At 41.9% G+C, this 144179-nt stretch overlaps 1 protein-coding gene across 1 annotated transcript; it reads right to left on the bottom strand.

The window, feature by feature from the left end:
* Positions 1–51046: 51046 nt before the first annotated feature.
* Positions 51047–123053, bottom strand: LOC106568899 (phospholipid phosphatase-related protein type 5). Its single transcript, XM_014139688.3, has 6 exons — positions 122469–123053; positions 101494–101626; positions 92100–92350; positions 86933–87109; positions 58880–59020; positions 51047–52916 (listed from the first exon to the last, which is right to left on the bottom strand). Exons 1-6 carry the CDS (start codon positions 122670–122672, stop codon positions 52887–52889), a joined length of 936 nt encoding a protein of 311 aa, XP_013995163.1. The 5' UTR covers positions 122673–123053; the 3' UTR covers positions 51047–52886.
* Positions 123054–144179: the final 21126 nt, after the last annotated feature.

Genomic DNA, 144179 nt, shown 5'->3' with positions numbered 1-144179 from the left:
AGAGAATGAGAGAGAGAGAGAGAGAGAGAGAGAGAGAGAGAGAGAGCGAGAGAGAGAGAGAGAGAGAGAGAGAGAGAGAGAGACTGGAGGAACAGAGAGGATTATGAGAATGTGCTGAGATAAAGTGAAGCGAGAGATCTGAGGAAAAGAGAGTCAGAGAACAGAGGAAGAGATACAGAGAACACAGGAGGATAAAAGAGTGGCGACACACCCCACCATTACAGTACAGACTGTTAGTGTGTGTGTGTGTGTGTGTGTGTGTGTGTGTGTGTGTGTGGTGCGGTGTGTGTGTGTGTGTGTGTGCATGTGTGCGTGTGTGCGTGTGTGTGTGTGTGTGTGTGTGTGTGTGTGTGTGTGTGTGTGTGTGTGTGTGTGTGTGTGTGTGTGTGTGTGTGTGTGTGTGTGTGTGTGCGTGCGTGTATATGTGCATTTGTACATGCACGCCTGTGTGTGTGCCTGCGTCTGTGCATGTGTGTCCTTGCTGGTGGATTTTTCAGTGAGTGTGTGTGTGCCCTGACTTACATCATTCGCAAGGGCACCTTTGAAGTCCATACAGTCCAATCTTGGGTACACGTATCTACCAAAGCCTAAGAAACTTCCTGGCCTCCTGCTACAGAGATAGCATGTATATATCCACCTATAGGAGCAAAGCATTTTTCAAGAGACTATCTTCTTCCAAACACTGGTATGGGCTCATTGTTAGCACAGTTACAGTCCAACAGGCTGTAACTCTATTAACTGGGTGAATAAGGTTATCTCAGGTGCATAGGCTATTCTAATACAGACTACAACATTATTGTACACCCGCACCAACCATCACCATTTAATGGACATGTAGCTACATTCTGTTTAGCCAATTAGCTTCAGACTGAAGTGCCCGATGTAGGTATGCTTTGTTTATTGGTTGTGTGGTGTATTGGCACAGAAACCTTGTTGCTGGAAAATGTATATAATTATAAATATGGCAGCAAAATGTTGAAAATCTGATTTCCCCCTTGCTGATCATTTTCTGCAGCCAGCTCTGATGGCAGTCTAAGGAAACAGACAAAGAGAGTGAGCTCATCTATGGTGGTCAGCAAACCCCCAACATTCTGGCTTGTAGCCCTGCGTGGCCTCGACTGTGCCACAAAAGCATGCTGAAGTGGCAAAGTCGATATCCATGTCTATAAACAAAGGGTTGCTACAGTTATTGTTATTTGTGGTCATTAACATTCTTTTTATTTCATTCTGTGAAGGGGGAGGGTGTTCAATTTATTTTACTGTACAAGGAGAGGGTCATGTGGAAATATTTTTAATGTCAGGGAGGGGGGTGCATCTTTTTATATGACACCTTGAGTTGGACCAGACCCTCTCCCCCCAGTAAATTTCGATTTGTCCCTAAGAGTGTACAATACCATTCTATCCAAACAGGGTATCTTGAGGAGCCTTCACAGCAGCTAGCCAGCAGCCAGCCTGACCAATGACACTAATGTATCTACTGTCAGGGAGACAGGACGTGACATTATGGAGGGCTGATCTATGGAACCTGCTGTTGAGTGGGCGGCTAGGTTAGCGATAGCTATAGCGTTAACCATGATGAGTGGGTGGCTAGGTTAGCAATAGCGTTAGCCATGATCTGATTACCAGCTTGCATTGATGGAGGTCTGGGACAGCCACATCAGCATCACCAGCCCCCAATTCAGGACAGGATGCATGGCCTTCCTTTTCACTACCGGCAAATGCTGGAGAGCAGCTAAGAAGGCATTTATCTTCATGGGGTTATGGGGTTTTCTGTCTCCCTGCATGTGTTTGGTATAAAGTCGTGTCCCCATGTTGTCTAGCTAGCAGGCTGACTTCCATCATCCCTAAACGTATTAGACCCAGGGTTTTGTTCTCCTGCTTTTATGCAATGCCATTTATACATTGTGCCAATGCCATCGAAGTTGATCTTTAATCAATGTACAACGGTTGTCATGTTAGAATTTTTGATTTCTTTATCTCTGTGTAATTCCGTTTTTTTGTGGTTTCAGATTTCTATTTTCATGTATAAATGCTTTTATCTGGGAATACGTTTCAGATTTGAAATTAATCGGGTTTGAATGAATATTATATAATCTGATAAAGAGAAAATGCCATTGTGAAGTTAGTTGGATGAATAGGGTCTGGCTTACTTGACCTTTTCTGTGTCTGTTGCCACAACAGGCTGATATCCCACCAGTGCCAGGGCTGACCTTTGTCAAAATGCCCTGATGTCACCCAGTCTGAGGGGAGGGCAAGGCCCAACTCACTTCCCTATAGCTTGTCTAAAAGGTTAGAGACAATTTGACAGTGACAATGAAAGCAATCAATGGCTGCAGCACACACCACACACCAAACCTTAGACCCTATGCCCTATCCCCTACTCTCTACGCACCACAGTAGATCAGGAAGGATTAGATGGGGAGAAGCAAAAACTCTACCTGGTCCATTAGAGGGCAAGGTGGAGACAATACCATATTGATTATACCTGGCAGAGACCTTACTGTACCTTACCCTAAATACACAATTGGAAATGCTTCAAAATATAGGTGTATGGGAAAAACATGGGATCATATGAAATACATAATCAATTTGCCAATAGAACCATGCTCTAATTATTTCAGTACATTATGGAAATTATATATTAAGCAAAACTTCCATGACTGACAATGTAGGTAAAAAAATATCAAGTGGATTATTTTGAAAATATTAAACAAAGGGTTTCCCTTATGGCATGACATGCAGAAGCATCAATAAACTCCCAGAACAACCGTGACACCTTTCGGATAAATCACAGAAATAGAGACACAAAAACTGGGTCAACATAATCTGACCAATGATCGAGGATCAGTCTGCAGCATTTACAGAAAGACTGGATGGACACTGGATCTCAGATGAATCGCTAATGTCATACAGGATAAGTATGGCCTCTGTACCAAATGATTGATGATCAATTATTGTATATACGGCAATCAACATGGAGGTAGTATTCAATAATTGGGCAAAAGATCAGAATTGGCTGCCTGTGTAAACGCAACCTTAGACTTACTGTGCTTCAAATGATATTTTAGGGATCACGTAGCAAAAGTCTTGGAGTTCACGTCATACCTCTTAAAATGTTCCAATTAGGAGTAGATTAGAGCTGTTTTACTGGAGCTGTTTCGGCGGGGCACATGAGCCCTGTTCCTTTGTGAGAGGAAGCCAGTCCTGTGCTGTATCTGCCGGTGCTGGATGGAGAGGCCTAAGACAGCTGGAGATGGGGAAAGTCAGCCGTCTGACAAAAGCCTCTCTAATTTCTCTCTCATTAGAGTCACTCATTCACCCAATGGGTTTATAGTCCCTTTGGAGTACAGTTGTTTTGTTTTTTTAAAGATTCTCTTCCTTATATATTTTTTTGTGAAAGTGAATTTCTCTACTGGTGTTATAATCACTGTCCTATATCCACTGAGTGCTTGTTCACATTATGGGATAGTCAAATTGGAACTCAGCATTCAGGAGTAGGCTCTCACACCCTCAGTGATGTATCTATTTTATTTTTCTTCATTTCAACCTTATGGATCTCCTCTAATCTACTATTCCTGTAAAGTGTTGAGCTGCTGTCAGCTTTGACCTGAAAAAAAGGTAGGTGAAAAAACCCCAAAGAGGACGAGGTGATGATGAAACTCATAAAAAGCACCGGGTTGATTAGCTTATACAGCTCATATTGGTGGCGTCTTACCTCACCCTTCTTTCTCCGTAGTAAATAAAAAAGCGTACGGATTGTTTGATTTCTATTTTATTTTATTTTGTAAACAATTATAGTGTCGTTAGTCATTAAAGCTGTCTAAACATTTCACAATGCATGCAACCACATGATTTCAAACGTTCCTGAGAGGTAAATCACATTTTAAATGAATATCATAATATACCAAAATATTGAGTCTCTAGCCATAATATTGGGTATTGGAGACCTGCGCCGTTTAATGCACAATGTTTGTTTATTTTCATGTGGAGCTCCACAACTGTCCTACCTAATGCAAATCAAATCAAATGTGTACTAACAGCTTTTATCCAATAGGTGGGAGCATTGCAATAACAAAAAAAGTACCCACAGAAAAACCATCCTACTCTTTTCTTTATTTACCTTAGGAAAGCAGAAATGTTACAATTAATTAGCAAATAACATAGTATATTTTAGTTAGCAATCAATATAATACACCCAAATCAATTTTGAAATGTTATAAGTCCACTTAGGGAGTTTTGCCTGACAACTGACAACTTCCTAATATGGAGGCCATAAAAAGCCTTACAATCTAAGGGAGTTCACAGTGGCTCAGTTGGTGTTTTTTTAAAATTATTTTAGTGTTTCCACGGCAATGTTGTTTTAACAGTAGGCTTAGTCATTGTAACTAATAAGATGACCTGGCTAGAGAGAGAGAGAGAGTACAGGACCCAGAGATCCCAGTATGCACATCCCAGCAGCTAGCACATTTGATTCCATGGAAGTTGTTGGAACGTAGGTTTTTGGTTTCCCATTGGTTCTGGGAACGAAGCCACAAGTTTCCTGACCTGTGAAACTGAACGTTTAAAAAAATAAATATAGAACGTAAGTGAACATGTCACCTGTTCTCGGAATGTTAAAGCTGCAATATGTGCCTTTTTGGGCTACTCGACCAAATTCAGTCCCATGAACAGCCGGCCATGTCACCTTTTTTGTTTTTTCATTTTATATATTTAAAAAAAATGTGTGTGTGTCAATTTCAACCAGCACACCCAACAGAAAAATTGTCCGGTCCATCTGGCATTTGCCAGAATTGCCAGTGGCCTATCCTCCTCTGAGTAATGTTCTCAAATTGTTCCGAGAACGTTAAGAGAAATTTCAGTACTTCAGCATAATGTTTCTAGAGGTTTCCTCATGGTTCTATTTAAAGTCATGTTCTCAGAACACTAAGAAAACGTTCTAAAAAACCCCACAAGAAAACATTAGTAATGTTCAAAGGACGTTCTAAGAATGTTATTTTAAAACATATACATTCTGTTCTCAGTGTCAACAAAACTCTCTCTATCCTCTTTCTTGTTAAGTGTGTTCAGGTGTGTTGGCCGCGCCCACTAATTGGCCACACCTGATCTTAATGAGTGCTTGTTTCCTTTGAAATAGGGTCTGTTTGAATAGACTAAAATTAAAAGCTTGGTATGAGTTTAAAAAAACATGGCATGCTACATTAGCTCCATCCTAGTGGCGCAGTGGACTAATTTCATGGATAGAGAACAGATTATAGATTTGAATCTTACTGATGCCGTGCCACATTAAGAAAATAATGTGTTTGCATGATTAATGTCTAAACAAATGAATTTGTATCTGTGCTTGAAATTAAAAACAGTTAAACTAAGTGTGCATTGTTATTGAAACATGTTCTCAAAAAGTTATCTAATTACCTTCAAATAACCTATAATTTCAGTTCTCAGAACGTTAATAAAACCTCCCAGGAAAGCATTCAGGGAACCATAATAAAACGTTCTCAGAACCTCCCTGCAAACAAAAAATTGAAGCTTGCACTATGTAGAAATTGCTCCGCCATATCCTGGTTACAAAAATGTAAAAGAGTTCCCCTAATTTCAGTTTATGTGACAAAACATGCTAGTATAGTGTAGTAGGGAATCATTGTACCATCTAAATCACTGTAAAATATATTTTCCATAACCAAAAATATTGTATTTTTAGATGTTTGAAGCTCTTGTACAAACCCGAAAGCAAAAGGTGCAAAAATGAAATTTAAGAACGGGAAACATAGAAATAGCTCACATAGAACAGATCTACCGTTTATTAGACTTACTTTCAATACGAATGGCAAAGCTATAACTCTATAAAATTCTTTTGTTTTAAGATATTTGCGTAATTTCTCTGTTACGCTAATCTATAATGAGCCTATAGGGTGATCAGTGAGCAACGGTCGTCCCCCTACCATGATGGGCTAGGCTGAGTTGAGGTCACGCAAGCTCACATTCAAAGTCAAACGCAGCATCAGCCTAGAGACCTGTTATCAGTTAGACAGCCAAGATCGTGGATCGTAAAAAACGAAAAGGGTGATTATAAACATAGAAAGAGGGATACCTAGTCAGTTGCACAACTGAATGCATTCAAACAAAATGTGTCTTCCGCATCTAACCCAACCCCTCTGAATCAGAGAGGTGCAGGGGGCTTCCTTTATCAAGCTGCCTGGGGATAACTGCCTTGCTCAAAGGCAGAACAGATTTTTCCATCTTGCCAGCTCGGGGATTCGAACCAGCGATGTTTTGGTTCCTGGTTCAATGCTCTTAACCACTAGATTACCTGCTCCCTGTTCTACATTGTCACCACAATGTAGGGCGGCTAAACCCATGTTTTGGTCAAACAGTAAAGTGTATTATTCTCATGATTCCTGTAATGAAAGTGGGGTCCTGCCCCTGAGCCTGTTTCGCTGTGGCCTGCTGCTGTATGAGCGAACCACTCTCCTCTCTCCCCATGCGATGGCGAGAACATTTTGTTCAGATCGTATAGCATTTCAAAATGCAATTGTGGGAAAAATTTGTATAATTTGTATTCCTCAACTGTCAATATTCAGGTCAATAGCAACTATTTTAAAACCAAGATATTTGATATGGCTTTGAGATATGGAGTGGCGCGAGCTCGAAATGCGCACCGGCCATTGCAAGGGCATAGGCCTATAGGTCTCATGGGTAGTAGCTTCCAACTGCCATTTCTTTAAGGACATTCAATTTACTGTTACTAGCAGTGGAAATTGTATTTAGAGTTAGTGATCTAATTAATGTGTTCGGAGTTTACACTTCCTCAGGTGTTGAACCCCAAAGTAATTATCCTATGATAGTTGGTGCACAAAAAGATGTATACAATTCAACTCAATTGAACAAAAGAAAAATACGGAAATTCTGGAGTCCTATTTTGACAGTAAAACAGCTAAATTCATGACAATCATTGGATTAGGTTGTACAAAATAACTTTAGTCATGCATTCCTGCTTGAATGTGTTAGATGAAACAACGTATTTCTTGAATACCTCAGTAGTCTATTTATTACACTTCTTAATAAAGTACTATGAATTACTTTATACGATGATTACTCATGATTTGGGTCTGATGGTGAGTTGGTGGCAAGCACAGGGATGTGGGCTCATGTAGATAAAATGCCAGGGCTGAATTATTGTACCAGTCCGCCCCTGACATTACTTTAAATAGAGGCATGAGGAAACCTATAGGAAACTTTATGCTGAACATTGGTGTAAAGTACTTAAGTAAAAATACTTGAAAGTACTACTCAAGTAGTTTTTTGGGGTATCTGTTCTTTACTTTACTATTTATATTTTTGACAACTTTTACTTTTACTTCACTACATTCCTAAAGAAAATTATGTACTTTTTACTCCATACATTTTCCCTGACACCCAAAAGTAGCCTACTCTTTACATTTTGAATGCTTAGCAGGACAGGAAAATTATCTAATTCACACGCTTACAGTATCAAGAGAACTGATCATCCCTACTGCCTCTGATCCGGCGGACTCAATAAAGACATGCTTCGTTTGTAAATCATGTCTGAGTGTTGGAGCGTGCCCCTTGCTATACGTAAATACAATTATGTAGAAAAAAAACTATTTTAGCCTACTTGTGGAACAGTGCAACATGAAATAGATACATAATAAACACTAACAAGACCGACTTCAAATACCAACATCAATGTGAAAGTAACCAGTGCATAAAATAGCTGACTGTGAATGCAAACTATGCCAGATAAATCCTACACATGCATTGAAATAAAATACATAAATCAAAGGATTACATAGGCCCACAGTCGACAAGGACGCGTAAAGACAAACCAATTTGACCATGGAACGAAGAAAATCATGAAATACAAAAGGAAAAATCTAGATTAAGGCCGCACCCTTGATTCAGCAACTCCTCGGGAATAGGTAGGCATGGAGCTCCATGGCGTGTGACTGAACGGACAGTGTCCCGGGAAAGGAAACATTCTGTGAATATTGAAGCATTGCATGAAGGTGTCTCCGAGAATATTGAAATCTAATGAGGCAGCTCTGAGAATATTGAAATCTAATGAGGCAGCTCTGAGAATATTGAAATGTTTTGTTTCAACAAGACCGTTCTGAGAATATTAATATCGCAACATAGTAGCCAACGTTTCCCCGGGTGAACTTGTCTCTGTCTGATATTGTGTTGCCTGCGCAGCATCTGGGCGCTCATTATAAACAAAAACAGCCCTACATCCACACTATAGCTAAATAACTTAGCAATATTACATAAATTTTTGCAGCACGATTGATCTGTTAGAATATCACATTTTAATTGAGGAAGATGGATAAGCAAAACTGATAGAGTGAGAGGTGGAAATTATACCAGAGTGTCTGGTAAAGGCCCAGTGCACTACTTTTGTGAAAATAAAGTTTTTCCAAAAATAATACTTTTTTATTATTCCGAATTTTTAGCACCCCTACTTCCCGCGGCTATGCATAGAACAAAGATCAATGAACACAGAAAATAGCAATATACATTAGGTACCTAATGTACAGTACCTACATAAAATACAGAACAAAGGCTAGATATAATACTTGAACAATGAACAGCAGGGAAGCCTGAATACAGAACGAGAACAATGAGTCACATAGGGCGGCACACAATTGGCCCAGCGTCGTCCAGGTTAGGGGAGGGTTTGGCCAGGGTAGGCCGTCATTGTAAATAAGATTTTTTTCTTAACTGACTTGCCTAGTTAAACAAAGGTTAATAAATAAATAAATAAATAAATAAATAAATAAATAAATAAATAAAATTGAAAGCAAAGGACGCAGAACAATGAACACAACCCGGCCACTGAGCAATTAGATGATTATGTCAGTGCCCCAGCTGTGTTCAGTGAAGTCTCCTTCTGTTGGGCCACGGGCTGGAACAGCCATGTACACAACACAGCACACATAGTCAAAGTATCCAACACGCACACACATACGGCATCCATATTAGGAAGTCCCTCAGTTGTCAGACTAAATTAGTTTTGTCTGACAACTAAGAGACTTCATAATGTGGATACTATACACACATCGAAGCTGAAAGATACAGTACATATAAGGCTTTATTTTGCAGGCGGTAGCTCTATAAGTTCAGAGGTGTGTGGGAAATATTTGAGCTATTTTTACTATCACTATAATTATTTGAAACAAATAAAGCGCAACATTTTTTTTTTTATGTGTACAGTCACCAAAATCACATTAGGCTACTCTTGTTCCATGCACGTATGGGTAGTGTGTGTCACTGCTGCATACACTGTGTTTCCACTGTCAAAATTCATTCCATAACCAGCTGCATTACTGCTAAACCAGCTTTTGGTTGGTCTTTAAATATCCATATCAGCGCTGCCTGAAAATAGCACTTTGGATCATGATTTTAAGGACACACCTCAAATATTTCCACCACTCCCATCTGAGCGGAAGCGAGCTGATATAAGACAGGTAAATTGCAGAACCTGGCGTTAGGGCTGGAAAATGCCAGTGCGACAGTTTTTACATGATGAAATTGCAAACTAACCGTTTGACACTAGCACAGCCTTAAGTCCATCTGAATATAGATCCCATACTGTACACAGTATCACAAATATGGACATGCCTTCGTGCATGCCTTCTAACACAATGCCAGATCTAAGTGCAGGCGGTAGTGCTATATGTTCAGGGGTGTGATAGAAATAATTTCGCTAATTTCACTATCACAATTATTGGCACATTTCCTGGCGCAAAAGGGCTGGGTTTTGATGAATGAACAAGTTGTGGGTGTGTCGAGGATTGGCCCCTCGCTGGCCAATCAGAACGTGCTCCATGGAGAAATATGTGGTTGCTTCAGGTTGTCTATTTATTGTCTTTTATGTATTGCCTTGGAATCAACTCCAATTCCAATGTTAGTCCGTTATAGTTTGTTAAATGGCTTACAAAAAACGAAATGACAAAATATAGACCTATTGCATCTTTGCTAAATAGGTTAACTTGAACCCATTTCCATTCCACATTGTTCTAAGTAATTGCATGAATTCAATAGCATTCACACTGATATAGGGGCTAGGCCTATTTTAAATTGCATTATGGCTGAGCATGGACATACCAAAAGTTATCAATAAGCAAGATTCAATTCATTATTGATAAGGCCTAAAAAAGAGAACAAATAAATTATATTCAAATTCTAAACAAAACTAAAAAAACAACTTGTTTTAAATAGGCTATGTCACACTTACAGGCACCATCATTTCTCCCCGTGGGCATATAATATTAAAACAATGCAGACTACATCCAAAATGGGACCTGCATGGCTAAAATAATGTGGGCCTGCCTACAATGCATAGATAAAAAATGAAATGTCAGCTCACTGTTTAACTTCTCTCAAACTTCATATTTTAATAAAGCTTTGATGATTAAGATTTATTCCCTTGCAGTCTCAGGAGCCGAACCCTTTATCGACAGTTTTGACTACTTTGCGATTGTATTGGGCAGATCAACAAAAAAAGAAAAATCGAGACGGGAGGCTATGCTTGGTTTATAATCAAATAAAACGAAAATGGAAAAAAACATCAGTTTTTATGTTTGTAAATACAAAGTACACAGGCACCAAAAGCACATTAGGATAGTCTTGCTCCATGTTCATATGGGCAGTGTGCGTCACGCTGGATAGGCCGCATTTCCGCTGTCAAAATGTATGCCATAACCAACTGCGTTACTGCTAAAACCAGCTTTCTGTTGGTCTTAAATATCTCTATGAGCACTGCCTGAAATTAGCACTTTGGATCATGTTTTAACAGGACACACCTCAAATATTTCCAACCCGCCCATCTGAGCGCTAGGCGAGCTGATATAAGACAGGTAAATTGCAGAACCTGGCATTAGGGCTGGAAAATGCCAGTGCACCAGTTTTTACAAGACGAAATTGCAAACTTCTGTGTGTTTGACACTAGCGCTGACTTAACGCCAGCTGAAAATAGAGCCCCCAGAGAGACACGTATGCACGCACATGCACTTTATTGTGAGAGTACCGTAGTCTCTCTGATTAAGGATCACTCTGGATGAAAGAAAGCAGATACTTAGAGCTACTCTCATTTACCAAGAACAAAGCATGTGATTGCAGGCATGGCCAAAGAGCCCTTATGATATGCAAGTGGCTAGTTTCAATATGGTTCCAATACTTCAGATCCAGCCTGTAAACATCTTTCATCGAGCTTTCTCATCAGAAGTGTACTCTTGAGATAATTGGAGCAACATCATTTTGGTGTTGTGGGAATTTCAAATATTGGATAAAACACAAATTGTAAATGATGTTTTTCAATTGAATTACTTTGTTCATGGAGCTATAGTAATGTTGGTGCATGGGAGGGATAGCAATTGGGCACCGGTCATGTAGTGTCATGTCAATCAATCGTCACAAGAGGACTCCATAGCTACAGCTGCAACTATTAACATATCAGAGAGTTCATCAAATGCTCAAGGCTGTCCTCACTTTTGGATGCAGTATTATGTCAACACATACTGTACCTCTCCAGAATAGTCTCTTCCCACAGCTGCTGTGGAGTGCCGTGAGGCTGGTAAGCGAGACTAGTCCAGAAAGCCTCTATGAGCTCACAAACATGTTGATCCAGTGGCCATGATACTGTGTGGAACTAATGGAGAAAAAACAACAGGTTCTTGGAATCAGTTGAACCAATCAATCGCCTTGGTCGAGCAAGGTTATGATCACGGCTTCCATCCATCCGTACCCATACATTCATTACCACTGTGATGTTTTACTTCCTCTTCAAGTCAGTGAAACAAACAAACATGGCCTCCTCTCCCACACCTGAGGCTTCCTTGCTTCTTCCCTGTTGTCTTCGGAGAATGATCAACAAGCCAATGAATAATTGATGGTGACGCCGCTCCAGGAGGTGCAGCCCCTCGTCTTATTAGTACAGCGTCCCCGGCTTGGAAATTGCAGCTTGATAATTAGTGTTGATTCCAGGGTCGTGAACAGACAAGTCAAGTCACGCTCAAGGATGGTGAGTTTTTTTCCCCTCATGCCTGCGCTACTATGCCAGCAATGACAAATGAAGCCACATTTAGGGACGGAGAGAAGAGGAGTTACAGAAATGCCTCTGAACTATGGCTGTCCTAACAGACCCCTGTTATAGCTGACACTAGAGTCTCTAGTGCCAGCTCTATCCCCAGTCTATCACCACACACAGTCATGGGTGGCGTTCACTATGAAAGATCTGAGTGACAGGTATTTCATTCCAGACATCAGGATGAGATTGCCTGACTATCAATGCTTTTCACAGTAGTAAATAGCGTTTGTCTTTTTCTCGCCATTTTACTGTTATTAATTACCCCAAACTACTGCCACTCATATCTGAAATAAATCTTTGGAATATTGTTAAACTCCCCCTGAGAAGTCTATTAGCGACTGCAGGTGGGTGGCGACTAGAGAAGGTTTAGTATAAAAAGACGCGTTTCTCTCATCTTCTATAAACGGCACTGTTAATAACTTTCAGGTAATGCAACTTCCAGGGGATTGCCATGGTGATGCCATGGCAACAAGGATTATTACTGAAAGAGGCGGACAAGGTCTGCATCAATTAAGGACATTGATTTAGCAGAGTGTTTGTCACATCTAAATCCACCTAAATGCTACGTGGGAGTAAGAGGACTTATTCAAAAGTGCATCCAAAAAATGTATGTGTAGGGTACAAAAAGCAATGTCCTGAAAAAGAACAAGAATAACCCAAACATGTTGAATGCTCCTACACTTATTGAATGCTAATGTCGTTTTACGAAGTGCAGTGTTTCCTAAAATACACTCTGTTTACAGCTAATGCATTCACAGGTTTGTACAACCCTACATAACCCAGCATTAACATTGGTGGTAAGAATAATCTATCGATTATAACCGTGGATCCATTCACTTGCCGTGTATTAGTCATTAGGGTGTGACATGGCTTAGTCAATAACAGAGCCAGTGGAGCATCCTACATCCTGCAGTTCTGGCTACTCCCGATGCTGGGCGGAGAGATGCTGTCTGAGAGAGGCAGTTTGCTAAAGGTCAGGGGGAAACAGAACAGCAGGGTCCTCACATGAACCACCAGCTGGACTAACCTCCTCTGACAGGGAACTGTCACTCACTGCATGGGCCTCCGGTTCTCGGTCAATCGCATACCAAAGGGGGGACAGAAGTGTCCACCTTGAACTTAAATCTAGGCTAGATTTAATTGTGAGTATGTGTCTCTGTTTGTGACCATGTGTGATATATGACATGTGACATATAAAGAGTATAACTACAATGGTTAAATGTCACTATTTCGACATATTCTAATGAGACCATTTTGTGACTATTCAAAGAGTTGATACATAGAATTGGTGATACAGTCAGTATCTGCATAGCTTCCATCTTTAACGTACAGACATGTAGACAGTTCTGCTCCAGAGGATGTGATGCTGAGCAAGTTTGATGAGGCAGAGAGGTTGTGAAGAGGGGTAATGAGGTAACTGAACATGAAGATGAGTGAGTCTCTGGTATGCTGTCAGTCACGGTCTGATGCAAGCCAATGGATAGTCTTTGAAAGGGTGAGCATGGAGGATGAGCTTCTGATGGTTTACATGAGGTGATTTACATGAAGGTGTTTAGTTTCACATTTAACATTAAACATGGTAACAAATAGAATGTAAAAAAAAAAAAAATATGATAATACGATCTACAGGTACTTTTTCCTCATCAGAAACTTGATCAGATGAGCTATCTATTTCCTGTTTCTTGTCACAACTGTGTTAGACAGACAATGATGGCTGCTTCAAATGTATAGGAGCTCTGGTACACATGGTTTTGTATGCATTCCCTCCACCACCGGAGCCTTGGACTTGGATGCTTCAGCAGATTGAACAGGCTCCAGCAGATTGAACAGGCTCCACAGTTGGTTGTTGTGAGGGTGTCTGTATGAAGGAATTACAGGTGAGTGGGTGGACTTGCCCTCAGGCTGGACTGTGGTCCGTTGGTCTAGGTCTAGGACAGTTCAAAAAGGCCTTAGTGAAAACAGAGGAAGAGGATAACACACAGTTATGGGTCCATGTACTTTAGACCTTCTCTGGTTATTACACATCTCTTCATCGATAAAGGCTATTATCTTTCTCCACGTCATTTCTATCTTTAAACAGCATGGTGCCAATGTTTCTGTTGCAGATGGATTGTACTTGCGTTTCTATTAGTCATGCGGGTAGCCCTACACTCTGTCTCGTAATTTCTTGAATGTATGTATGTTACTCTGGTGGCTTGATGCTGTAAGGGTTTGAATATGAATGTGTGCCTTTCCACTGTCAAGTCACAGTAATTTTCAAGTTAGTGCTTCAAAAGCGGGCCTTGCCATATTTACTAAGGACTAGGAAATAAACTTCCAAGCAGTTAAAGGAAAAGAAAACACTAACTAGAAAACTGTACTCCTCTCAATTGTATGTTAATAATGCACACATAAAGGGCAGACTCAGCGTGATATGTCTGCGTGATCAGATTCTAAGTACTGTTAGCAGTTGATGTTACTCTTCATTAACACAGACCACAAAGCAAATCAGGGGGAGAAAAATAGGTTTATTTAAAAAGGACAAATCATAGATGTTATGCTGAGAGGTAGATGTTCATTCTCCCCTGTCCTCAGTGATTCTCTCCACAGAACAAAAGGGACAGGATGTACTTTATAATCCAGCCCAAGCCTGTGGTTGACCAATTAGAATCCCTTGCAATAAAACGGGGCCAATGGCCAAATAACAAGTATCCTATTTCAGGCTCAATGCCTAGACATATTCCTCCAATGTCTCTGACTCATTGATCAATAATTCCCTATTACAGAAAAACACTATTTCCATTGATCATTAATTCCCTCTTGACCTTTAGTCCTCTATTGACTTTTAGTCCTCTTGACCTTTAGTCCTCTGTGTTGTGTATTTATCTTCAAAATATCCGTACAGTAGCTTATTGACTTGGCTTAATAAAATGAAATATTCAATCACATTTTCTGAGAAAAAAAGGGAGAAAAGAGAGGGACTCCAGTGTCATTGATCTCAGTTTGTCACATATAGGCCCACCTGTTTTCCAGAATGACAGGAAATGACAAAACACCATTTCAGAGTGATTGACACAAGTGATTTCCAAGCAGCCTGTCATGTGAGGTTGTCAGTGGCAACTGATATGGTTGGACAAATTCAGTAGTATGATAGCGATATTACCAACAGGTTTTCTGATAGTTTTCTTGGATACTAACTATGTTGGAACAGGATTCTTATGTAGGGTCTGTAACGTCTGCTTCCAACTCACACTCTCAAACACGTAGATCCCCAGAACGCAGCTCACTTTCTAGCCCACTTTCCAGCTCACATTCTCAAACACAGATCCCCTGAACGCAGCTCACTCTCTAGATCCCAATCACCTGAAATCTGATCACCTGTTCACACCTGTATGTCATTATCACACACTGTTTAGTTCAGTTCCTTGCACTCCATCATTGTGAGGTATTGTTTGTTTTGTGACACACCCCTTTCAGAGCGCTGGTTTTCCCGTAATTGACTCCTCCCTTGTATGATGGTTTATGCCTACCTCACTTACAACGCCTTTTGCCTATTCCCTGCTTGTATCAGATTTCCTGTTATCAACCTATTGCCTGATCTCCCAGATGACATTACTAGGCAGAGTTGCAAAGAAAAAGCCACATCTCAGACAGGCCAATAAAAAGAAAAGATTAAGATGGGCAAAAGAACACAGACACTGGACAGACGAACTCTGCCTAGAAGGCCAGCATCCCGGAGTCGCCTCTTCGCTGTTGACGTTGAGACTGGTGTTTTGCAGATACTATTTAATGAGGCTGCCAGTTGAGGACTTGTGAGGTGTCTGTTTCTCAAACTAGACACTCTAATGTACTTGTCCTCTTGCTCAGTTATGCACCAGGGCCTCCCACTCCTCTTTCTATTCTGGTTAATGCCAGTTTGGCTGTTCTGTGAAGGGAGTAGTACACAGCGTTGTACTAGATTTTCAGTTTCTTGGCAATTTCTCACATGGAATAGCCTTCATTTCTCAGAACAAGAATAGACTGACGAGTTTCAGAAGAAAGGTCTTTGTTTCTGGCCATTTTATGCCTGTAATCGAATCCACAGATGCTGATGCTCCAGATACTCAACTCGTCAAAAGAAGGCCAGTTTTATTGCTTCTTTAATCAGAACAACAGTTTTCAGCTGTGCTAACATAATTGCAAAAGGGTTTTCTAATGATAAATTAGCCTTTTAAAATGATAAACTTGGATTAGCTAACACAATGTGCCATTGGAAAACAGGAGTGATGGTTGCTGATAATGGACTTCTGTACGCCTATGTAGATATTCCATAAAAAATCTGTGGTTTCCAGCTACAATATTAATTTACAACATTAACAATGTCTACACTGTATTTCTTATAAATTTGATGTTATTTTAATGAACAAAAAACGTGCTTTTCTTTCAAAAACAAGGACGTTTCTAAGTGACTCCCAACTTTTGAATGGTGGTGTACCTTTTGCATCATTGTTCAGTGTGAGTTGGAAAACACTAAGATCTGGCCGTTTCACCACCTCCTCAAACACATCCCCAACAACTTCAGTTCCAGACCCATCCTACAGCTTTGCCTCTGATAAAGTAGTAAGTGGGATCTCAACTTTGAGGAAAGCTGTATCACATTAAAACAACAACCTACAATTAGATTTGCAATCGTAATGATAAGAGTAATCAGACTGCCTTGTAAATGTAAGAAAACAATACATTTATTTCCAATCACAAATGAAATGTTTACCTCCAATCAAAAGGTTTGTGTCTGGTCAATGATCTTGACATATTTTTGTTCACCATTGAATTTCACCCTGATCAGCATGACTAGGTCTGAAAGCAGTTAATGGTACGAGATAAGGCCAAAATTGATGAAAAAGCATTACATTTGTATTTCAATCATGACACATTATATAAGGATGACTACAAACGTTTTCAACAATACTCCTTTACTTAGCATTATGAAAATATTGGATCATGACTACAACTTGTCTGATATTACTTGAAGCAGGTCCCAAACTACAGCAAACAGTCTATTCAACTCACATTCACTGTCCCGAAATATGGACACAGGCTAATTAGTCCAGTAAAATACACTCATAATTCCAACTAGTCACTATATTATGTTGCCATGTTCTTAGAGCAGTCTTACAAGACCGCCAAAATGAACTGATGATAAAGTGAGTGGGAAACGCAGTTAGCTAGACTAGGTAGCTGCCGATGCAATGGACACTATGTATCTATAACCATCACCCACAAGTTGAAAATTCGGTTATAATTTGGCTAAATAGACAACTCGCCTTAATCAGATTAGTCCTCAATATATAGTAAGCAGCTGAAATAAAAAGAACAAACTAGCATGAGGCTAAAAAAGCTTGGTGCTGAAATGAGACATGCGCCCATGGAACCACCACGTGGAGCAGACTAACTGCACAGGACAGGTGCGAGCTAGTTAGCTAGCATGCTAGCTATCTAGCAAAGACGTGCAAAAAGCGAAAAGCAAGTAACTGACATTAGCTGCACACATGCAATCAAAACTGTTAGACTTTTTTACGTTACAATGCAGTCTGACAACCAAGTATCAAGTATTTCAATTAAAATAACTAAATAATATCAGTGAAATAATTGTTTAAAACTCACCATTGCGTGGAGCAAATTAGGGTTTTGTTGATCCAACAATGGTGTCGAGAAAAGAGGAAATTTGAACGCAGAATCTGAATTTATGGGCGGGGTTGTGATGATGTTTACACTTACTGAGTGAAAGTCTACACTAATAGAGTAAAATGTTATACCTTAGCAATTAATACCAGTTATCAGCACTGACGCTAAGGGTCATTTGGCACCGCCAGTTGCTAAAACTATGCGAGTCGATCACTTTTGACAGTGAATTTAACACGGGTGATTTTACTGTATAGTTGGGAAGCCCGCCATTTGGACAGCGCGTGTGGCTATAGACCTAGCTGATTATTGACATGTGGCTGTCAGTGAAACGCAATGCATCTGAAATATGTGTGCAGATAATGTGACTTGAGGATACTTTGAAATACTGAGACAAGAATGGGAGGGGTGTGTGGCGAAGATATTGGTGCATCTCTCTCCATAATGCGGTCAGCTCTACAGAATGCACTGAGCTGTCTCCTGCCAATTCTTGTGCATTCATTGTTTTATTGTGTTAATTGTTTGCCCTTTGATGGTTTATTTTTATTACATAAAGTATGTCACCAGTAGGTAATTTACCATGAATTCCCCTAATTTGGTTACATTCATTTATGTTAATGTATGGATTGATTAGGCCTACAGTCATTTACCTTTCTCATTCTCAGAGTTCACAACCTGCTACACTTGTGAGAAACAAGTGTTGGTTCATTTCATACCATCACTTACGGTGTTTGTCAATTTTTTCATTGTACAGTCGTGGCCAAAAGTTTTGAGAATGACACAAATATTAATTTACACAAAGTTCGCTGCTTCAGTCTCTTTAGATATTTTTTTGTCAGATGTTACTATGGAATACTGAAGTATAATTACAAGCATTTCTGTCACGTCCTGACCAGTATAGGGGTTATTTGTATTTGTAGGTTGGTCAGGACATGGCAGAGGGTATTTGTTTTATGTGGTTCGGGGGTTATGTGTATTGTAGAGGGGTGTTTTATTCATGTATTCCGGGGTTTTGGTGTATGTTCTGGTTTTTGTATTCTAGGTTTTTCTAGTGTGTGTATTTCTTTGTTGGTCCGTGTGGCTCTCGATCAGGAACAGCTGTTCGTCGTTGTTCCTGATTGAGAGCCATATTTAAGAGCTTGTGTTCACCTGTTTGTTTATGGGTAGTTGTTTTTGCACTGCGTTTTGTTAGCCTGCAAAACTGTTCCTGTCGTGCTTCTGTATTTTCTTGGTTTTTCGTGTTCACATCTTTAATAAATAATATGTTGAGCACACAACCTGCTGCGCCTTGGTCCTCTCTACATAACGACAGCCGTGACAATTTCATAAATATCAAAAGCTTTTAATGACAATTACATGAAGTTGATGCAAAGAGTCAATATTTGCAGTGTTGACCCTTCTTTTTCAAGACCTCTGCAATCCGCCCTGGCATGCTGTCAATTAACTTCTGGGCCACATCCTGACTGATGGCAGCCCATTCTTGCATAATCAATGCTTGGAGTTTGTCAGAATTTGTGGGTTTTTGTTTGTCCACCCGCCTCTTGAGGATTGACCACAAGCTTTCAATTGGATTAAGGTCTGGGGAGTTTCCTGGCCATGGACCCAAAATATCGATGTTTTGTTTCCCGAGCCACTTAGTTATCACTTTTGCCTTATGGCAAGGTGCTCCATCATGCTGGAAAGGCATTGTTTGTCACCAAACTCTTCCTGGATGGTTGGGAGAAGTTGCTCTCGGAGGATGTGTTGGTACCATTCTTTATTCATGGCTGTGTTCTTAGGCAAAATTGTGAGTGAGCCCACTCCCTTGGCTGAGAAGTAACCCCACACATGAATAGTCTCAGGATGCTTTACTGTTGGCATGACACAGGACTGATGGTAGCGCTCACCTTGTCTTCTCCGGACAAGCTTTTTTCCGGATGCCCCAAACAATCGGAAAGGAGATTCATCAGAGAAAATAACTTTACCCTAGTCCTCAGCAGGCCAATCCCTGTACCTTTTGCAGAATATCAGTCTATCCCTGATGTTTTTCCTGGAGAGAAGTGGCTTCTTTGCTGCCCTTCTTGACACCAGGCCATCCTCCAAAAGTCTTCGCCTCACTGTGCGTGCAGATGCACTCACACCTGCCTGCTGCCATTCCTGAGCAAGCTCTGTACTGGTGGAGCCCCGATCCCACAGCTGAAGAAACTTTAGGAGACGGTCCTGGCGCTTGCTGGACTTTCTTGGGCACCCTGAAGCCTTCTTCACAACAATTGAACCGCTCTCCTTGAAGTTCTTGATGATCCAATAAATGGTTGATTTATGTGCATTCTTACTGGCAGCAATATCCTTGCCTGTGAAGCCCTTTTTGTGCAAAGCAATGATGAAGGCACGTGTTTCCTTGCAGGTAACCATGGTTGACAGAGGAAGAACAATGATTCCAAGCACCACCCTCCTTTTGAAGGTTCCAGTCTGTTATTCGAACTCAATCAGCATAACAGAGTGATCTTCAGCCTTGTCCTCGTCAACACTCATACCTGTGTTAACGAGAGAATCACTGACATGATGTCAGTTGGTCCTTTTGTGGCAGGGCCGAAATGCAGTGGAAATGTTTTTGGGGGATTCAGTTAATTTGCACGGCAAAGAGGGACTTTGAAATTAATTGCAATTCATCTCATCACTCTTCATAACATTCTGGAGTAGATGCAAATTGCCATCATACAAAACTGAGGCAGCAGACTTTGTGAAAATGTATGTTTGTGTCATTCTCAAAACTCTTGGCCACGACTGTACTATTTCTTACATTGTTTGCCCAGAAAATCTTGAGAGTTATTACATACAGCCGAGAATAACTATTGGATATAAAAGCGATGTCAACTTACCATCATTACGACCAGGAATACGTCTTTCCCAAAGCATATCCTTTGTTCGGACCTCCACCCTGGACATGCAATCTTATCCCAGAGTCCGACCCAAAACAACGCAGTCTCCGAAGGAAAGGCAGACGGAGCGGCCTACTGGTCAGACTCAGAAAGCGAGCACACCATCCACCGCTTCCTAGCATATTACTCGCCAATGTCCAATCTCTAGATAACAAGGTGGACGAAATTAGGGCACGAGTTGCCATCCAGAGAGACATTTGAGATTGTAACATTCTCTGTTTCACGGAAACATGGCTCACTCGGGATACGTTGTCAGAGCGGTACAGCCACCCGGTTTCTTCACGCATCGCACCGACAGAAACAAACATCTCTCTGGTCGGGAAGAAAAGCAGAGGTGGATGCCTTATGATTAACGACTCATGGTGTAATCACAACATACAGGAACTCAAGACCTTTTGTTCACCTGACCTAGAATTCCTTACAATCAATGCAGACCGCATTATCTTCCAAGAGAATTCTCTTCGATAATAGTTACAGCCATGTATATCCCCCCAAAGCAGATACCTGGTTGGCCCTGAAAGAACTTCAATGGACTCTATGTAAACTGGAAACCATACATCCTGAGGCTGCATTTATTGTAGCTGGGGATTTTACAGTGAGGGAAAAAAGTATTTGATCCCCTGCTGATTTTGTACATTTGCCCACTGACAAAGAAATGATCAGTCTATAATTTTAATAGTAGGTTTATTTGAACAGTGAGAGACAGAATAACAACAAAAAAATCCACAAAAACGCATATCAAAAATGTTATAAATTGATTTGCATTTTAATGAGGGAAATAAGTATTTGACCCCCTCTCAATCAGAAAGATTTCTGGCTCCCAGGTGTCTTTTATACAGGTAACGAGCTGAGATTAGGAGCACACTCTTAAAGGGAGTGCTCCTTCTGTGGACACCTGTCCACAGAAGCAATCAATCAATCAGATTCCAAACTCTCCACCATGGCCAAGACCAAAGAGCTCTCCAAGGATGTCAGGGACAAGATTGTAGACCTACACAAGGCTGGAATGGGCTACAAGACCATCGCCAAGCAGCTTGGTGAGAAGATGCAAATCAATTTATAACATTTTTGACATGCGTTTTTGTGGGCAAACATACAAAATCATCAGGGGATCAAATACTTTTTTCCCTCACTGTAAAACACTCCCAAACTTTTACAACTGCACAATCGAGAGCATCCTGTCGGGCTGTATCACCGCCTGGTACGACAATTGCTCCGCCCTCAACCACAAGGCTCTCCAGAGGGTAGTGCGGTCTGCACAACGCATTACCAGGGGCAAACTACCTGCCCTCCAGGACACCTACAGCACCCGATGTCACAAGAAGGCCAAAAAGATCATTAACGACAACAACCACCCGAGCCACTGCCTGTTCACCCCGCTATCATCCAGAAGGCGAGGTCAGTACAGGTGCATCAAAGCTGGGACTGAGAGACTGAAAAACAGCTTCTATCTCAAGGCCATCAGACTGTTAAACAGCCATCACTAACATAGAGTGGCTGCTGCCAACATACAGGCTCAAATCTCTGGCCACTTAAAATCTCTTTGGGAAAGGTGGGATGCTAGCGCCCCATCTCAACAACATCCGGTGAAATTGCAGAGCGCGAAATTCAAAATACAAAAATCTTATATTAAACATTCATGAAAATACAAGTGTCATACATCATTTAAAAGCTTAACTTCTTGTTAATCCAGCCGCTTTGTCAGATTTCAAAAAGGCTTAATGGCGAAAGCATACTATGGAATTATCTGAGGACAGTGCCCAGCATACAAAAGCATTAAAAACATTTTCCAAACCAGCAGAGGCATCACAAAAGTCAGAAATAGCGAGAAAAAAAATTAATCACTTACCTTTGAAGATCTTCCTCTGTTTGCAATCCCAAGGGCCCCAGCTACACAACCAATGGTTGTTTTGTTCGATAAAGTCCTTCTTTATATCCCAAAAAAGTCAGCTTAGTTGGTGCGCTTGATTCAGTAATCCACCTGTTCCACTCGTTCAAAATGCATACAGAGGAATCCCAAAAGTTACCAATAAACTTCATCCAAACAAGTCAAACAACGTTTGTAATCAATCCTCAGGTACCCTAATATGTATATAAATGATCAAATTTAAGACGGAGAATAGTGTGTTCAATACCGGAGATAAATAACGAAGTGCGCGCCCTCATCCACGGGCGCCACCAGACTTCAGTCAAAATGAGATCCACCTTGAAAAACTACAAATTCTAGCTCATTTTTCAAAAAACAAGCCTGAAACCCTTTCTAAAGACTGTTGACATCTAGTGGAAGCCATAGGAACTGCAATCTGGGAGGATTTCCTTTGAATTTCAAATAGACAAGCATTATCAATGGGTGGTGACCTAAAAACAATTTACTTGGGTTTTCGCCTGCCATATCTGTTCTGTTATACTCATGGACATTATTTTAACAGTTTTAGAAACTTCAGAGTGTTTTCTATCCAATACTACCATCATATGCATATCCAAGCTTCTGGGCCTGAGTAACAGGCAGTTTACTTTGGGCACGTCAGTCATCCGAACTTCCGAATACTTCCCCCTAGCCCTAAGAAGTTAACCTCTCTGGGGTATGTGGGACGCTAGCGTCACAAAAAGCAGAAATATAGATAAAATTAATCACTAACCTTTGATGATCTTCATCAGATGGCACTCATAGGACTTCACGTTACACAATACATGTATGTTTTGTTCGATAAAGTTCATATTTATATAAAAAAAAACTCAGTTTACATTGGCACGTTATGTTTTGCCTCTAAAAAACATCCGGTGATTTTGCAGAGAGCCACATCAATTTACAGAAATACTCATCATATACTTTGATGAAAAATACAAGTGTTATGCATAGGATTATAGATACACTTCTCCTTAATGAATATCGTACAGATTGGTTTCCAACACACTCATGTGTAAAACAAGGAGACTCCTTATCACCGACTTTGTTTACTTTGTTTATAAATGATTTGGCAAAATAAATTAAACAGTTAAATATTGGAGTAAGATTTGATGATGAAATGCTAAGTATCCTTTTATATGCTGATGAAATTATTTTGATGGCAGAAACTGAACAAGACCTACAGAACAAGAACCTGTAGGTTCATGCTCTACAACATTCGCAGAGTACGACCCTGCCTCACACAGGAAGCGGCGCAGGTCCTAATCCAGGCAGTTGTCATCTCCCGTCTGGATTACTGCAACTCGCTGTTGGCTGGGCTCCCTGCCTGTGCCATTAAACCCCTACAACTCATCCAGAACGCCGCAGCCCGTCTGGTGTTCAACCTTCCCAAGTTCTCTCACGTCACCCCGCTCCTCCGCTCTCTCCACTGGCTTCCAGTTGAAGCTCGCATCCACTACAAGACCATGGTGATTGCCTACGGAGCTGTGAAGGGAACGGCACCTCCATACCTTCAGGCTCTGATCAGGCCCTACACCCAAACAAGGGCACTGCGTTCATCCACCTCTGGCCTGCTGGCCCCCCTACCTCTGAGGAAGCACAGTTCCCGCTCAGCCCAGTCAAAACTGTTCGCTGCTCTGGCACCCCAATGGTGGAACAAGCTCCCTCACGACGTCAGGACAGCGGAGTCAATCACCACCTTCCGGAGACACCTGAAACCCCACCTCTTTAAGGAATACCTAGGATAGGATAAAGTAATCCTTCTAACCCCCCCCCCCCCCCCCTTAAAAGATTTAGATGCACTATTGTAAAGTGGTTGTTCCACTGGATATCATAAGGTGAATGCACCAATTTGTAAGTCGCTCTGGATAAGAGCGTCTGCTAAATGACTTAAATGTAAATGTAATGTTAATATGTGCTGTCAATTGGTGTAAAATATGGAGACTCAACCAGACAAAAACACAGATAAGGCATTTTTGAAAACCAGGTACTAAGAGAAGTGTTTTTCAGTTTTCTTTTGGTGAAGACATTCTTGAGTTTACTAGCAATTATAAATATCTGGGTATTTTTATTGATGAACATATTGCCTTTCTATATGGAACATCTGCCCTGGCCGACTCAGCAAGTAGAGCTCTTGGGGGAGTTATAGGAAAAACAAAAACACTCAAAGATATTGGTTATGCCACGTATTCCAAACTGTATCAGACATGCGTGTGTCCTGTGCTGGACTATTCAGCAGGAGTGTGGGGTGCTAAGAGGTATTTTAAAAACAAACATGTTCATAACAGAGCAGTAAGTTACTTTTTAGGTGTCCCCAAGTTACATTAATCATAAACCCAAATTGAAAACCTTTTGTTTGATTAACCCTCCTGCTGTGTTCTGGTTGAATTGGACTGATTTATAAGTTTCTCTCTGAAGAATGTAGTTCACTTCATCTGATTGTCACAAGATTCCATGACTTTGTCCACACATGGCATCTGAACACACAAAATACATTTAGATGATTTTCATAACATTTTGTGTGTTTTATTTAACTTTTGTATACTTGTGGTGTTCCCGGTCAAAAATGACCAGTCATTAGAAATTAATGGGTGAGACTACAATTAGTGTATAAAATCGAGTTCAGGCACATGCCCATTCATCAGATGGACACGGTCTCTCCCAGACCCCCACATGCATGTGTGTTTGAGCACACACACACACACACACACACACCTCACTCCCCTTCTTGGCTTCCATGGCAGGAACCTTTCCCCAATAGAATCAGGAACCTTTCTCCAATAGAATCTTTCCCCCACGGGAACCATTGTTTCAATAATATATAAAACTTTTCTCGCAGCTCTGGAATATAAAGCTTTTTTGAGGCCTTGCTCACAATTAATTCTGTGGCAGCACAATGACGAGGCTCTTGATCATATCTTTGATCATGACACTGGTGAGGAGGAGAGAGTCCTTGTTAAACTTTGACACAAAGTAGTCTGTGATAAATATCACAATATGTTTAATCTGAGTATTGGTTACAGTCAAAATAATCCATTATGCTTTTTTTTGTATGAGCTCAGGTCACAGAGGCCTACAGGCCATAAATAGCAAATAGAAGTTCAAAACTTGTAATGTTCACAAGAACTTAAGTTGCTAAAAAGATCTAACACAACATTAGATGATAATATATGTATTATTATGGATTTATAATCAGCTATAATGGGGCGGTCATTTTGGACCGGGAACACAGAATGAATTAACATGAAACGAACACAACAGGAGGGTTAAGGGTGAATGTGTGTGAGAGATATATCACGGCCGGATGAAAAACGTACCCAATTTAAACAGGTTACTACTCTGGCCCAGAAAATAGAATATACATATTATTAGTAGAGTTGGATAAAAAACACTCTGAAGTTTCTAAAACTGTTTAAATGGTGTCTGTGAGTATAACAGAACTCATATGGCAGGCAAAAAACCTGAGAAAAATTGAATCAGGAAGTGGGAGAAATTAGAAATGTCGTTTTTCTTTTGAATCCCTTGAAAAACTACAGTGACATAGGATTTACGTTGCACCTCCTAACTCTTCCATTGGCTGTCAACAATCTTTAGGAACTGGTTTCTTCCGTCACCTGTTACCGGGCAGAAAATTGTGGATCAGTCAATCACTGGCCAGTCTGAGGACAGGTGTCTTATGACGCGCATGCATGTGACTTCGTTGTTTTTTATTTTTCTTCTGGGATGAATACCTATTGCCCAGTTGTAAAATTATCGCAATTTTACATAAAAAAATACCCTAAAGGATTGATTGTAAACATCGTTTGACGTGTTTCTACAAACGGTAATGGAACTTTGAACATTTCGTCTATGGATTTGCGTCCACGCCACATGGCATTGTAAAGTGTTCTGGATGGGTCAACAAAATGGACGTATTTGGACATAAATGATGGACTTTGCAGAACAAATGAACATTTCTTGTGGAAGTGGGTGCCCATCCGAGTGCATTCCGCCGAAGATCAGCAAAGGTAAGTAAATATTTTGAACATATTTTTAGAGATTTGTCGACGCTGTGGTTGTAGGCTAACTGTATAGCTTAGCATTGAAGGCTAAGTTCTGTACTCAGAATATTGAACAATGTGCTTTTTCCATAAAGTTATTTTGAAATCTGACAAAGTGGTTGCATAAAGGAGTAGATTATCTCTAATTCTTTAAATAATTGTTATACATTTTGTCAACGTTTATGAGTTCCTCTGTAAATTAAATGTGTCTATTCACCGTGGGTTATGGGGAGAAAACATTTTCTGAACGTCACGCGCCAATGTAAAACTTGGGTTTTTGGATATAAATATAAACTTGATCGAACAAAAAATGCATGTATTGTCTAACATGATGTCCTAGGAGTGTCATCTGATGAAGATTGTCAAAGGTTAGTGCTTCATTTTAGCTGTACATCTGGTTTTGTGATGGCTATCTGTGCTTGGAAAATTGCTTTTTTTTTTTTTTTGCTAAGGTGCTATGCTAAAATAATCTAATGTTTTGCTTTCACCGTAAAGCCTTTTTGAAATCGGACAATGTGATTGGATTAACGAGTAGAGTATCTTTAAAATGCCGTATAATACTTGAATTTTAATTTTGAGATTATTTTGTTTTGAATTTCGCGCCGTGCTATCTCACTGGTTGTTGTCCAACCAATTCCTTTAGCGGGATTGTATCCTCTAGAGGATATGGGGCTTTTATATGGGGCTTTGGTGACAAAACGGATGGCACTGTGATAGACTGCATCCAATTTGTTTTCAATCTGATTCTCGAACGGCAACCACGGCAAAGTTCTGAGATGGAAATCCAGCGAAGCATGATCCGATCCAGAAGAACGGTCACGGCACCACTATGACAGTACTCTTCTTGCGTTGTGTACAATCATCAACACGAAATCATGCAATGCGCGGCTCACCATCCAACTCTGCACTCATGCATGCTGGTTTGGTGCTTGTTCACTGGGCAACGCAGTTACCAAAATAATACAGCAATTACAATATAATATTTTTAACATTGTACCTGATAGAAACAGCACAAAATTGCACGTCTTGCAATGCACCCACCACCAGACACAGTAAGTTGGTAGCTACTGTAGCATTGGCTGGAGTTCTCTACAACATAATGCACAACAAATATGCACAAAAAACACTGCATCTTACATGTGATGATTTGAATGTACAATTTATAGCAATTTGTTTGTAAATGTTATTAGAACATCACTTGGGAGTATAAAATTCACTTTTGACGTACAGTGCTTTGCAACCAACAACTTACCGCTGGTTTGGTGCTTGTTTACTGGAACGATTCTAACTGAAACAGCCTCCCTCGTAAGCAAGCCACGCAAACCAGCCAATAAGGTGCCCTTCTTTCCGAGGCATTGGAAAACCTCCCTGGTCTTTGTGGTTGAATCTGTGGTTGAAATTCACTGTTAGACTGAGGGACCTTAAAGATAAGTGTATGTGTGATTTACAGTGATGAGGTAGTCATAAAAAAGTATGTTAAACAGTATTATAACACACAGAGTGAGTCCATGCAACTTATTATGCGATTTGTTAAGCAAATATTTACTCCCGAACTTATTTAGGCTTGCCATATAGGGGTTGAGTACATTTTGACTGAAGACATTTCATTTTTTTTTTATTAATTAGTAAATATTTCAAAAAACATCATTCCACTTTGACATTATGCTGTATTGTGTGTTGGCCAGTGACACAAAATCTCAATTTAATCCATTTTAAATTCAGGCTGTAACACAAAAAAAGTGTGGAAAAAGTCAAGGGTGTGAATACTGCCTGAAGGCACTGTGAATATCCCATGTTTTTTATCATCTCCCCTACCTCATTCCCAGTATCATTTATATCAATAATTCAACAGAAAAATAGCTTAATAGTTTTTTATTGCAACACATATTCTTGCAGTTTACCATCGCACCACCAGGGTTGTGGTGCTTTACCCGTAGCACCTGTACGTCCCGCGGCTATGCTTGCCAAATCAACCCAATTTTGGCCAAAACCTGAGTGGTGCAGCGGTCTAAGGCACTGCATCTCAGTGTTAGAGGTGTCACTACAGACCTGCGTTCAATCCCAGGCTGTATCACAACTGGCCGTGATCGTGAGTCCCATAGGGCAGCGCACAATTGGCCCAGTGTCTGTCACGTGTGCTCCCTCTCTGGCCTCTAGGTCACCAGGCTGCTCGTTATGGCGCACACCTGTCACCATCGTTACACGCGCATCATCACTCACCTGGACTCTATCACCTCCTTGATTACCTGTCCTATATATGTCACTCCCTTTGGTTCCTTCCCCAGGCGTCATTGTTTCCTGTCTGTGTGCTATTAGTGTTTCTTGTTTTGTATTATGGTCCGGTCTGTTAATTTTATTAAAATACTCACTCCCTGAACTTGCTTCCCGACTCTCAGCACACATCGTTACAGCATCGTATGGGGATGGTTTGGCCGGGGTAGGCTCTCATTGTAAATAAGAATTTGTTCTTAACTGACTTGCCTGGTTAAAAAATAATCACAATAACTTAAACAGTTGAGCATTAAGCCCTCTGAGCATATATAGCCCCTAAATAAAAATATATTTGCTTTTAGATTAGCCCAGGTGGTCTGGAAGGACAGGGAGAGAGAACAGAGAACAGCTCTGTCCAGATCCATTGTCTGATAGCGCCATCTCTGCCATGCAGTAGACACACACTTCCCCCCTGGCCTTTCCCTGGCGCTGCCACCCAGTTAAGCTGTTTACCTTTTAGTTTTTTGTGCACATTTTTATTGGTTTTGTTAATGGGGTTACAGCTACATTATCCATTTCAAATTATGAATTCATAAATCATGTACCCGTAGACTGAAAGAAATGAGAGAATGTGTCACGTGTGCGTCCTCTCCAGACTTTAGGTCACCAGGCCGCTCGTTTATGGCGCACATCTGTCACCAGCGTTACGCGCAATTGCGTATAATGACACTCACCTGGACTCCATCACCTCCTTGCTTACCTGCCCTTTATGTCACTCCCTTTGGTTTCTTCCCCAGTCGTCATTGTTTCTGTTTCAGTTTCATGTCTGTGCGTTGTTCTTGTTTCTTGTTTTGGATTATGTTGCGTTTATTTATTAAAACACTGTGTTTAACACTTTTTTGGTCTTCACTATTATTCTACAGAAATAAAATGTAGAAATAAAAAACCCTTGAATAAGTAGGTGTGCCCAAACTTCTGACTGGTACTGTATATATTTCCAAAAATATATATTGGGGATTGGAAATGATGCAGACAATTACATTGATGGAAGCTACAGTTTATTGGCAATATTAAAGCTGATCAAAAAACATTGGCAGTAGAATGGCTTTACTGAAGATCTCAGTGACTTTCAACGTGGCAGCGTCATAGGATGCCACCTTTCCAACAAGTCAGTTCGTCAAATTTCTGCCCTGCTAGAGCTGCCCCGGGCAAGAGCTGCTATTGTGAAGTGGAAATGTCTAGGAGCAACAAGGGCTCAGCCGCAAAGTGGTAGGCCACAAAAGCTCACAGAACGAGACCACCGAGTGCTGAAGCGCGTAAAAATTGTCTGTCCTCGGTTGTAACACTCTGAGTTCCAAACTAGCTCTAGAAGCAACGTCAGCACAATAACTGTTTGTCGGGAGCTTCATGAAATGGCCGAGCAGGCGCACACAAGCTTAAGATCACCATGCGCAATGCCAAGCGTCGGCTGCAGCCATTGGACTCTGGAGCAGTGAAAACACGTTCTCTGGAGTGATGAATCACGCTTCACCATCTGGCAGTCCGACGGACGAATCTGCGTTTGTAGGATGCCAGGAGAACGCTACCGGCCCCAATGCATAGTGCCAACTGTAAAGTTTGGTGGAGGAGAAATAATGGCCTGGGGCTGTTTTTAATGGTTCGGGCTAGGCCCCTTAGTTCCAGTGAAGGGAAATCTTAGCGCTACAGCATACAATGATATTCTAGATGATTCTGTGCTTCCAACTTTGTGGCAGCAGTTTGGGGAAGGCTCATTCCTGTTTCAGCATGACAATGCCCCCATGCACAAAGCGAGGTCCATACAGAAATAGTTTGTCGAGATCGGTATGGAAGAACTTGACTCGCCTGCACAGAACCCATGACCTCAACTCCATCAAATACCTTTGGGATGAATTGGGATGCCAACTGCGTGCCAGGCCTAAACGCCCAACATCAGAGACCGACCTCACTAATGCTCTTGTAGCTGAATGGAATCAAGTCCCCACAGAAATGCTCCAACATCTAGTGGAAAGCCTTCCCAGAAGAGTGGAGGTTGTTATAGCAGCAAAGGGGGGACCAACTCCATATTAATGCCCATGATTTTGGAACGAGATGTTTGACTAGCAGGTGTCACATACTTTTGGTAATGTTGTGTATTTCTCAATATTGGCCACCATTAATTGGATATTTGAGTGATATAAAATACAAGTGAACTATACCTGACAAGTATGAGTTGTTTAGGTTCATTTCCCCTTCTTTGTGGGCTTTGTGGGCTTTGCCTGTCAAGCAGCAGAAGGGCGCATTTGCTGATGTACTGTTAGCTGATGGTGTTTGCTTTGCAAGCTATCAGTAGAAACTTTGAACAGCTGGCTAAACACAGTGGTAAGTAGACCTAATGTAAATATTGTTGGATTTACTTGCCATCTGACAGCTCTGCCAGGATGAGGAACAGCCAAATCAACAAAACCAACAGAAAATGTCACCATGTCATTGGATTTAGATTAAAAGTCGATGACTTTTAGCAAATCCAATCAATTTTCCATGTTGATTCAACGTCATCTCATAGTTTTTTGGGGGTTGAAATTATGTGGAAACATTGTTGATTTAACAGTATTTGCCCAGTGGGTGGTTGCTAAATATGCAATTTGAATGACAAATTGCATGTTATATGATGCAAGCCTGCGAATATAATGAATGCCTTGTAACGAGCCCTTCAGAGCACCTTTTACTCTATAGTCTGAATACGCTCCTAAGTCAACACAAAAGGAAGAAAGGGCTGAACGCATTAGAGATGGACTGTTGAGAAAGAGAGACGGACATGAGGACCTGACAACCCTCACTGTATGGCGCTTTCCTTTCTTTCACTGTCTCTTATCGCCTTCCTCTCACCCCTTAGAGTCATTAACAGCCAACCGCACTCACCACCAGTGTCAAAATAACCAACAACCGTATTTCCCAAAAGTTCGCTGCAGGACAGAAATGTACTTTCCCTTTCTCTTCCTGCATGCTGAGTCTTTCTTTGCCTTTCATAAAGATCTCATTATTAATTTTTGCAAGGGGTTGTAAAATTGCTGAAGCCACTTTCTTCGTGTCCCCTCATCCAAATAAAGACTTCCCCTCCATCTTATTGCGTACAGATTTAGGTACCCTCAAGCAGTGCCTTTCTTTACTTAGCGCAGAACGAAAGGAATTAATAAAATGTGAACCAGAATGTTTTGCCCCTGCGGAAACATGATGTAGTTAGAAATTCATTGTAGAACAGGCCTATGCATAAAATGCATCCTCCAATTGCAACGTCTGCCTACAGTATGCCCAGACATATTGTCTCAAGAACATTTTCTATTTTTAATACCCCCAAACACCAAGTTAAGGCATACCTTGTTTCAAAATAGACCATCAACACTGTCAATTGTGAATTTTAATTATTCTCTTTTTACCACCGAAATGTCCACAACTGCATGCCAATCATTTGATCTCAATCAGTTTCATGGGAATATGCATTTAGAGATTCTTGAATTACTGTTTTGTGAGCAAATTAAGGCAGATGGTGGTTAACAAACTATTGGCCTTTCTTGAATGCATATTTTGTTTAAATTAAAACATTTATCCTGCCTAGTGGCATACGTTTTCGAGTTTTGGCCGCAAGAAGGGAAAAAAATAACTTTTCAGCTTCAGACAAGTAATGACTGAGGATGTATTTTTGGTGTATCATATAGGCTTACTATGCTACAGTATATGCTATTTCAACATTTCAACCCACGAAAATCATATGGCCCAGACGACATCAGCAGCAAGGCACTTCGGGCATGCGCAGACCAGCTCGCATTACCGTTCCAGAAGCTGTTCCAGCTGTCACTGAACAGTGAGATGATTCCAGACTTATGGAAGAAGTCGCTGATTGTTCCAATACCTAAAAACAGCAGGCCAAAATAAATGAACGATTTGTACCAATGAAATTCTGTACAAAACAAATTATCTCTGGTCTCTCATCCCAATTAGACCCAAACCAATTCGCCTACTGCGCCTCCTGGGATGTGTATGACGCGTTACTGGTCATGCTAAACAATATCTATGACCATTTAGAAAAGGCAAATAGCCTAGTGAAAATTGTACTCATTGACTTCAGTAGTGCATTTAACACCACCCAACCCCACCTACTGGTGGATAAACTGGTGAATTTAGGTGTCAACTCTCTACTGATCAAGTGGATTAGTAGTTTCCTGGTGAACCGTACTCAACAACTCCCCAATAACTTAACTCTTTTAAGGGCTTGTAAGTAAACATTTCACGGTAAGGTCTACACTTGTATTTGGCGCATGTGACAAATAAAGTTTGATTTGATTTTAACTCAGCCTCTCTATATCTAGAACGGTGAATACAGGAGCCCCTCAAGGTTGCATACTTTCACACACGATTATCAAGCCACTGACGCAGCACATACATTTTTTAAATGTACAGATGATTCCACTGTTGTGGGTTTTCTCCACCCAGACCAAGCCATCTTCAAGGTTTTGACAAAGAAAGGCAAAATTCATCCAGTGGTGTGCAGATAACTTTCTTGAAATAAACGTTAAGAAAACAAAAGAGATGGAACTTGATTTCAGAATGGAAAAAATCTCCACTACCCCCTACGAAGATCAATGGGGAATCAGTTGATAGAGTGACCGCAAATAAGTACCTGGGAATCGAAATAGACAAACTGAAATTCAATGACTGTGCCTTTGTAAAGATAAAGACATTGCATATCTTACAAATGTTCTATAAATCTGTCCTGCAGAATGTGCCGTCCTTTGGTCTGATACGCGTGTTCGGAAACATGCGAGTGCAAGACCAAATCAAGCTTTAGCGCTTGATTAAGACGGCGGGAAAGATAATTGGTATAGATCAAGAATCAGCCACCAACCTGCACACAAAACTCATCGAGATTGATTCAGCTTTGATCTAACTACTAAACGAGCACCATTATGAGAAGTGATAATCTTCTATAATAATAAGTGATGAGTAGGATTATTAGGCATAGGCATCATAACTTGATGAGGGTTATTTTAAGTGATTTTGAAATCGTGGGGCTGAAAGGACAGCAACGTAACCAAGTGGTCACATATCTTTCTGGGTTCCACTGCACAAGAGGAGTGATGGTTGGTGATAAGGTTCATATACGTTTCTGTTGTCTTAGCACTTGGACAGTAGGATGAGTTCAAGTGCGTCGTACAGGAGCCTCAAGTCCATAACGGAAGTAACGAATGTAACTATGGTTCTGCAAATACATGGAAGACCGTCAGTACGGTTGAAATTATGGATTATATCCCTGGCGAGTGATAATAACAACTGCTGAAGTGACAGTGTGGGAGGACATGACAGCGTGCCCCCACGTCCTCCCACGCTGTGGAATCATGTAGTAACCAAAAAAAGTGTTAAACAAATAAACATATATTTGAGATTTGAGATTCTTCAAAGTAGCCACCCCTTGCCTTCATAGCAGCTTTGCACACTCTTGGCTATCTCTCAACCAGCTTCATAAAGCAGTCACCTGGAATGCAATTCAATTAACAGGTGTGCCTTCTTAAAAGTAAATTTGTGGAGTGTCTTTCCTTCTTAATGCATTTGAGCCAATCAGTTGTGTTGTGACAAGGTAGGGGAGGTATACAGAACATAGCTCTATTTGGTAAAAGACTAAGTCCATATTATGGTAAGAACAGCTCAAATAAGCAAAGAGAAACGACAGTCCATTATTATTTTAAGACATGAAGGTCAGTCAATATGGAACATTTCAAGAACTTTGAAAGTTTCTTCAAGGGCAGTCGCAAAAACCGTCAAGGGCTGTGATGAAACTGGCTCTCCACAGGAATAGAAGACCCAGAGTTACCTCTGCTGCAGAGGATAAGTTCATTAGAGTTACCAGCCTCAGAAATTGCAGCCCAAATAAATGCTTCACAGAGTTCAAATAACAGACACATCTCAACATCAACTGTTCATAGGAGACTGCGTGAATCAAGCCTTCATGGTCAAATTGCTGCAAAGAAACCACTACTAAAGGACACCAATAAGAAGAAGAGACTTGCTTGGGCCAAGAAACATGAGCAATGGACATTAAACTAGTAGAAATGTACCTTTGGTCTGGAGTCCAAATGTGAGATTTTTGGTTCCAACCGCCATGTCTTTGTGAGACGAGTGAACGGATGATCTCCGCATGTGTGGTTCCCACCGTAAAGCCTGGAGGAGGAGGTGTTATGGTGTGGCGGTGCTTTGCTGGTGACACTGTCTGTGATTTATTTTGTATTCAAGGCACACTTAACCAACATGGTTACCACAGCATTCTGCAGTGATATGCCATCCCATCTGGTTTACGCTTAGTGGGACTATCATTTGTTTTTCAACAGGACAATGACCCAACACACCTCCAGGTTGTGTAAGGGCTATTTTACCAAGAAGGAGAGTGATGGAGTGCTGCATCAGATGACCTGGCAAGAGTGTGCAAAACTGTCATCAAGGCAAAGGGTGGCTATTTGAAGAATCTCAAATATAAAATATATTTTGATTTGTTTAACACTTTTTGGATTACTACATGATTCCATATGTGTTATTTTATAGTTTTGATATCTTCACTATTATTTTACAATGTAGAAAATAGTAAAAAATTAAGAAAAACCCTTGAATGAGTAGGTGTTCTAAAACTTTTGACTGGTAGTGTAGCTCCCCACTGACCATTCCCCACATTCTTATGTTAGAAATATTGATCCAATATCCACTTTTGACCGTGTTAGAGTTTAAGAGGGAAAACTGTCTGTGAAACAAAGATACTAAAGGGGGAGAAAGAGCCCCCCTTTCTTGTGAACCGTTGAACCGGCCCAGTTCCCTCTTCCCCTTTTCTGTGGGTGAGAGAAGGTATGGTTATTGTCAATCATTGCCAAGCTGATCTGACCCATTGTGATCCTCACATGACAGTCATGACAACATGCAGGGGAATGACCAGGTAGCAGCTGCGCATATGTCATTCAGGGGGACGCCTCTCTGTGCAGCCCAGGATGTGGCGACACTTCTGGTCGAGTGACATATCACACCTTCTGGGACAGGGAGCCCTACACCCTCGTAGGCCTGAGTGATGACATCAACTACCCAGTGTGAAAGCCTCTGCTTGGACAATGCAAGGCCTTTTGACTTCCCAGCACAGAAACAGCTGGTCTGATTTCCTGTAGTGCTCTGAGGCTTGCATATAGCGTTTGAGGGAATGGACTGGACACAGGAGATTTGCTCGCTCCTCCTCCACATTCTGGAAAGGAGGGGGGCAGTAGGCCGCCAGTTCGATGGCTTGATTGATGTGAAGGGGTGAAAAACTTGTCTAGTTAAATAAAGGTAAAATAAAAAATTTAAACCTTAAGCAAAAAGACTGGATTGAGCCATAAAGGCCTTCCATCGTAGGCAGACAGGGATCATAGAGACTGTATGGAGTTCACTCACATGTTTCGATGATGAAATAGCTAAGAGGAAAGCCGTTTTCAGAGAACCATTTTATGTCCAGCTCCACTGTTTGCTCAAAGGGAGGTTTCATCAAAGCCTCCAATACTAGTGGCAGCTCCCAAGATTCTGCACGGACAGACCTGGGGAGATGCAGCCAGCGGACACCTTGGAAGAATTGGCAGATGAGGTAGTGGGCCCCTGCTGATTTTCCATCGATGCATAAATGGTTAGCCAATATGGCTGAGGCATACACCTTCAAGGTAGAGTATAATATTTTGTGCATTTAAAAAAATATTTTGCCTCCTTTTTCTCCTCAATCTCGATTTTGTCTCATCGCTGCAACTCGACCAACGAGCTTGGGAGACAAAGGTTGAGTCATGCGTCCTCTGAAACATGACCCGCTAAACCATGCTTAACTTTTTAGTGACAGGGGGCAGTATTCGGAAATTCAGATGAATGACGTACCCAAATTAAACTGCCTGCTACTCGGGCCCAGAAGGTAGGATATGCATATTATTAGTAGAATTGGATAGAAAACACTCTAAAAGTTTCTAAAACTGTTTGAATGATGTCTGTGAGTATAACAGAACTCATATGGCAGGCAAAAACCTGAGAAAGAATCCAACCAGGAAGTGGTTTGTAGTTTTTCAAGTGATTGCCTATCCAAACTACAGTGTCTGTGGGGACATTTTGCACTTCCTAAGGCTTCCACTAGATGTCAACAGTCTTTAGAACCTTGTTTCATTCTTCTACTGTTACTGGGGAGAGAATAAGAGCACGCAGGCGCACCGTTCCTTCTTTTTCCTCTGTAATGAATCCGCTATTGTCCGGTTGCAATATTATCGAAGATTTATGTTAAAAAGACCCTAAGGATTGATTGTAAACATCGTTTGACATGTTTCTACGAACGGTAATGGAACTATTTGACTTTTCGTCTAGGGTTTTGCGCTAGCGCATTATGCCTTTGGAATAGTGATCTGAACGTGCAAACAAAACGGAGGTATTTGGACATAAATATGGAGTTTATCGAACAAAACTAACATTTCTTGTGGAAGTGGGAGTCCTGGGAGTGCATTCATACGAAGGTCAGCAAAGGTAAGTGAAGATTTATAATACAGTACATTGAAAAGTAACTTGACACTTTGTTAATCAGTCAGCACAAATTTGGATTATAATCACAAGAAGAAAATTGCATTAACAGAGGAGGGAGCGTACTGAATCAATGCATAAGGTAAGGGTTGTAATGTTAGCTAGTTACATTGCTAACCAAGCCAGGTTGTGTATGGAGTAATGTTAGCTAACGTTAACGTTAGATGAGCAATGCCCGTTGCATGTATTATACATTAGCAGCACGGCAGTTTCCCAACGTTTGGTGTTGACTATGAACTTTACCTAGCTAGCTAGCTGTGCTTTGTGGAAGAATGTGGGAGATATTGTCAACATTGAGTTGTGCTGGTGCATCATAATCTGTCCATACAGCTAATGTTACAGCATTGTTGGCTTGGCTAGTTAGCGACATTTACTGGCTAACGTTAGTTGGCTAGCTAACTGGCAATAGCAGCGAAGGACATTCGTTATCGTATATCTGCTTATTAGTTTGTGCTCTAATTACACGCACGTGTCAACACCAACAGTTTACAGATATTACTTCAGCCATGTGAAAAACCTTCCATAGCAAAATATAGCTAGCTTCCTTTGCTGTAGCTTGCCTCTCATCTGACTGGTGTTAGCTATGTAATAGCGCCGTTGCTGCGCAACCCAAGTGCTTTGGTCTTGTTTCAGAACGCTTAAAATATGATTCTTAATGGAAAGAAACACGTGAGAGCAATAAATTATACATTTCATTTATACATTTAATAAAAACTGTTGCCCCTAGTGGCATTTAGCCTAGTGGTTAGAGCATAGGGCCAGTAACTGAAAGGTTACTTAATCGAATCCCTGAGCTGACAAGGTACAAATCTGTCATTCTGCCCCTGAGCAAGGCAGTTAACCCACTGTTCCTCGGGCGCCGAAGACGTGGATGTCGATTAAGGCAGCCCCCTGCACTTCTCTGATTCAGAGGGGTTGGGTTAAATGCGGAAGACACATTTCAGTTGAAGGCATTCAGTTGTACAACTGACTAGGTATCCCCCTTTCCCTTATTCAGTCGAAAGGAGGCAAGTCTAATGGACACTGTAGTCTCGTTATTATCGGCCTAGATATTGAGCTAAATCGGGGCAAGAAATTGTATTTTTTTCTTAATACTAACAAACCTGTTAAAAATACGTTATGTGGTTCTTGATAACGGATGGTTCATGACGAGATGTGGGGAGTGTGTTGTGTGGTCGTGAGATTTTTAATTTAACATTGTGTTTTAACCAATACATATACTATTGTGGGGGCGATAATAGGAGAGAAAGCCTCAGGAAACTGAAATTAGTAGACTAGAATATCCACATAGAATGTCCACGTACTGTAGGCCTACATGGGATTTATGTGTGTCATATACAGTATGTGTCATAGGGCCAAAGGAGCCTTTAGATTGGCTATTATATTGTACACTGACTGTACAAAACATTAAGTACATCTTCCTATTGATTTGCACCCCCTGTCTTGCCCTCAGAATAGCTTCAATGAATCGGGGCATGGACTCTACAAGGTATCGAAAGCGTTCCACAGAGACGCTGGCCCATGATGACGCCAATGCTTCCCACAGTTAACTGGATGTCCTTTGGGTGGTGAACCATTCTTGATACACACGGAAAACTGTTGAGCATGAAAAACCCAGCAGCGTTGCAGTTCTTGACACAAACCGTTGCGCCTGGCACCTACTACCATATCCCGTTCAAAGGCACTTAAATATTTTGTCTTGTCCATTCACCCTCTGAATGGCACACATACACAATCCATGTCTCAATTGTCTCAAGGATTAAAAATCCGTATTTAAGGTGTCTCCTCCCCTTCGTCTACACCGATTGAAGTGAATTTAACAAGGGATCATAGCTTTCATCTGTATTCACCAGGGCAGTCTATGTCATGGAAAGAGCAGGTATCCTTAATGTCTTGTACACTCAGTGTATATGGTGCATTCTGGAAGTATTCAGACCCCTTGACTTTTTCCACAATTTGATACTTACAGTCTTATTTTAAAATGGATTAAATTAAAATAAAAAATCAGTCTACACACAATAACCCACAATGAAAAAATGAAAACAGGTTTTTAGCAATTTTATAAAAAATGTTTAAAAAACGTATAATAATTTCTGTGGAGATGAGAGAACCTTCCAGAAGGACAACCATCTCTGCAGCACTCCACCAATCAGGCTTTTATGGTAGAGTGGCCAGATGGAAGCCACTTTTGGAGTTGCCAAAAGGCATCTAAAGGACTCTCAGAACATGAGAAACAAGATTCTCTGGTCCGATGAAACCAAGATTGAACTCTTTGGCCTGAATGCCAAGCGTCACTTCTGGAGGAAACCTGGCACCATCCCTACGGTGAAGCATGGTGGTGGCAGCATCATGCTGTGGGGTTGTTTTTTAGCGGCAGGGACTGGGAGACTAGTCAGGATCGAGGGAAAGATGAACGGAGCAAAGTACAGTGAGATCCTTGATGAAAACCTGCTCCAGAGCGCTCAGGACCTCAGACTGGGGCGAAGGTTCACCTTCCAACAGGACAACGATCCTAAGCACACAGCAAGACAACGCAGGAGGAGCTTCGGGACAAGTCTCTGAATGTCCTTGAGTGGCCCAGCCAGGACTTGAACCCAATCGAACATCTCTGGAGACCTGAAAATAGCTGTGCATCCCCATCCAACCTGACAGAGCTTGAGAGGATCTGCAGATCTGCAGAGAATCGAAGAAACTCCCCAAATACAGGTGCTCCAAGCTCATACCCAAGAAGACTCAAGGCTGTAATCGCTGCCATAGGTGCTTCAACAAAGTAATGAGTAAAGGGTCCATTTACTTATGTAAATGTGATATTTTTTTTAATCCTGTAGTCCACGATCATCTCCTTTGTCTTGCTCACGTTGAGGGAGAGGGTGTTGTCCTGGTACCACACTGCCAGGTCTCTGACCTCCTCCCTATAGGCTGTGTCATAGTTGTCAATGACCGGGCCAACCACCATCAGCAAACGTAACGATGGTGTTGGAGTCGTGTGTAGTCCCGGGGTCCTTAGCTTAGTGATGAGCTTTGGGGGCACTATGGTGTTGAACACTGAGCTGTAGTCAATGAACAGCATTCTCACATAGGTGTTCCCTTAGCCCAGGTGGGAAAGGGCAGTGTGGAGTGCGATTGAGATTCATGGCCAGTGACGTGAGTGCAAGTCATTTAGGCAGGTTACCTTCGCTTTCTTTGGCACATGGACTATGGTGGTCTGCTTGAAACATTTAGGTATTACAGACTCGGTCATGGAGAGGTTGAAAATGTCAGTGAAGACACTTGCTGGTTGGTCTGCGCATAATCTGAGTAAACATCCTGGTAATCCGTCTGGACCCGCGGCCTTGTGAATGTTGACCTGTTTAAAGGTCTTGCTCACATCGGCTATGGAAAGTGATCACACAGTCGTCCGGAACAGCTGGTGCGCTCATGCATGTTTCAGTGTTGTTTGAATAGAAACGAGCATAAAAGGCATTTAGCCCATCTGGTAGGCTCGCGTCACTGGGCAGCTCGCAGCTTGGTTTCCCTTTATTGTCCATAATAGTTTGCAAGCCCTGGTACATCCGACGAACATCGGAGCCGGTGTAGTAGGATTCTAGTACAGGATTCTTAGTCCTGTATTGGCACTTTGCCTGTTTGATGGTTTCTCTGAGGGCATAGCAGGATTTCTTATAAGCCTCCGGATTGTTGTCCCGCTCCATTAAAGCGGCAGCTCAAGCCTTTAGCTCGGTGCAGTTGTTGCCTATTAACAATGTTGTCTGGTTGGGATATGTACGTTCGGGCACTGTGGGGATGATGTCGTCTATGCACTTATTGATGAAGCCAGTGACTGAGGTGGTATACTCCTCACTGCCATTGGATGAATCCCGGAACATATTCCAGGCTGTGCTAGCAAAACAGTCCTGTAGCATAGCATCTGCGTCATCTGACCACTTCCGTATTGAGTGAGTCACTGGTACTTCCAGCTGTTGCTTTTACTTGTAAGCGGGAATCAGGAGGATAAAAAAAAGGAATCAGGAGGATAGAATTATAGTCAGATTTTCTAAATGGAGGGCGAGGGAGAGCTTTGTACGCGTCTATGTGTGGAGTAAAGGTGGTCTAGAGTTTTTTTTACTCTGGTTGCATGTGACATGCTGGTAAACATTTGGTAAAACGGATTTAAGTTTGCCTGCATTGAAGTCCCCGGCCAATAGGAACGCCGCTTCTGGATGAGCATTTTCTTGTTTGCTTTTGGCCTTATACAGCTGGTTGAGTGCGGTCTCTGTACCAGTGTCGGTTTGTTGTGGTAAATAGACGGCTATGAAAAATATAGATCAACTCTTTAGTAGATAGTTTGGTCTACAGCTTATCATTATGTCCTCTACCTCAGGCGAGCAATACCGCAAGACTACCGTAATATTAGACATCGTGCACCAGCTATTATTGACAAATAGACACACACCCCCACCCCTCGTCTTTCCAGACATAGCTGTTCTGTCCTGCAGATGCACAGAAAACCCAGCCAACTGTTTATTATCTGTGTCGTTGTTCAGCAACGACTCGGTGAAACATAACATATTACAGTTTTTAATGTCCAATTGGTACATAGGATAGCCTCAAACAGAGCTCATCCACTTCACTCTCCAGTGATTGCACGTTGGTAAATGGAACGGATGGAAGAGGTGGGTTACCCACTCGCCAACGAATTCTCATAAGGCACCCTGATCTCCGCCCCCTATATTTCCTTCTTTTCATCATGCGAATGATAGGGGTTTGGGCTTTGTCTGGGAGCAACATTAAAGAAAAAATCTTTGTCCAGTTCGAGGTGAGTTATCGCTGTTTTGATATCCAGAAGCTCTTTCCGGTCATAAGAGACGGTAGCATCAACATTATGTGCAAAATAAGTTACAAACAATGTGAAAAAACACAAATAGACAGAATGGAACAGTGGCGGTTAGTGCCGTTTAAAATGAGGGAGGACGGTTTTCTTTTCATGAGCATGGCCTTATTTCTATTACAGCATATTGGATGACTCTCATTCACATTCCATTCACCCAGTTCAATGTATCAACGATAGGTTCAGGCTACTACACAAAAATTGTCCTTATACCCATCATGAGGTTGCTACAACCTATCATATGAATGAAAGTTTACTACTTGGGTGCACACAGGTTGAGAGACAAATTGGACAGACAAAACACATGGACAGACTGTGACATTCAATACCACCTTGCATACTCTTGCCTGCTTCTAGCTGCTTCTAGCTGATATAGGGTGTAATCATTAGTCCAACAGTTGCAAACGAGAGTTTCTATTGGACAAATTCAGGTATGTTTGTCCCCGTTTTGTTCCGTTTGCTTCCGTTTAAACATTTGACAGGAATTAATACACCCCTGATCAAGCGTAAACACAGTTCACTTTCAGCCACGTTGTATTCCTTCTCACATCTATGCTCTCTCCTCCTCTCACCTCTATTGAGCAAGGCACTTAACCCTAATTTGTTACAGGGGTGCAGTAATACTATGGCTGATCATGTAAAACAACACATTTCACTTATCTGGTGTATGTGACAATAACAATGTTTTACTATTTTTTATTTATGCCACTGACTTTATTTCCAGGAATCCTATAGGATTTGGCGTAGTAGGCCTATGGTATACATTAAGAGATCACACTCTGGGCACAGACCTCAGTTCAATGTCTAGTTTTGATTTACATCTGGTTGAGTTGTCAACTAACCTGAATTCAACGTGAAATCAACAACAAATTTCACAATGTCATTGGATTTAGGTAAAAAAAACTGGGTGAAAAAAAGACAATTTGTTACGTTGAGGACTTTTTTCAAATCCAATCAGTTTTCCACGTTGATTCAATGTCATCATATAGAATGTTTTTGTTGAAATGAAGTGGAAAGAATTTTGATGGAACCAGGTTTTGAATATACGCCATCCATATTAGGAACTTGATATCTGATATCCTAATATGGATGCCTTATCGCCAGTATGGGATGCCAAACCAGGATTATGAGCCATGTCTAGAGTAGGTTTCAATTTAATTTAACTGAGCATAGCTCTTTGTGAAGGGCATTAGTTCCACTGCTGTATAGCCACTATATAGGATTTAAACCAGTAACACTCTGGTTTTGAATAAATTGGCCTAACCTCTTGGGTTGGCCAGCACCTGATTCTTTTTGATCTGCTCGTTGCCCAGTCATCATCACTAGTCTGATACATATGAAGGGTTTAAATTTCAAAACCTGATAAACACAATTTTTTTACATTTGCATTTTTCCATCTGAAATGAATGCTCATGGGCCCCATTTTATGTGTATGAATTATGTCTGTTCTCATACCATTCACATATTTACTTTATATGTGCTTTAGAATGTGTTCTTTTGAAATCTTCAAAGAGTTGGAATGTTAAGGTTTATACAGTACTGTATGATGCATTTAGATTAAACTACAATATTCTATGGCAGCCATATTAGTTCCTGTTAACAGGACGATCATTATGATATATCTAGCCCATTGTCTCACGTCATATGATATGTCTGATAATTTGCAAACACTCATGGCATAGCATACATTTTTTGGGCTACAATATGCTGTCCTAACATTCTAAATGTGCACGGAAATGTGCTAACTAATGTGTTAGCTAGCTAGCATCTGCTTGCTGGCTGAACCAGTCTGAAATAAATCCATATGAAACAAAAGACAGGGATGCTAACAACGCCAGTTCACATACTCAATGCTGAATACTCCCTTTAGACATTTACATTTACATTTAAGTCATTTAGCAGACGCTCTTATCCAGAGCGACTTACAAATTGGTGCATTCACCTTATAATATCCAGTGGAACAACCACTTTACAATAGTGCATCTAAATCCTTTAAGGGGGGGGGGGGGTTTAGAAGGATTACTTTATCCTATCCCAGGTATTCCTTAAAGTTCAGGTGTCTCCGGAAGGTGGTGATTGACTCCGCTGTCCTGGCGTCGTGAGGGAGCTTGTTCCACCATTGGGGTGCCAGAGCAGCGAACAGTTTTGACTGGGCTGAGCGGGAACTGTGCTTCCTCAGAGGTAGGGAGGCGAGCAGGCCAGAGGTGGATGAACGCAGTGCCCTTGTTTGGGTGTAGGGCCTGATCAGAGCCTGAAGGTACGGAGGTGCCGTTCCCCTCACAGCTCCGTAGGCAAGCACCATGGTCTTGTAGCGGATGCGAGCTTCAACTGGAAGCCAGTGGAGAGAGCGGAGGAGCGGGGTGAAGTGAGAGAACTTGGGAAGGTTGAACACCAGACGGGCTGCGGCGTTCTGGATGAGTTGTAGGGGTTTAATGGCACAGGCAGGGAGCCCAACCAACAGCGAGTTGCAGTAATCCAGACGGGAGATGACAAGTGCCTGGATTAGGACCTGCGCCACTTCCTGTGTGAGGCAGGGTCGTACTCTGCGAATGTTGTAGAGCATGAACATACAGGATCGGGTCACTGCCTTGATGTTAGTGGAGAACGACAGGGTGTTGTCCAGGGTCACGCCGAGGCTCTTAGCACTCTGGGAGGAGGACACAAGGGAGTTGTCAACCGTGATGGCGAGATCATGGAACGGGCAGTCCTTCCCCGGGAGGAAGAGCAGCTCCGTCTTGCCGAGGTTCAGCTTGAGGTGGTGATCTGTCATCCACCTTGATATGTCTGCTTGACATGCACAGATGCGATTCACCACCTGGTTGTCAGAAGGGGGAAAGGAGAAGATTAATTGTGTGTCGTCTGCATAGCAATGATAGGAGAGACCATGTGAGGATATGACAGAGCCAAGTGACTTGGTGTATAGCGAGAATAGGAGAGGGCCTATTCAGCATAGTGAAGTTCTAGCTAATGCACAAATTTGTTTTTATGATATCTATTCTGCCCTGAATAGAGCGCCGAGTTCTACAGCACAGATGAATGAGTCTGCAACATTATTGCGTTGGCCAAATGTTACAAAGCTAGCGAGTCACAGTGCCAGCTGTCAAATACATGCTGATTTCTGAGAACAGTCCTATAACTTTGGTGCTTCATCAACAAGCTGGCATACTAGCTACCATATAGCCATTCAAACAAGCTTGCACTAGGCTGCTAGCTGGAGCAAGTTTGCTCAGCTGATTGAGCATGGTTTGCCATAGTAGCCAGTGTGTCATAACTACCAAGAGCGGAGTGATTTTCAGAATGAGGAACTGGTGTTTGGCTGATGTGCAAAATCTAGATTTTTAGAGATGATTTTCATTGTTTTACTCTCGTTTGATCATATCTTGACTACTGCCCAGTAATGTTTTTATTTTGATTCAACCTTTATTTAACCAGCAAAAGCTATGTAACAGAGTATCCCATCAATATTTTAAATTCATTCAGTGGCACTAACATATTTCGATGAAGCATGGATTGTAGATTATTCCATGCGTCTGGTGCACAAGAAAAGAAGGCAGTCTTGCCTAATACTGTGAATGTCCTGGGGACTATAAGTAGCAACCACCTAGCAGACCGGGTATGGTAACTGCTGGTGGTGAAGGAGACCAGACTGCAGAGGTAAAGAGGGAGTTTACCCAAAAGGGCTTTGTAGATGAACACATACAAATGTATCTTTCTGCACATATAAAGTGAGGTCCAACCTACCATTTGGTACAATGTGCAATGGTGGGTGAGTGACTTGGCATTTGTAATAAAGCGCAAGGATGCATGATAAACAGAGTCCAGTCTTTGGAAGACGGAAGAGGTTGCATGCATATACAACAAGTAACCACAATCAATTACAGAGAGAAAACTGTCTTGAACAAGCTTCTTTCTAGCCATAAGTGGGAAGCAAGCCTTATTACGAAAATAAAAACCAAATTTCAATTTAAGCTTTGTCACAAGATTATCCACATGAACCTTAAAGGATAACTTGTCATACAAACAAATACCTAGGTATTTGTAGGATGACACTTTTTCAATGGATAACCCACCAGATGTGACAATGCTAACGTTCTCCGGCAGAGTTCTAGCTCTGGTAAAGGTCATGAATTTAGTTTTTTGTACATTCAAGACCAGTTTGAAACCATAAAGGGAGGCCTGCAGTGACAGAAAAGCAGTATGGAGCTCTTCAACAGCCTGAACCAGAGAAGGAGCACATGCATATATGACTCTATCATCTGCATATAGATATAACTTTGCTGGTTACATCCCATTTCCCAAATCATTAATAAGAAATGAGAACAACACAGGAGATAAAATGGAACCCTGGGGCACACCTCTATTAATCAAGTTATTTGACACAAATTTCTTTAGTCAAGTTTCTGATAAAACCATTACGTCTGCATTTGTCGTTTTGGCCCATATTCTAATCATGTCTATTTTTGGAAATAGACTTCTGACATTAACATGCAAAAAGCCAAAACCTGCTCTGTTTTTAGGGAGTCTGTAGCGATTGCATGGTATCTACTGGCCCAGGGTTTGGTCGCACATTACCAGAGATCAACAATAAAAGCGTAACAATATACACTGCTCAAAAAAATAAAGGGAACACTAAAATAACACATCCTAGATCTGAATGAATGAAATAATCTTATTAAATACTTTTATCTTTACATAGTTGAATGTGCTGACAACAAAATCACACAAAAATAATCAATGGAAATCCAATTTATCAACCCATGAAGGTCTGGATTTGGTCACACTCAAAATTAAAGAGAAAACCACACTACAGGCTGATCCAACTTTGATGTAATGTCCTTAAAACAAGTCAAAATGAGGCTCAGTAGTGTGTGTGGCCTCCACGTGCGTGTATGACCTCCCTACAACGCCTGGGCATGCTCCTGATGAGGTGGCGGATGGTCTCCTGAGGGATCTCCTCCCAGACCTGGACTAAAGCATCCGCCAACTCTTGGACAGTCTGTGGTGCAACGTGGCATTGGTGGATGGAGCGAGACATGATGTCCCAGATGTGCTCAATTGGATTCAGGTCTGGGGAACGGGCGGGCCAGTCCATAGCATCAATGCCTTCATCTTTCAGGAACTGCTGACACACTCCAGCCACATGAGGTCTAGCATTGTCTTGCATTAGGAGGAACCCAGGGCCAATCGCACCAGCATATGGTCTCACAAGGGGTCTGAGGATCTCATCTCGGTACCTAATGGCAGTCAGGCTACCTCTGGCGAGCACATGGAGGGCTGTGCGGCCCCCCAAAGAAATGCCACCCCACACCATGACTGACCCACCACCAAACCGGTCATGCTGGAGGATGTTGCAGGCAGCAGAACGTTCTCCACGGCGTCTCCAGACGGTCACGTCTGTCACATGTGCTCAGTGTGAATCTGCTTTCATCTGTGAAGAGCACAGGGCGCCAGTGGCGAATTTGCCAATCTTGGTGTTCTCTGGCAAATGCCAAACGTTCTGCACGGTGTTGGGCTGTAAGCACAACCCCCACCTGTGGACGTCGGGCCCTCATACCACCCTCATGGAGTCTGTTTCTGACCGTTTGAGCAGACACATGCACATTTGTGGCCTGCTGGAGGTCATTTTGCAGGGCTCTGGCAGTGCTCCGCTTGCACAAAGGCGGAGGTAGCGGTCCTGCTGCTGGGTTGTTGCCCTCCTACGGCCTCCTCCACGTCTCCTGATGTACTGGCCTGTCTCCTGGTAGCGCCTCCATGCTCTGAACACTACGCTGACAGACACAGCAAACCTTCTTGCCACAGCTCGCATTGATGTGCCATCCTGGATGAGCTGCACTACCTGAGCCACTTGTGTGGGTTGTAGACTCCGTCTCATGTTACCACTAGAGTGAAAGCACCGCCAGCATTCAAAAGTGACCAAAACATCAGCCAGGAAGCATAGGAACTGAGAAGTGGTCTGTGGTTACCACCTGCAGAACCACTCCTTTATTGGGGGTGTCTTGCTAATTGCCTATAATTTCCACCTGTTGTCTATTCCATTTGCACAACAGCATGTGAAATTTATTGTCAATCAGTGTTGCTTCCTAAGTGGACAGTTTGATTTCACAGAAGTGTGATTGACTTGGAGTTACATTGTGTTGTTTAAGTGTTCCCTTTATTTTTTTGAGCAGTATATTTCAGTTGCCCAATGCGTGAGGACTTGGTGGATCCAGCACCATTGTCAATAAAGCGAATTGAGTCTTTCGACACAGAAAAAAAGTCATAAAATATCTTGAGATTTTGGAAGTATGCCATCAAGTGTAGGTCCAGTTGCATTTGAGAGTGGTACAAATGCAATTGCAGAGAGAGACCAAGTTCCTGGTGGTATTGACATGATGTTCTCGTCAGAGTGTTTGCAAATTGTAGGGCATAAGGCAAAGATAATTCAGTCAACCATTGATAATTCAGCCTATTTAATCCAGGATGGCATTGAGTAAAGAGCAGGCACAGTAACAGATACATAATGCCGGTTTTTAGAAGTATTTCAGCACAGGTGTGCAACGACCAGTAGACGTTGTGTAGAACAACGTAGATTTTCCCACCGCTCACGGTGCATCAGGTTTTCCAATCTGATAACCGCTTCTCCGCTCCTAGCCTTCAGTGCGCACCTGCGCTCGCGCCGCAGGCCTTGCACGCAGACAGACGCTCCTGACACGGCTGGCTCCAACTCCAGAAAGGTGTAGAAAAAAAATAAAGGCCTTTTCAATCCGAAATATGTGTACATGTAAATTTCGTAAAATAGAGACTGAGATCTAAAAAATAATATATTTTATATACAGCATCCACCTTCACATAAAAAGTATTCGCTTCTGTAAATAGGATCAGGGTCATTAAAACATAAAAACTCTTAACTCTGATCTCAAGGATTACACATACAAATGGACAGACTGATTGGCTACCATCTTGGATTTGAGAGATCCCTCTGGTGCTGCAAATAAATAAATAATAAAGCTTCAGCTGGCTCAAAACAGAACAGCATGCAACTAAAGGTCTCTTCGTAGTCCCTAAACGAATTCAAGGTAACATATAAAGCCATGATAGTATGGAAGTCCCTGCCATCTCAAATCACTCAAGCAAGCAGCAAAAGTAGCTTCAAAAAACTGCACATCACAGCACAACTCCTCTGACCTAAATAGCTGTTGCATCTCCCTCCCGAACATATCTGGTGTTTTCGTTAAAGTTAAAGATAAGATGTGCCCTTGGCATCAGGACATCAAAGCCTGCTCAGAGAAAGTATTTGAAAGCAAAGTCTCAGTATAGTAAGAACGTACTGCTCCATATGACATGATAGTCTGGTCAGCTTACTGATGTTAGTCAGTAGAGCAAAGTTGTATTGAAGTGAATGAAAGTGTATTCTCATTTTGTGTGTGACTGGATGCTGCTGGGTGTAAGCGTACTGCGGGGAATGAAAATGGAAATGCAAAACAAGTTCATTATTGCAAACAGGATACATGTTTTGGAAAATGTTTATTCTGTACATGCTTTCTTCTTTTCACTCTGTCATTTAGGTTAGTATTGTGGAGTAACTACAATGTTGTTGATCCATCCTCAGTTTTCTATCACAGCCCTTCAATTGTGTAACTGTTAAAGTCACCATTGGCCTCATGGTAAAATACCAGAGTGGTTTCCTTCCTCTCTGGCAACTGAGTTAGGAATGACGCCTGTATCTTTGTAGTGACTGGGTGTATTGATACACCATCCAAAGTATAATTAATAACTTCACCATGCTCAAAGGGATATACAATGCCTCTTTTTTAAAAATATTTTTTTACCCATCTACCAATAGGTGCACTTCTTTGCGAGTCATTGGAAATCTGAGTTTGAAATTCATTGCTTGACTAAGCTAATTGTATGTGTGGGGTACAGAGATGAGGTAGTCATTCAAAAATCATGTTAAACACTTATTTCCATGCAACTTATGTGACTGGTTAAGCACATTTTTACTCCTGAACTTATTTAGGCTTGCCATAACAAAAGGGTTCAATACTTATTGACTTATTAAGAAATTTCAGCTTTAAATGTTGTATTAATTCGTATAAATGTCTAAAAACATAATTCCACTTTGACATTTTGTGATATTATGTGTAGGCCAGTTACAAAGAATCTCAATTTAATCCATTTTAAATTCAGGCTGTAACACAACATAATGTGGAAAAAGTCAAGTGGTGTGAATACTTTTTGAAGGCACTGTATAATGAAACTCAAAAAGCTTTCCTTAATTTATCCTAATGATAAAACCTGTAAAACCCGCAGAATTTTTTTCAAAAGTTGCTTAAATGTCCAAAAAGAAAAAACACATTGTATACACTGTTCGCTCTCTGGATACAATAAATTGGCTATGTGATATAGGCTATTTTGCACCAAAAAGTTGAAAGAAATTGATTATTTTTATATTTATTCATTCATGTATCGATACTTTCTTACATATAACTGTTTAAAACCCAATCGGGATACCTTTTCTATTGGAGTTTTGTTGTTTGAAGTGGATATATAGCATTTTGCCACAAAGCATGGTTATTTGTCTCTCTAAAATAAAAATACCTTGCAATATATTTCAAACAAAATTATATCTGTCTTTTCACTAGCCCATGTCATGTTAAGATGAAAAAAGCTGAGCTCTATCTCTTTCACAAGATGTGTTGTTAATTCATGTCAATTAAAAAAAAAATCTGAAAATGGATATATAGTATCACGTTTTGGAATGAAACTTCAAAACAGACATGCTTGAGTCAAACCTATTTATTTTGATTTTATTCAAATACATTTACACCGCAACTTTCTCACAATTGAGTTATTTTTTCATTTTCTACAGTGTAAGAGGACCTGCAGCTGCTGCTGGGTTAATGTTACTCATAGTGATGAGATCAATAAACAAAGATCTGGTATAATGGGACAATATCAAAACAAAAGAGTTATAAAAGTAACGAAATCTGTACAAGCGAAAAAAACGAACACTCAAACTACATATAAGATCAAAACAATACACAAATATATTATATATTATAATTAACGCATTTACATATTTTTTTAAGTAACGAAATGGTTGACAGTGAACAACATCTCCAGAATCATTCAAATGCCCCATACATTTTCTAGAAAAACTAAGACAAAGTAAATAATGAGATTTTAAATGTATAAAAACCATGTCATCACATTGTACATGTATAGATACCTTTTCTAACTGCACATGAATAGTAGAACCCTCCATTTTCAGATGACGGTCTGAGACTGTTAGGGGTCATACGGTACGACATACCATTCAGACAGTAGACGGTAAACAGTACAGCCACATACAGTACAACTGTGTAAAAATGTCATCATGGAGATTAAACATACAACAGGGGTTTTCATCAAATTGTGGTGGTATAAAAACAACTTTACCGATAATGCATTTGGGAAACTGAAGTCTTGTCGTGCATCAACTATGAATCTCATTGCTGGCCTGTGAGTTTAAAACAATACTCCATATTGTGCTAAACAAGTATCTAACATATCAACATACAGTATATATCCATGCTTTTGCAACACAATGAAATAGGAGGAATGAAACCGAGAAATGAAAAAACATCTCTTTATTTCCGCACTGGCTCTGTTGCCTGACCGTGGTCATGTTATGGTTGTTGATTGTCTGGCAAGCCCTAAGCAACGTCCTTCAATCCACAAGAGAAAATTATGTTCAAAGGTTTATCAAGCACACACACACGGACACACTTTTACGGCTCCATGCACATATGCACACACAGTCGCATAGTTGCACACCTAAATGCCCATGTATTTCTAGCTAATTGTAAGAGGGACACAATTCATTAATTGATTTCTCTGAAAACTACCAAAGCCTATATAAAATGGCAATGATCTTTGGCTCTTCATTCTCTCAGGTCTGGTTGGTAAAATCTAGACAGAAGTAAACCCATACATATTGGCTCTGACAAGATACAGTTTGGATTGCACTTTTGCAAGCAAGCACATATAAAGTAATAAACAGCCATGATAGAAAACACATTATACACGTTTACACTGTTGGCTAGGATTCATGATCTTTGACATTGAAGGAAATAAAATTAAAATGCTGTACAATACATATTTATATACACATATATGAGACATGTTTGATACAGTAACTTATAGCATATACAAATAAGGAATACTTTTTGGGAAATCAATGAACAATGAACACCATTCATCAGGTGAAGAACAGAAGGAGGGAACATGTTGATTGGAGAGCAAAAAATAATTTAAGCTAAAGGATGTTTGATTTGGAAATAGGGTCATACTGTATAGATCAAGGTTGGGGTCAATTTGAATTGAAGTCAATTCTTGAAGTGATTTGAATTTAAAATAAAATGATGGAAATAAAATATAAAATGATTGAGAAGTCTTGAAAATAGATGCCTTTTTTCAATTATTGAATTGCAATTTCAGTTTACTTCCAGAATTCACTAAATGCAACTGACCACAACCCTGTTATACATAGATATCATCTTCAGGATCTGTGTTGCCCTCTGGCGACCATGGCAGTGAGCAGCAACCACATCCAACTGTGTGTCATGTGACACATTCATTGTCATGTGACCTCGGCGAAAGTATTAGAGTTCTAAAGGAAAAAAGAAGCAAAAGAAGAAACAGAACAAAAATTTGTCTTCAATGATTCACTATATTTAATATTCAAGACATTCTCTGCATTCAATACATCCCAAGATTAGTAACGCCATAAAGGAACTATTAAGTACTGAAGCATTTTTATGAAGTAAACTGATTACGTCAGATTAGACATTACTTGGTAACATGATATTTGCGATCTTGATATAAAAAAAAAAAAAAAAAAAAATAGCACAGTCAAGGTACAGTATCAGTCCTGTGACATCTTGGTCCCCAACATCTCTTGCTTTCCGTATTTTAATTATATAACGACCCTTACATAACCTCAAGCTAATGAGTCAGTTGCTTTGATTGTGCTGAGGGGCTTGTTAGGCTGTCTGTCCACACATGCATGCACTCACACAACATGTAAATGCACACACACACAGACACAAACACACACACAAAGTGGGCCAAGTAACATGAGGCTAGCACACTGTACAGCTCCTGGGTTGCCTCTACAGTGGTTGCTCAACTAAAAGTTTTCAGATTATGCTGTGGGGCATAGAGGTAATTTGTGGTTTAGTACAGTACCCTGTGTCACTACTTCATTACTCCAGACCAGCGCAATGGGGAGTTAGAGCACTGATTATGCTTTTGGATCCCAAGGCGCTAATGTGTCTCTAACTGACAATGAATGGGCGACATAAACCAAATAGAAACTGATAATTATGCACGACTTCAAAATGTAATTTCAATGAACTGAATGATGAGGATAAAGAAGGTGATTGAATTTAGAAAAATAGTGTAAGAATTGCTATTCCTCTGTCCTGCACGCGCACACCCTACTCGTCAGTATTACTTACTAAAACTGTTGTTACACTATGGTTTTTATTCTAAGAGAAATGAAAATGTTCAATTATATTCCATGATATTCTTAAGATATACTGTTGAAGTCGGAAGTTTACATACACCTTAGCCAAATACATTTAAACTCAGTTCTTCACAATTCCTGACATTTAATCCTAGTAAAAATTCCCTATCTTAGGTCAGTTAGAATCACCACTTTATTTTAAGAACGTGAAATGTCAGAATAATAGTAGAGAGAATGATTTATTTCAGATTTTATTTCTTTCATCACATTCCCAGTGGGTCAGAAGTTTACATACACTCAATTAGTATTTGGTAGCATTGCCTTTGAATTGTTTAACTTGGGTCAAACGTTTATGGTAGCCTTCCACAAGCTTCCCACAATAAGTTGGGTGAATTTTGACCCATTCCTCCTGACAGAGCTGGTGTAACTGAGTCAGGTTTGTAGGCCTCCTTGCTCGCACACGCTTTTTCAGTTCTGCCCACAAATTCTCTATAGGATTGACGTCAGGGCTTTGTGATGGCCAATTGTATATTCATTTTCATTCTTTCTTACTTAGCAAGGCATGATATCCTTCACTAATATCTACTGGCTTAATTATGGGATTGCGTGTTTAATTTATGAATACTGAAGCAGGCAGCCAGGCAGTCAAAGCGAGCAGTGAGCCTGGATCCAAAGGGTTTTCTAAAGCATCCTAATGTGTCAGATTTATTTGGGTCACCTCCTGTACTGAGTTTGAAGATGGCCTATGGCCATGTTGATGTTGTGTGTACCAACGCATTTAGTGTGGAAATGCATTTAGCTACAGTCTCCCTGCTGCTACACTAAACTGTGCAATGAGTGAATCCATACTGCAGTTTAGGTTTCCACTGGGTGTTTTTGGATTTCTAAAGTACATATAGTCCCTCAAACCTCAACTACTACAAATTTGACCATTCTTGCCATTAATGCTTTGCTCATCTCGCTCTCATGCATGCATTCATGCATGAACGCAAACACAAACACACCTCTCCACATCTCCTCGTTCTTATTCACCTCACACACTTCAGTCTAATGAGATGTGGTCATCCTCCTTCGCGTTGACGAATGGCCCAATGTAACTTCCCCTGGACTCATTGTGATTTCAAATAGGGGGAGCACTGGGTCTCCATAAGGCACTTCATCAAGATTACCAAGGGGGCCGGAGACATACTGTATGTCCCTGTAATGCATGACCTTGCATTCCCCTCGCTATAGGGTCTGCAAAGGCTACATCATTAATCTTCAGGAGCAATGCCACTGTATTATGCTTATAGAGGCAACCCAGGAGCTGTACAGTGTGCTAGCATCATGCTACTTGGCCCACTTTGTGTGTGTGTGTGTGTGTGTGTGTGTGTGTGTGTGTGTGTGTGTGTGTGTGTGTGTGTGTGTGTGTGTGTGTGTGTGTGTGTGTGTGTGTGTGTGTGTGTGTGTGTGTGTGTGTGGTGTGTGTGTGTGTGGGGGGGACAGACAGCCTAACAAGCCCCTCAGCACATTCAAAGCGCAGTGGTTCTTCCTGTAAGGTGTGCTTCATACTGCAGCACACCTTGCGGGCTGCCGCAGAGATCTATGGCATGTTATTTAATTGTCAGCCATTGTTACCATTAATGCTAGTTAGTGCTAGCTTGACCACCAGAGGATATCTTTGAGAAGCATTCGATAGCCTTCAATATTGTCTGTAGTAGATCATTTAAAACCTTTTTTGTAAGAACATAGTATATGGGATTGATTTTAAGAAATGTAGCTTAATTTAATTAATAATATAATGTTTCTATTCCAAGAAAAAACTAAAAACGAAACCCTCATGGTTTCCGTTAGGAAAATATGGCGCTGTACTACGTAACGGTCGGGAGTAGGCTACAGTACTAAGAGCATAACATTTCCACACCCTAACTGTAGTCTAACCAATACCCAAATGGAAATTCTGTGAAAATACAAATCTCATTGATTTATCAAGACCAGTCCCCAACGGTGCTGAAATAGTTGACCACAGCGGGTAGGCTATTGCTTCAAATCCTATTGCTTCTAACTTCAATATACTTTTTAAATAAATAAGACCTACACCACTTTTAACAGCACATTACTCAACACTAGTGAGACTCATGTCGCCGATGGTAGACCTACAGTATATTGAAGAAGAAAAAAATTCAATGACGTGACTTTCCGCCAATAATTAGATTTAGAGGATTGGAGGATTCTAAATTAATATCTAAGGGGCATTTTACTTTAGAGCAAATCTGATCTGTGAGAATATCTAAGGGGAAGTTATATCATTCTAAATGAATTAATAATGATAATAATAATCGCTTTGTTTAAAAAATAACAATATTTTGGAGAGTTCAAATAACCTAAAGTGAGCGAGAAAAAGGCCATTCTTGAACATGGGGTGAGATATTCTCACTAATTTGTAAATAAAGCCAGTTTGTTATTTAGAATTATTTCTTTCTGTTTTTAGAGGGAGATGAAACCAAAAGCCCACCGTCACCTCATGGGTCTCCCGGTCGCAGCCGGAACGGGTATTGAACCAGCATCTGTAGCAACGCAGTTTGCACTGCGATGCAGTGTCTTAGACCGCTTCGCCACTTGGGAGGCCCCATTCACAAAGTTTGTAATGCTAATCAATTGCCTTGAGTCTATTGTCCTGCTAATAGCCCATAATGGACGATTATAATACATGGTGTCAAGATCAGGATAACCAAAATATTTCTTTATTGAAGTCTATCAGAAAGAATGTTGGTACTTATTTATTTTGATCCAAAGCTATGAATGAGTGAGTCACTCAGCTTTATGTAGGTGCCGAGGCTATATGACTGCGTCATCAACTTGACTGAATATAAGCTAAATAATCAACACCTACAGTTGAAGTCGGAAGTTTTCATACACTTAATGTTGGAGTCATTAAAACAAGTTTTTCAACCACTCCACAAATTTCATGTAAACGAACTATAGTTTTGGCAAGTCGGTTAGGACATCTACTTTGTGCACGACACAAGTAATTTTTTCAACAATTGTTCACAGACAGATTATTTCACTTATAATTCACCGTATCACAATTCCAGTGGGTAAGAAGTTTACATACACTAAGTTGACTGTGCTTTTAAACAGCTTGGAAAATTCCAGAAAATGATGTCATGGCTTTAGAAGCTTCTGATGGGCTAATTGACATCATTTGAATGAATTGGAGGTGTACCTGTGGATGTATTTCAAGGCCTACCTTCAAACTCAGTGCCTCTTTGCTTGACATCAAGGAAAAATCAAAAGAAATCAGCCAAGACCTCAGAAAAATAATTGTAGACCTCCACAAGTCTGGTTCATCATTGGGAGCAATTTCCAAACGCCTGAAGGTACCACGTTCATCTGACAAAACAATAGTACTCAAGTATAAACACCATAGGACCACGCAGCCATGGGACCACGCAGCCATCATACCGCTCAGGAAAGAGACGTGTTCTGTCTCCTAGAGATGAACGTACTTTGGTGCGAAAAGTGCAAATCAATCCCAGAACAACAGCAAAGGACCTTGTGAAGATGCTGGAGGAAACAGGTAGAAAAGTATCTATATCCACAGTAAAACGAGTCCTATATTGACATTACCTGAAAGGCTGCTCAGCAAGGAAGAAGCCACTGCTCCAAAACCGCCATAAAAAAAAGCCAGATTACGGTTTGCAACTGCATATGGGGACAAAGATCGTACTTTTTGGAGAAATGTCCTTTGGTCTGATGAAACAAAAATAGAACTGTTTGGCCATAATGACCATCGTTGTGTTTGGAGGAAAAAGGAGGAGGTTTGCAAGCCAAAGAACACCATCCCAACCGTGAATCACTGGGGTGGCAGCATCATGTTGTGGTGGTGCTTTGCTGCAGGAGGGACTGGTGCACTTCACAAAATAGATGGCATCATGAGGATGGAAAAATTATGTGGATATATTGAAGCAACATCTCAAGATATCAGTCAAGAAGTTAAAGCTTGGTCGCAAGTGGGTCTTCCAAATGGACAATGACCCCAAGCATACTTCCAAAGTTGTGACAAAATGGCTTAAGGACAACAAAGTCCAGGTATTGGAGTGGCCATCACAAAGCCCTGACCTCAATCCTATAGAAAATTTGTGGGCAGAACTGAAAAAGCATGTGCGAGCAAGGAGGCCTACAAACCTGACTCAGTTACACCAGCTCTGTCAGAAGGAATGGGCCAAAATTCACCCAACTTATTGTGGGAAGCTTGTGGAAGGCTACCCGAAACGTTTGACCCAAGTTAAACAATTCAAAGGCAATACTACCAAATACTAATTGAGTGTATGTAAACTTCTGACCCACTGGGAATGTGATGAAATAAATAAAAGCTGAAATAAATCATTCTCTCTACTATCATTCTGACATTTCACGTTCTTAAAATAAAGTAGTGATCCTAACTGACCTAAGACAGGGAATTTTACTATGTTTAAATGTCAGGAATTGTGAAAAACGGAGTTTAAATGTATTTGGCTAAGTTGTATGTAAACTTCTGACTTCAACTGTATGTGGTAACTGTTGCTCCCAATGTTCTGAACAGTGTTTCAATCAACACACAGAAAATGGGCTACTTATCCCAATTTGACACACAATGTTTATACCCGCACAGCTTTGCTATCAAGACACTTTGTATAGACAGGTAACGAGGCATGCAGGTTTTCATTCTTACATGATCAGTTTACACAGTGTGCGATTTAGTCCAATGTAACAATGTGTGTGACTTCTTGCTACTCACCTGTATAAAGATGATTAGCAGACAGACTATTTTCAGGGACTGGGATTGTGTACCTCTTGCCAGAAGCATTGTAAGAGCTTATATACATTTTACCTGGACTATAAAACTAAGAAGATGAGACTCTCAACCCAAAGTGATACAACCTTCACACTACACAACTGGAAGACATTTGTATCTTTCTATACAGATAATGGAGGATATACTGTATCTGATGTGTCTTTCTGTATGGTGGACACAGCAGAATGGACTGAGGCTGACAAACAAGGTACTCTAGGAAACTGTTCCAAGCAAAAGCACATTATATTGTATTGTGTGGCTGACAATACCTGTGAGGCTATGACAATACCTGTGAGGCTATGTACTTCTCCATGGTGTTGTCCATGATGCGGGGCTGGCCCATCATAGGAACACTGCTGACCACACTCTCCTCCGGCGGGATCTCGTTCAGCAGGGTCTTCCCTTTGAAGTTCTGCACCACCCCCAGAACCTGCACTCACAGCCACGATCACGGGGCAGACAAAGGAAAATAGATAGGGGGATAGATGTGCGCGGAAGAGAGACGGAAAGAAAGAAAAATAGAGATGTGAGAGAGAGGAGAAGGAGTGGGAGACTTAGTAAGTTAGTTAGGCTGAGCTGGAAATAGAGGCTCTGTGGTATTGTTTCAGAGCTGAGTGCCTTGCAGAGTGCCTTTCACTTCTCATAACATGGGTTATGTAAGTATTTTTTTCTATTATAAAGGAATCGCATGGCTTGTTGCCCAAAAACATGAATTCAATCAGGGGCTGTGTGTTTGTGTGTCTTCAAGGAGTTTCATCCATTACCAGAGCCCAAATTAGCCTTTTTTTGTGAGATGTCTATCTAAGGCAATGTTCAGATGGAGGAGAAATGCAACTCAGAGAACAGTGATCATCTAGAGCAGTGGTCACCAACCAGTCGATCGTGTTCAATTTCTAAGGCATAAAGCCTTGCGTTCCTATAATTCTTTCTTTGTTTAGCGCTGTTGGTGGTAGGTGCACATGATTCAGCAGTCCTAGCACCAAGAAGGCAGTGTGTTCCCATTTGGAACCATTTCATGTTTCTGAAGGTAGAACTCTGCATACCTGGCAGGCCCAGAGAGCCAGTGCACCTATAGGCCTACCGCTGACCAATCAGGTAGTTCAGATCATTGTGTCTGCAGTTTCCTCAAGCCATAGACATAAAACAAAGCCCCGAGCACACTGCAAAGTTGATACTGTGAGATTTCTAAACGTTTAAAACCCTGACTAGAGAGAGACAATGAATACAGCAAAGAGCTACTGTTTTAAGAGTAAATTCATGTTTAAGTTGTTATTCAGCACTATCAACACTTTGTTCAACACTTTTACAAGTCTTAAATGCGTGTTCTCCCTACTTCCACTCACAGTACAACCAGCACTGCTGCTGCAATGAATAAGTATAGAAAAGAGTTTCGATAAGCTTGCAAGATTCTTATTAGCGGCTTGTCTTTTATAATATTGAGGAATATTTCATTTTCCCTAGTCATAGGAGTAACAACATGAATTGGTGCATAAGGCAGAAATAATGCAGTGCGACTTGAAGACTGAGGGAGAGCGGAGGGACGGTGAGTCGGATGAGAGGCAGACTCACCGCTGCTCTCTTTCTCCCTCCCTCCCCTCAAACTTGCCATCAGATGCAGGCCATCAGTCCAGTAAAATAAAATAAAACAAATTATTATGTTCACTCAGCTGTGCCTCACAAGTAATACAACAAGTGATCTAAAACCAGTCTGATCATACAGCAATTTTTTTATTTTATATACTGAAAAAAATATAAACGCAACACGCAACAATTTCAACGATTTTACTGAGTTACATGTGACCGGCTGGCTCAAATTGGTCTGATGTAGCAAAATTTGAAATTGTGTTTTTTACATTGGATAAAAGTAGAGACTCAGAGCCACACAATGGTATAACATACACTACAGCTGAGGAACAATGGGGAAGTCATTTTGCTTTGAAAATTGCTAAACTTGTAAACTCACTTTTGAGAAAATGGCCTTTGAATGTTTTGGTACTACTACTGGAGAGCCCTTCTCTTCTATACCCATTCAGCATCGTTCACACCCTCTTCAGCTTTAGCCCCACCCATCTCTTTAACTTCTCAGGGCTACATGGGACGCTACTGTCCAACCTGCGGGACACACTATTCAACAGCCAGTGAAATAGTATGGCGCGAAATACAAAACAGCAAAAATCTCATAATTTCATTTTCTCAAAAATCAACTATTTTACACCATTTTAAATATAACCTTCTCGTTAATCTAACCACATTGTCCGATTTCAAAAAGTCTTTACGGCGAAAGCATAAAATTAGATTATGTTAGGACATAAACTTCACAAGAAAAATCACACAGCCATTTTCCAAGCAAGGACATTGTCATGTCTTTGGCTATGCCGGATTAAGTGATATGACATGCTATCCTATAAAATTCTTTCTCTTTAATTAATATCACCTGATTCGCTAATCATGTAAATGTAATTAACTAGAATGTTCAGGACACCACGGAAGAGTGTTTATAGAGCCATTATCTTCCGAATAAACTCTTAAAAACGTAGTATTATTTTACATCGATAGCAGTCAATATTAATCGTCACCTTATTTTCAGTCTCATAAAGTTGTAAATTCTTGGTTATTGTCACGGTTGTCGTCGGTTAAGGAGGACCAAAACGCAGCAGGTATGTGTACGCTCATCTTGACATTTATTAACTCAGAATGAACACACCAAAACAACAAAACGAAACGAACTTACGAACAACGAAACAGTCTTGAAAGGCACATACAGCAAAACAAGAAACAATCTCCCACAAATACACAGACAAACACACCCAACTAATATAGGACTTCCAATCAAAGGCAACACCACACAGCTGCCTTCAATTGGAAGTCCACCCCAATTAACTCAACATAGAAATAGATTACCTAGACTAAACATAGAATTACATAAACAAGGAACAGTGCCCAAAAACCCCGGAATACATAAATCAAATGCCCTCTGCCACGTCCTGACCAAACTACAATAACAATTAACCCTTATACTGGCCAGGACGTGACAGTTATCTTCACAAACCCTGGCTAACAAGTTGAATCAGCAATACAAAATTGGGTTTAATTATTTATTTACCAAATACCTAAACTAATCACACAGAATTACATATACACAAAATACAAATTATGTCATACAGAAAACGTCCCTGGTGGACGGAGCCGACATGGCGGTTTGTTACACAAAGAAAGGGAGTTGGGCTTGAATGAAAGAGCGGGAAGACTGAGGAACAAAAGAAACAACAGCTATGCTATCGTAAATACATTATCGTATGCATTCTAAATTACCGCCCATTTGGAAAAGGAAAATGCAATAAATATTTACTCTGAGCTGCGCTTCGGTAGGTTGGTCGTAGATGCTGGCCGGGTTGGCCAACAGAGATCTTCCTGTCCTCGGAAGAATGTCTCTTTTGGTAAATTGGATACGATGTGGTATCTTCATCGTGTGTTAGACTGGATCCGTCGTCCATCCTTTCCTAGCCCACGTCTACAGTGGATGCTGCAAACTCAACGGCTTGGAAGTATCACTTCTGTAGTGAATAAGCGTTCAAAGTTCATACCATTCACAACCAAAGCTCACGCCGAGGTTGGCTTAGTTCTGTACTTGACATGTGTGTCCTTTTAACGCAGAGGCTGCAGACCTCACGTAGTGGAACCCTGGTTACATTGTGTCATTGTCTTAAATAGTGGCGAGGGGAGAAGGGTGTGTTTCATCGTTTATAACCCCTGTCTTTTCACAGGGGCGGGCCACTGATTAAGCAGGGCACTTTCCTTATGAAAACCCAATTCTCTCATTTGGAAGCTAAAATTACATTTAATCTCGTAACAAACAATCTCAATATTAAACATTTAAATTGCACAACAATTCCATGTGAATTTGATAACTAGAATGTGTGGACTTTCCCAGGTACAGTTTATGTCATCCTGTCATCAGTCATAATGTCTCAGATGACAACCGAACTGACATCCATACTCATTAAGTTCCAACGCATATTTCCAACTGGTTGTATTACTGAAATATGGTTCCTTTTCCCCATTTGTTTGATGTTCCCAGACTCTCTATATTTAACAAAGGCTATTCAACAGTCCTTCAGTAGGGTCAGAGAGAGAGGGGAAGGGAGAAAGGTATTTATGGAGGGTCATAAACCTTACCCACAGGCCAACGTCATGACAACATGCATCACAAAAACCAAAGATACAGCTAAAATATTCACTAACCTTTGATGATCTTCATCAGATGACACTCATAGGACTTCATGTTAAACAATACATGTATGTTTTGCTCGATAAAGTTCATATTTATATCCAAAAACCCCATTTTACATTGGCGCGTGATGTTCAGAAAATGTATTCCCACCAAAACTTCCGGTGAATGTGCATATCAATTTAAAAAAATACTCATAAACGTTGATACAATTTACAACAGTTATTGAAAGAATTATAGATATAATTCTCCTTAATGCAACCGCTGTGTCAGATTTTAAAATAGCTTTACGGAGAAAGCACATTTTTCAATATTCTGAGTACATAGCTCGCCATCAAAGCAAGCTATACAGATACCCGCAAAGTTCTGGGGTCAACTAAACTCAGAATTAGTATTATAAATATTCTCTTACCTTTGCTGATCGTCGTCAGAATGCACTCACAGGACTCCTACTTCCACAAGAAATGTTATTTTTGTTCGAAATACTCCATATTTATGTCCAAATACCTCCGTTTTGTTCGTGCGTTCAGATCACTATCCAAAAGCATAACGCGCGAGCGTAAATCCAGGCACGAAAAGTCAAATAGTTCCATTACCGTTCGTAGAAACATGTCAAACGTTGTTTACAATCAATCCTTAGGGTCTTTTTAAGATAAAATGTCGATAATATTCCAACCGGACAATAGCGTATTCATTCAAGAAGAAAAAGAAGGAACGGCGCACTAGCAGGCTCGCGCATCACCAAGTCCTTTGTCCATAGGCAGTCCACTCATTGACTGAGCTCATATTTTCTGCCCAGTAACAGGAGAAGGTTGAAACACGTTTCTAAAGGCTGTTGACAGCCAATGGAAGCCTTAGGAAGTGCAACATGACCCCACAGACACTGTAGTTTCGATAGGGATTCAAAAGAAGAACTACAATTCTCAGATTTCCCACTTCCTGGTTTGATTTTTCTCAGGTTTTTGCCTGCCATATGAGTTCTGTTATACTCACAGACATCATTCAAACAGTTTTAGAAACTTCAGAGTGTTTTCTATCCAAATCTACTAATAATATGCAAATATTTGACTCTGGGCCAGAGTATTAGGCAGTTTACTCTGGGCACGCTTTTCATCCGAAAATGTTAAAAAGTTAAGGGTTGATCCGAGTGTTCTGTACTAACAACAGCAGTCAAGCACCCCTGTAAAGGCCTTTATTATACACAGATTCAAAATAGTTAATGATAACAAATGTTTATTTTGTGGTTGTGACCCAGAGACTCTTGACCATTTATTTTGGGCCTGTTCTTATGTCAGAAGATTTTGGAGTGAGTTATAATATTTTATTTTTAAATAAACTATTATTAATGTTAATGCAAATAGTCCGGGTAGCCATTTGATTACCTGTTCAGGAGTCTTATGGCTTGGGGGTGAAAGCTGTTGAGAAGCCTTTTGGTCCTAGACTTGGCGCTCCGGTACAGCTTGCCATGCGGTAGCAAAGAGAACAGTCTATGACTGGGGTGGCTGGGGTCTTTGACAATTTGTAGGGCCTTCCTCTGACTCCGCCTGGTGTAGAGGTCCTGGATGGCAGGCAGCTTAGCCCCAGTGATGTACTGGGCCGTACGCACTACCCTCTGTAGTGCCTTGCGGTCGGAGGTTGAATAGTTGCTGTACCAGGCAGTGATGCAACCAGTCAGGATGTTCTCGATGTTGCAGCTGTAGAACCTTTTGAGGAGCTGAGGACCCATGCCAAATCTTTTCAGTCTCCTGAGGGGGAATAGATTTTATTGTGCCCTCTTCACGACTGTCTTGGTGTGTTTGAACCATTCTAGTTTGTTGGTGATGTGGACACCAAGGAACTTGAAGCTTTCAACCTGCTCCAATACAGCTCCATCGATGAGAATGGGGGAGTGCTCGGTCCTCCTTTTCCTGTAGTCCACAATCATCTCCTTTGTCTTGATTACGTTGAGGGATAGGTTGTTATTCTGGCACCACACGGCCAGGTCTTTGAGCTCCTCCCTATAGGCTTTCTCATTGTTGTCGGTGTTCAGGTCTACCACTGTTGTGTAGTCTGCAAACTTAATGATGGTGTCGGAACAATGCCTGGCCATGCAGTCGTGGGTGAACAAGGAGTACAGGAGTGGACTGAGCACACAACCCTGAGTGGCTCCAGTGTTGAGGATCAGCGTGGCAGATGTGTTGCTACCTACCCTCACCACCTGGGGGCGGCCCGTCAAGAAGTGAAGAATCCAGTTGCAGAGGGAGGTGTTTAGTCCCAGGATCCTTAGCTTAGTGATGAGCTTTGAGGGCATTATGGTGTTGAACGCTGAGCTGTAGTCAATGAGTAGCATTCTCACGTAGGTGTTCCTTTTTGTCCAGGTGGGAAAGGGTAGTGTGGAGTGTAATAGAGATTGCATCATCTGTGGATCTGTTTGAGCGGTATGCAAATTGGAGTGGGTCTAGGGTTTCTGGGATAATGGTGTTAATGTGAGCCATTACCAGCCTTTCAAAGCACTTCATGGCTAAGGACATGAGTGCTACAGGTCTGTCATTATTTAGGCAGGTTACCTTAGTGCTCTTGGGCACAGGGACTATGGTGGTCTGCTTGAAGCATGTTGGTATTACAGACTCAATCAGGGACATGTTGAAAATGTCAGTGAAGACAACTGCCAGTTGGTCAGCACATACCCTGAACACAAGTCCTGGTAATCCGTCTAGCCCAGCGGCCTTGTGAATGTTGACCTGTTTAAAGGTCTTACTCACGTTGGCTACGGAGAGCGTGATCACACAGAACTGCTGATGCTCTCATGGATGCCTCAGTGTTGCTTGCCTCGAAGCAAGCATAAAAGTGATTTAGCTCATCTGGTAGGCTCGTGTTACTGGGCAGCTCGCGGCTTTGTAGTCTGTAATAGTTTGCAGGCCCTGCCACATCCTACGAGCGTCGGAGCCAGTGTAGTACGATTCAATCTTGGTCCTGTATTGGCGCTTTGCCTGTTTCATGGTTCATCTGAGGGCATAGCAGGATTTCTTATAAGCTTCCGGGTTAGAGTCCCACGCCTTGAAAGCGGCAGCTCTACCCTTTAGCTCAGTGCGTATGTTGCCAGTAATCCATGGCTTCTGGTTGGGGTATGTACGTACAGTCACTGTGGGGACGACATCCTCGATGCACTTATTGATAAAGCCAGTGACTGATGTGGTGTACTCCACATTGCCAATGGAAGAATCCTGGAACATATTCCAGTCTGTGCTAGCAAAACAGTCCTGTAGTTTAGCATCTGCTTCATCTGACCACTTTTTTTATAGAGTCACTGGTGCTTCCTGCTTTAATTTTTGCTTGTAAGCAGGAATCAAGAAGATAGAATTATGGTCAGATTTGCCAAATGGAGGTCAAGGGGGAGCTTTGTACGCATCTCTGTGTGTGGAGTAAAGGTGATCTACAATTTTTTTCTCCCTCTGGTTGCACATTTAACATGCTGATAGAAATTAGTTTAAACTGATTTAAGTTTCCCTGCATTAAAGTCCCCGGCCACTAGGATCGCCGCCTTTGGATGAGCGGTTTCCTGTTTGCTTATTTCCTTATACAGCTGACTCAGTGCGGTCTTAGCGCCAGCGTCCATCTGTGGTGGTAAATAAACAGTCACAAAAATGTTTTATGAAATAGTGTGGTCTACAGCTTATCATGAGATACTCTACTTCAGGCGAGCAAAATCTAGAGACTTCCTTAGATTTCGTGCACCAGCTGTTGTTTACAAATATACACAGACCCCCCCCCCCCCCCCCCCCCCCCCTGGTCATACCGGAGTGTGCTGTTCTGTCTAGTCGGTGCAGCATATATCCCGCTAGCTGAATGTTTTCCATGTCGTCATTCAGCCACGATTCGGTGAAACATAAGATATTACAGTTTTTGATGTCCCATTGGTAGGATATTCGTGATCGTACCTCGTCTAATTTATTGTCCAATGATTGTAAGTTGGCAAGTAATATTGATGGTAAGGGGCGTCGGCGGATCCTTACGAGGCACCCCGCCCTGTGTCTCTTTCTCTTGCCTATGGCGGGGATTTCGGCCTTGTCAGGTGTCTGAAATACATCCTGTGCGTCCTGCTCGTTGAATAAAAAATCTTTGTCTAATCCGAGGTAAGTGGTCACTGTCCTGATATCCAGAAGCTCTTTATGTACAAAACATTATGTTCAAAATAAGTTACAAATAACAAAAAAATAAATAATAGCACAATTGGTTAGGCGCCTGTAAAACGGCTGCCATTTCTTCCGGCACTATCTTAACTCATGACGTTACTACCCTGCATGAATCTGTAGGTAGCTAACCAACCAGGTTCAATGTTAGCTACAGTAGCCAACATTAGGCTATAACTAGTCAAGCAAATGGGTCTGAGATACGAATAATAAGATCACACACGGAACAATAGCTAGCTAGCCAGCCAGTTAACATTAGCTAGCTAACAGTACACTTTAACTTGAAATTAAACCACTTTGTCAAAATCTGAAAATGTAGCTAGCTTGACTATCTTACCCATATACATCATCGATGGACGCGTCTCCTTTGGACGCCATGGCTGCTCTTAGTATGAAGATGGAGACAGGTGTTTTCTCCATCTCCTTTGCTATCATACTCAAATTCCACTGATTTCAAAACTCAGTCCTCCAGAAAGTGGAGAGCATACACGTAACATTAGTTAGCTAACAGTACACTTTAACTTGGCATTAGGCTTTTGAAGATTTACTACGTGATACATTTTTTAAAAAGCAGTGTTAGAGAGGATTAGCTAGAGATACTGACCAGCTCAAATAGAACCAGCTCAAATAGACAGAAGCATGCTATATGGCAGACCAATCCAAACTCAACTCTCGGCATGTCCAGTCCACTCATAATTTTTTTAAATTTCTTTATTTATTTCACCTTTATTTAACCAGGTAGGCCAGTTGAGAACAAGTTCTCATTTACAACTGCGACCTGGCCAAGATAAAGCAAAGCAGTGCAACAAAAACAACAACACAGAGATACACATGGGATAAACAAACGTACAGTCAGTAACACAATAGAAAAATCTGTATACAGTGTGTGCATAATGAAGTAAGGAGGTAAGGCAATAAATAGGCCAATAGTGGCGAAGTAATTACGATTTAGCAATTTACACTGGAGTGATATATGTGCAGATGAGGATGTGCAAGTAGAAATACTGGTGTGCAAAAGAGCAGAAAAACTAAAACAAATATGGGGATGAGGTAGGTAGTTGGTTGGATGGGCTACTTACAGATGGACTGTGTACAGGTGCAGCGATCGGTAATCTGCTCTGACATCTGACGCTTAAAGTTAGTGAGGGAGATATAAGTCTCCAACTTGAGTGATTTTTGCAATTCATTCCAGTCATTGGCAGCAAAGAACTGGAAGGAAAGGTGGCCAAAAGAGGTGTTGGCTTTGGGGATGACCAGTGAAATATACCTACTGGTGGGTGTTGCTATGGTGACCAGAGAGCTGAAATAAGGCGGAGCTTTACCTAGTAAATACTTATAGATGACCTGGAGCCAGTGGGTTTGGCGACGAATAAGTAGCGAGAACCAGCCAACGAGAGCATACAGGTTCGCAGTGGTGGTTAATATATGGGGCTTTGGTGACTAAACGGATGGCACTGTGATAGACTGCATCCAATCTGCTGAGTAGAGTGTTGGAGGATATTTTGTAAATGACATTGGCGAAGTCAAGGATCGGTCGGAAATAGGAAACAGATTCTAGATTTAACTTTGGATTGGAGATGCTTAATGTGAGTCTGGAAGGAGAGTTTACAGTCTAACCAGACACCTAGGTATTTATAGTTGTCCACATATTCTAAGTCAGAACCTTCCAGAGTAGTGATGCTAGTCGGGAGGGCGGATGCGGGCAGCGATCGGTTGAAGATCATGCATTTCGTCTTACTAGCATTTAAGAGCAGTTGGGGTCCACGGAAGGAGTGTTGTATGGCGTTGTAGCTCATTTGGTTTGTTAACACAGTGTCCAAAGAAGGGCCAGATGTATACAGAATGGTGTCGTCTGCGTAGTGTTGGATCAAAGATTCACCCGCAGCAAGAGCGACATCATTGATATTTACAGAGAAAGAGTCGGCCAGAGAATTTTACCCTGTGGCACCCCCAGAGGTCCGGACAACAGGGCCTCCAATTTGACACACTGAACTCTATCTCAGCCAATCATGGCTAGTGGGGAGGTTGCTGTTTTTTTATGTGGCTAAACCAACTAGGCTTGTAATTTAACCATTTTATTTGTATTTACAGATGGCATACAAGTTTGTTATTAAGGCACATTAAAGTTCCAGAAGGCATTTCTGCCAAAAAACGCATTTTGATAAAAAACACTTTTTAAAAAGTTTAAAACGGCTCTCCTGTGAAGTAGTGACCCCCGACATATGCCTAGTTTCCTGAAACGGGTCACATATAAGGAAAATCAGTCAATTGAAATAAATTCATTAGGCCCTAATCTATGGATTTCACGACTGGGAAGGAGCACAGCCATGGGTGGGCCTGGGAGGGCATAGACCCACCCAACTGGGAGCCAGGCCTACCTACTGGGGAGAAAGGCCCAGCCAATCAGGATGGGTTTTCCCCACAAAAGGGCTTTTTTACAGACAGAAATACTCCTCAGTTTCATCAGCTGTCTGGGTGGCTGGTCTCAGACGATCCCGCTGGTGAAGAAGCCGGAAGTGGAGGTCCTGGGCTTGCGTGGTTACACATGGTCTACGGTTGTGAGGTCGGTTGGATGTACTGCCAAATTCTCTAAGATGACTTTGCAGGCGGCTTATGATATTAACATTAAATTCTCTGGCAACAGCTCTGGTGGACATTCCTGCAGTCAGCATGCCAATTGCACGCTCCCTCAAACTTGAGACATCTGTAGCATTGTGTTGTGTGACAAAACTGCAATTTTTAGAGTGGCCTTTTATTGTCCCCAGCACAAGGTGCACCTGTGTAATGATCATGCTGTTGAATCAGCTTCTAGATATGCCACAGCTGTCAGGTGGATGGATTATCTTGGCAAAGGAGGAATGCTCACTAACACGGATGTAAACAAATTTGTACACAAAATTTGAGATAAATCATATTTTTGTGCGTATGGAACATTTTTGGTATCTTTTATTTCAGCTCATGCAACATGGGACCAACACTTTACATGTTGCATTTATATTTTTGTTCAGTATAATATCAAAATGCTCTGAGAAGAACAACATTGGCAGGGCAATTCAAGCATAGCCAGTATGCAGTAATAATGGATTGGGCCTATCCATTATCCGTTTGGGCCTACTGCACAAACCTCATTGCTACAGAACTGTTTTTAACAAATTAATGTTGCATTGGCTTATGTTTTTTAAGTCATGTTTAATAAATCTCGCCTTGCTTTTGGACTCAGAAAGTGATCTTGACTCAGAAAAGGTTGGTGACCACTGATCTAGAGGGACTCTTCCATTACCATTACAAGGCCAAAAGGCCCTGCAGTCTTTTGTTGACTTATATCCCAACAATAAATAATACCGTATGTGTGGTACTTCTTTTCAGTGTATGGATCAGTATACTTCCATTATCTCAGCAGGTTGCTGTAGTACTCTGCTTCAGATATGGTATGTTATGAAATTGCAATGTAGTAATAATCGTTTGTGCGCAAGTTGTAATCTTACGCCACGGCACTAAATTATATACACATGCATCACTGAACACTGCATGTGAGAGTGAATAACACAAGCAGGGCACAAGCGTACAGAGAATTGACAAAAGTAGGGCACATCAAAGGTAAAAGACATATGTGCCTTAACGTGAGACACATACACATGTTATGAATGCATCCAGAATATAACATTCTGTAGTTATAGGTTCGTGTACTCTATAACAACACTTGAGGGGAAAATACATGCAGACACACACAAGACACAGACATGGATGCAAGTAAACCTGCACACACACACACACACACACACACCTTTACCACATGTTCCAGGCACCCTGCGGTTTTCACACACACACACACACACACACACACACACACACACACACACACACACACACACACACACACACACACACACACACACACACACACACACACACACACACAATGGCCCAGGCACCCTGCTGTTTTCTGTTAGGCACTGTGCTTTCTTGCTGATGACGCGTGATGTGCGCCTGCTCGCCTGTTATACGGTGGTTTGATCTCAGATATCTCCTGCTGGGTCCTTTCCCACCTTTCCCCTTTCCCCATTCTCGTTAACTAGGTCATACTAGGCTTGTGTCCCAAATGGCACCCTATTCCCTACACAGTGCACTACTTTTGACCAGGGCCCTGTTAGAAAAGTGGTGCACTACATAGGGGATAGGGTGACATTTGGGACACACATTACACTACAACTCTCCACCTATCCTGTCAGAAATGGATGATCTTTGTGCTAGTAGTAATTTAGAGTTGTTGAGGATAGACATGCCACGAGCAGCAACTTTGCACTAATGTTTCCACTACCAATTTGTATGCAACAACCAATTAAGCAAGATTTCTCCATAGACTAGTGCTCTGAAATCCGAGAAACTCAAGCAAATCTAACGGTTTTCATACTCACTCTAACAAGAGACACACCAACTAATACGCGTATTGCAGAGACATCAAAAGGAGCCCACTCATAGAGGAGCTCAGTCACTTTCCCTATACTAAACACAACAGATCCACGTGGCCCTACTGTGCTCATCTGAGCCAATTATCCAGCCATACTAGGGGGAAAACCCAATGTTTTCCATAAGTGCCGGCCGTCTGGTTACTTTGTCCACTTCATAAATTAACTAGGTTTCTTTTCATTTAAACGTTTCAATTCGCTAGTCAGAAATCCGTACAGCCTTCTCCCGCTAGAATGAACGATATGCATCTTACAGTGATCTATTTGTAGGACAGGCACCTGTCAGTCACAAAGCGAGCGATGACAGGGAGACTGCTGGTTTGTACAGTTTGTCAGTCTGCTGTCTGTCCCACCTCTTGGTACCGGTGTTATTTTTGTGCCCTGTGGTTGGCTGAAGTGAAATCTATTTATGGAGGAGACCATGATGCTTCTTCCTCATCTCCCGTGAGTGAATTTACACGTCCTATGTAATGTAACTGGTAACGATGAGTTGAAATTCACTTAATTATTGTTTTGTGGCACGTGCATACTGGTAGGCTACTACTGCTTTTTGGCGATTATCTGCAGATAAATTATGAATACATTCGACGAAGGTCTTGAATCCTCACTGCAGGATCAATAGGAAGTGAAGAGAGAGCCTCATTCTGGTCCAAAATACGATAGAAGACAACAGATTAGCATTTGCATTTATTAAGGATCCCCATTAGCTGCTGCCAAGGTCCAAACAGGATTAAGGCAATTACATCACCCGACATGTACTGCTTTATTTAACATCATACAACACATTATTACACCACTACTCTACTACTACATATTTACAATACAAAATATATAATACCATAATATTTCAGCATTACAATGTACGTGTGTGTAGTGTGTTTAGCATATGTTTGCCTATGCGTGTGTGTGCCTGTCCTTGTTGTTCCATAAGGTGTAGTTTTATCTGATTTTTAAATCTGATTTTACTGCTTGCTTGAGTTACTTGATGTACTCATGGCTCTATGTGGTACTGTGTGTTTCCCAGAGTCTGTTCTGGACTTGGACTGTGAAGAGACCCCTGGTGGCATGTCTTGCTGGTTATGCATGGGTGTTGGAGCTGTGTGCTAGCCGTTTGAACAGCTCTCAAAATGACAAGCAGTGATGCAGTCAATCGCTTCTCTATTTTGAGCCAGGAAAGATTGACATGCATGTTATTGATGTTAGCTCTCCGTGTACATTTAAGGGCCAGAGGTGCTGCTCTGTTCTGGGCCAATTGTAATTTGCCTATGTTCCTCTTTGTGGCAATTGACCATATGACTGGACAGTAGTCCAGGTGCAATAAAACTAGGGCCTGTAGGACTTGTTTTGTTGATAGCAACGTCAAGAAAGCAGACCTCTCTCGATCTTAGCTACCGTGGCATCAATATGTTTTGACCATGACAGTTTACAATCCAGGGTTACATCAAGCAGTTTAGTCCTAAGCTTGCTCAATTTCCACATTACCCCTTACAAGAGTTAGTTGAGGTTTAGGGTTTAGTTAATGATTTGTCCTAAATACAATGGTTTTAGTTTTAGAAATATTTACGACTAGCTTATTACTTGCCACCCTTTCTAAAACTGACTGTAGCTCTTTGTTAAGTATTGTTGTGATTTAACTTGCTGTGGTAGCGGACGTGTATAATGTTAAGTCATCAGCACACATAGACACACAGGCTTTACTCGGTGCCAGTGGCAGGTCATTAGTAGACAGCTGCCCTGGGGTATGCCTGACTCTACCTGGATTATGTTGAAGAGAATTCCGTTAAAGAACACCCTCTGTGTTCGGTTAGACAGCTAACTCTTGATCCACGATATAGCAGAGAACGTAAAGCAATAACATATACGTTTTTTCAGCAAAGTCAAAAGTCTAACAAAACAGCTCTCAATCTTTTTATTATCAATTTACATTTACATTACATTTTAGTCTTTTAGCAGACGCTCTTATCCAGAGCGACTTACAGTAGTGAATGCATACATTTCATATTTTTTTTAAATATTTTTTTTGCATACTGGTCCCCCGTGGGAATCGAACCCACAACCCTGGTGTTGCAAACACCATGCTCTACCAACTGAGCCACATGGGACCCGTTGATTGAATGCCATTGAGCACCATTTATTGATTGAACACTCACCTTCAACAACATAGTGCCCTTCAAGCTCATCACTAAGCTCGGGGCCCTTGGTCTGAACCGCGTCCTGTGCAACTGGGCCTGGACTTCCTGACTGGCCGACCTCAGGTGGTAAAGGTAGGCAACAACACCTCCGCCACGATGATCCTCGCCATGGGGGCCCCACAAAGGTGCGTGCTCAGCTCCCTCCTGAACACCCATGACTGTGTGGCCAGACACGTTTCCAACTCAATCATCAAGTTTGCTTGACACAACAGTAGTAGGCCTCATCACCAACATGCTTCAATCATGCTTCAAGTTTTATTTGTCGTATGTACAGGATACACATGGTATACACTGTCCAACGAAATGCTTACTTGCAGGTTCCTTCTCGACAATGCAACAACAATAAGAAAATAAAAATATGAACATAAAGTAAATGGCTGAGTAGAATACAATAGACATTTTAGCATAAGTATAATACAGGAAGGCACAATTTATAGTACAATATTTACACAAGGAGGGATTGGAGGGCAAGTGTTTAAATTGTGCAGTATGAGCAAATTGAGTCTGGTAGCAGTAGTTGTAATTTGTGTGTAGCATGAATGCATATACTGTATGTGTGTGTGCACCACCCAGGTGGATTTGCAGAGCTCCTACCTACTTGCATTGACGCGTTGCACGACACAGAGTCGTCGGGGTTCGTTCTGCTGACATTGAATTCTGAACTGCGGGCTCTCAGCAAGGTATGGATTTCTCAGTTTATCCAGGTTTTTTGGTTGGGGTATGTCCAGATTCTCATTGTGGGTACATCATCATCAACGCATTTCCTAATGAAGCCTGTGACTGACGATGTATATTCCTCAATGTTGATGGATGAATCCTGGGTGGATGAATCTTTGAGCATATTCCAATCAGTATTTTCAAAACAGTCCTGCAGCATCGAGTCTGCCTCCTATGTCCAGCGCCTCACTATTCTCTGTATTGATGGCTCCCTCTTGAGTTGCTGCTTGTAGGCTTGGAGAAGGAACAAAGAGACGTTATCCGATTGGCCGAAGTGGGGGTAGGGATGGCTTTGTACACATCACGGCTGTTTGCGTACACATGGTCCAGCACGTTGTTCCCTTTCGTGTGGCAGTTTAAATGTTGGTGATACTTTGGAATCATTTGTTTAAAGTTTGCTTGGTTAAAATCTCCCACGGCAATAAAGACTGCTTCCAGGTGAGACAATTCTTGCTGGATAATGTGTTTATACAGTTCACTAAGTGCGGCCTTGATGTTTGCTTGTAGGGGTATGAACACAGCTGTGATAATAACAGAAGTGAATTCCCTCGACATATAGTGGGGTCGGTATTGTAGCATCAGAAACTCCATGTCGGGTGAACAGGAGCTGGAGACGTTTTCAACTTCGGTACACCAGGAATTGTTGACGAGGAAGCATACACCTTCCAGCATACTCTAATCAGAAGCCACCATACGATCCATATGCAAAATTAAAAAGCACAGTCGAGTGAATTGTATGTAAGCCACGTGTCTGTAAAAACAAAGATTCAGCATTCCCTGATGTCCCTCTGTAATTGAAGCTTTACTCGAGTTCACAAAGTTTATTTTCCAGCAATTGGATATTAGCCATCAGGATACAAGGAATCATACCACAGGAGGTTGGTGGCACCTTAATTGGGGAGGATGTGCTCGTGGTAATGGCTGGAGCATTATGAATGGAATGGTGTCAAATAGATCAAACACCTGGTTTGATAACATTCCATTTACTCCGTTCCATACATTATTATGAGCCGTCTGCCCCGCAACAGCGGGGCAGACTTTGTATCTGGCGGGGGGTCTGAGGGTCCTCCCCCTGAAAATGTAAGCATTTTTTAAACCATTTCCTGTGATTCTATATTTTTCTCAACAGGGAATCAATGTTAACTTGAAAGAACACAAAACATTTTCTTAGGTTTTTGCCACAAAAAATTCAATTGAAGTGTAGACTAGATTTAGATTTTGCCATAATAAATTCAATTGAAAGAGTAGACTAGACTAGTTTTTCTGACTTGACTACTAATCTACAGCCTTCCTCTAAGTCCCACCCACAGTGATTGACAGGTCTGAAACCCTAACAACTCTGTGACTCAAAAACACCCTGCCCCCTCCCCTGACAATCCCAACCACAGTGATTGATTGAAAGGCCAAACTGTTAAAGGGATAGTTCACCCAAATTACAAAATGACATTGGTTTCCTTACCCTAAGTGTCCACAGCAGCAGAGCCAATAAAATACATTCAGTGCAATTGGAAAATATTCAGAGACTTGACTTTTTCCACATTTTGTTACGTTACGGCCTTATTCTAAAATGTATTAAATCATTTTGTTTCCCTCATCAATCTACATGCAAAACCCCATAATGACAAAGCAAAAACTGTTTTAAAATGTACAAATAAAAAACAGAAATATCTTATTTACATAAGTATTGCTATGAGACTCGAAATTGAGCTCAGGTGTATCCTGTTTCCATTGATCATCCTTGAGATGTTTCTACAACTTGGAGTCCACCTGTGGTAAATTCAATTGATTGGACATGATTTAGAAAGGCACACACACCTGTCTATATAAGGTCCGACAGTCGACCAAGCCATGACAATTAAAGAAATTGTCCATAGAGCTCCGAGACATGGGAAAGGGTATCAAAAAATGTCTGCAGCATTGAAGGTCCCGAAGAACACAGTGGCCTCCATCATTTTAAATGGAAGAACGTTGGAACCGCCAAGAATCTTCCTAGAGCTGGCCGCCCAGCCAAACTGAGCAATCAGGGACGGGCCTTATTCAGGGTGGTGACCAAGAACCAGATGATCACTCTGACAGAGCACCAGAATTCCTCTGTGCAGATGGGAGAACTTTCCAGAAGGACAACCGTCTCTGCAGCACTCCACCAATCAAGCCTTTATGGTAGAGTGACCAGACGGAAGACACAACTCAGTAAAAGGCACATGACAGCCTGCTTGGAGTTTGCCAAAAGGCACCTAAATGACATTCAGACCATGAGCAACAAGATTCTCTGGTCTGATGAAAACAAGATTGGCCTCTTCGGCCTGAATGTCAAGTATCACATCTGAAGGAAACCTGGAACCATCCCTACGGTGAAGCATGGCGGTGGCAGCATCATGCTGTGGGGATGTTTTTCAGCTGCAGACTAGTCAGGATCGAGGGAAAGATGAATGGTGCAAAGGACAGAGAGATCCTTGATGAAAACCTGCTCCAGAGCGCTCAGGACCTCAGACTGGGATGAAGGATCACCTTCCAACAGGAAAATGACCCTAAGCACACAGTCAAGACAACACAGGAGTGGCCTCGGGACAAGTCTCTGAAAGTCCTTGAGTGGCCCAGCCAGAGCCCGGACTTGAACCCGATCGAACAACTCTGGAGATACCTGACAATAGCTGTGTAGCAACGCTACCCATCCAACCTGACAGAGCTTGAGAGGATCTGCAGAGAAGAATGGGAGAAACTCCGCCAAGCTTCTAGCGTCATACCCAAGAAGACTCGAGGCTGTAATCGCTGCTAAAGGTGCTTCAACAAAGTACTGAGTAAAAGGGTCTGAATACTTATGTAAATGCAATATTTCTGGGGTTTTTTGTTCCATAAATGTGCCCCCCAAAAAAATCGAAAAACAGTTTTTGCTTTGCCGTTATGGGGTATTGTGTGTATATTGATGAGGGAAAAAAACAATTTCATCCATTTTAGAATAAGGCTATAAAATAACAAAATGTGAAAAAAGTCAAGGGGTCTGAATACTTTCCGAATGCACTATAACAACCTCCACTCTTCTGGGAAGGCTTTCCACTAGATGTTGGAGCATTTCTGTGGGGACTTGATTCCATTCAGCTACAAGAGCATTAGTGAGGTCGGTCTCTGATGTTGGGCGTTTAGGCCTGGCACGCAGTTGGCGTCCCAATTCATCCCAAAGGTATTTGATGGAGTTGAGGTCATGGGTTCTGTCCTGGAGAGTCAAGTTCTTCCATACCGATCTCGACAAACTACACTAATTGTAGTCTCACCCATTAATTTCTAAGGACTGGTCATTTTTGACCGGGAACACCACAAGTATACAAAAGTTAAATAAAAACACACAAAATGTTATGAAAATCATCTAAATGTATTTTGTGTGTTCAGATGCCCTGTGTGGACAAAGTCATGGAATCTTGTGACAATCAGATGAAGTGAACTACATTCTTCAGAGAGAAACTTATAAATCAGTCCAATTCAACCAGAACACAGCAGGAGGGTTAATCAAACAAAAGGTTTTCAATTTGGGTTTATGATTAATGTAACTTGGGGACACCTAAAAAGTAACTTACTGCTCTGTTATGAACATGTTTGTTTTTAAAATACCTCTTAGCACCCCACACTCCTGCTGAATAGTCCAGAACAGGACACACGCATGTCTGATACAGTTTGGAATACGTGGCATAACCAATATCTTTGTGTTTTTGTTTTTCCTATAACTCCCCCAAGAGCTCTACTTGCTGAGTCGGCCAGGGCAGATGTTCCATATAGAAAGGCAATATGTTCATCAATAAAAATACCCAGATATTTATAATTGCTAGTAAACTCAAGAATGTCTTCACCAAAAGAAAACTGAAAAACACTTCTCTTAGTACCTGGTTTTCAAAAATGCCTTATCTGTGTTTTTGTCTGGTTGAGTCTCCATATTTTACACCAATTGACAGCACATATTAACATTACATTTACATTTAAGTCATTTAGCAGACGCTCTTATCCAGAGCGACTTACAAATTGGTGCATTCACCTTATGATATCCAGTGGAACAACCACTTTACAATAGTGCTTCTAAATCTTTTAAGGGGGGGGGGGGGGGGGGGGTTAGAAGGATTACTTTATCCTATCCTAGGTATTCCTTAAAGAGGTGGGGTTTCAGGTGTCTCCGGAAGGTGGTGATTGACTCCGCTGTCCTGGCGTCGTGAGGGAGCTTGTTCCACCATTGGGGTGCCAGAGCAGCGAACAGTTTTGACTGGGCTGAGCGGGAACTGTGCTTCCTCAGAGGTAGGGGGGCCAGCAGGCCAGAGGTGGATGAACGCAGTGCCCTTGTTTGGGTGTAGGGCCTGATCAGAGCCTGAAGGTATGGAGGTGCCGTTCCCTTCACAGCTCCGTAGGCAATCACCATGGTCTTGTAGCGGATGCGAGCATCAACTGGAAGCCAGTGGAGAGAGCGGAGGAGCGGGGTGACGTGAGAGAACTTGAAATACCCCTCTACCTAAATACATAGCCCAAACCACATGAAACAAACACCCCCTGACACGTCCTGACCAAACTATATTAACAAATAACCCCTATTACTGGTCAGAACGTGACAAGTCTTGGAATGTGGTGTCATAGTATACTGTCATCACTGCATTCATCTCATATAAACTATTCATAGAGCAGTCTTTTCTATTCCCTGAAATCTTACCAAGGTAAATTCAAGACCAGAATTTCCCACTTACACAATATCATGCTATGTAGGCAAATTTACTTGGACCAGAATAAGTCATTTCTTTTCTTTCACTTTGAAAATGTGGAGGACGTTGTGTAGATCAGTAGGGGGGAAAAATCTAACCTAATCCCTTTTTAGATTTAAGGCAGCAAAATGTGAAGACTGTGCAAGGGATGTGTAGACTTTCACCTTGGACTGTGTAGAGTTCAAACATGTTACATGTAAAAAGCATGTACATGTGACCACAGAGAGGGCCTTATCATGAAGAGTTAATGTAGCAAGCATTATAATAAGCATGTAATGCATACTGTTGGAATCGGCTAAACTTTGAACAATGAGATATTAAATAAATGGTTACGCGATGGTTACGTAAAAATTAAGAGGGCCAAGAGGAATGCTACAGTACCTTAGGGCGGTACAGGCGACAGAAATGGTGTTGCATAACACGGCTTCCATTACAATGGGTCAAAAAGTTGATTTGTACGTTACACACGCAGTAGCAACCATAGTGAACAGCACATGTTACTAATGCAAGATGGACAAAATGGGAGTTAGCGTTAAATGGGGAAAATCTACGATTTCAGAAGATTGGTGCTTTGGAACCTGCGTCGTTAATGCTGTTGCATGGGGAGGGTGAATTGCATACATGTGACCCAGATCAGATTACTCCAAAACCTAGGCCTGATTTGCAAGAGACAGCATTGGAATCTGGAAAAATATTGTATACAGATGGCTCTAGTTACATGAACACAGAAGGGAAGAGAGTAACATAACGGGGTACGCTATGTGTGGTATGCATTTGGAGTAGTTCATGATTTCGATACATTGTGGACACAACGGGGCATGTTAACAGCGACAGGAACACCAATAAAAATGGTCTGGAGGTAGAGGCATTATCAGGAGCATGTCAGTTACCCAGTAAATTAACAGTGGGGAAATGTAAAGCTCATACTAGTCGTACAGACAAAATTGCCATAAGGAATCGTAAAGCAGACGGAATGGCTACCTTGGTGAGAGAAAGTGTTAGAAAACCACATGTATATATTGCGGATTCCTTACGATGGCTAAATTTGCCACAGGAAAACATATTTTGGGTTGAAGATTCTAGGCGAAATGCCAGGGGAATGGATTCTAAAGGTAAAACATTTAAATTATATGGCCAAACACTCCTTGCAAATGCAGAAGGTTATTTTATGTGGTATTATTTTTAAATACATTTACGTTTGACGTCGTCTTATTCTGGAATGGAATTCTAGAATGGACGAAAGAATGGAGGGGTCACGAGGAATTAGTATAGGGGTTACCTAACCTAAAATGAACTGGGATCACAAGGAATTGGTATAGGGCTTACCAAACCTAAAATGAACTTAAAATGTTTTATGTGGTGTGGTGGTTATGGAGAATCATGGGGAAAAGGAGACCAGTGAATCGTTAGACTCGGTGGAGAGATACTGTCGCCATGTTGTGGGATTTATTGGATGGGGTCTTTTCAATGCAGTTAAATTGGGTATGCAGGAGGATGGAAATGTTTGAAGAGGTATTTAAATGGTTTCCGAAAGGAAAGGGAAAGGAAGGGAGAGGAAACATTTTAATGGTGTAGAAAGCCCTGTACACACAAAATTCCTAATGAGAAATGATCACCCTCATTAGAAATTGACGGAACAGGGGGATTTCATTATAAAATTGATGAGAAACACCATTCTCTATCCAAATTGTACCATTACTTTAGGAGATTATTATTATTTCCGTAGGGAGTTAAAGAGTTGTAAGTCTAAGTTGATTAGTTATTCGAATTTGTTTATTTTTGATTTAACATGTTTTTGTTTAATCACGTGTTTGAAAGGGGAAAATGACCAGTTGCCTGAGGTCCTGGTCTTTGGGTACTTATACAGTGGTACTGTGTTCAGGCTGCATATAGAAAGGAAAATATATGCTAATAAGGGATGACAGTTACTTCAAATGAAATGTGATATTAGTATTGCTGATTTCATGTTGTGTTTTTGTTTTGATGCAAATATCACCAGATTGGGATCCTGGAGTGGGGAATTATGCGAGGGGTTATGGTGCTATCTTCAGGATCTGGTAACTCTTCCTAGAGGTCGCCAGTAGAATAAGGGAGTATGGACTAATTTAGAAAATGGTTTTAGCAGTAACATTATGTCATGCTTTTTGACATTTGTCTTAGCGATAGTATTAAGAGAAGGTTATTATCTCTAAGTGTCATCCTGAGGGGAGGTGGTTTGTTTGGGGGAATCACTGGATAATAGCTTGGGACAACCATTAACGTTTTTATTGTTTTACCCTGTATTCAGAACTGTTATGTTCCAACGCATCAATGAGTTGTGCTAAGTTTTAAACATGTACTTTGTTTCTTTTTTCTTTTCAAGTTAATGTTTTTAGGTTTCGTGGAACATGAGTGTTCATTGTTCCAGAGGGGGGAATGATGTATATTGACTAACTGAGTTGAGAATGTGTTAGGATGTTTATAACTGTAGAAAATGCATTAGGAGTATAGTGTGTTATGGGTTAGATGTAATGATAGAGGATTATCATTCCCCAGAGACTGTATATTGTTACAGGAGATGGCTCATAGAAGAGGGAGGACAACTAACTGTACACAATATGGGGATTTAGTTGAACATTACACATACCTAGATCATGGTAAGAGTAGAAGAGAGAGTGGTGGCATTTCAGACACTATGGTAAACTTTCAGGACACCTGTGACTCAGAGTTTTGTTAGGTTGGATATTATTCCCAACTCATTAATTTTTCTCCAATTTCTAACAGCCGGTGAACATTTGACAGATTACATGCAGGAGGTATTCTCACGGCAGGCGCTGTGGGGACAGTAACTGAAGGAGCAGTACTAGTAGCGTAGGATGCTATATTGATAGCATGGAATTGGGCTACTGCACAAATGAGGGGTATTGTGAGACTATAGTCATGGGCCATGTTGGAAGTAGCAATGGTTACTTTAGTAGCATTGTTGGGATATCAGTTTATGATGACTCATGTCACATGGATTGGTAACTGGGGGACCGATGGGAGGACAGGGGATGTGGTTATTTAAATATCACTAATTATGTTGTCAGGAAATGACCCATGTGTTGCAGTGTGTATATCCTCAGGTGGAAGCAGAGATATAACCAAGGGCACGGGCTGAATTCTGGAGATTGAGTGTACATCAAGAGACACCAGGCGGGGGTGTTGGGACAGCGTTGGTTTGGACTCACACTACTCCATACAGTACCTGCAGTGGTAAAGATTGTCATGTCTCTCCTTGGGGGATGCATAGTTCTCACATGAAGTGTGGTCCAGCTGCATAATGGGTGAGTGAAAACACCATGACAGAGGAAGCGGAGCGATACCAACTAGATTCCACTGTAAGACATACAGATGGGTGGGGTCTGGGAGCTACTATAAACATCATAGTTGGGGTTAGCTGCTTTATTGGTTAATGCATCATATGATAGAGGATAGAGGGGTCATTGAACAAAATGTTGAAGGCATTGATGTGAAAGCATATACAGTGCTGAGTTACCTCAAGAGGATGTAATGTTGATTAGAGATACGCACTTGCATTTCAGGTGACGTGCCTATCAGGTGAAATGGAGGAGATGGGGAACAAAGTGAAAATGTCATGACTTGGGAACACCTCTCGGAACCTGGGGCCAAAAGGGGAAGGCTGGGTGAAAGCATGAGGAAGCTTTTTAGAGCTTTAATTTTTGTGGAACTCAGCAGGAAAGTATCCGGGAGGCATAGAGTCAGGTGAAGAGAGAGTGGGAATTGTCAGGGTCTCAGACTCTGGTTTTCATGTATATATACTGCTCAAAAAAATAAAGGGAACACTTAAACAACACATCCTAGATCTGAATGAAATAAATAATCTTATTAAATACTTTTTTCTTTACATAGTTGAATGTGCTGACAACAAAATCACACAAAATAATCAATGGAAATCCAATTTATCAACCCATGGAGGTCTGGATTTGGAGTCACACTCAAAATTAAAGTGGAAACCACACTACAGGCTGATCCAACTTTGATGTAATGTCCTTAAAACAAGTCAAAATGAGGCTCAGTAGTGTGTGTGGCCTCCACGTGCCTGTATGACCTCCCTACAACGCCTGGGCATGCTCCTGATGAGATGGCGGATGGTCTCCTGGAGGGATCTCCTCCCAGACCTGGACTAAAGCATCCACCAACTCCTGGACAGTCTGTGGTGCAACGTGGCGTTGGTGGATGGAGCGAGACATGATGTCCCAGATGTGCTCAATTGGATTCAGGTCTGGGGAACGGGCGGGCCAGTCCATAGCATCAATGCCTTCCTCTTGCAGGAAGTGCTGACACACTCCAGCCACATGAGGTCTAGCAATGTCTTGCATTAGGAGGAACCCAGGGCCAACTGCACCAGCATATGGTCTCACAAGGGGTCTGAGGATCTCATCTCGCTACCTAATGGCAGTCAGGCTACCTCTGGCGAGCACATGGAGGGCTGTGCGGCCCCCCCCAAAGAAATGCCACCCCACACCATGACTGACCCACCGCCAAACCGGTCATGCTGGAGGATGTTGCAGGCAGCAGAACGTTCTCCACGGCATCTCCAGACTCTGTCACGTCTGTCACGTGCTCAGTGTGAACCTGCTTTTATCTGTGAAGAGCAAAGGGCGCCAGTGGCGAATTTGCCAATCTTGGTGTTCTCTGGCAAATGCCAAACGCCCTGCACGGTGTTGGGCTGTAAGCACAACCCCCACATGTGGACGTCGGGCCCTCATACCACCCTCATGGAGTCTGTTTCTGACCGTTTGAGCAGACACATGCACATTTGTGGCCTGCTGGAGGTCATTTTGCAGGGCTCTGGCAGTGCTTCTCCTGCTCCTCCTTGCACAAAGGCGGAGGTAGCGGTCCTGCTGCTGGGTTGTTGCCCTCCTACGGCCTCCTCCACGTCTCCTGATGTACTGGCCTGTCTCCTGGGAGCGCCTCCATGCTCTGGACACTACGCTGACAGACACAGCAAACCTTCTTGCCACAGCTCGCATTGATGTGCCATCCTGGATGAGCTGCACTGCCTGAGCCACTTGTGTGGGTTGTAGACTCCGTCTCATGCTACCACTAGAGTGAAAGCACCGCCAGCATTCAAAAGTGACCAAAACATCAGCCAGGAAGCATAGGAACTGAGAAGTGGTCTGTGGTCCCCACCTGCAGAACCACTCCTTTATTGGGGGTGTCTTGCTAATTGCCTATAATTTCCAACTATTGTCTATTCCATTTGCACAACAGCATGTGATATTTATTGTCAATCAGTGTTGCTTCCTAAGTTGACAGTTTGATTTCACAGAAGTGTGATTGACTTGGAGTTACATTGTGTTGTTTAAGTGTTCGCTTTATTTTTTTGAGCAGTGTATAATTATGCATAGCTTATCACATTGTTAATACTGTTATGTTTTGTGTGTCTTTTTGTTGCTTTTCAAGTCTTGTGCTATTACTCTCTTAGGAACCAGAAGGGGGAAGTGGAGAAACCAAAGCCGCTCCATCTGACATATAACAAGACAGCAGATTCAGCTGGAATGGCATTTTGTTATGTGATGATAGATGGGAATAAAATTGTGTGATCATAGTACAGAGGCCATAAGTCTCTTAATTTGTAAACCTCGAGGTGAATGTTGTTCATTGTTTGTTCCATTTGTTAGATTGTGTAATTCATGTTTTATGATCATTTGTTTTTGTTTAAATTCATGTTTTATTATCATGGTTTATCCATTTATAAGTAATTTCGAAGTTTATTTTAAATTGCACATTAGGATGCTATTGTTCAAGAGGAAGGACCGTTGGAATCGGCTAAACTTTGAACATTGAGATATTAAATAAATGATAGAGAAGAAGCCTTGAATAGAAAGAGTGAAAGAGACTGGGTTTTATGTCAGAAGTTAAGGGTTCTCTGTAGAAAGACAGAAGGCTTTAGAATGTGTTGGGCGGATGAGAGGAGAGCAACTGTTGATTATAGGGAAGACAGATGGATATCTGTGGATTAGGTGAAGGAGGGGTTGAGGTCAGGAGTTGAGGGTTGAGGTCAGGAGGTGAGGACAGATTCCCTTAAGGGAGTAATAAGGGTTTGGTATCCTGTTACCCTCTTTCTGTTGAACCATAAGATGTAAGGATTGGAGAGAAGGCGGAGTGTCTTAAGTGGGATGTATATAACTGTGATGGAGAGAAATGTTTTTCTGTCTGAATACAGCTGTACAGAACCTTTGGGAAGAATTAAACTTGGTTAACCTCTTAGGGCTAGGGGGCAGTATTTACACCGCCGGATAAAAAACGTACCCGATTTAATCTGGTTACTACTCCTACCCAGTAACTAGAATATGCATATACTTATTAGATATGGATAGAAAACACCCTAAAGTTTCTAAAACTGTTTGAATGGTGTCTGTGAGTATAACAGAACTCATATGGCAGGCAAAAACCTGAGAGATTCCTTTACAGGAAGTGGCCTGTCTGACCATTTATTGGCTTTCTTTGACATCTCTTTCCAAAACAAAGGATCTCTGCGGTAACGTGACACTTCCCACGGCTCCCATAGGCTCTCAGAGCCCGGGAAAAAGCTGAATGTCGTCATTCCAGCCCCAGGCTGAAACACATTATCGCCTTTGTCAAGTGGCCGATCAGGGGACAGTGGGCTTAGGCGCGTGCACTGGTTGCCCCCGTCTTTCTTTTTTTTCCTCTATTTACCGAAACGCAGATTCCCGGTCGGAATATTATCGCTTTTTTACGAGATAAATTGCATAAAAATTGATTTTAAACAGCGGTTGACATGCTTCGAAGTACGGTAATGGAATATTTAGAATTTTTTTGTCACGAAATGCGCCATGCTTGTAACCCTGATTTACCATTTCGGATAGTGTATAGAACGCACGAACAAAACGCCGCTGTTTGGATATAACGATGGATTATTTGGGACCAAACCAACATTTGTTATTGAAGTAGAAGTCCTGGGAGTGCATTCTGACGAAGACAACAAAGGTAATAATATTTTTGTTATAGTAAATCTGATTTTGGTGAAGGCTAAACTTGCTGGGTGTCTAAATAGCTAGCCCGTGATGGCTGTGCTATCTACTTAGAATATTGCAAAATGTGCTTTCACCAAAAAGCTATTTTAAAATCGGACATAGAGTGCATAGAGGAGTTCTGTATCTATAATTCTTAAAATAATTGTTATGCTTTTTGTGAACGTTTATCATGAGTAATTTAGTAAATTGTTAGTAAATTCCCTGGAAGTTTGCGGGGGGTATGCTAGTTCTGAACGTCACATGCTAATGTAAAAAGCTGTTTTTTGATATAAATATGAACTTGATTGAACAAAACATGCATGTATTGTATAACATAATGTCCTAGGGTTGTCATCTGATGAAGATCAAAGGTTAGTGCTACATTTAGCTGTGGTTTGGGTTTATGTGACATTATATGCTAGCTTGAAAAATGGGTGTCTGATTATTTCTGGCTGGGTAGTCTGCTGACGTAATCTAATGTTTTGCTTTCGTTGTAAAGCCTTTTTGAAATCGGACAGTGTGGTTAGATAAAGGAGAGTCTTGTCTTTAAAATGGTGTAAAATAGTCATATGTTTGAGAAATTGAAGTAATAGCATTTCTAAGGTATTTGAATATCGCGCCACGGGATTAGACTGGCTGTTGCGTAGGTGGGACGATTTGCTGCCACCTACCCTAGAGAGGTTAAAGCTTATCTAGTTTCCGTGAGTTATTTACTCTGAAAAATAAGAACCTAACAATACGTAACAAACACGTTCAAAGAAACGATCCCTCTATCTTTAAAAAGAAGACTGTAGTATAAAGATGTTGAGATCCCTCACCATGAAGACTGCTATGGCCCCTCCGATGATGAATCCGGCGATGACGTCACACCAGTGGTTGCGGTACTCCACCACCCTGTTGATGCCCGTGAGAAACGCCAGACATATGAGACCCAGAGATAGGACAGGCTTGGCCAGCTTGGTCCCCTTGGCCTTCACTGTTAACGTGATGTACATCTGCAGCAGGGAGACACACATCAAATCCAATTTTATTGGTCACATGCGCTGAATACAACAGGTGTAGACGTTACAGAGAAATGCTTACTTATGACACCATTCCCACCAATGCAGTTCAAAATTAAGACAAATATTTGCTAAATAAAAAAGGAAATAGTAACACAATAAAAACAATAACGAGGCTATATACAAGGAGTACCAGTACTGAGTAAATGTGCTGGGGTACGAGGTAGTTGAGGTAATACAGTATGTACATGTGGGTAGGGGTAAAAGTGGCTAGGCAATCAGAATACAGAATAAACAGAGTAGCAGCAGAGTATGTGAAATGTGAAAGTGTGTCTGCGTGAGTGTGTGTGTTTATGTGTGAGCGTGTGTGTGTGTTGGAGTATCAGTGTAGTATGTGTGAGTGTGTGGGTAGAGTCTAGTGAGTGTCCATAGAGCCAGCGCAAGGGAGTCAGTGCAAAACAACTAAGATAAATAAATAAATAATAAAGGGAGTCAATGTCAATTCCAAATGGCTTGGGTAGGCTGGAGTCTTTGAGAAATTTTAGGGCCTTCCTCTGACACCGCCTGGTCGCCTGGTATAGAGGTCCTGGATGGCACGGAGTTCGGCCCCAGTGATGTACTGGGTCGTATGCACTGCACTCTGTAGCGCCTTATGGGTCGTATGCCGAGCAGTTGCCATACGAAGCAGTGATGCAGCCAGTCAAAGTGCTTTTAATGGTGCAGCTGTAGAACATAGAGGATCTGAGGGCCCATGCCAAATCTTTTTAGCCTCCTGAGGGGTAAGAGGTGTTTTCATGCCCTCTTCACAACTGTGTTGGTGTGTTTGGACCATGATAGGTCCTTAGTTGACGTAGACACCCGCTCCACTATTGCCCTGTTGATATAAATGGGGGGCCTGTTCGGGCTTCCATTTCCTGTAGTCCACGATTAGCTCCTTTGTCTTGCCGAGGTTGAGGGAGAGGTTGTTGTCCTGGCACCACACTGCCAGGTCTCTGACCACCTCCCTATAGTCCGTCTCATCGTCATCGGTGATCAGGCCTACCACCGGCGCATCGTCGGCAGACAATAGTGTTGGGGTCGTGCGCGGCCACGTGGGTGAACAGGGCATACAGGAGGGGACTCAGCACGCACCCCTGAGGGGCCCACATGATGAGGGTCAGCATGGCGGATGTATTGTTGCCTAAACTCACCACCTGGTGGCGGTCCATCAGGAAATCCAGGATCCATTTGCCGAGGGAGGTGTTCAGTCCCAGGGTCCTTAGCTTAGTCATGAGCTTCAACACTATGGTGTTGAACGATGGGCTGTAGGCTGTAGTCAATGAACAGCATTCTCATGTAGGTGTTCCTTTTGCCCAGGTGGGAAAGGGCAGTGTGGAATAAAATAGAGATTGCATCATTTGTGGATCTGTTGGGGCAGTATGTGAATTGGAGTGGGTCCAGGGTGTCTGGGATCATGGTGTTGATGTGAGCCATGACCCGCCTTTCAAAGCATTTCATGGCTACAGAGGCGGTAGTCATTTAGACATGTTACTTTGGCGTTCTTAGGCACAGGGCCTATGGTGGTTTGCTTGAAACATGTAGATATTACAGACGGTGTCAGGGAGAGGTTGAAAATGTCAGTGAAGACACTTGCCAACTGGTAAGCACAAGCTCTATATACGCGTCCTGGTAATTCTTGTGAATGTTAACCTGTTTAAATACCTTACTCACATCGGCTACAGAGAGCGTGATCATACAGTCGTCTGGAACAGCTGGTGCTCTCATGCATGGTGCAGTGTTGCTTGCCTTGAAGCGAGCATTGAAGGCATTTAGCTCGTCTGGTAGGCTTGCGTCACTGGGCAGTTCACGGCTGGGTCTCACTTTGTAATCCTTGATAGTGGGCAAGCCCTGCCACATCCGACGAGCGTAAGAGCCAGTGTAGTAGGATTCGATCTTAGTCCTGTATTGACACTGTGGGGACAACGTCATTGATACACTTATTAATAAAGCTGGTGACTGATGTGGTAAACTCCTCAATCCTGGAATATATTCCAGTCTGTGCTAGCGAAACAGTCCTGTAGTTTAGCGTCCACTTCATCGGACCAAGCGAGTCACTGGTACTTCCAGTTTGAGTTTTTGCATGTCAGCAGGAATCAGGAGGATAGAGTTATGGTCCAATTTGCCAAATGGAGAGCGGGGGGAGCTTGGTATGTGTCTCTGTGTGTGGAGTAAAGGTGATCTAGAGTTTTTATCCCTCTAGTTGCACAGGTAACATGATGGTAGAAATGATGTAAAACAGACTTCAGTTTTCCTTCATTAAAATCACCGGCCTCAGGAGCGCTGCCTCTGGATGACCATTTTCGGTTTTGCTTATGGCGCTATACAGCCCGCTGAGTGCGGTCTTAGTGCCAGCATCGGTTTGTGATGGTAAATAGACAGCTACGAAAAATACAGATGAAAACTCTCTTGGTGAATAGTGTGGTCTACAGCCCTCAAAGTCAACACTGAACCTCGAAGCCAGTTCCACAGGTTTCGGACCTCGTAGGGCAAGAGTTAAATAACCCTGGTCTAGAGCTTATAATGAAGTGTCTAGAACCTAAAAGGGTTCTCCGATAGGAAAACCCTTGGAAGAATGCATTTTGGTTCCAGGTAGAACCCTACTATGTTCCATGTAAAACCTTTTCCCCACAGGGTTCTACCTGGAACCAAAAAGGGTTATCCTATGGGGACAGCCAAAGAACCCTTTTGGAACCTTGAGACTTCCTTAATATTAGAGAGCGTGCACCAGCTGTTGTTAATAAAGAGACACACATCACCCCCCTGATCTTATCGGAATCTGCCATTCTGTCCCGCCGATGCATAGAAAAACTAGCTAGATGTATATTATCCATGTCCTTGATCAGCCATGACTCTGAAAAACATAGTATCCGTACTCAGTACATCAGATTGGAAGGTTGGGTGTTCGATTTCCAGTCGTTTCATATGAAAGACAAAACATTTGGGACCTGGTGTCTCTGCTGTCTATGGAGCTGTACTTGTATGTCAAGCTGCCTCACACTACAGAAACAGGAGATAGAATAGCCCATAGGGCAGGAGTCTGACTCAGGCAAGGCTTACTTTTCTTACCGCTCCAGGGTCAGTTGCAATGAACACTATTAAGCGTTCTAAAAAAGATAAGTCTCTGTAGTTAATTTGCTGAAAGAAAGGTCATGTTGAATCTGCCACCAAAGGTTAATTATACTAAACCAAAACATAAACAACAATTTCAAAGATTTTACTGAGTTACAGTTTGTAGAAGGAAATCAATCAGTCAATTGAAATAAATTCATTAGGCCCTAATTTATGGATTTCACATGACTGGGCAGGGGCAGCCATGGGCGGGCCTGGGAGGGCATAGGCCCACCCACTGGGGGGCCGGGCCCAGCCAATCAGAATTAGTTTATCCCCACAAAAGGACTTTATTACAGACAGAAATACTCTTCAGAACTGCCCCCTCAGACGATCCAGCAGGTGAAGAAGCCGGATGTAGAGGTCCTGGGCTGGCGTGGTTACTATCCTGCAGTCAGCATGCCAATTGCACGCTCCCTCAAAACTTGAGACATCTGTGGCATTGTGTTGTGTGACAAAACTGCACATTTTAGAATGGCCTGTTTAGTTTCCCAGCACAAGGTGCAGCTCTGTAATGATCATGCTGTTTAATCAGATTCTTGATATGCCACACCTGTCAGGTTGATAGATTATCTTGGAAAAGGAAGACTGCTCACTAACAGGGACGTAAACAAATTTGTGCACAAATATGAGAGAAATAAGGTTTTTGTGCGTATGGAAAATTTCTGGGATCTTTTATTTCAGCTCATGAAACATGGGACCAACACTTTACATGTTGCGTTTATATTTTTGTTCAGTATATATTTAAACTTTCAATTAATTTGCAGTTTCAATGAAGTGGAGATGAAACATTTGCTCTAGTAATGTTAGGAGAGGACATTGTTTCTGCTCTTCCAACTCACATCCAGTCCCTCACCCCTCTAGCGACAAGCATGAAGGAGAGACAAGGGTTATGCAGTCGAGTCTATGTCTGATTCTGAGAGACAATGTCCAATAAGGCTGAAGAGCAAGAGGCAGCAATTACCGCTAAGCTCTAGCTGGTAGGCACAGAGCAGCCCTGAGACCCAGAGACATAGCCTACAGTATTAACCAGAAAGTAATTTGAATAACTCGCCCTGCATTCACTCTGCATTGACTCCAAATGTACCCCTCCTCTGGCAACAATAAATAATTCAAACAAAACATTAGAAATGATTAGGCAAATATAAATACTGTCTTCTAAACATTCTAATGCTGGATGAGTGTTAATGATAAGCATGTCCCCAAACTGCTATGTCTAGCCTCTACCCTCAGGCTTCACATACAATCAGTCGCTTTGAGAAAAACAGAGACATCCAATCTTAGAGGGCGGGCCAAAACTGACCCTGGGCGGGCCACTTGAAGAATGCATTTTGGTTCCAGGTAGAACCCTATTATGTTCCATGTAAAACCTTTTCCCCACAGGGTTCTACCTGGAACCAAAAAGGGTTATCCTATGGGGACAGCCAAAAAAACCTAGTTCTAACAGTAGAATAGTTTTAGAAACTTCAGAGTGTTTTCTATCCAAATCTACTAATAATACGCATATATTAGCTTCTGGGCCTGAGTAGCAGGCAGTTTACTCTGGGCACGCTTTTCATCCGAACGTGAAAATACTTCCCACTATTCCAATGAAGTTAAACAAAGTGGCGTAGATCATCTTCAAACTGTCCTTAGTAGTACATTTGGCGTAGTCGGCAGGATCAGATATGCATAGTTAGCATGAGATCCCCCACTTCACCGTATGTACTGTATAATAGCCAACTGTGGTAATATCATCTTGTATCCCTAATAGCCCACCAACAAACAAACAAATACGTAATAGTAATAAATAAATTATACGTAATAGTAACTTCTACAAATGGTGTTCTACACTTACCGCTGTGTAGAGCGCGGCGTAGACACTGAGTGCCGCCTCTTTGGAGGGGAAGGATTTGCGGGCGCGCATGATGTCGTCCTCGTTTCCCGTGCACACCCCCTTTTGGTTGACGAAGCGGGCGGTCTGCATGCAGCCCAGGGCCGTGTAGTTGGGCTTACACACCGTCAGGAAGTGGGGGGACAGGTTTCCTGTCACAACCTGGCCTGCGTTTACAAAGATGTCTGTGGAGAACAGTCCGAACGCATACACACCTGGAGAGAGATGGGAATCAGAGAGAGAGATGGGAATCAGAGAGAGAGAGAAAAAAAAAATCAATAAAGGTTAGAGGTGAGGAAGTGAAGAGACAGGGTGGTCTCCAACCACTGTGTTAAATGAGTCAAAGACTAATGATGAGTATGTGATTATCTTTGTCTAGACGAGAGTCCATCACCTTGAATGTCTTCCTCCAGCTTGAACTTCTGGCAGAATAGTTTTTTTAGGGAACTGATGCCGCCAGCATTCACGTGCTAGTCAGAACTAGGAAACTCTGAAATGTCTAACTTGTAGTTAATTACGTGTCGTGTTCAACAAATTACCAAATCAGACATTTCAGAGTTTCCAAGTTCCGACTAGCATGTGAATGCGGCATCAGTGGAGGTCTCAACTTATTGTTGAGAGTTAGAATAGTAGAATACACAAAGTGCAATTTAGAGGTTTGGTTGTGTATCAGCAGTTTTTCTATTGTTATGTGAGTCACTGGCAGTCACTCAATTAGCCCATGTCAGCCACATTTTTGGATTGGTAAATTAATTTTCCCCAGCTATCTAAACTTGTAGTAATCATAGTCGATTTTGTTAGTCACTCTCACTCAGATATAATTTAAAAAATGTCAAGCATTTCTCTCCAACCTATGGCAAAATGTGTAGAAATACAGGACATTTGCTGTGAAACTGCACATTTGACAGAATGTTTACAATTGCAGCAAACTTTCTTTAAAACTACAACATTTTCTCTACGTCCCATGGGAAAATATGTAGAATTACAGGTAATTAGCTGTAAACTGCACATTTTTCTCTCGCCAACATAGTTTATGTCCCAGGGACTGTTTGTATGTCAATGCAACAGGTCAAACTGACAATGATTACAAGAGAGGGGCTCTGGGATTGTTAACTTTAGAAGGTACCTACTCACCTTATCGGGACACTGCATAATCTAATGTGTCTGAATTCCATATACGGCTGTTTATGAATGATTATGTATCTCTCCCTTTGAAAGTCTTACTAAGGCAAGTGCCTTGGGAGAGCAGTTAAAAGTGCCCGGATCATAAACAAGTTTATAATTTATCAATAGTCCTATGTGTGATTCAGGCCACGTGAAGGTCAGGGTGAGAGCACTGCCCCTGAGTCTGGGACACCTGTCTCTAGTCTGTTTAACCATTACCTTATGAGATACAATTATTTCCTTTATGGAGTTATCAAGAGCTGTAATTTGATTTGTTATTTTTTATTTATTAGGCAGTGTTGGTTTTTGGGGACGCATGAGTCACGATGTGAGAGTCATGTATCCAACGGGGTATTACCGGTCCCCTATGGTACATATGCAAATTAGGTTCCCTGGGCCTTTGGTAAATATGCAAATTGCTTTTCTTCACATGCCTGCCAGTAAAAGGAAAAAGATGTTGGTAATGGTTGAGTTACTCCAAGTGGGTTGAAGTTTTCTTCATTTTTTTCTTGCTTCAATAACAACTTTCACCAGATTGGGTCTGCTGGATGGTTGGGATTTCACGCTAAGGATTAGCCCTCTAACTCCCTGACCCTGTAACTCTGCAATGAGACCGCCAAGATGATAGGTGAATACAAGCCAATTTTGAAAAAAAAAAAATTGTTTCAACTGTGTGTTATTGTCTTTGACATTTGTTTTAGAAATATGTATTAACAATATTGGTAGTAGTAATAATTTGTCACACAGTAAATAACTCAGAACTGCCCTAAATTAAACTGTTCTTCTGGTCTGTCCTCTCTCGAGGTTATGGCGAAGTTGACCACAGATGGTATCTAGATGCATGGTAGGGATCATTTGACCACGAACTGTGTGAACCTCAACCTCCCCTAACCAGCTGAAGCAATGACGACAATGGCGTTCAGTATGGTCTTTCACCACTTCTACCGTGAGTCCGAGCCAGCAACCTGTACACTGCTCAGGTCAGAGACATTATCAAGGGCCATCCACTTTGTGCTATTGGGAGGATGAACTGAAACACTATCTGAAGAAGAACATTAAGAAACATCAGAAGGATGGGTGCCAGGAGGGGGGTGGTCAACAGTGCCGTAATTGATTTAGGCTTATCCAAAATTGTTTATTTTGTAAACTGCACATTTTTCTCTCCCCACCATGGCAACATTATCCAAATCGCCAAATTTCACTTAGGGCCCCCAAAAGTCTAGGGACAGCTCTGACTGCATGTGTGGGTATGGATGTGGGTACGCAGACCAGCAAGCAACTGCGGTTCCTCAGGATGAGTTCAGATTTTTTGTGGCCCCCACCCAATAAATGTTGCCCATAACTGGATTAGGTGAGATGACGAACTACTGGTAGTTGAGCTGAATAGCTACACAGCAAGGTCTAGCAAGGTTATTCTATTTTTTTATTATTTAACCTTTATTTAACTAGGCAAGCCAGTTAAGAACAAATTCTTATTTACAATGACGGCCTAACCCGGACAACGCTGGGCCAGATGGGGAGGACTCCTCCTCTGAGCAGAGTGAAAACCAGTCAAACAGACTGAGTAAAAATGGGTCACACACACTAAAGGCTGGACCAGAAGCCATTAACATCCTGAGGAGCTGCCCAGGGCCTGTGTGTCACCAAAAGTTGCCTGGGAGCTGTTCATTAGTGACAACATCACTGAGGAGGTCCTAAAGTGTACAAATTTAGAAGGACGGAGAATAGCAACAGCAAAAGGGACAGAGTGGAGAGAGGTCAACAAAGAGGAACTAAAGGCCTTTATTGGCATAGAGAAAAGGTGGGATGTCTCCACACGGGAGCTATTTTTGGATCAACTGCAGAATCCAATGTATAATGCCACCATGTCAGTCGGAAGATATGAGGATATCCGTCACTACCTGAGGCTTGATGACAGGAGGACCAGAGTGTTCAAAGAGGCAGCATTCCGGTATGTGTGGGACCTTTTCCAGCAAACTGTAAAGGTTCATACCCAGCGACTGTGTCACAGTGGATGAGCAGCTTTCCTCCAGACATGACGCTTGGCATCCCATCCAAAGAGTTCAATCTTGGTTTCATCAGACCAGAGAATCTTGTTTCTCATGGTCTGAGAGTCCTTTAGGTGCCTTTTGGCAAACTCCAAGCGGGCTGTCATGTACCTTTTACTGAGGAGTGGCTTCTGTCTGGCCAATCTACCTTAAGGCCTGATTGTTAGAGTGCTGCAGAGATGGTTATTCTTCTGGAAGGTTCTCCCATCTCCACAGAAGAACTGAGGCAATGGAAGGATGTGGGGTGATGCAAGAGAGCCATGCCACCACCACTCAGAGTAGCCAGGGCCAGAAGAGGAAGAGGTGCCAGCTCTGCCCAACACAGAGGATAGAAAAGTCAGCTGCTGGTGTTCTCAGCACACCTTTCTGCAAAGACCCCACTCAGAGCAGCCAGGGCCAGAAGAGAAAGAGGTGCCAGCTCTGCCCAAGGGCAAAGGATGGAAAAGTCAGCTGCTGGCGTTCTCAGTGCAACACACCCATCTGCAAAGAGCATGTTCTTATGCTTGTGGTTTGTAACAAATTAATGGACTAAGACGCACACTTTGTTCCTTTTCGTGTTCATGTTTTCTGAATTCACAATTGTTAGTGTTGTCGTTTATAGTGATGATTAACTTTGGATTTTCAAATAAATGTTTTGAAATTTTATAAAATATTCTTAAGGTGGTTTTATTTTGTTCTTCACACCAAAAGGTTGAATGTGAAACTTTGATTGTAAGATTGATTGTAATAAAAATATGCTAAGATTTTCAATAGCTGTTATGAATTTTCATAATATGTTATCATTGAAATGTGTATCAAACTGTTGAAGAGCGACTAAAAACATTTCAAACAAAATAATTATTGAAAGGTCCAAATAATTATGTTCCACAAAATGAATAATATTTTAGACACATATAAATAAAACACAGACATTATCGGGTCATTTTGACCCGGCATATGCATTCTTGGGATGTCATGTTTACTATGCATCCTAGGGTTAAAGTAGAAATAGAATGAAACAAACAGGCATTCTATGTTTGCTCTATTATAGTGGCCACTATAGTAGACATCGATCAAGTGCACAAGACGACATGTGTGCAAAAATAACCCCCCTCACTCACACAAAAGTGTTACTGTCAAGTTCAACACAACAAAAGCAATATCTTTGGGCTACACTGCACATTATTACATTGTACACTTTCTGCCTGTGGACATCTGTTCTACAATGTGCCAGCAGAGCATGATACCCTTGGTTGGTATAATCTCTTTCAGGCAGAGAGTACACCAGTGGCATGCCCCTTTTTATCCACTGTATTGAAAGAGGGAAAGTGTATGGCGTTTCTTTCACCTCTATTGACATCCAGCATAATAAATCAGGCCCAACTCCAGCTACACTTGATCCCTGAATGAAGCAACGCCTCATTTTCACCTAATTCTCTCATTCTGAAAATTAACCACATTCGGTAGAGGGAAAACATTAGTTCACAGATAGTAGTTAGCTAGTTACCTAGTTAACATTTCACACAGATTGCCAGGGTCCAGTAAGCAACTAACGCGTTATAACTTGAGGAACGGCAAGGAGTCGTATACCAGTTAATACTGTAGCGAATTGGTTAGGTTACTAACTTTAGCTCATCCGATGTTGTAACGTTAGCTAGCTAATGTTAGCTGTCTGACTTTATTAGCCAGAAAATGTTCACACAATAAACTAAATTATTAGATCAGCTAAGTAGGCTAATGTTGCTCAACATTTCTCTGGCTAGCTAAGGCTTCTCACCTCCCTCTTCGTTAATAGTTCAGGGGACACACTGCTGTAACTGCCTTTGCACTATCTGCTGTCTTTCTAGAGTGCGCGCTGATTCTGTAACTAGCAAATTGGTTGTCTCTTCTCTCTTCAGTAGCGTGCGGCATTCTGTTGTTATGTGAACGACTGGCTGAGCCTTGGATACAGCAGGTATTTCTCCAAACGCGCATCACTCGTTTGCTTACAGCCAGTAATGATCCAAAGCCTCTCCCCCCTAAACTTTTCTCATCGGATCTGCACGATTCACGTAGGTCACCTATTTTGGATTCAAAACGGCGAATTTCACCGAAACGTGACTAGTTCGCATCCCTGATATACTATATTTTATACCATCTATTGCCTATGCCGCTCTGTCATTGCTCATCCATATATTTACTTGTATATATTCGTATTCCATTCCTTTACTTAGATTTGTGGGTATTAGGTAGTTGTGGAATTTTTAGATTACATGTTAGATATTGCTGCACTGTCGGGACTAGAAGCACTTCGCTACACTCGCAATAACATCTGCTAACCATATGTATGTGACCAACAAAATTGTATTTGATTTTGAAGTCAAGTGGTATGAATACTTTCTGAAGGCACTGTACTTTAAGGCCTGCTATAGTGACAAAATCAGGTTGGAAACATGAGCCGGTGTGTCATGAAAATGGCGTCGACAGACATGGTAGCTCTGCTTCTAGCTCCTAAGTTTTTTTGTGTGTTATTTCTTACTTTATTAGCCCAGAATGTTTTTTTGTGTTATTACATAAAGCCGGAAATAACTTTTGGATATCAGAGTGGCGGTAACTCATCAGCATTACAACCAGAAATACGACTCCCGAATTGGATCCTTTGTTTGTACCACCCAGGGCAATTTAACTTATCCCAGAGGCTGCTCCAAGATGCCGGCGGAGAAGAGGTATTTGGAGTGAACTTCTAGTCCGACTCAGGAGGCGTGCACACCATCCACCGCGTCCGAGTATTTACTCACTAATGTTCAGTCCCTGGCCAATAAAGTAGACGAGCTCAGGGCGAGGATCTCCTTCCAGAGAGACATCAGGGACTGCTCTCTGGATATACAGGCCGCGTCCATACAGCCAGCTGGATTCTCAGTACATCGCGCAGACAAGAATAAAGACCTCTCAAGGAAGAAGAAAGGCGTTGGTGTATGTATCATGATTAACTACTCATGGTGTGATTGTGACAACATACAAGAACTGAAATCCTTTTGTTCAGCCGACCTAGATTACCTCACAATCAAATGCTGATCGTATACCTCCCAAGATCATTATTTTAGGTTCTAGTCACAGCCGTTTATATTCCCCCTTAAGCCAATACCACGACGGCCCTCAAGGAACTACACTGGACTTTGTGCAAACTGGAAGCCACATATCCTGATGCCGCATTTATTGTAGATGAGGATTTTAACAAAGTAAACTAGGAAAACGCTACCGAAGTTCTATCAACACGTTGCCTGTAGTACGCGTGCATCAAACTCTCAACCATTGTGACTCCCCCTTCCGGGATGAATACAAGGCCCTCCCCCGCCCTCCCTTCGGCAAATCCGATTACGACTCCAACCTGCTCCTCCCTTCCTATAGGCAGAAACTCAAAACAGGAAGTTCCCATGCTAAGGTTTTTGGAATTGGAATCCATGCTTCAAGATTGTTTTGATCAACCCGGATATGTTCCGGGTTGCCTCTGAGAATAACATTGACGTAAACACGGACACAGTGACTGAGTTCAACAGGAAGTGTATAGGGGTTGTTGTTCCCACTATTAAAACCTGCCCAAACCAACCAAAAACTGTGGAAAGATGGCAGCATTCACACAAAACTGAAAGCGCGAACCACCGCATTTAACCACGGAAAAGTGACTGGGAATATGGTTGAATACAAACAGTGTAGTTATTCCCTCCGTAAGGCAATCAAACAGGCAAAACGTCAGTACATAGACAAAGTGGAGTCACAATTCATCAGCTCAGACACGAGACGTATGTGGCAGGGTCTACAGACAATCACGCATTACAAAGGGAAAACCAGTCAAGACGCGGACACCGACGTCTTGCTCCCAGACAAGGTAAACACCTTCTTAACCTGCTTAGAGGATGACACAGTGCCACCAACACAGCCCGCTCCCAAGGACTGTGGGCTCTCATTTTCCGTGGCCGTGGTAAGACATTTAAGTGCATTAACTCTCGCAAGGCTGCCGGCCCAGACGGCATCCCTAGCCGTGTCCTCTGAGCATGCGCAGACCAGCTGGCTCGAGTGTTTACGGACATATTCAATCTCTCCCTATCCCGGTCTGCTGTCCCCACTTGCTTCAAGATGTCCACTATTGTTCCTGTACCCAAGAAAGCAAGGGTAACTGAACTAAATGACTATCGCCCCGTAGCACTCACTTCTGTCATCATGAAGTGCTTTGAGAGGCTAGTTAAGGATCATATCACCTCCACCTTACACCCTAGACGCATTTCAATTTGCATACCGCCCCAATAGATCCACAGACGACGCAATCGCCATCTCACTGCGCACTGCCCTATCCCATCTGGACAAGAGGAATACCTATGTAAGAATGCTGTTCCTTGACTATAGCTCAGCCTTCAACACCCTATTTCCCTCCAAGCTCGGGGCCCTGGGTCTGAACCCCGCTCTGTGCAACTGGGTACTGAACTTCCTGACAGGCCGCCCCCAGGTGGTGAAGGTAGGAAACAACACTTCCACTACGCTGGTCCTCAAGGGGCCCTACAAGGGTGCGTGCTCAGCACCCTCCTGTACTACCTGTTCACCCATGACTGCATGGCACGCACACCTCCAACTCAATCATCAAATTTGCAGACGACAACAGTAGTAGGCCTGATTACCATTAATGACGAGACAGCCTACAGGGAAGAGGTGAGGACCATTGCGGAGTGGTGCTAGGAAAATAACATCTCCCTCAACGTCAACAAAATGAAGGAGTTGATCGTGGACTTCAGGAGACAGCAGAGGGAGCACGCCCCTATCCACATCGAATGGACCACAGTGGAGAAGGTGAAAAGTTAAAGTTCCTCGGTGTATCACTGACAATCTGAAATGGTCCACCTACACAGACAGTGTGGTGAAGAAGGCGCAAAAGCGCCTCTTCAACCTCAGGAGGCTGAAGAAATTCGGCTTGGCCCTCTAAGACCCTTGCAAACTTTTACAGATGCACAATTGAAAGCATCCTGTCAGGCTGTATCACCGCCTGGTACGGCAACTGCACCGCCCGCTACCGCAGGGCTCTCCAGTGGGTGGTGTGGTCTGCCCAAGGCACCATGGGGCACACTGCCTGCACTCCAGGACACCTACAGCACCCAATGTCACATAATCAAGGACATCAACCACCCGAGCCACGGCTTGTTCAACCCGCTATCATCCAGAAGGTGAGGTCAGTACAGGTGCATCAAAGCTGGGACCGAGAGACTGAAAAACAGCTTCTATCTCAAGGCCATCAGACTGTTAAATAGCTAAATACTAGCCGGATACCACCTGGTTACTCAACCCTGCACATTAGAGGCTGCTGCCCTATGTACATAGACATGGAATCACTGGTCACTTTAATAATGTTTACATACTGCTTTACTAATTTCATATGTATATACTGTATTCTATTCTATTTTAGTCAATGCCATTCTGACATTGCTGATCCTAATATTTTTTCTTAATTCCATTCTTTTACTTTTAGATTTGTGTGTATTGTTGTGAATTGTTAGATACTACTGCACTGTTGGAGCTAGGAACATCAACATTTCACTACGACTGCAATAACATCTGCTAAATATGTGTATGTGACCAATAACATTTGATTTGATTACACTAGCATTGGGCTTCCTGTCCTATAAGCTGTCACTGGCCAAAACACAGTCACTGTTAAAAAAATGACTATATTACAGATATTCAAACAGCTTTTATCCAATCAATTCCGCTCCACTTCATTTCTGTAGGGCTTTTGGAAATGTTATTTTCTTACAGCAAGGGTAAACACCACAGAGCATTGCTTCAAGCAAGCACACGGCAATGACAAACATTCCATTCACCATCTTGACTGCAGCCAGACCTAGGCATATGTGGGTAGGTTTAACTTTGTTGACACTACTGATAGCTTGCTACATTGTACTTTACTAGCTGCATTAAATATAGGTTAACATCACTCATCATCACTTATCATTTTGAGTCAGACATTTCCTGTACACCACTTACAGTATACCAACAATCTTTGTCTTATTTTGAGTGCAGACCTTTGACATTATATTGCAACGAAGGTCCTTGCTACCATATCATGAATTCGGGCAGCCATTCTGCATGGGGACAGTAAGCATTTGGCAAGTAGTATGGAGGAAGGTTACCGCCAAAACACGTACCCAGGAAGTGGAAGGTCCTGCGCACCAGAGGATTGAGGTAACAGCAGTCTCCCATGACGATGATCTTCTCCCTGTTGTCCAGGTCCTCTGACACATACTGAAGCAGAAACAACACCGACTCTATGGCTGTGATCTAACATACAGAGGGAGAGAGAGAGACTTTAATCACTGTTAACAGGATCTGAATATTGTGATTTCTTTTTGCAAAGGATGCAAACTATGGTCCCCGTTAAACCATCTTCCCTGTAGCAATGTCTTTGTGCCACATCAACCAAATGTCCTATTGAGGGCATGCATTAACACCTATTTTGTTTTCTCTCTGCAACCACACATAGAGTACAACACATAGACCTAAGGCGGAAGAATACTGCACCAATGAACAATGAAACGGGGCTCTGATTCGGTTCAGCTGTAATGCCAGTGCTCAACTACAGCTGTTGGCCTTGATTGGGCCATTTAGCTCAATTGCCAAAGTTCAATGGGGTGAAAAGCACCTTTAGGTAAAGACACTGTGCAGACATCCAGTATAATGTCTGCAATCATTTCCGGAAACAAACTAAGGCGGTTTTGTGGTGGTAGAGTGTTAATCCTTGGTATGTGACAAGGTAGGTTGGCAATCATGACAAATTCGTGACACAGGGCATCAGCTCTAGTCTGCAGGTTTACCTATTCCAACACCTAGCCCAGTGCATCAGGGATACTGTGTTTAATCCACTTCAGTGAGTTGAATCCACTTCAGTGAGATTATATTATACTGTCTCCCTGGTGTCCCTAGACTCTAGCTGCTGTCTGAGCCCCACCTGTTTTGAGCCCCACATTTTTTTGCAAAAAAAAAAGAAAATATTTTTTGGGGGGCAGGGGGTTACATGTTTTGCATGTTATCATGTTATTTTGGCATTAATAAGTGTTACATATCAGTTTGCAAACAATGTAAAAAAAAAAGTTAATAAAGCCGCATACTAACATGGTCTCTTTTTTGCTTTCTTGAGTAATGCAGCTCCAAAATGCCATGATTGGCTCAGTGTTCTGTCACTCATGGGGACACAACGAAAATTCAAGCCCCTTGGGTGCTGCCATAGAGTTACATTAGAAGTGCCCATCCAAGAAGATTCAAGGTCATTGGCCACAGATAAAATGACGTCAAATCACGTTATATCTACAGTAGCTTTGATTGGACTGATCAACATCATACTTTCAAAATCTTAGATAGCAGTCATCATGAATCAAGTCGACATTCTACTGTCAAATCCTTTTTAACCCTTGTCATATGAAGAGAAATAATAAAGAAAAATTATAGATAAAATGTATCGGTGCTCATCGACCATTGGACATAAACATTACAAGTTGGAAATCGCCAATTTAACAATGAGTGGTTTGGAAGGAATCAGTGGCTAACTGCAAGCATTGCAAAGCAATCACTAGCCTGCTATTCAGTGGAGTGGGTGTGTGGTCCTAATTCTGGGTCTAAGTGTCTCTTTTCCAAGCTTAGAATGATAAACATTCAACGTTGGCCATGCTGTCAATCCAGCATGATTTCTGCCGTGCTCAAAACAACTGTTAACTTGGAACTGGGAAATCTGACTTCAATGAGTTCAAGACAAATGGGAACTCTTGGGAAAAAACGAGCTCCGACTGGGAAAATACGTTTTGAACGGTCATCCAACTCGGAATTGTAAGTCGGAAACTCGGGCCTCTTTCTAGAGCTACGACCTGAAGATCACTGACGTCATCATGATTCGACCTTGTTTCCAAGTTCCCAGTTGTCTTGAAAGCACCATAAATCCAGAGAATGCCAGACTTTGATGACAAAGTTTTATGACAAAATTTGCCCACGAAGGACTGGCGCACCACCTTCCTGTTCAAGTGAGCACAGCACAAGGTGAGTCCACACACGTCTTGTACGCTGCTGCATAAATTATGTAATGTAGGCCATAACAGTTTGTGGGCACCGTTTGTCACCATTATAGTGCAATTAATGTATTGTTTAGTGTTGTAGTGTAGCGGCTTTGCTGGCATGCATTCCATCTTTTTTTTGTTTTGTTTGCCCCACCAAGATATACATGCTAAAATCGCCACTGCTTATGAGTGTGGTCCAATCAAGAACATAATCATGATGGAATCACACTAGAAAAGTATGCCAACTGGGCTTATCCCTTGTAAGTACTTTGATTTTAAACACTTTGTAAGCTGCAAACATACATGTCACAAGTCATAATGGTACAGTTCTGAAGCACAAAAAAATGTGACATAATTTGCATGGACTCATTCTGTGTGCAAGAATAGTGTTTAATATGATTTTTGAATGACTACATCATCTGTGTACCCCACACATACAGATAATTGTAAGGTTCCTCAGACAAGCAGTGAATTTCAAACACAGATTCAACCACAAAGACCAGAGAGGTTTTCCAATGCCTCACAAAGAAGGGCACCTATTTGTAAAGAGAAAAGAAAAAAAAGAAAGCAGACATAGAATATCCCTTTGAGCACGAAGATATTAATTACACTTTGGATGGTGTATCAATACCAGTGGTGGAAAAAGTACTCAATTCTCATACTTCGTAAATGTAAAGATACCTTAAAAGAAAATGACTCAATTAAAAGTGAATGCCACCCAGTAAAATACTCCTTGAGTAAAAGTACATTTTTTTATTTTAAATATACTTAAGTATCAAAAGTAAATGTAGTTGCTAAAATATACACTGCTCAAAAAAATAAAAGGAACACTTAAACAACACAATGTAACTCCAAGTCAATCACACTTCCGTGAAATCAAACTGTCCACTTAGGAAGCAACACTGATTGACAATACATTTCACATGCTGTTGTGCAAATGGAATAGACAACAGGTGGAAATTATAGGCAATTAGCAAGACACCCTCAATAAAGGAGTGGTTCTGCAGGTGGGGACCACAGACCACTTCTCAGTTCCTATGCTTCCTGGCTGATGTTTTGGTCACTTTTGAATGCTGGCGGTGCTTTCACTCTAGTGGTAGCATGAGACGGAGTCTACAACCCACACAAGGGGCTCAAGTAGTGCAGCTCATCCAGGATGGCACATCAATGCGAGCTGTGGCAAGAAGGTTTTCTGTGTCTGTCAGCGTAGTGTCCAGAGCATGGAGGCGCTCCCAGGAGACAGGCCAGTACATCAGGAGACGTGGAGGAGGCCGTAGGAGGGCAACAACCCAGCAGCAGGACCGCTACCTCCGCCTTTGTGCAAGGAGGAGCAGGAGAAGCACTGCCAGAGCCCTGCAAAATTACCTCCAGCAGGCCAAAAATGTGCATGTGTCTGCTCAAACGGTCAGAAACAGACTCCATGAGGGTGGTATGAGGGCCCAACACCGTGCAGGACGTTTGGCATTTGCCAGAGAACACCAAGATTGGCAAATTCGCCACTGGCGCCCTGTGCTCTTCACAGATGAAAGCAGGTACACTGAGCACGTGACAGACATGACAGAGTCTGGAGATGCCGTGGAGAACGTTCTGCTGCCTGCAACATCCTCCAGCATGACCGGTTTGGCGGTGGGTCAGTCATGGTGTGGGGTGGCATTTCTTTGGGGGGCCGCATAGCCCTCCATGTGCTCGCCAGAGGTAGCCTGACTGCCATTAGGTACCGAGATGAGATCCTCAGACCCCTTGTGAGACCATATGCTGGTGCGGTTGGCCCTGGGTTCCTCCTAATGCAAGACAATGCTAGACCTCATGTGGCTGGAGTGTGTCAGCAGTTCCTGCAAGAGGAAGGCATTGATGCTATGGACTGGCCCGCCCGTTCCCCAGACCTGAATCCAATTGAGCACATCTGGGACATCATGTCTCGCTCCATCCACCAACGCCACGTTGCACCACAGACTGTCCAGGAGTTGGCGGATGCTTTAGTCCAGGTCTGGGAGGAGATCCCTCAGGAGACCATCCGCCACCTCATCAGGAGCATGCCCAGGCGTTGTAGGGAGGTCATACAGGCACGTGGAGGCCACACACACTACTGAGCCTCATTTTGACTTGTTTTAAGGACATTACATCAAAGTTGGATCAGCCTGTAGTGTGGTTTTCCACTTTAATTTTGAGTGTGACTCCAAATCCAGACCTCCATGGCTTGATAAATTGGATTTCCATTGATTATTTTTGTGTGATTTTGTTGTTAGCACATTCAACTATGTAAAGAAAAAAGTATTTAATAAGATTATTTCTTTCATTCAGATCTAGGATGTGTTGTTTAAGTGTTCCCTTTATTTTTTTGAGCAGTATAATTAAGTAAAGGGATGTTCTATTGATAAGTGTGCGAATTTGACCATTTTCTGTCCTGCTAAGCATTCAAAATGTAACTTTTGGGTGTCAGTGAAGTAAAAGTAAAAGTTGTCAAAAATATAAATAGTAAAGTACAGATACCCCAAAAAATTACTTCAGTAGTACTTTAAAGTATGTTTACTTCATTACTTTACACCACTTATCAATACACACAGTCACTACAAAGATACAGGCGTCCTTCCTAACTCATTTGGTGGAGAGGAAGAAAACCGCTCAGGGATTTCACCATGAGCCCAATGGTGACTTTAAAATAGTTACAGAGTTTAATGGCTGTGATAGGAGAAAACTGAGGATGAATAAACAACATTGTAGTTTCTCCACAATACTAACCTAATTGACATAGTGAAAAGAAGGAAGGCACTAAAGTAAAACTGCAAAAAATGTGGCAAAGAAATTAACTTTATATCCTGAATACAAAGTGATATATTTGGGGAAAATCGAACACAACACATCATTGCGTACCACTCTTCATATTTTCAAGCATGGTGGTGACTGCATCATGTTATGGGTATGCTTGTCATCGGCAAGGACGACAGAGTTTTTTGTTTAAAAAGAAGTGGAATAAACCTAAGCGCAGGAAAAATCTTAGAAAACCTGGTTATCTGCATTCCAACAGACACTGGAAGATAAATTCACCTTTCAGCAGGACAGCAACCTAAAACAGAAGGCCAAATATACACTGGAGTTACTTTCCAAGATGACATTGAATGTTCCTGGTTGGCCTACTGTAGTTAAAGTTTTGACTTAAATCGGCTTGAAAATCTATGGCAAGACTTGAATATGGCTGTCTAGCAATGATCAACAACCAACTTGACAGAGCATGAAGAATGTTAAAAAGAATAATGCGCAAATACTGCACAATCCAGGTGTGCAAATCTCTTGAAAGATTCACTGCCAAAGGTGATTGTAACATGTATTGACTCTGGGGGTTGAATACTTACCTAATCAAGATATATTTGTTTATTTTGTATTTATTTTACTTTGGCATTTCAGAGTATTTAGTGTAGTCGTTCACAAAAAATGACAATTAAATCAATTATAATACCACTTTGTAACACAGTTTTTTGGTAAAAAGTAGTGTCGTGTGAATACTTTCTCAAGGCACTGTACCATTTGACCCATCTGCACTTCAGCCCAATGCACAACAGAATTTTTAACAGGTAGGCCTACTATCGAGCACCAACAAACCACATTCACTCTATTATTGTAGGGCTGCCTTCTCTCTAACCTCCCTGTTTCTTCCCATGTCTGTGGCAATGTCCTTGTGATGCAAACAGATTTCAGCTCCATTATCGCCCATGTCCCTGTTCTTGTAACCGTGTGAAAAAACACATGGAGTGACTGGGCAAACTTCTGAACTTGAGCGCAAAACACAACAATGCCATCCACTCGAACCAGGGTGGCTTTGAAGTACAGCACAGTAGGCATTAGTGCAGCTGAGAAGCTATTTGGACTGAGACATCATCATGAGAAATCACCGGCTGTCATCATCGTGTGTGTAGGTGGCAGGGAAGTCAGGCGCAGGAGAAACCAACTTGGTGTAACTGGAGTAGTTTAATAAAAACAAAACCAACGTACATAAATAAAATAAACATGGGTAAAATAACCCGAGCACATAACAACAAACAATCTCTGACAAGGACATGAGGGGAAACAAAGGGTTAAATACACAACATGTAATGAATGGGATTGGAACCAGGTGTGTAGGAAGACAAGACAAAACCAATTGAAAATGAAAAATGGATCAATGATGGCTAGGAGACCGGTGACGTCGACCCCCGAGCACCACCCGAACAAGGAGGGGCATCGACTTCGGCAGAAGTCGTGACACCGGCTCACTTTCTCTACTCGTGGCACTCTTTGCAGAGAGAGAGAGAAGAAATCTCTATCAAATAATGTAGCCGCCAATCCATTGAGAAACAGTTCATAATATTTTGATGACTAATATCAGCCGAGAAAAAAAAGAAACTGAAGGAAACTATTGAAAGTGATGGTCAGCCTACATGAATCAAGCCTTTGGACATAATGTGCCGACTGGCCTTAGACTTGTTTTTTCCTTTATATGACTGAACAAAGCATCCATTTAATCTATTCCCACTTTTCTTTTAATGTTGTCTAACACTCATTATTTAGGCTTTAGAAGCTTACTGTAAATAAGACATGAGTTTGTCGATCTGCTTAATGACGCATCACTCGCTTATAGTCATTAATGAAGCTCTGACAAGCTCAACCTTTTCCAGTGTACCTCGGCAAAGCACAGGGACCTAAACCCTATGTAATTTATTCACATCTCACTGCAAACCCATCCCCCTACTACTGTGAACAGGAGCGAGCCAGAGCCTTATTCACGGCTCACTAATAATAGCAATCATGCCATCTTTGGCCCATACATGTCAAGCAGTATAACCCTGATAAGTGGGAATGTTCCTCTGGCCGCTTTACAAGGACTTTAGCAGATTATTATTTTATTCTTGTTCATTTTCCATATATTGACAGCTCCGAGCTATATTTGCAGCCTATCTAGCCAATGAAAACTCTCAAAGTTATAGTAGGATTCTGTGAAGTTGTTGATTGCCTTTACATCCTGCTTAGCGTGTCCCAAACCCTACCCAAATGGGTCACTTTGACTTGATCACCAGTAGGTGGAAATTGTCAAGTCTATTCTGATCTATGGCGCTCAATCATGACTAGGGTTGCAGAATTCTGGCAACTTTCAATAGTTCAGGAAGGAGTACTCCAACCGGGATTTTGGGAAAATCAGGGAATTTATTTAAAGTTCCCGGAATTTTGCACACCTAATCATTTTTATGGAATGGTCTGCCTATCCATGTGAGTGACGCAGACTCGGTCTCGAACTTTAAGTCTTTACTGTAGTCTGGCCCAGGAGTGTAAAGGTGAACGGAAAGGCACTGGAGCAACGAACCGCCCTTGCTGTCTCTGCCTGGCCGGTTCCCCTCTCTCCACTGGGATTCTCTGCCTCTAACCCTATTACAGGGGCTGAGTCACTGGCTTACTGGTGCTCTTCCATGCCATCCCTAGGAGGGGTGCGTCACTTGAGTGGGTTGAGTCACTGACATTATGTTCCTGTCTGGGTTGGCGCCCCCCCTTGGGTTCGTGCCGTGGGGGAGATCTTCGTGGGCTATACTCGGCCTTGTCTCAGGATAGTAAGTTGGTGGTGAAGATATCCCTCGGGTAGAGATACTCTGAATGATCGGCTATTATTATTTGACCCTGCTGGTCATCTATGAACATCTTGGCCGTGTTCTGTTATCATCTCCACCCGGCACAGCCAGAAGAGGACTGGCCACCCCTCCTAGTCTGGTTCCTCTCTAGGTTTCTTCCTAGGTTCTGGCCTTTCTAGGGAGTTTTTCCTAGCCACCGTGCTTCTACACCTGCATTGCTTGCTGTTTGGGGTTTTAGGCTGGGTTTCTGTACAGTACTTTGTGACATCAGCTGATGTAAGAAGGGCTTTATGAATACATTTGACTGATTGATTGATTGATAATCATGATTGACAGAAGACCAAGAGAGGGGAGCTAGTCTGGTGCTGGTGGGAGGTTTTAAATGGGTCACGAGTTTCAGATTTATTTAATGAAAAATACTCCAGTCTAAACTTAAACGACTAAAACCAGGTAGAAAGTAACCTTTGAAGTTTGAACTATGTCTTCAATCACAGTATTTTCAATATAGAGTTATTAGCAGTGCTATTTAGCGTATTTGGTTGATTTTGTGGTCTCATAGCAGTGAGCTTAACATTCTTCATCAAGAATATAGGCAAAATGGAATTATTGACAACGAAAAAGTGGGGACTTTCGTTCCCTTGTAATATAACTGATACATTTACTATCAATATATAATTTAAAATATTTTTCCAGATTGCATTTTTGCAACAACAAAAACATTGTGATGTGAATATTGGATCGCGACTGAGACAACCTGGTTCAATTTGGGTCCCGAAGCAAAACAAGTTGAGAACCACTGGTCTAGTATTGAAACCAACCCATACCTGTGGTTCTGTCACAGATGACACCTCATTCCAGATATGGGGCACAACTTTGGGTGGAATTTGATACTTGCACTGTATGTCTCTCATAAATACACTTTTGATTGGGTGAAAAATCCAAATAAAAGGGATCAGCGGGGTTCTGGTGTGTACATCATAGATGGCTTTAAACTTTGCTGTTTACACTGCACATTTGAAGCTTCAAATGAGCAAAGTATTAGTTAGAGGTTACTCAAACTGTGCGGCTAGTGGTCAATCAGAGCTGGCCTGGACAATCAAAGCTAGGCTACATCTGAAAATGATGTGCTAACATGAGATGGCAAAGAGGACATATTGGACAACCTTTACATTTTGGAATATCCTCAACTGCTGTATAACTTAACTAGTATATTAACTAGTATATTGTGTCTGCCTCTGAAGAACTTGTGAAGACACTGAAGAACTGAACAAAGCATAAAAACTTAAATAAAAGCCTGAAAGACAAGTCTGTCTACAACTGCTATAGTAATTAACTATTTGTTATCTAATACCTTGGAGAATCTTGTAAAAAGATAACAGATCTGTTGCATCCTAAGATGCTGGGTTCTTTTACTGAAGACTCCGAAGTGTACTTATAATAAACGGAACAGATTTATTTAATGTTCTCCTGAACACATTACAGTCGACTACTCTCTTCAGTGTCTTCAGCCCAACTCTCCAATACATTATTGAACTTTTACTGCCCTTGCATCTCCTAATCCAATCACTTCAATGCAAGAACGGAAACCCCATTGTCATTTGTTAATTCAAAATAACTCAACCCCTGCATACAAATCCCATTGGCTATTTGCAACCATTTTACACCTACACTCATTTAACACATTTCCCAATACACCACATGATCCATTTAAAGAATTACAAATAAACATTTCCACTTGAAATTAAGTTTTGTGACTACCAATGATGACCCAAATTCAGTCTTTCACAATTTTGAGATTAGGGAAAGAGACAAACTCCCCCGAAAATCTCACTTACGTAAATCACCCTGGTAAAGTGAGTCCACCTCCTGGAGTCAAATGATTCATGATCTCTTTTAAAGCAGCGCGTCAAGTGGAAAATCTCACAACGCAGCACCGTAGATTAATAAATGCCTGGATCTATCTTTAAGCATCCTGAGATCCAATCCCAGGGGCCTGAAGTGCTTTAAACAGATGATGCACAGTATAAATAAAGCTGGAAGCTGAAGGCGGGGTGGGGGGAAGCAAGTTCACTGTATGTGTGGAGACTGTACTAGTAATGACAGGTTCACTTAGCTCCGGTTTTAATGAAATCATCCATCAAAAGGAAAAAGAGAATTGTTGTCCAACAACCAAGGGGAAGTTGTGTGTGTGTGTGTGTGTGTGTGTGTGTGTGTGTGTGTGTGTGTGTGTGTGTGTGTGTGTGGGTGTGTGTGTGTGTGTGTGTGTGTGTGTGTGTGTGTGTGTGTGTGTGTGTGTCCAAATGATTGCGTAGATGCATGGGTGTGTTCATGTGTGTTTTAATCAATGTGGACATACTCTACTGGACATGGAGAGAGACTGATGTCCTGATGAAGTCAAAAGCAGTGCACAATGTGTAGAGCTAATGTGTCCCTTCCCATGATGCTATACATGTTATGCTATGAAAATAAATAATACCATGACAATAATTAAATAGCAGGCATTGACTTTTTCACTTTGTGGATGATGGATGTCAAATCACTACTCAATAATGATCATTACAATGGTTTGGAGGGCCCTGAGATTTTCCTGGTTCTATCAAGGCTACAATGAGAGCAAAGTGATTGCAACCAATATATTGGTTGATGAGTTGGGGAGAGGTACAGTATATGTCAGGATGCTTGAGGCTACTAAATATAGTAATACACACTACTATACAAACTGTATACAGTTTGCATATATATATATATAGAGAGAGAGAGATATTGTCATGGGCGTCGTAAGGAGTGGACCAAAATGCAGCAAGTATATTGATCATCTTCTTTAATTTATTAAAGAAAACCACTTAAACAAAACAAACGACGAAAACAGTCCAGTAAGGTGCACAGACTATACCGGAAACAACCACCCACAAACACAAGAGAAAACTAACCCACTTAAATATGACCTCCAATTAGAGGCAACGACAACCAGCTGCCTCTAATTGGAGGTCGTTGCCAAAACCCCAACATAGAAATAGAAAACTAGATAACCACATAGAAATAGATAACGATAACAATATACCACACCTATCTTGGCAAAGGAGAAATACTCACTTACAGGGATGTAAACAAATTTGTGCACAAAATTTTAGAAAAATACGATTTTTGGGTGTATGGAAAATTTCTGGGATCTTTTATTTCAGCAGTGGTGTAAAGTACTGAAGTAAAAATGCTTTAAAGTACTACTTAAGTCGTTTTTTGGGATATCTGTACTTTACTATTTATATTTTTCAACTTTTCTACTTCACTACATTCCTAAAGAATATAATGTAATTTTTACTGCATACATTTCACCTGACACCAAAAGTACTCGTTACATTTTGAATGCTTAGCAGGACAGAACAATTGACCAATTCACACACTTATCAAGACAACACATGGTCATCCTTTCTGCCTCTGATCCAGCGGACTCACTAAACAGTGTTGGAGTGTGCCCCTGGCTATCCATACATTAAAAAAAATTACAAAATGATGTCTGCTTTGCTTAAAAGAAGGAATTTGAAATGATGTATACTTTTACTTTTGATACTTAAGTATATTTTAGCAATTACATTTACTTTTAATACTTAAGTGTATTTATGACCAAATACTTTTAGACTTTTACTCAAAAAATAGTATTTTACTGGGTGATTTTACTGGGTAACTTTCTATTAAGGTATCTAAATTTTTACTCAAGTATGACAATTGGGTACTTTTTCCACCACTGTATTTCAGCTCATGAAACATGGGACCAACACTTTATATCATGCGTTTATATTTTTGTTCAGTGTACATTGTTTACAAACAACGGAGTAAAACAAGCTTATATTGAACAGTTGAACTAAGCTTGTGAGAGTTGAACTAAGCTCATGAGCTATTAATAAGTTGTATTCTTCATGAATCAATGGGTACACATCATTCATTTATAAGTCCACAAATGTATGCAGCAATTGCAGATTGCCGCTTTCAACTATATTCTCTCCAACAACCAAATATGCTTCTCTAGTTCCAATTTTACAGTCTCATAACTCCTTTGTTAAGACAGACAGACAGACAGACAGATGGCACAGTGGATAACTGGGTCATCTCCTTTGATTCAGCTTGAGTAGTCCTTGTCTGAATTGTCAGTGTGTCAGCCTGCATGTATGGCTGTGTGTGTGTGTGTGTGTGTGTGTGTGTGTGTGTGTGTGTGTGTGTGTGTGTGTGTGTGTGTGTGTGTGTGCGCGGAGACAGCTCTCCACACACACATCGATTTCTCCTGCTGGGTTTATTTCTTACAGCTGTGAGTTACTGCTGTGGGTCAGGACAAGACAGAGTAGTGAGGACTTGTGGTTATGAATCAAAAACTGTTTGATCGTAAAGTCAATGTTTACAACGGCTCGTCACCCTCATGTTGTGAGACTTCAGTTCAAGGAGCACCATCCCCTAAAATACCAAAGAAATACCCTTTATAGCTCAGAACATGTATAATCTATGTATTACATGTGTTTGTGTTTATAACACGTTCACAAATGAGGCCTGATTCCTGTCCTCGTTTCTATACTCTCTTTGTAAGACTCTCTTTGTAAGTTAGCAACCTCGCAGCAAAGCTAGCACCCTTAGCCATTGTCAATTTAAGTAAATGGATGTACACCACCATAACCCTCAGGGTGCAGGAGAGAATTTGTTCGCTTTTCAGTGCACCCCTGAACAGCTTCTGGAGAGGTATGATAATAATGGCTACCATTACGTGTCTAGTGGAGTGTGAGATTATGACCTGTTAGTAGTCTCATCCATCCTAGCCCATTATCGAACACAATTCCCCAGAACATAGCAGATAATAATAGTGATTGGGAGAGGGAATCTAAGAGGCCTTGGTATCAGGCAAGGCCAACCTTTCATTGATCAAGTTATGGTGTGGAGAAATGCGTCTCAATGGTCATGCTGCTACTGTTTTATTGATAGCTGGGTCCGTCAATATCCGCTCATCATAAATTCCCCCTCAACATTACATAGGGCCATAAGGGATGACCGGGGAAGTCTAGGGGAAGGATAGGGGTGAGACACTCTTCAGTGGATGTTTCTGACTCATCTGTCAAGGATTCGGGGGTTGGACTGTGCCAGGCTTCAACCATTACTGATTCTCGTCTGCCTAGGATTCGGGAGTTGGACTGTCCCATCTAATGATGTAACATCCATCGCTGCCCACCCAGGATAGGAACCCACAGAGTCAAGGACTGGTGCACTCAATTCAAAGGTCCTTAGACAAAAGTCTTTAGGTGCCGGGTTGAAAAGGACTCGAGTTCACAACAATACGTAAGACCATAGCTACTGACAATCAGTAGCCGACCAAAACCATGGCAGTACTTCATGGCCCAAAGAAAGGTGACCACTCGACAAGCCATGGCTTGCTCTCGCTAGCTAGTTCAAATCTGCAATACTACATATTGAGGTGTTGAATCATGCTTTTTAATCTAGCTCTCTACCTCTGTAAATTTGTCCAAAGCTCAGATCTCAGTGCAGTTGAGTAAAAGCTTAATTTTTTATGAACCTCTTCGCTGTTCCCTATCTATTTGCAATAAAAACTAATCCTATATTGGTATGGATCAAAAAAAAATCTCTCCCCTTCCTTCTCAAAGGTAACAACTCTGGGGGAATGGATGGGTCTGGAGGAGCGGTTTGCGAGATGAGTGACAGTAATGAGACAGTTGGATAGAAGTGCTTAACGGCACAGAGGTGCAGGGTAGTCAGACTCAGTTTGGGAGAGGGGGAGATGAGGTAAGGACTGACCCAAAGCCTGCCCTGACTCAGTCTATCACAAAGTTAGAGTTCTGATATTACGTTTGACCTTAAGTAAAAGTATCTTACTTAGATTGTAATTTACTCAAGTAAAGGTAACCCTCTTTAGAAACTACTCATCTAAAAGTAAAAACGTATCTGGTCAGAAATCTACTTAAGAACTAGTTTTTTACAACTTACGGTAAATTGTGAAAGCAAACAAAAAGATCAACAACTTGCAATTGATTTTAATTTCCTTATTTAAGCCTGCCAGCACCCTTTTGCAGATGTACTCCAGCACAGGTAGGCTGTACAGTTTCAATTACGATCTTATTCAAAGTTGACTTGATATCCAAGCTCTGATGCTGGTCGTTAGTAGCCTACCAAACTTGTTAACTGCCTGGTACTCGGCACTATTGTCCCTGTAATCACTCTGACATTAATGCAAATGTACTATAAAATTGAATCAAACACTTCATGAGAGCCCATGAGCTCATATTGAGCAACATTTCTACAGCCTATGTAAATGCACGAGAAAAAAAAAGAGGAGGATCCCATCAGCTTTCTAGGCTAGGCCTACTACTGTGAGGGGAAAAAGTATTTGATCCCCTGCTGATTTTGTACGTTTGCCCACTGACAAAGAAATGATCAGTCTATAATTTTAATGGTAGGTTTATTTGAACAGTGAGAGACAGAATAACAAGAAAAAAATCCAGAAAAACGTATGTCAAAAATGTTATAATTGATTTGCATTTTAATGAGGGAAATAAGTATTTGACCCCTCTGCAAAACATGACTTACTACTTGTTGCAAAAACCTTGTTGGCAAAACCTTGTTGGCAATCACAGAGTTCAGACGTTTCTTGTAGTTGGCCACCAGGTTTGCACACATCTCAGGAGGGATTTTGTCCCACTCCTCTTTGCAGATCTTCTCCAAGTCATTAAGGTTTCGAGGCTGACGTTTGGCAACTAAAACCTTTATCTCCCTCCACAGATTTTCTATGGGATTAAGGTCTGGAGACTGGCTAGGCCACTCCAGGACCTTAATGTGCTTCTTCTTGAGCCACTCATTTGTTGCCTTGGCCATGTGTTTTGGGTCATTGTCATGCTGGAATACCCATCCACGAACCATTTTCAATGCCCTGGCTGAGGGAAGGAGGTTCTCACCCAAGATTTGACAGTACATGGCCCCGTCCATCATCCCTTTGATGCGGTGAAGTTGTCCTGTCCCCTTAGCAGAAAAACACCCCTAAAGCATAATGTTTCCACCTCCATGTTTGACAGTGGGGATGGTGTTCTTGGGGTAATAGGCAGCATTCCTCCTCCTACAAACACGGCGAGTTGAGTTGATGCCAAAGAGCTCCATTTTGGTCTCATCTGACCACAACACTTTCACCCAGTTGTCCTCTGAATCATTCAGATGTTCATTGGCAAACTTCAGACGGGCATGTATATGTGCTTTCTTGAGCAGGGGGACCTTGCGGGCGCTGCAGGATTTCAGTCCTTCATGGCGTAGTGTGTTACCAATTGTTTTCTTGGTGACTATGGTCCCAGCTGCCTTGAGATCATTGACAAGATCCTCCCGTGTAGTTCTGGGCTGATTTCTCACCGTTCTCATGATCATTGCAACTCCCCGAGGTGAGATCTTGCATGGAGCCCCAGGCCGAGGGAGATTGACAGTTCTTTTGTGTTTCTTCCATTTGCGAATAATCGCACCAACTGTTGTCACCTTCTCACCAAGCTGCTTGGCAATGGTCTTGTAGCCCATTCCAGCCTTGTGTAGGTCTACATTCTTGTCCCTGACATCCTTGGAGAGCTCTTTGGTCTTGGCCATGGTGGAGAGTTTGGAATCTGATTGATTGATTGCTTCTGTGGACAGGTGTCTTTTATACAGGTAACAAGCTGAGATTAGGAGCACTCCCTTTAAGAGTGTGCTCCTAATCTCAGCTCGTTACCTGTATAAAAGACACCTGGGAGCCAGAAATCTTTCTGATTGAGAGGGGTCAAATACTTATTTCCCTCATTAAAATGAAAATCAATTTATAACATTTTTGACATGCGTTTTTCTGGATTGATTTGTTGTTATTCTGTCTCTCACTGTTCAAACAAACCTACCATTAAAATTATAGACTGATCATTTCTTTGTCAGTGGGCAAACGTACAAAATCAGCAGGGGATCAAATACTTTTTTCCCTCACTGTATATGTATTTCTTAACTTTCCTAATGACAAGCACATTGCTTATATTTACAAAAGAAGTATAGCCTATCTGGCTGGCATAAAATGTTTTTTACATTTTTTTAATTTAAACTTCGTTTAACTGAACCACGTGAAAAACATCCTCCATTCGCTATTTAAGTGCATAGATTACTTTTATTCCCGCTGCCCCTATTTCGATACAGGTGCATGATAATGGTCCATTCTAAATCAAAACAAATTTCACACATATATTATTTAGTATATGTAAAGACAAGATTAAATCAAGAATAGTCTGATGGGTGACAATATTAGCCTATCACTTGTGAATGATGCCCAGCATAAGAAACAATGCCTTTTTTTGTGACTTTTTCGAATCAGTCCTCATGTAGCCTAGCCCATAGGCCTGTATGTTTTGATAAGGTTTGTATCACAACTAAAGTGGCCAAATAACTTCATAAAATTAAGCACATTAATCCTCTTTACAAGTGGTGCAGAACCTAACTGGCATACATAAGCAGCATGTGAGTTTCAAGTTTGGGGAAGATCATTTTCACCATAAAAATGCGCTTTTATAATAAAAGCATAAAATGTGATAATGGAACATTCACGCTTATAGCCTACTACCGTGTGCGCATTGCAATATCTTCAATTACAACTCGGGAATTGGATAAGGACACGTGCAATTGCGTCCCCAATGTGTCTGTCTTCACTTGTAGCCTGTGAGAAAGACCCGATCCCGTGATGGAGAGTCATGAGAGTGAGAGGTAATTCGGAGCGCTCAGCACTCAGGGAGAAGGGCACACAGGCCACTGGCTGCAAAATGCATGGATTTTTTAAGGGTGCATTACGCCTACACAAAGGGGATGCCGCCGTTAAATTCTAGGCATTATCAAGTGCTTGTCAAATTGTGAATGAGTGACTGATCTAGTGTGTACAGCCTGCGCAAAAAAACAAAGCAGAGCTGATGCCTTCAAGCGACTTTTTTCGATTCATCTTTAGAGTCGTATCATGCAGCCTTACAAGGTATTAAAAATCAAAACATTTGTATAAAAACTAAAGTTATATTAATAACTAAATTAAGCATCTGGAATACATATTTCTTTGTTAACCGCTCAACACAGAATAGCTGTATGTGCACACTCCCTCAAATCCTTTGGAGAAAATATCCTTTCTATTTTATTCAGCTTTGTTCAATTGTATTCTTCATACTATTAAAAAATGCCAATCTTGTCTGCTAACTGAACTAGTGTAGCCCACAGCCATTTGGCATAGCCAGATCTGGACCTAACATAAGGACAACTCCGAGTATGCTATTCTGTTCTTCTGAAATATACTACATTTTCTTCAATCAATTAGCTTAATTTCTCAGAGATCAAATTATATTTCAACTAAATAATGTTGCAGGAGTGATAATTTTATCTGTTTCTAACTACAGAAACTATTTCAGAGCAATCTGAGATGGTGGGTGTCATGGCTTGCTGAAATGACATGGAACGACCCTGTAAGCTAACAGACTCAGGGGACCACTAAAGATGACCACATCTTGACAAATGGACCATATCTTGACAGATACAAAGAGATAAGTATAAGAATATGGATAAATTCATAGACAGGGTTTGTCTGTGTTTTTCACAAATAAACCAGATAGGTTTGGCAAATGGCAGTGCAAATGGGCCATAGCAAATAATTATACTTATTATCCTTGCTACCCAATGCATCTAGCTGTTTTATAAGCCAGAATCCAAAAATAGCAGAGTGCAGTACCTGCATGATTATTAAAAGTTACATTATGCCTAGTAGTTCTATTTGGCCATATGGTGACTTCATTATTCCTTTCAGACATCTACTTGATGCACAGACATCCATATATTTATATGCAAAATTACCCACTTGACACGTTTAATTTTGATTTACCTTTGGTTAAGTTGTCAACTAACGTTAATTCAACGTGAAATAAAATAAAAAATTCACCATGTAATTGGATTTAGGTAAAAAGTTGGGTAAAAAAAGGATGAAATGCCCTTACTTTAATGACTTTTTGCTAGTGCTGAGTGATTAACTGAAAAGTTGGTTATTTTTTGTTATTTAAACAACTAATTGACTGAAATAAATTAGGCTCAATTATTTGAATTCCATTTCGTTTGTTTCTATTATGTAACCTCAATGCGCACATTGCACCGTTTCTTTAGAGATAAATCAGATCAATCCTGAACTGTGCAATATAGTAGGGAGTTGTAGTTTCCAAAAGACCAAAATTCGACATTGTTTAGCTCAGAAAACATGGTAATTAACTACATAATCCATTGTCCAGTGTGTGTTTTTTTTATTCCTGCTACATTAGGTTAGTGTGGGCCAGACAGGGAGAGGATAGAGAAGAATGTGTGATAGAGAGGGGTTGCTTCATGAGGCATCTATACTTGAAAATACATTATCTAAGTAATTGATAGTTGGTATTCAGCAGTCATAAAAGTATGCCTTATTTACTTTGAAGAATTACTAAAATAGTGATTTTGGCAGCAGCTCTAGAGAGATGATGATGATGTGGAATTAAATAATAAAGTAATCAAATAAAACAAATGTAATGTACACAACCAGGAGTTGGAACCAAAATGATCTGAAATAAAATATAAACGCAACATGCAACAATTTCAGTTACAGTTCATATAAGGAAATCAGGAAATTGAAATAAATTAATTGGGCCCTAATCTATGGATTTCACATGACTGGGAATACAGATATGCATCTGTTGGTCACAGATACCTTAAAAAAAAGCAGGGGCATGTATCTGAAAACCAGTAAGTATCTGGTGTGACCAACATTTGCCTCAGGCGTCGTGACACATCTCCTTCACATAGAGTTGATCAAGCTGTTGATTGTGGCCTGTGAAATGTTGTCATACTCCTCTTCAATGGCTGTGCAAAGTTACTGGATATTGGCGGGAACTGGAACATGCTGTCATACACGTTGATCCAGAGCATCCCAAACATGCTCAATGGGTGACATGTCTTGTGATTATGCAGAACATGGAAGAACTGGGACATTTTCAGCTTGCAGGAATTGTGTACAGATCCTTGGGGCCATGCATTATCATGCTGAAACACGAGGTGATGGCAGCGGATGAATTGCACAACAATGGGCCTCAGGATCTCGTCACGGTATCTCTGTGCATTGAAATTGCCATAAAATGCAATTGTGTTTGTTGTCCATAGCTTATGCCTGCCCATACCATAACCCCACCACCACCATGGGGCACTCTGTTCACAATGTTGACATCAGCAAACCTCTCGCCCACACACGTGGTCTGCGGATGTGAGAACAGTTGGAAGTACTGCCAAATTCTCTAAAACGACATTGGAGGCAGCTTATGGTAGAGAAATTAATATTCAATTCTCCTGCAGTCAGCATGCCAATTGCATGCTCCTTCAAAACTTGAGACATCTGTGGCATTGTGTTGTGTGACAAAACTGCACATTTTAGAGTAGCCTTTTATTGTCCCCAGCACAAAGTGCACCTGTGTAATGATCATGCTGTTTAATCAGCTTATTGATATGCCACAGCTGTCAGGTGGATGGATTATCTTGGCAAAAGCTAACAGGGATGTAAACAAATTTGTGCACAAAATATGAGATAAATAATATTTTTGTGCGTATGGAAAATTTCTGGTATCTTTTATATCAGCTCATGAAACATGGGACCAACACCTTACATCTTGCGTTTATATTTTTGTTCAGTGTATAGAACCAATCGTTTGGTTCTGAACAAAACCATAATATTTTCCATTCTGTTCCACTGTTCCGACAGCAAAATAAAGTTCTGAACCGGTTAGAACAACCAAAAAGTACCGGTTTATATCATTCCTTTCTGTTCCTTTTTTAAATATATTTTTTTACATTTAGCTCAACATTAAATTACTTCACCAATCAGTGTGGATAGAGCAGTATGCTGTGGAGCATTAAGAGCTTAATACATTTTTCCGTAACAGCATGGTTTAATCATAATGAAAGATAAATTAACACACTGCCAGTCAGAGTGTAGGGCGCAAGATGCAACTGAAATTGTGTAGGTGAGGAGAGGAGAGGGCGAGAGAGGATGGAGGAAGCTTGCCTTGAAGCGCTGGGCATTTTGTGATTACATGCATTATCTGAATTTGGCCCACAGAATATACCTAAGCAGGAGCGGCTTCTATGGAGGAACTTTGAATGTCTTTGAACTTCCGAGTTGGTGTAACGTTGGAAGCGCTGGGCATTTTAGCTAGCTAGCTACTGTAGCTAACAAGCTTGTGAGTGCAGCACAATAACTAAAATCACATCTTACCTTTTGTAGTTAATAAACTCAATATGAAACGTGATAACTACAGTATCCTTAACTAGCAATTAAAAAGTGAATGCATTCTTTTAAACATTTCTCCCTAATTTCAGAATCACGCTTGTAATGTCATCAGCAGGCAACAGTAACCTACTGTGTGCTTCGGAGGGGAGGGGCATGTAGCCTACACACCCCCTGGCACAAGATTTCCACCTGGCAGGCAGACGCTGGAATACGTTTCTGAGTGACAGAGTGAGGGCTTTGCATAGGCTCTTTGTTTCTATTTTTGTGGGACTGGGATAAAATGCACGGAACGTTAAATAACGTTTAAGCGGTTCCCATGCTTTAAAGATAATGTTTCTCTTTCGGAACAGTATAGATCGCTTCCGGTTTGTGTTTTGTTCCTCAAATAATTTCGTTATTTTCCAGTTTTAGGTTATGTTCCCTGAACCATTCTAACCTTTGTATATAACTGAAATATTTTATTAAAGTAATGTCATGTGAATAAACTATGTTTAATAAGTGATAAGCAGTAATGGGCAGTCACTACCATCATGGGGCTTTTATTAATTGTTGTATACTGTGTTGTTACAGCATTCAACCCACAAAATGTATAGTGCATTTAATGTTTAAAAAAAACGATCAAAACCGAAATTGAAAACCGTTATATATATTTTTTAAATAATTGAACCAAACCGACCTCAAAAAGCACTAATAACTCAGCACCACTTTTTGCAAATCCAGTTAGTTTTCCGCATTGATTCAACTTAATCACATATATTTTTGTTGTTGTTGAAATGACGTGGAAACAACGTTGATTCAACCAGTTTTTGCACAGTAGAAAGTTACATGTAATGAAACACCTGAAAACATCCAGGGGGACTGTCAAAAGGGTAGAGTACAGCGGGTGCTACACAGTATCAGCCATGTAAAAGCAACGGGGATATATTGTATGTCTTATCAATAAGATATATGGTTGGCACGACTCATTTCCGTCGATTCATTACCAATGTAGTAAAACAAATATTTTATGTTTACCTAGACAAATTGCACCATTGAGGTCTGAATACCTCTTTCCCAATGGAGACCTGTTCAACTGCTACTGTTGTAACCTAAAGTTGTACATTTGTGTGGTTCAACCCTATGCAGTTGGTGTGTCCATTAGTTTATGCCTTCCTTATCCAAATATTTGACCATTTTCCAAAACTCACCAAAAGCAACGGCAATCCGCAGACCACTGCGTAAAGTATGGCAGGAGGTACAGCGCTGGACGCCTCGGGTCCATGGTAGGGCTTGGTGTAGGCATTGTCATAGCAGAAAAACCCTTGGACGTGCACGTTGAAAGTGTCGGTGTACTCAAAGTAGTATGCCAACATGACAGTCCCAGCCATGATCACCAGCTGGAAGTAAAGCATGGTCACAGAGGTGAAGCGAACTGAGCCCGAGATCCAAAGGCATCAGAAAAGCCCAGTTGAATGGAACCCCCAGCCACCCGATTTTTAGGCTACTGCTGTAACCCGTCCAGTACTCCACCTCGCTCCGCGTTCCATCCACATATATCTCTCGCTACTCCCTACTACAATGGAAGATAATCCATAAAACATTGTGTTAGGTGAACTGGCGAGCTCAGTCTTTACACCGCTCAGAGGTCCATGCGAGGGTGAGCGCTATGATAGAAAAAGAGTGTGGAGCGGGTTGGGAACATGAGCGCGTGGGATGGTATAGACTTTCCTTCCGTGGCGTGAGAGATAATGCGTGAAATGTACGGAACCATAGGCATGCAGACTTCTTACCGCCTTGAGCGATGATGAGTGACAGTGCGCGCCAACCATGAGCATGAGCCACAGGATCTTGTTAATGTTCATGTGTCCGGCAGCTACATCTGTAGGCAACTAGATTCAGCTAAAGTCCGATTTTTGTCGGAAACGAATGTTTAGGTGTTGGATAATAATAATTTGTCCACAACTAAGCCCAAATGGAGATTGTATTTGAAAATAACATAATTTCATACCTTCATTGCATTTTGAGACATGATCAGATATGTCTCTTATTTTTTTGTGGGAATTTTGGGGACAGATTTCCTATAAAAATTAAACACATTTTTTGGCTGAATTCCTAGTGGTCTTTTTGACTAAAAACAAACAAAACATTATTTTACTAAAAACCCTGGGGGTCCACAGTTTGTCAGTGTTTAGCTGGACCAAGAAGTTGGTGATGTTTTTTGATCTTCTAAGCTGTGCATTTCAGGTCATCCTGGCAGCAAAAACAAATCATATGGACAATGTTCTTTGCACAAACACACGCCTGGTCATCTCGCATGGAGTGAGAAAAGTCTCAATGCTTTATCTGTATAATGTCCCACAATCCATATGAATATTCACCATAACTCACAAATAAAATCATGATCTGTGAATATATACAAATATTTCACAAATAAAACCATGATCTGTGAATACATTAAAATGTTTCTCAAATGAAACCATGATCTGTGAATGTGTTCAAATGTTTTTCAAATAAAATCATGATCCGTATATGTATATATTCTCAAGGCTCAGGAGAAGACCCAGATGCCAAAAGTTTCGATGTAACAGAAGTTTATTACTACAACAGGGGGCAGGCAAAGTCACAGGTCAAGGGCAGGCAGAGGTCAGTGATCCAGAGCAGAGTCCGAAAGGTACAGAACGGCAGGCAGGCTCAGGGTCAGGGCAGGCAGAATGGTCAAAACTGGGAAAACTAGAAAACAGGAACTAGAGAAAGACAGGCGCATGGGAAAACCGCTGGTAGGCTTGGCGAAACAAAACAAACTGGTGACAGACAAACAGAGAACACAGGTATAAATACACTGGGGATAATGGGGAAGATGGGTGACACATGTAGGGGGGTGGAGACAAGCACAAAGGCAGGTGAAACAGATCAGTGTGTGACATATATATATACCAGTGGAGGCTTGTGACTAGAAAAATTGAGGAGGATGGGAGACCCACGGTATAGGCGCAGAACGCACGGAGACGACAAAGTGTGTTTCAAAAATCGTCAAAGACTAATTATTTTAACCTAAAGCATTTAATAAAGACATTTAAAGTACAATATTATGGGGAATGGGAATGGGAATGAGAGGGCTACTTACACAGTGTTGGAAAGGGATCACAGCAGTGATTGAATGAGGGCATGAGGCATGAGTTGAGGTGTTCAGAGGCTTGACCAGGGCAGGCCAGGATTTGACTGGGAAGACAAAACATTTTAAGACAACACACTGCACAGTTAGACAAAAGAGTTAAGAATGAGTTAGTCCAAGCAAGGAATAAAATCATTGATGTGTAATAATGTGATTTTAAGTGATTAACTTCTTTGGGATAGGGGGCAGTATTTTCATGGCCGGATAAAAAACGTACCCAATTTAATCTGGTTACTACTTCTGCCCAGAAACTAGAATATGCATATAATTAGTAGATTTGGATGGAAAACACTCTAAAGTTTCTAAAACTGTTTGAATAGTGTCTGTGAGTATAACAGAACTCATATGGCAGGCCAAAACCTGAGAAGATTCCATACAGAAAGTGCCCTGTCTGACAATTTGTTGTCCTTCTGCATCTCTATCAACATTACAGCATCTGTGCTGTAACGTGACACTTTCTAAGGCTTCCATTGGCTCTCTAAAGCCGCCAGAAAGTGAAATGGGGTGTCTGCTGTCTCTGGGCAAAGTACAGCAGCTCTGTTTGTGAGTGGTCAGCCTGGAGACAGTGAGACTGGAGATGCGCGGTCACGAGACTTCTCAATTTTTTTCTTTCAGCCTTTGAATGAATACAACGTTGCCCGGTTGGAATATTATCGCTATTTTACGAGAAAAATAGCATAAAAATTGATTTTAAACAGCGTTTGACATACTTCTAAGTACGGTAATGGAATATTTTGAATTTTTTTGTCACGAAATGCGCTCGCGCGTCACCCTTCGGATAGTTACCTGAACACATGAAAAAAAACGGCGGTATTTGGATATAACTATGGATTATTTGGAACCAAAACAACATTTGTTGTTGAAGTAGAAGTCCTGGGAGTGCATTCTGACGAAGAACAGCAAAGGTAATCCAATTTTTCTATATGCATATTCTCGTTTCTGGGCAAGAGTAGTAACCAGTTTAAATCGGGTCCGTTTTTTTATCCGGCCGTGAAAATACTGCCCCCTATCCCAGACAGGGGACCCCCTTCCCGTTCTCATCCCGGTAACGGGATTGCTTAACAAAATAGCAAAAATCTAATAATTTCAATTTCTCAAAAAAATCAACTATTTTACACCATTTGAAAGATAAACATCTCCTTAATCCAACCACGTCATCCGATTTCAAAAAGGCTTTACGGTGAAAGCATAAAGTTAGATTATGTTAGGACAGTACATAGACAAAAAATTACACACAGCCATTTTCAATGCAAGGACAGGCGTCACCAAAAGCAGAAAACCAGCTAAAATTATGCACTAACCTTTGACAATCTTCATCAGATGACACTCCTAGGACATTATGTTAGACAATACATGCATTTTTTTCTATCAAGTTCATATTTATATCCAAAAACAGCATTTTACATTGGCGCGTGACGTTCAGAAAATGTATTTCCCCCAAAACTGCCGGTGAATCAGTATTACAATTTACAAAAATATTCGTCATAAACGTTGATAAAATATTAAACTGTTATGCAAAGAATTATAGATTAACATCTCCTGAATGCAACCACATTGACAGATTTCAAAATAACTTTACTGGGAAAGCACACTTTGCAATAATCTGAGTACTGTGCTGAGAAAAATACACTACGCAATACAGATAGCCGCCATTTTGGAGTCATCTAAATGCATAAATAGCATTAGAAATATTTAATTACCTTTAATAATCTTCATCAGAAGGTACTTCCAGGAATCCCAGGTCCACAACAAATGTGGTTTTGTTCGATAAAGTTCATAATTTATGTCCAAATAGCTCCTTGTTGTTCGCGCGTTCAGTTCAGCTACTCCGAATGTAGGAATTGCGCAGAAAATGTGACAACAAAAAGTAAATGAAAATCTATTTACGATCGTTCAAACATGTCAAACGTTGTATAGCATCAATCTTTAGGGCCTTCAGAACGTAAAGATTCAGTAATATTTCAACCGGACGGTTCCTGTGTCTTGAAAAACGTTTTAGAACACAGGTCCCTTCTCACATGAAGGCGCCAATGAAGTGATGTCATTCCCTGGGTTACCAACTTCCCAGCCTTCTCATTCGGTCTCTGTTCATCATAGACGCCTCAAACAACTTTCTAAAGACTGTTGACATCTAGTGTAAGCCTTAGGAAGTGCAAAATAAATCCTTAGTCACTGTGTGTTCCATTGGCAATGACTTGAAAAAAGTACAGGCACAAGATTTTAATTTCCTGCTTGTATTTTTCTCTGGTTTTTGCCTGCCATATGAGTTCTGTTATACTTACAGACACCATTCAAACAGTTTCAGAAACTTCAGAGTGTTTTCTATCCAAGTCTACTAATAATATGCATATTCTAGTTTCTGGGCTAGAGTAGTAACCTGTTGAAATTGGGTACATTTTTCATCCGGCCGTGAAAATACTGCCCCCTAGCCCAGACAGGTTAACGGAACTTAACCTCTCGTTGTGTCCTCCTAAAAGCAAATTCGTGCATGCCCTGCTTTTGTTTTTTTGTTTTTCATGTCTTAAAAACCTCTTGGGGCTAGCTGGGACGCTAGCGTGCCACCTGTGGTGCACTCCATCAACAGCAGGTGCATTTCAAGAGCGGCAAATTTGAATCCAAATAAATGTCAAAATTCAAATTTTTCAAAAATACAACTATGTTACACCATTTGAAAGATAAACATCTCCTTAATCTAACCACGTTTTACGATTTCAAAAAGGTTTTACGGCGAAAGCATAAATTTAGAGTATGTTAGGACAGTACATTTACAAGAGTTGTGTGTAATGTTTTGTCAAGTCAAAGACAGGGTCACCAAAACCATAAAACCAGCTAAAATGATACACTAACCTTTTACAATCTCCATCAGATGACACTCCTAGGACATTATGTTAGACAATGCATGCATTTTTAGTTCTATCAAGTTCATATTTATATACAAAAACAGCGTTTTACTATGGCATTGATGTTGAGGAAATCGTTTCCCTCCAATAACCGGCAGTCAAGTCAGCGTCACAAATTAAATAATTAAAATTAGAAAACATTGGTAAAATATTATATTGTCATTTAAAGAATTATAGATTTACATCTTTTGAACGCAATCAACTTGCCAGATTTAAAAATAACCTTACTGGGAAATCACACTTTGCAATAATCTGAGCACTGTGCCCAGAAAAATACGCGTTGCGATACAGACTAGACGTCATGTTGGGGAGATCTAAAATCGAAAATACTATGTAAATAATCCATTACCTTTGATTCTCTTCATCAGATGTCACTTCCAGGTATCACAGGTCCATAACGAATGTAGTTTTGTTCAAAAAAGCTCATCATTTATGTCCAAAAATCTCCGTCTCGTTAGCACATGATGTAAGCCAGCCGGACTTCTCGTCATGAACGAGGGGAAAAAATATATTTCCGTTCGTTCAAACATGTCAAACGTTGTATAGCATAAATCATTAGGGCCTTTTTTAACCAGAACATGAATAATATTCAAGGTGGACGAATGCATAGCCTTTTATAACGTATTGGAACGAGGGTACCCAACATGAAGTAGCGCGCCAGGTGTCTAATGGGACATCACCGTTCCATGGCTCTTGTTCGGTCAGATCTCCCTCCAGAAGACTCAAAACACTTTGTAAAGGCTGGTGACATCTAGTGGAAGCAATAGGAAGTGCCAAAATATTCCTAAACCCCTGTGTTTTTCAATGGGATAGGTTTAAAATCAATACAACACATCAGGTATCCACTTCCTGTCAGAAAATGTCTCAGGGTTTTGCCTGCCAAATGAGTTCTGTTATACTCACAGACACCATTCAAACAGTTTTGGAAACTTTAGAGTGTTTTCTATCCATATATAATAAGTATATGCATATTCTAGTTACTGGGTAGGATTAGTAACCAGATTAAATCGGGTACATTTTTTTTATCCAGACGTGCAAATGCTGCCCCCTAGACCCAACAGGTTAAAGTAATGATGGACTGTCGTTTGTATTTGTTTATTTGAGCTGTTCTTGCCATAATATGGACTTTGTCTTTTACCAAATAGAGCTATCTTCTATATACCACCCCTACCTTGTCACAACACAAATGATTGGCTCAAACGCATTAAGAAGGAAAGAAATTCCACAAATTAACTATTAACAAAGCACACCTGTTAATTGAAATGCATTACAGGTGACTACCTCTGGTTGAGAGAATGCCAAGAGTATGCAAAGCTGTCATCAAGGCAAAGGGTGGCTATTTTGAAGAATCTCAAATATAAAATATATTTTGATTTGTTAACACTCGTTTCGGTGACTACATGATTCCATATGTGTTATTTCATAGTTTTGATGTCTTCACTATTATTCTACAATGTAGAAATAGTAAAAAATAAAGACCCTTGAATGAGTAAGAGTTTCAAAACTTTGGACTGGTACTGTATATATTAACCATAAGTCACAAATAAATGCATGATCTATAAATATATTTAACATACAGTAGCTCACAAACAAAACCACATTTTGAACGAATGTGAATGATTTGTGAGCCAATTTTAAGAAATTCCTAAAATTTGCAATGTGCATTTGCTCATCAAAGTGTGCGTGTGGATAGCGTCTATTTTACAGTGCATTCCGAAAGTATTCAGACCCCTTCACTTTTCCCACATTTTGTTACGTTGCAGCCTTATTCTAAAATTGATTCAATATTTTTTTTAAATGCTCATCAATCTACACACAATACCCCATAATGACAAAGCAAAAACAGGTTTTTATACATTTTTGCAAATTTATAAAAAAACTAAGACAGAAATAGCTTATTTACATAAGTATTCAGACCCTTTGCTATGAGACTCAAAATTTAGCTCAGGTGCATCCTGTTTCCATTGATCATCCTTGAGATGATTCTACAACTTGATTGGAGTCCATCTGAGGTAAATTCAATTGGTTGATCATGATTTGGAAAGGCACACACCTGTCTATATAAGGACCAACAGTTGACAGTGCATGTCAGAGCAAAACAACAACAACAACAAGACTCTTCCTAGAGCTGGCCACCTGGCCAAACTGAAAAATTGGTGGAGAAGGGCCTTGGTCAGGGAGGTGACCAAGACCCCGATGGTCACTCTGACAGAGCTCCAGAGTTCCTCTGTGCAGATGGGAGAACCTTCCAGAAGGATAACCATCTCTGCAGCACTCCACCAATCAGGCCTTTACGGTAGAGGGGCCAGACAGAAGCCATTCCTAAGTTAAAGGCCCATGACAGCCCACTTGGAGTTTGCCAAAAGGCACTTAAAGTCTCTCAGACAATGAGAAACAAGATGCTCTGGTCTAATAAAACCAAGATTGAATTCTTTGGCCTGAATGCCAAGCTTCACGCCTGGAGGAAACCTAGCACTATGCCTACTGTGAAGGATGGTGGTGGAGGCATCATGCTGTGGGGATGTTTTTCAGCAGCAGGGACTGGGAGACTAGTCAGAATCAAGAGAAAGATTAACGGAGCAAAGTACAGCGAGATCCTTGATGAAAACCTGCTCCAGAGCGCTCAGGACCTCAGACTGGGGCGAAGGTTCATCTTCATACAAGACAATGACCCTAAGCACACAGACAAGACAACGCAGGAGTGGCTTCGGGACAAGTCTCTGAATGTCCTTGAGTGGCCCAGCTAGAGCCCGGACTTGAACCCAATCGAACATCTCTGGAGAGACCTGAAAATAGCTGTGCATCGACGCTCCCCATCCAACCTGGCAGACATTGATGAGAATCTACTTCAGAGTGCAAACGACCTTAGACTGAGGCGAAAATGTATGTTCCAAGAGGACAATGACCCCAAGCATACAGCCAAAGCAATGCTGGAATGGCTTCAGAACAAGAATGTGAAAGTCCTTGAGAGGCCCAGCCAAAGCCCAGACTTGAATCCCGCTGAAAATCTGTGGAAAGACTTGAAGATTTCTGTTCACCCTTTAATTTAACAGAGTTGAGAAAATCTGTAAGCAAGAATGGTAGAAAATCCCCAAATCCAGATGTGCAAAGCTGATACAGACACACACAAGACAACTCAAAGCTGTAACTGCCACCAAAGGTGCTTCTACAAAGTATTGACTGAGGGTGTGAATACTTATGTAAATAAGATATTTCTGTATTTAATTTTCAATAAATGAGCAAAAATGTCTTAAAACACATTTTCACCTTGTCGTTATGGGGCATTGTGTGTAGATTGGTGAGAAAAAAAAGATTTAATCCATTTTGAAGTAAGGCTGTAACAACAAAATGTGGAATAAGTCAATACTTTCTGAAGTCACTGTATATATGGATCATGGTTTCATTTGTGAAACATTTTAATATATTCACAGATCACGGTTTTATTTGTGAAATAGTTTCAGATATTCACAGATCAGGGTTTTATTTGTGAGTTATTGTGAATATACACATGGATCGTGGGACATTATACGGACACAATATTGAGAATTCTCTCACTCCAGTCTGGAGTTCATTATGATTTGTTCTGACAGGAGGCTACCTCAAGATCAAGCATGCGGTTAAAAACAGATATATAGACTCGGTGACTTTGAGCGTGATATGATCGTCGGTGCCAGGCGCGCCGATTCCAGTATCTCAGAAACGGCCGGCCTCTGGGGCTTTTCACGCATGACAGTGTCTAGGGTTTACCGAGAATGGTGCAACAAACAAGAAACATCCAGTCAGCTGCAGACCTGTTGGCAAAAACAGCTAGTTGATAAGAGGACGAAGGAGAATGGCAATAATAGTGCAAGCTAATAGGCAGGTCACAAACGGGCAAATAACGGCGCAGTACAACAGTGGTCGCAGAACGGCATCTCGGAATGCACAACTCGTTGATCCTTGTCACGGATGGGCTATTGCAGCAGACGACCACATCGGGTTCCACTCCTATCAGCTAAAAACAAGAAGAAGCGGCTCCAGTGGCTCACCAACACTGGACAACTGAGGAATGGAAAAACATCACCTGGTCTGACGAATCCCGGTTCCTGTTGCGTCATCCTGATGGCACCGTCAGGATTTGGCGTAAGCAACATGAGTCCGTGGCCCCATCCTGCCTGGTGTCAATGATACAGGCTGGTGGCACACATTAGGTCCCTTGATATCAATTGAGCAACGTGTCCATGCCCCGAAGAGCTGTTCTGGAGGCAAAGGGGGGTCCGACACGGTGCTAAATGGGTGTACCTAATAAACTGTGTATCTTGAAAAGAGAAAGATTTCACTCTGAAAATAGCCAGAACATAATGGTAAGACTTAGTAAATGTGACTTTAGTTCCTTCTACCGAATAACCTAAATCCTTCTCTTTATCCTTGGACAGAAAATCATTAGAGACAGAGCTCCGTGAAGATTATATGAAAATAATTGTAATAGTGCTTAAATCCATGCAAATCCAACACTAATGGATGGCTGTAGAACAATAAGAGAACGTTTGCCCAGTGAGATTTGACACATAATTTATGTTTGATTCCTCACTTTGTGTAAGAAGTGAATTAGCAATAGGCTTTATTCTGACTCGGAACATAAAGAGACCACAGTTTGTTATTGGTGGGGAACATGGACTTGCCCATCTAAAGGCCAATAGACATACGTAGTATATCCAATATTGTGTTTATGTCTGTCTGTCTTCTTCTTCTTCTTCTTCTTGTTTACATTGTTACTGCCACTGTCCTCACTGTCTTCATAAATCTTGTTGATCATCATCTTTAACAGTGTTCCCCTACTAACCACTTAATTTATGTAGAGAGGGTTTCTGATGGTGATCTAATGAGACTGCAGCTCCTAGTCCAACCTAAGATGTGCTGTGACTTGTCACAATCCCTCTTTCTAAAAGTTGCGGCTCAGCTAAACAAGCTGAATGCTCCATCATTTATTCAGCAATCTCATTATTATTTCAAAGGAAATTAGGTATTGTTCGGGTGGCAACTCTGGAATTTTTTTATATATATTTTTTTTTCACGTAATAAACAAGGCTCACTTTCTAAGCAGAAGAGAGGCGATCTGAAGTACAGTAGATTAAGACAGATTAAGATGATGAGTCATCAGATTATGGATGACAAAAATCAGATGTTGATACTATTATGTATTGCCCCTCATTGTCTACATCACAAGCTTCTTGTGATGACATAACTATCTTGGCTTTTGCTGGTCTCCCTTAGATGCAACAGCACATACACATGGTTCAGTGGATAGGGATGCTTTAACTGTGAATGAATTGAATGCACAGTACACGAGGAATGAAATACTGTGGGCTATAGTAACAACAAGACTGATGAAGTGCCTTGTTTTACTATCATTTACTACTGTCCAATATTCACCAAGAAAAGCTGACACCACTCATTTTCAGATCACCTTGACAATCAAGCAGATTGACTAGAAGGGAGATTCCAGTGTATTCAGTAACATTTTATACTGTGGAAATGTAACTAAGAACATTTGGCTCTTGATAACAAATATTAATCATGGTTGGTTTTAGTTCCATCACTTTAACAATATTGTGGCATGCCTGTGTGCCCTCTAGTGGAATATGATGAACAAGAAAATGTTTGTGTCCTAGTCCTGACACGATGATGACCTCGCTGTTACTGAATGTCACACTAGAGATTAACTGATAAAAAAAATAATCCATTCTAGTCTCTCATGGGTAGACTACATAAAGCATCAGACCAAATTACCCTAGATTTTAGTTATGTCTTAACTGAGATTATATCCAGTCAACAAGTCATATTTCACAACATCAGATCAATGTCACCTTTTCAGTAAAGGTCCACTGCCGGACACCTGAATATATGTACTAAATCAATTGTTCTCAGGTCGGCACAACAGCAATAGACAAAGAAATGCATACAATCCCGCTAGACCCTTTGCAATGAGACACGGTAGCCTAAATCTGAGTATGAGATGTTGAGACTTGGAATCCAAATAGGGCATGTGGAGTTGAGACTGGATTTGTCACAATGCCTAAAATAAAGCAGGGTAGCTCAGTCAGCAAGCAAAACTAAACAGCCATCTTGGTTCAGTTACTGTATGTGTTCTCTATGGACACTCTTGGTGGGATAATGATTTAATTTGCATTGTTTTATTGCTGTATAGTGACTAAGGCTTGAGTGGTGGCACAGACAAGGTTTGGAGACATTGCAGGGACAGAGAACACACTCTGTGAATAATTTCTTTAACAAATCTGTACAATAATAAGAAGAGACAACAAGGAAAACATTCTCCTCCATTCGCTTCCTGAGAAACCCATCGCACTAAATAATGAATAATGGAACTAGGAAGCCTTCACAGAACAATATGGTTGTGTTGATATAAAGGTACATTGCAGCTTGGAAACTATAGGACTGGTTTAGGGTTTAGCTGTGTCTTTAACTGGAGGAAGCATTGTTTATTCCTCAAAGGACCCAAAGGACACGACAGTCTTATTCTTCATCTTCACATAGACCTAGAGTTAGCTAAACCCAAGGGAACTACACAATCCCTCCTTGTAAATTGTGTGGGTAGACTTGCAGTGTACACACCAACTGACAAGGTCTCAGTGGTGAAATTGGATTTTCAGACACTTCCCTACTGCTGATATGTCCTCTATTTCGGGGGTCTCAAGCTTTGCCCACTGAGCGACACTCCTGTGGTAAACTTATTGTCACAATGTAAAAGGTCAGTGGTAAAGTAAACAAGGTGTAACAGCGCCAATCGCCAATTCGGCACCATTGAAGCAGACCGCAACTGAATCACAATTCCAAAGTTCAGCAAAAAAGGATGGTGGACAGTGACCTTATCAGGAGCAGCCACTTCCCACTAACCAAAACATAAGAAGCCAATATGTGCAGCCGTATTGACCTTTTCAACCCAAACTTTAGAACTGTACATAATATAAATGAAAATAGACCTCTCCATTGTTTTTTGGTATTAATTACAATCCCCATTAGCTGCTGCAAAAGCATCAGCTGCTCTTCCTGGGGTCCACATGAAACATGACATAATACATAGTATAGAACATTATTAGTCAAGGACTAAAATACATACATTTAAAACGTCACACATAGCCTACATATCAGTACATACACACAATATCTAGGTTAAATACATAGTACATTGCAAATTACAATATAATATATAAAAAGGCTGTCTCTTCACAGTCCCCTTTGTGCAGCAAGGTGTTTTTTTTATCGGCTTGAAACTGGTTTTATTGCTAGCTTGAGTTACCTGGGGTGGCAGAGAGTTCCATGTAGTCATGGCTCTATGTAACGCCCTGGCCATAGAGAGGGGTTTTTTGTTCTTTATTTTGGTTAGGCCAGGGTGTTACATTGGGTGGGCATTCTATGTTCGTTTTCTAGGTTTTGTATTTCTTTGTTTTGTGCCGTGTGTGGCTCCCAATCAGGCACAGCTGAAGTTCGTTGTTGCTGATTGGGAGTCAAACATAAGGAGCATGTTTTTCCTTTGGGTTTTGTGGGTAATTGTTTCTGTTAGTGTTTTGCACCTGACAGGACTGTTTGGCTGTCGGTTTTCTTATTTTTGTATAGTGTTCTTTCTGCTATTAAATATTCAATGATGAACACTAACTCCACTGCACCTTGGTCTACTCTCTCTCACGACAGCCGTTACAGAATTACCCACCACAAGAAGACCAAGCAGTGGAGTAAGGAGCAGAGCAAGGTTAAGAACCAGGAGAAAAGCTATCTGGAGTCGTGGACTTGGGAGGAAATCCTGGATGGGAAAGGACCATGGGCTCAAGCGGGGGATTATCGCCGCCCACAATGGGAAATAGAAGAGTCGAGAGCTGAGAGGCGCTGGTACAAAGAGAGGGAGCGCAACGGACACGGGAGGCAGCCCCAAATTTTTTGGGGGGGAGGGCACACGGGGAGATTGGCGGAGTCAGGCGGTAGACCTGAGCCAACTCCCCGTGCTTACAGGAGGCAGCGCAGTACTGGTCAGACACCGTGTTATGCGGTAAAGCGCATGGTGTCCCCAGTATGCGTTCATAGCCCGGTGCGCTATAGGCCAGCCCCCCGCAAGTGCCATGTGAGTGCAGGCATTGAGCCAGGACGGGTTGTGCCAGCTCAGCGCGTCTGGTCTCCAGTGCGCCTTTTCGGGCCAGGGTATCCTGCACCGGCTCTGCGCACTGTGTCTCCAGGGCGCTGGGAGGGTCCAGTTCGCCCAATGCCTGCTCTCCGCCCGCGCCGGGCCAAAGTGGGCAGTCAGCCTGGAGTATGGGTAAAGAGCGTAAAGGCTAGAATTCCAGTGCTCCCCCACAGCCCGGTTTATCCTGTGCCTCCTCCTCGGACCAGGCCTCCAGTGGATCTCTCCAGCCTGGTCCGTCCTGTGCCACCTCCCAGGACTAGGCCTCCAGTGGGTCTCCCCATCCTGGTTAAGCCTGTGCCACCTCCTAGGACTAGGCCTCCAGTGGGTCTCGCCACTCCAGAGCCGCCAGAGCTGCCCGCCAGTCCGGAGCGGCCAGAGCTGCCCGCCAGTCCGGAGCCGTCAGAGCCGCCCGCCAGTCCGGAGCCATCAGAGCCGCCCGCCAGTCCGGGGCCGTCAGAGCCGCCCGCCAGTCAGGGGCCGCCAGAGCCGCCCGCCAGTCCGGAGCCGCCAGAGCCGCCCGCCAGTCCGGAGCCGCCAGAGCCGCCCGCCTGTCCGGAGCCGCCAGAGCCGCCCGCCTGTCGGGAGCCGCCCGAGCCGCCCGCCTGTCCGGAGCCGCCAGAGCCGCCCGCCTGTCCGGAGCCGCCAGAGCAGCCCGCCTGTCCGGAGCAGTCAGAGCCGCCCGCCAGCCCGGTGAGTCCTGTGCCTGCACCTAGGGCCAGGCCTCTTACATGTCTCCTCAGCCTGGTGAATCCTGGGTCAGTGCCGCCGGAGCCGCCAGGGACGCCGCCAGCCGGGCGCAGCCAGGGATGCCAGCCAGCCGGGCGCAACCAGGGTCGCCCGCCAGCCGGGCGCAGCCAGGGTCGCCCGCCAGCCGGGCGCAACCAGGGTCGCCCGCCAGCCGGGCGTAGCCATCGCCGCCCGCCAGCCGGGCGCAGTCATCACCGCGCGCCAGCCCGGCGCAAGCAGGGTCGCCTGCCAGCTGGGCGCAACCATCACCGCCCGCCAGCTGGGCACAACCAGGGTCGCCCGCCAGCCGGGCGCAGCCATCGCCGCCAGCCGGGCGTAGTCAGGGTCGCCCACCAGACCTTCGGCGCTGCCAGGTGCGCCACCTAAGAGGGCAACGCCGAGGGTGAAGCAGAGGCCACGTCCCGCACCTGAGCCACCGCCGTAAGAAGGCCCACCCGGACCCTCCCCTTCAGTGTCAGGTTTTGCGGCCGGAGTCCGCACCTTGGGGGGGGTACTCTAACCATAGAGAGGGGTTTTTTGTTCTTTATTTTGGTTAGGCCAGGGTGTTACATTGGGTGGGCGTTCTATGTTCGTTTTCTAGGTTTTTTGTATTTCTTTGTTTTGGGCCGTGTCTCCCAATCAGGCACAGCTGAAGTTCGTTGTTGCTGATTGGGAGTCAAACATAAGGAGCATGTTTTTCCTTTGGGTTTTGTGGGTAATTGTTTCTGTTAGTGTTTTGCACCTGACAGGACTGTTTGGCTGTCGGTTTTCTTATTTTTGTATAGTGTTCTTTCTGCTATTAAATATTCAATGATGAACACTAACTCCGCTGCACCTTGGTCTACTCTCTCTCACGACAGCCGTTACACTCTATTTAATACTGTGCGTTTCCCAGCCACTGTTAGTCTGTTCTGGACCTGGGGACTGTGAAGAGACCTCTGGTTGCATGTCTTGTGTTGTTTACCGATGAGTGTCTGAACTGTGTGCCAACTGTTTGAACCGATAGTTCGGTACCTTCAACGCATCAATGCTTTGCACAAAGACCAATAGTGAAGCAATCAATCTCTCCTCAACTTTGATCCAGGAGAGACTGACATACTGACACTTTCACTCCATGTACATCTAAGTGCGATACGTGCTGCTTTGTTCTGGACCCAGGTGCGGAAATCCCGGGGGGGACACGACCCCCCCATCCTGGGAAAAATATGATTTGTCCCTCCCAATATATCACTGAAACATAACTATGTAATTTAAATAATATTAATAATACGCAATGAAAGCAATTGTGCTGATTATGATTGCGTGTCCACAAAAGATTGCGACCCCCCCACCCTTTGCCTCACAATGGTTTGATCCACTGCCAGTTCCTTAGTTGGCAAGGTAACAGAGGGGTCGTATCCACTGTCTGAAAGGCACTCAATGAACGTACCTGACGTGAGGTTAATCCAGTCAATCGCGCACACACACTAGCTGAATATGCAGAGCTAGCGCGCAAATATTAACTATTAAGCTAGCTAGTACCTATTCCATTTATGTGGCCTCGTCAAAGATGGAATCTTTGCTATCGTCAATTTATTCCAAGATCAGCATGCAGATGATGTAAATTAGTGCTTCAAAGTCCATGTGATAAGGTTAGCGATAAACTGAAGTCCAAACTGAACAGAACTACACTCTCTCCTACCATTGTCTTAAATATATTTAATGGTCTCGTTGCAAAAGCTAAATTGTCGCAAGGGAACTTTTATTTATTTATTTTATTTCACCTTTATTTAACCCGGGTAGCAAAGATTATAGCAAACACCACTGAAACGGAATTGGTGCTCGCTAGCTTTGCAAATTCAGCTATTGTTGGAAGCCAGCCAATATGAAAGAAACTATTAAAATTACAAAAGGTTGCAGCATATGTTGTGTAAATGGTGAACTCATACAGCTGTCAACTCTTGTCATTTTAATCCGTTTCACATTTGCTAGCTACCTTTTAGATCGAAGCCCAAATAGAATGATAAAAGATAAGATGATAGAAGCCCATCTCCTACTGTAAATAACCTACACACTGTGTGTGTGTGTAGCCAGCCAGCCAGGTAGAAAAATGGCAGAAAAATAAAAGACAGACATCAGAGTATTTTTCAGTACACCAAAACGCAAAGTAAGAACCCTAGTAGCCAAATATCTCAAAGACTAGTTGATAAAATGTTCATAAGAAAGAAATGAAATTCTAATGGAAATGTTTCACAATGATGTCATTAGGCAGAGCAGGCAACAGATGGCACACAGACAGCAGAGTTGGGGACAGATATGCAGGGACAGACTGGCAGAGACAGGGAGTCTCATGTAAGTTTGTTGAGTCTTTGTTTGGCAACATTATGAAAGGTTCTAAATTTTTTTGACTTGTAAAATAGGAACATAATTGGAAAATGCCATGGATACCCCCACTCTCAACTTAAACTGGTGACTGAACTAAGATTTGTTAAAGGCAATGGTATTGCTGTTGTGATTAGTTGTGTCGTTTTGGGTACCGGTAGTTAGGAGTACGGCAAACACCTTATTTCTTTGGTTCCTCAATATACATTTACCATATTACAATGTAGGCTATGTGTTACAGCACTACTTTTGGCGTCCCCCTCAGGAATTGCTCTTGAGAAAATTTCATGTAATTGTCCCCTCCAAAGTTGATATCAGATTTTCGCCCCTGTCTGGACCAACAGCAATTTACCTACAGTATGTCCTTCTTTGCCACACATGACCACACACAGCTGGGCAGTAGTCCAGGTGCAACAAAACTTGGGCCTGCAGGACCTGTCTGGTCGACTGAGATATCAAGAAGGCAGAGCAACGCCCTATCATGGACAGACCTCTTCCATTTTAGCAACTTATACGTCATTTTAGCAACCTATACGTCTATACGTTTTGACCATGACAGCTTGCTTTCATACATAACAGTTTAGTCTCCTCAACTTGCTCTATAGCCACATTATTCAATAATAGCTCTAAACGAGGTTTAGCGTTGAGCGAGTGATTTGTCTCCAAAATTATGCTTTTAGTTTTTGAGATATTTAGCATCAGCCTATTACTAGTTATCCATTATAAAACAGACCGGAGCTCTATTTTGTGTCTTATTTATTTATTTTACTGTTGCAGCCAACGTGTATACTGTTGAGTCGTCAGCGTACATAGACACACAGGCTTTATTCAAGGTAAGTGGAAGGTCATTTGTGAAAACAGAAAACAATAATGGTCCTTGTTGGCTGCCCTGCGGTACACCACAATCAACTGAATTAACCTGTTGGGGCTAGGGGGCAGTATTTGCTATAAAAAAATTTACCCGATTTAAACTGGTTACTACTATTGCCCAGAAACGAGAATATGCATATAATTAGTAGATTTGGATAGAAAACACTCTAAAGTTTCTAAAACTGTTTGAATGGTGTCTGTGAGTATAACAGAACTCATATGGCAGGAAGTGCCCTGTCTGACAATTTGTTATCCTTCTGTTGCATCTCTATCAAAAATACAGCATCTCTGCTGTAACGTGACATTTTCTAAGGCTTCCATTGGCTCTCAGAAGGCGCCAGAAAGTGGAATGATGTGTCTCCTGTCTCTGGGCGAAGAACAGCAGGAGATTTTGTGAGTGGTCAGGCTGGGAACAGTGACACTGGAGATGCGCGTTCATGAGAATTCTCCATTCTTTTCTTTCAGCGTTTGAATGAATACAACGTCGACCGGTTGGAATATTATCGCTATTTTACAAGAAAAATAGCATAAAAATTGATTTTAAACAGCGTTTGACATGCTTCGAAGTACGGTAATGGAATATTTTGAATTTCTTTGTCACGAAATGTGCTCGCGCGTCCCCCTTCGGATAGTGACTTGAACGCACGAACAAAACAGAGCTATTTGGATATAACTATGGATTATTTGGAACCAAAACAACATTTGTTGTTGAAGTAGAAGTCCTGGGAGTGCATTCTGACGAAGAACAGCAAAGGTAATCCAATTTTTCTTATAGTAAATCTCAGTTTGGTGAGGGCCAAACTTGGTGGGTGTCAAATTAGCTAGCCGTGATGGCCGGGCTATGTACTCAGAATAATGCAAAATGTGCTTTCGCCGAAAAGCTATTTTAAAATCTGACACCGCGATTGCATAAAGGAGTTCTGTATCTATAATTCTTAAAATAATTGTTATGTATTTTGTGAACGTTAATCATGAGTAATTTAGTAAATTCACCGGAAGTTTGCGGTGGGTATGCTAGTTCTGAACATCACATGCTAATGTAAAAAGATGGTTTTTGATATAAATATGAACTTGATTGAACAAAACATGCATGTATTGTATAACATAATGTCCTAGGAGTGTCATCTGATGAAGATCATCAAAGGTTAGTGCTACATTTAGCTGTGGTTTTGGTTTTTGTGACATATATGCTTGCTTTGAAAATGGCTGTGTGATTATTTCTGGCAGGGTACTCTCCTGACATAATCTAATGTTTTGCTTTCGCTGTAAAGCCTTTTTGAAATCGGACAATGTGGTTAGATTAACGAGAGTCTTGTCTTTAAAATGGTGTAAAATAGTCATATGTTTGAGAAATGTAAGTTATAGCATTTTTTAGGTATTTGTATTTCGCGCCACGTCATTCCACTGGCTGTTGACTAGCCCAGGGAAGTTAAGTTCCTTTTCTGTTTGTAAATACCGTGGTAGGTTGACTTATGACTTAAACCAGATTGCAGGCACTGGTTACAGCTTGAAGCTTCTTTTTGAGTGGGCAGCTTGATGACAACCAGGCAATACTTAGGTCACCCAAAAAAATATACCTCTCTGTTTATATCACATACATTATCGAGCATTTCACACATATAGTCCAAATACTGACTTTTAGCACTCAGTGGTCTATAGCAACTTCTTACGAGAATAAGCTTTAGGTGAGGCAGATGAACCTGTAGCCATATTACTTCCATATAATCTGACATGAGACCCTCTCTCAGCCTAACAGAAATATGACTATGGACATGCATAGCAACACCTCCTCCATTTGCATGTCTATCTGTGTGATTATCGACGCTGGAGACAGGAAGCAGGTACAGGGAGAACATTTAATAAATAACGGACATGAATCAGGACAGGAACAGTATCTGGACAGCGGACAAAATAACTGACACAGGGATGGAACAGAGGAAACAGACAGATAAAGGCGAGGCAATCAAATAATGATGGAGTTCAGGTGGGTCCACTGAGGCGCAGGTGCGCGTTACGAAGGGGACAGGTATGCGTAATGATAGGCAGCATGGCGTAATGATACCCACGAGCGCCAGAGAGGGAGAACGGGAGCAGGCGTGACAGTATTTCTCCCCCCTCTAGGGGCGCCACCCGACGTCCCACCTGGGTGAGACTGACGGGACGGCCGAGGCATGGGCGCTGGACAAGCCGGCTAGGGCGTAGAAGCCAGACGAACCGGCAGAGGCGTGGGAGCCTGGCAAACCGGCTGAGGCATGGGAGCCTGACGATCTGGTTGAGGCGTGAAAGCCTGATGACATTATTAAACATAATTAAAGTAGCATTATTTAAAGTGGCATTGTTTAAAGTGAATAGTGATCCATTTATTAAAGTGACCAGTGATTTGGTCTCAATGTAGGCAGCAGCCTCTCTGAGTTAGTGATTGCTGTTTAGCAGTCTGATGGCCTTGAGATAGAAGCCATTTTTCAGTCTCTCGGTCCCAGGATTGATGCACCTGTACTGACCTCGCCTTCTGGATGGTAACTGTGAGAACAGGCAGTGGCTCGGGTGGTTGTTGTCCTTAATGATCTTTTTGGCCTTCCTGTGACATTGGGTGCTGTAGCTGTCATGGAGGGCAGGTAGTTTGCCCCGGTGATGCATTGTGCAGACCGCACCACCATCTGGAGAGCCTTGCGGTTGAGGGCGGTGCAGTTTCCGTACCAGGCTGTGATACAGCACGACAGGATGCTCTCGATTGTGCATCTGTAAAAGTTTGTCAGGGTTTTGGGTGACAAGCCAAATTTCTTCAGCCTCCTGAGGTTGAAGAGGCACTGTTGCTCCTTCTTCACCACACTATCTGTGTGGGTGGACCATTTCAGTTTGTCTGTGATGTGTACACCAAGGAACTTAAACATTTCTACCTTATCCACTACTGTCCCTTCGATCTGGATAGGGGGGTGCTCTCTCTGCTCTTTCCTGAAGTCCACGATCATCTCCTTTGTTTTGTTGATGTTGAGTGAGAGGTTGTTTTCCTGGCACTACACTCCCAGTTCCCTCACCTCCTCCCTGTAGACTGTCTTGTTGTTGTTGGTAATCAAGCCCACTACTGTTGTGTCGTTTGCAAACTTAATGATTGAGTTGGAGGCATGCATGGCCACACAGTCGTGGGTGAACAGGAAGTACAGGAGGGGGCTGAACATGCACCCTTGTGGGGCACCAGTGTTGAGGGTCAGAGAAGTGGAGATGTTGTTTCCTACCTTCACCACCTGGGGACGGCCCGTCAGAAAGTCCAGGACAGGGTGGGGTTGAGACCCAGGGCCTCCAGCTTGATGATGAGCTTGGAGGGTACTATGGTGCTGAATGCTGAGCTGTAGTCAAGGAAAAGCATTCTTACATAGGTATTCCTCTTGTCCAGATGGGATAGGGCAGTGTGCAGTGTGAATGCGATTGCATCGTCTGTGGACCTGTGAAGCGGTATACTGTTGTTCTCATGTTTCAAGATGGCGTAGCAGTCAGACGTCTTTGTCCTTTGTCTTGTCGTGTCCCATGTATATATATATTTACATATTTTCTTCGCATATCTTTTTATATTTTTTTCTTCTTCTGAAAACTCAACCTCAAAACACTCTCCTGCAACCCGCCTCACCAATTAAAAATATATATATATATATTATTTACCTCAAATCTGAAATCCACAACAGAAGCTAGCCAGCGGTTAGCCAGAGGTTGGCCAGTTCACTGGCTAACGTTGGAGTTCAGCTAGCCACGGTTGGCAGTCATCAGCTATCCCTTAGCTCGAAAAGCTATCGCCAGTTTTGTACAGCGCGACTCAGACCAGAGCATACCGGACCTATTTTCTCTCCATATCCCTGGATTTCTACTGCAGGCTCTGGACATTTACACCTGGATCTTGCAGCTAGCTAGCTGCTAGCCGAGTGACTATTGGCTAACGTCGGTCCCGGAGCTAACTTCAATTATTCCGGAGCTATCCAGCTGAAGAGTTCCATCAGTCACTCCTGGGCTACAATCACCTATCCTGACCCATTTTACTGCCGATGTGGAGCCCCATCGGGCCTTCACGACTGGACTACATGACTGGACTACCGACGTTATCTGCCCGAGGGAGTTATCCAACTGGCCCTCCGTCGCGACGTAACCTGAACGCCCATCTGCGGCCCGCTAATCGTTAGCCGTCTTATCGGCTGCTATCTGAATAGGTCTATCGGACAATTTTCTTGGGCCACTATAACTATTTTGACAATTGGACTGGTCCCCCCTACCACACGGAACCCCACTAATCTACAGGCGGAAACGCACGAGGTGGCTAAAAATAGACCTCCCTCCATCTTCTGCCAGCTACACCTATGGCCCGGCTAGCTGTCTGAATCTCACGGGATACTTATGATCCCTCTGCTAAGCATGCCTCTCCTTAATGTCAATATGCCTTGTCCATTGCTGTTCTGGTTAGTGTTTATTGGCTTATTTCACTGTAGAGCCTCTAGCCCTGCTCATTATACCTTATCCAACCTTTCTGTTCCACCACCCACACACATCTTCTGGTTTCAATGATGTTTCTAGAGACAATATCTCTCTCATCATCACTCAATGCCTAGGTTTACCTCCACTGTATTCACATCCTACCATACCTTTGTCTGTACATTAAACCTTGAAGCTATTTTATCGCCCCCAGAAACCTGCTCCTTTTACTCTCTATTCTGGACGTCATAGACGACCACTTCTC

The sequence above is a fragment of the Salmo salar genome, chromosome 14, assembly GCF_965601325.2.
Source record: "Salmo salar chromosome 14, fSalSal1, whole genome shotgun sequence".
In the NCBI taxonomy this organism is placed as follows: domain Eukaryota; kingdom Metazoa; phylum Chordata; class Actinopteri; order Salmoniformes; family Salmonidae; genus Salmo; species Salmo salar.
Note: the sequence above shows the minus strand (reverse complement) of the source record. Positions and strands in the feature narration are given on the sequence as shown.

Bases quoted from the DNA above. Each gene is read 5' to 3' on its own strand.
- LOC106568899 (XM_014139688.3), bottom strand. From the start codon at position 122,672: ATGCTTTACTTCCAGCTGGTGATCATGGCTGGGACTGTCATGTTGGCA. The intron at 92,351-101,493 runs GTACGTGTTTTG...ATCTCTCTCCAG, and splicing joins CAGGACCTTCCACTTCCTGG to GTGTGTATGCGTTCGGACTG. The intron at 52,917-58,879 runs GTATTGTCATAG...TTTTTCCTTTAG, and splicing joins AGAAGTACATAGCCTCACAG to AACTCTAATACTTTCGCCGA.